Raw genomic sequence first — 120,961 nt, forward strand, 5'->3', positions numbered from 1 at the left:
CTTTCCATTAGATTAAACAAACCAATGACTACCCTTTCCATGAACTAAAACTAACCAATGACTATCCTTTCCATTACTTTAAACAAACACATGACTAATCTTTCCATTAGATTAAACAAACACATGACGATATCCTTTCCATTAGATTAAACAAACACATGACTATCCTTTCCATTAGATTAAACAAACACATGACGATATCCTTTCCATTAGATTAAACAAACCAGAAACGATGCTTTCCATTAGATTAAACAGACACATGACTTTCCTTTCCATTAGATTAAATAAACCAATGACTATCCTTTCCATGAACTAAAATTAACCAATGACTATCCTTTCCATTAGATTAAACAAACACATGACGATATCCTTTCCATTAGATTGAACAAACACATGACTATTCTTTCCAATAGATTAAACAAACACATAACGATATCCTTTCCATTAGATTAAACAAACACATGACTATCTTTTCCATTAGATTAAACAAACCAATGACTATCTTTTCCATTAGATTAAACAAACCAATGTCTATCCTTTCCATTAGGTTAAACAAACACATGACTATCCTCTCCATTAGATTAAACAAACACATGACGATATCCTTTCCATTTAATTAAAGAAACACATGACTATCCTTTCCATGAACTAAAACTAACCAATGACTATACTTTCCATTAGGTTAAACAAACACATGCCAATTCTTTCCATTAGATTAAACAAACACATGACGATATCGTTTCCATTAGATTAAACAAACACATGACGATATCCTTTCCCTTAGATTAAACAAACACATGACTATCTTTTCCATTAGATTAAACAAACCAATGACTATCCTTTCCATTAGATTAAACAAACACATGACTATCTTTTCCATTAGATTAAACTAACCAATGACTATCCTTTCCATTAGATTAAACAAACACATGACTATCCTTTCCATTAGGTTAAACAAACCCATGACTATCCTTTCCATTAGATTAAACAAACACAGGACGATATCCTTTCCATTAGATTAAACAAACACATGACCATCTTTTCCATAAGATTTAACAAACCAATGACTATCCTTTCCATTAGATTAAAAAAACACATGACTTTCCTTTCCATTAGATTAAACAGACACATGACTTTCCTTTCCATTAGATTAAAAAAAAAAATGACTATCCTTTCTATGAACTAAAACTAACCAATGACTATCCTTTCCATTAGGTTAAACACACACATGACGATATCCTTTCCATTGGATTAAACATACACATGACTATCTTTCCCATTAGATTAAAAAAACCAAAGACTTTCCATTCCATTAGATTAAAAAGACCAATGACTTTCCTTTCCATTAGATTAAACAGACACATGACTTTCCTTTCCATTAGATTAAACAAACCAATGACTACCCTTTCCATGAACTAAAACTAACCAATGACTATCCTTTCCATTACTTTAAACAAACACATGACTAATCTTTCCATTAGATTAAACAAACACATGACGATATCCTTTCCATTAGATTAAACAAACACATGACTATCCTTTCCATTAGATTAAACAAACACATGACGATATCCTTTCCATTAGATTAAACAAACCAGAAACGATGCTTTCCATTAGATTAAACAGACACATGACTTTCCTTTCCATTAGATTAAATAAACCAATGACTATCCTTTCCATGAACTAAAATTAACCAATGACTATCCTTTCCATTAGATTAAACAAACACATGACGATATCCTTTCCATTAGATTGAACAAACACATGACTATTCTTTCCAATAGATTAAACAAACACATAACGATATCCTTTCCATTAGCTTAAACAAACACATGACTATCTTTTCCATTAGATTAAACAAACCAATGACTATCTTTTCCATTAGATTAAACAAACCAATGTCTATCCTTTCCATTAGGTTAAACAAACACATGACTATCCTCTCCATTAGATTAAACAAACACATGACGATATCCTTTCCATTTAATTAAAGAAACACATGACTATCCTTTCCATGAACTAAAACTAACCAATGACTATACTTTCCATTAGGTTAAACAAACACATGCCAATTCTTTCCATTAGATTAAACAAACACATGACGATATCGTTTCCATTAGATTAAACAAACACATGACGATATCCTTTCCCTTAGATTAAACAAACACATGACTATCTTTTCCATTAGATTAAACAAACCAATGACTATCCTTTCCATTAGATTAAACAAACACATGACTATCTTTTCCATTAGATTAAACTAACCAATGACTATCCTTTCCATTAGATTAAACAAACACATGACTATCCTTTCCATTAGGTTAAACAAACCCATGACTATCCTTTCCATTAGATTAAACAAACACAGGACGATATCCTTTCCATTAGATTAAACAAACACATGACCATCTTTTCCATAAGATTTAACAAACCAATGACTATCCTTTCCATTAGATTAAAAAAACACATGACTTTCCTTTCCATTAGATTAAACAGACACATGACTTTCCTTTCCATTAGATTAAAAAAAAAATGACTATCCTTTCTATGAACTAAAACTAACCAATGACTATCCTTTCCATTAGGTTAAACACACACATGACGATATCCTTTCCATTGGATTAAACATACACATGACTATCTTTCCCATTAGATTAAAAAAACCAAAGACTTTCCATTCCATTAGATTAAAAAGACCAATGACTTTCCTTTCCATTAGATTAAACAGACACATGACTTTCCTTTCCATTAGATTAAACAAACCAATGACTACCCTTTCCATGAACTAAAACTAACCAATGACTATCCTTTCCATTACTTTAAACAAACACATGACTAATCTTTCCATTAGATTAAACAAACACATGACGATATCCTTTCCATTAGATTAAACAAACACATGACTATCCTTTCCATTAGATTAAACAAACACATGACGATATCCTTTCCATTAGATTAAACAAACCAGAAACGATGCTTTCCATTAGATTAAACAGACACATGACTTTCCTTTCCATTAGATTAAATAAACCAATGACTATCCTTTCCATGAACTAAAATTAACCAATGACTATCCTTTCCATTAGATTAAACAAACACATGACGATATCCTTTCCATTAGATTGAACAAACACATGACTATTCTTTCCAATAGATTAAACAAACACATAACGATATCCTTTCCATTAGATTAAACAAACACATGACTATCTTTTCCATTAGATTAAACAAACCAATGACTATCTTTTCCATTAGATTAAACAAACCAATGTCTATCCTTTCCATTAGGTTAAACAAACACATGACTATCCTCTCCATTAGATTAAACAAACACATGACGATATCCTTTCCATTTAATTAAAGAAACACATGACTATCCTTTCCATGAACTAAAACTAACCAATGACTATACTTTCCATTAGGTTAAACAAACACATGCCAATTCTTTCCATTAGATTAAACAAACACATGACGATATCGTTTCCATTAGATTAAACAAACACATGACTATCCTTTCCATAAGATTAAACAAACACATGACGATATCGTTTCCATTAGATTAAACAAACACATGACTATCCTTTCCATTAGATTAAACAAACACATAACTTTCCTTTCCATTCGATTAAACCATCACATGACTATCCTTTCCATTAGATTAAACGAACACATGCCGATATCCTTTCCATTAGATTAAACAAACACATGACTATCCTTTCCATTAGATTAAACAAACTCATGACGATATCCTTTCCATTAGATTAAACAAACCAATGACTATCCTTTCCATTATATTAAACAGACCAATGACTTTCCTTTTCATTAGATTAAACAGACACATGACTTTCCTTTCCATTAGATTAAATAAACCAATGACTATCCTTTCCATGAACTAAAATAATCCAATGACTATCCTTTCCATTAGATTAAACAAACACATAACGATATCCTTTCCATTAGATTAAACAAACCAATGACTATCCTTTCCATTAGATTAAACAGACCAATTACTTTCCTTTCCATTAGATTAAACAGACACATGACTTTCCTTTCCATTAGATTAAACAAACACATGACTTTCCTTTCCACTAGATTAAACAAACACATGACTATCCTTTCCATTAGATTAAACAAATATTGTTTGTCTTATAGGTCTTTCCCTCCTCTTTTTTTTCGGCCATGGCGGCGTTTTCTGTTTGTTTTCGACTTTGAATGTTCTTTTGGTTTCTTTCGCCTTTATCTTATGACTATCCTCATTATTAACATAAAGTCAACTCAATGACTATTAGAAGCCCTTTAATATCTTAAGCAAACTCAAAGATCATCGTCCCAAATTACGTCGAGTCAACCCAATCACTATACTCAACATTAAATTTAATGAATTTTATGACTATACTCATTAATACCTGTATTGTTTTGTTCTTTAGGCCGATTTGATCATGTCATCCTTATTTCTGGTTATTTCAATCACTAGTCATTCATATCGTTCCTCCAACTATTGTCAAACATTAGAATATTTTTTTCTTTCTTTCCATTTGTCAATCCCACATTACATGATTTGTTTTTAAGATGTATAGGTGTAGATCAGGTTTACATTCGAATTGTATACTAATACACAGGATTTGTTTTTAAGATGTATAGGTGTAGATCAGGTTTACATTCGAATTGTATACTAATACACATGATTTGTTTTTAAGATGTATAGGTGTAGATCAGGTTTACATTCGAATTGTATACTAATATAACACCGGACTGTCTCATGGTTCTTTCTTACTCTTATTGCAGATTTTATGAAAAATTCAGTCACTACATGCTCAGATGCAACAAATAATTCTCTCGACTATGCTATTCCATTATCTTTAGTCAACTCAATTACTATGCTATTCCATTATCTTTAGTCAACTAAATGACTATGCTATTCCTTTATCTTTAGTCAACTCAATGACGATGCTATTCCATTATATTTAGTCAACTCAATAACTATGCTATTCCTTTATCATTAGTCAACTTAATGACTATGCTATTCCTTTATCTTTAGTCAACTCAATGACTATGCTATTCCTTTACCTTAAGTCAACTCAATGACTATGCTATTCCATTATCTTTAGTCAACTCAATGACTTTGCTATTCAATTATCTTTAGTCAACTCAATGACTTTGCTATTCCATTATCTTTAGTCAACTCAATTACTATGCTATTCCATTATCTTTAGTCAACTAAATGACTATGCTATTCCTCTATCTTTAGTCAACTCAATGACGATGCTATTCCATTATATTTAGTCAACTCAATAACTATGCTATTCCTTTATCATTAGTCAACTTAATGACTATGTTATTCCTTTATCTTTAGTCCACTCAATGACTTTGATATTCCGTTATCTTAAGTCAACTCAATGACTATGTTATTTGATTATCTTTAGTCAACTCAATGACTTTGCTATTCCTTTATCTTTAGTCAACTAAATGACTATGCTATTCCATTATCTTTAGTCAACTCAATGACTTTGCTATTCCATTATCTTTAGTCAACTCAATGACTATGCTATTCCTTTACCTTAAGTCAACTCAATGACTATGCTATTCCATTATCTTTAGTCAACTCAATGACTATGCTGTTATATTATCTTTAGTCAAATCAATGACTATGCTATTCCATTATCTTTAGTCAAATCAATGACTATGCTATTCCATTATCTTTAGTCAACTCAATGACTATGCTATTCCTTTAACTTTAGTCAACTCAATGACTTTGCTTTCCCTTTATCTTTAGTCAACTCAATGACTATGCTGTTCTATTATATTTAGTCAACTCAATGACTATGCTATTTGATTACCTTTAGTCAACTCAATGACTATGCTGTTCTATTATCTTTAGACAACTCAATGACTATGCTATTCCATTATCTTTAGTCAACTCAATGACTTTGCTATTCCATTATCTTTAGACAACTCAATGACTATGCTATTCCATTATCTTTAGACAACTCAATGACTATGCTATTCCATTATCTTTAGTCAACTCAATGACTTTGCTATTCCATTATCTTTAGACAACTCAATGACTATGCTATTCCATTACCTTTAGTCAACTCAATGACTATGCTATTCCATTATCTTTAGTCAACCCAATGACTATGCTGTTCTATTATCTTTAGACAACTCAATGACTATGCTATTCCTTAACCTTTAGACAAATCAATGACTTTGCTATTCCTCTATCTTTAGTCAACTCAATGACTTTGTTATTCCACTATCTTTAGAAAACTCAATGACTATGCTATTCCATTATCTTTAGTCAACTCAATGACTTTGCTTTCCCTTTATTTTTAGTCAACTCAATGACTTTGCTATTCCATTATCTTTAGACAACTCAATGACTATGCTATTCCATTATCTTTAGTCAACTCAATGACTATGCTATTCCTTTAACTTTAGTCAACTCAATGACTATGCTATTCCATTATCTTTAGTCAACTCAATGACTATGCTATTCCTTTAACTTTAGACAGCTCAATGACTATGCTGTTCCATTATCATTAGACAACTCAATGACTATGCTGTTCCATTATCATTAGACAACTCAATGACTTTGCTATTCCATTATCTTTAGTCAACTCAATGACTATGCTGTTCCATTATCTTTAGACAACACAATGACTATGCTATTCCATTATCTTTAGACAACTCAATGACTATGCTATTCCATTATCTTTAGACAGCTCAATGACTGTGCTATTCCATTATCTTTAGACAACTCAATGACTATGCTATTCTATTATCTGTAGACAACTCAATGAATATGCTATTCCATTATCTTTAGTCAACTCAATAACTATGCTATTCCATTATCTTTAGACAACTCAATGACTATGCTATTCCTTTATCTTTAGTCAACTCAATGACTATGCTGTTCTATTATCTTTAGACAACTCAATGACTATGCTATTCCATTATCTTTAGACAACTCAATGACTATGCTATTCCTTTATCTTTAGACAACTCAATGACTATGCTATTCCTTTATCTTTAGACAACTCAATGACTATGCTATTCCATTATCTTAAGTCAACTCAATGACTATGCTATTCCATTATCTTTATTGAACTCAATGACTTTACTATTTGATTATCTTTAGTCAACTCAATGACTTTGCTATTCCATTATCTTTAGTAAACTCAATGACTTTGCTATTCCATTATCTTTAGTCAACTCAATGACTATGCTATTCCTTTATCTTTATTCAACTCAATTACTTTGCTATTTGATTATTTTTAGTCAACTCAACTCAATGACTATGCTATTCTTTTATCTTTATTCAACTCAATGACTTTGCTGTTCAATTATCTTTAGTCAACTCAATGACTTTGCTATTCCATTATATTTAGTCAAATCAATGACTATGCCATTCCTGTATCTTTAGTCAACTCAATGAATATGCTATTCAATTATTTTTAGTCAACTCAATGACTGCTATTTGATTATCTTTAGTCAACTCAATGACTATGCTATTTGATTATATTTAGACAACTCCATGACTATGCTATTCCATTATTGTTAGACAACCCAATGGCATTCCAGTATTCTCTAGTTATTTATTAAGTATTTTTAAATAAAAAACTTAAGACAATGATGTATATTTATTTCTATACAATAACAAATAGACATAAAAGAGAAGCAAGCAAATCTTAAAGCAGAAATACAGACATTTAACATAAGAAGTAAAGAAGTCTCAGAAGAACAGATATACAGACATATTAACATAATAAAGTTAGATGAAATTAAGCAAGTCTTCAAGCAGAACTACAGACAGTCTAAAATGATAGTACAAACAGTATACAACATATCACAGGATAAAAAATATTCAAATACATCAAGAAAAGACATTTAAAAGGTTTTTAAAGAGTGTTTCAACTGTATAAATATGAATCTTCAAAATAAATTATAACATTTATCTTTAATAAATTAACCGAATGGTAAGTGGCTGAAACAATGTACAATTAATACAGCAGTGAAGTAAATCACCCTTCATTAAACCCTATTCTATGAACTGAAGTATTTATAAATCACTATCTTTAAATATAAGATGTGATATGAGTGTCAATGAGACAACTCTCCTTCCTAGTCTGGTTACTGTTTATGGTTAATCATGCAAAAAAGTAAAACAGAAATACTGAACCCCAAGGTAAATTCATAAAGAGAAAGTCTATAAAAAATACAAAATGGAACGAATGTGAGTACAAAATGTACCATATAACTTTGCCATAATTTATTATTTATCATTAACTATTTTTTAATAGAAGAAAGTTCTGGTTTGATTGCCCTTGACATCTCTCCACTAGAGTCCATAATACATGAATGTAAGCATGTATAGATCACCATATCACCTTCAACAATGAACAAAACAGTAAACTACACATATTAATACTTCTTAAATGGATAGGAACTTGGTGATATCAAAGTACCACTATTTTTTCTACTTATCTTATCAAAACTAATGAAATCATTTAAACTGTTGCACAAAAATATTTACTTTTAAAGCAAACATAGCGATTTTGTGTGTTTGACAAGAGATACAGCTAGCTGGGACACCTAGAGTGAGCAATTCTACATGCATGACAAAAGAATATAACATTTAAACAGTTGTGTGTTTCTTGCTTAAGCACTTGGTGTCTGTTGTTGTTGAATTGCTGTATCATAAATGTAAACCCCACAGATTCTGCTCTTTAAGTGAAAAGGAAAACCCCTAATAAATTGATTTGCCTCACAAAAATGTGATTTCCAAAAATACTGAACTCTGAGGAAAGTTCAAAAACAGAAAGTTCCTTATCATATGGCAAAAAAGACATCAACCGTATGACCAGAAAGTGTCATATTCCTTCTTAAGCTAGCCAAACCTCTCACTCGTATGACAGTAGCACATAGACTATTGATCCATCCATTAATTTAAAGAAATAACAAATATAGGCTTATCTTGTGAACCTGGATTAAAATAAAATAACAAATTTCTCTTCATCTTGTAATCTTCAATAATCTATAAATGTAAACCAAAAGGATTAATATATATTACATAAGTTATATAAAAATTCAACAAAGCTTTTAGAGCAAAAAAGAATGTAAAAACACATTTTTCTTCAAACAAATTTTGATTAAAATGCACTTCCTCCTCATTATCTATTTCAGCCACAAGTGCCAGACCTAGTTTATGTTCTCATTAAAAGCATTGACACCTCCATGATGTCCATAGCATGTCTTCCTCCACTGACACTGCTAATATTCAGTTAATGAACATTTTCTTTGTTTTCTTGGCATTCTCTTTCAGCTGACATTCCCTGAAATTATAGAATAAATTTGTTACAATTATCTTAATTCTTTATCTAATCAAATTACTGTAAATCAGAAATTATTGTAATTTTCACATTTTTTACTAAAATGCAATTTTAATTTTTGCAATATTGAGAAAAATCCTATACAATTCATATAATAAATGTCAAAATGCTAGTTTAAATTGTTGCGATAATAAAAACATCACAATAATTTCTTAATTAACAGTAATACTGTGGATTCATTGGAATTGTAAATACCAATTTTCAAGGATTAGGGAAAACTTGCATGTTAATGGATATTTGATTTTGTGGTTTGCCAAAGTCTACATAAAAGCCTATTGGAAATTTGTAATTCGTTGAACATTAAATAACAATAAACCTATACCCATAAATTCCATGAAAATTGGTATCCAATAAATCCACAGTAATCAATAATGTAGCTACAACACCATATCAAAATGTCCATAATTATTATCTATGTTAAGCTGACTGTTAAATTGGGGTAAAAACTCTATTTTGGCATTAAAATTAGAAAGATCATACCACAGGGAACATGTGTACTATGTTTCAATTTGAATGGACCTCAACTTCTTCAAAAACTTTATCCTGAAGCAGGACAGAAGGACAAATGGCTGCACAGAATGAAAAAATAATGCTCCTAAGTGAGGCATAAAAATGCCTAATATTTTCAAGTATCAGGTCTCACGGTCATAAAACTTTCAAGCATGATTTTTGTACCCAGAATCCAGAATCAACCAATCAAAATACTGGATTTCATGTTTTGAGCATGATTTTTGTGCTCCGAGCACAGAGCAAAGTTTAATGACTTCAACCCCAGGCCTCAGGGTCAAAAAACTTTCGAGCATGATTTTTGTACTCAGACTCAAGAATCAACCAATCAAAATACTGGATTTCATGTTTTTGAGCATGATTTTTGTGCTCCGAGCACAGAGCAAAGTTTAATGACTTCAACCCCAGGTCTTTACATGATACAAATTAATAATAAGCAGTAAGATCAAAGGATTGCCTATAATTAATACCTTTAATATTTCACTCCTCAGTAAACTGCGTAGAGTATTAGGGGAAGATACTTTATCTGCTAATCTCTCTACAAGTCTCTCTATTCTTTTGTCCACTACTGATGGTTCTGAAAGTAAAACAAAATGCAAGCTCAAAATTTGAACATAACAATACACCTAATCGCTATTTATTCCATTCCGGATAAGATCTAAAATTACACAACTTTTTCATCCAGTTGAAGCTATCTGGGACCCGGTTTAAACAATTCACCATCAGGCCTGGGGTAATGGTAATTTGTAATTGTAATGCATTGTAATATTACATTTTTTGGATGTAATGCAAAGTAATTTGTAATGCACATTTTCTGCATTACAATTACATGTAATGTAATGATTACTTTAGTTAAAAATTGATGTAATGCCTCCATTACAGTACATTACTTTTCATTACAAATTGGTAAAATAGATCAAATTGAAGAATGTTGTATAATAAAAATAAAATATTAACAAAAACAAAAGAAAGTATGGAATAAATTTTTTGTCACAGTTAATAACTGTATTAAATAAATAACATCAATCTTTAAAACACACATTAAGGTAAGAAATATAAAATGGTAAAAAATATCAGGTCTTTGATCTTGGTTTCTGATATTTGTTTAATATGATATGGGAATATTTTGGTGTTTTGTGGTCTATGAAAAACCTTATTAAACAAATCATCAAACAAAACTATATAGATCAATGAAAAAAATATGAAGATGAAAATTTCATAATTCTATACACACCTTACATGTATTTCAATGAAATATTGAATATATCAAACAACATTTTTAAACCAAACTGTGTTTTGGGTCCTGTCTGTGTTGTTATTTCACCTAATTTAATATCACAATGTTTTTATTGCAATCAAATCTTCTCAACTTATGTTTGTCCTCACAGAACCCTTAGGCATTTCACAAGATAATCCTTTAATGACACATTTATTATATCCCTTTGAAATCCTTAATGATGTCTTAATGATTAAGTGATAAATGTAAGAAACAAAATTATATGATAATTTATTTATTTTTTACCACCACCTAAGAACCGAAAGTGACTTTTTCAGTTTCATGCCTCCTACTACTCAATCAAAGGGTATAGACACAGGTACGGTACATCTACTTGTCTGAGCCATGTGAAGAAATTTCAATCAATTCACTGGATTAATGGAAGTCAAATTCAGTGTGCCTTTCTTCTTTGGCTAATACAGCTATCAAGTATTTAGCCATTTCCCACACATAAGCTCCTGTAGAAAGGCTTTTATGTATTGCCGGAAAGGTGTACAGAACTGATCACTGTTCTCTTAATGGCATCACATTTAAACCACTTATGATGATAAAGTGCAATGGACATATTAATTAACCAGTATTTGAAGTCTATATACCTAACACTGTATACATATGTACATATACCTCTGTTTTTGAAATGCTTTTTGTTTTTATATTGAAAAAGTAATGTGTAATGTAATGCATTATACATGCAAAGTAATTGTAATGTAATGCATTACATGTGAGAAAAAATGTAATTGTAATGTAATGCATTACATGTGAGAAAAAATGTAATTGTAATTGTAATTGTAATGGAAGAATCACAAAGTAATTGTAATGTAATGCATTACATTGCAATGTAATGGCCCCAGGCCTGTTCACCATGCATGATACTTTTTAATGAGACCTGTTTAAACTACCGTAAATACTTCAAACAAAATATTTTTTTACTTCAATTTTAATTTCGAAAAAGTGGATCATACTTTATCAAAGTTTCTTGATGATCACTTTCTAAAGTTTTTCCTTCCTCAGCTCACTGCTGATGACCTCCATTTTCGAGCCGCGTGACCTAAACAGGAAGTTGTATAAATGACTGTTTTTCAAGGAATGGACTAAATAGCGATAAGGTGTATTACTTTATAGGGGAAAAAAATAAAACCAATTGGATCATATAGTACATTCTATTTTGATTCATTTTTTCGTAAGTTCTGTAAAACACAGTAAATTTCATTAATCAAATAGTCATGTTGTGATTTTTTTTTCATTCATTTTCATTTTCTATAACATTTTACCCAAGTGGTTCTTTGTCAACATATTTGTAACAATAGAGTCTTATCTGGGCCTTTTATAGCTGACTATGCAGTATGGGCTTTGCTCTTTGTTGAAGGCCGTACAGTGACCTATAGTTGTAAATGTCTGTCATTTTGGTCTTTTGTGGATAGTTGTCTCATTGGCAATCATACCACATCTTCTTTTTTATATTTGAATATTGAAGTCAAAACACATTACATTACTCTCTTCAGAGATAAACTTATCAGCAATAGCTCTAATCAATTTTTACCTTCTTTTTTCTCCCTCTTGAGATATGGATGGTGAAGTAAATCTTCAATGCTTGGTCGAACCTTAGGATCTCTGATCAAACATTTCTGTAAATAGTAAGAATAACATATCTTGTATATGATTGAAATCTGATGGATAATATTTGTTTTGTTTTCATATTGTACAATTGCATGTTAAATATTTTTAAGTGTAGGGGAGTGCAACTAATAAACTATGCAACCATTTCTTATTGAAAAAGAAAATTATATCCATTTTGTCATTTAACAAATACCCTGACTTGTGAAATCAGTAAATGGTACTGCAAAATAATCATGAAAGTAGAGATACAATGATCAATTTTAATGCAATTTGTTTGTTACAATAATTTTCATTGGACGTTGACAAATATTTAGAAGGATAAGATCCCATGTTTTACCAGTCAGTAACAAAGACAGCCATCATTTTGAATTCTGATTTTTTTGGTATGTAATTTCTAAAAAAAATAAGCAAAGATGCATACAGATATTGCCATCTAGAATATACATATGACCTCACATTGTTGTATACTATTGAAAGAATATGCAACAGTTTCTTAAGACTTTTTCATTATTGGCATTTTATGATTAAGTATTTATCAAATGGAATTTATTTTAAATATGTGGCATTAGATTGGACATAAATGTATTGTATTATAAGCTTAGCCTTTGAAAAACTTAATTTTGCTTTCACAACTAACTGTTTACCTAGCTCCATTCATATCTCTAAGTAAACTCAGTTTGTAACAGCAAAATCTATGTTTTACGATGGCCAAAATTTAAATTAAAATACAGATATCCCCTTATTTATTTTTGTTGTTGTTTTAAACTTCTTTATACATATGCTTCCTGACACATAGGTATGATTTCTCTTTTATTGAATTTTCTATATAATTTCTATTCACTCATTTATACCTTGTTCCGGGGAGAGAACCTACTAACCTTCATGACATCCAGCAGACGTTTGTCCTCTATTTCTGGGGAGAGAACCTACTACTAACCTTCATGACATCCAGCAGACGTTTGTCCTCTATTTCTGGGGAGATAACCTACTACTAACCTTCATGACATCCAGCAGACGTTTGTCCTCTATTTCTGGGGAGATAACCTACTAACCTTCATGACATCTAGCAGACGTTTGTCCTCTAATTCAGGGAGGGGAGATAACCTACTACTAACCTTCATGACATTCTGCAGACGTTTGTCCTCTATTTCAGGGGAGATAACCTACTACTAACCTTCATGACATCCAGCAGACGTTTGTCCTCTATTTCTGGGGAGATAACCTACTAACCTTCATGACATCTAGCAGACGTTTGTCCTCTAATTCAGGGAGGGGAGATAACCTACTACTAACCTTCATGACATTCTGCAGACGTTTGTCCTCTATTTCAGGGGATAGAACCTACTACTAACCTTCATGACATCCAGCAGATGTTTGTCCTCTATTTCAGGGGAAATAACCTACTAACCTTCATGACATCCAGCAGACGTTTGTCCTCTATTTCAGGGGAAATAACCTACTAACCTTCATGACATCCAGCAGATGTTTGTCCTCTATTTCAGGGGAGATAACCTACTAAGCTTCATGACATCCAGCAGACGTTTGTCCTCTATTTCAGGGGATAGAACCTACTACTAACCTTCATGACATCCAGCAGACGTTTGTCCTCTATTTCTGGGGAGATAACCTACTAACCTATATGACATCCAGCAGACGTTTGTCCTCTAATTCAGGGAGGGAGAACCTACTAACCTTCATGACATCCAGCAGACGTTTGTCCTCTATTTCAGGGGAGATAACCTACTAACCTTCATGACATCCAGCAGACGTTTGTCCTCTATTTCAGGGGAGATAACCTACTAACCTTCATGACATCAAGCAGACATTTGTCCTCTATTTCAGAGGAGATAACCTACTAACCTTCATGACATCCAGCAGACGTTTGTCCTCTATTTCTGGGAAATGAATGACATAACTGGAGTTAGTGATAGCCTGAAGTTTGGCAAACTGTCTGTTGATTCTTTGGAATGGAGTAAAACCATACACCATATTGTATAAAATACATCCAAGGGACCAGACGTCACTCTTCACACCAATCTGTAACAAAAGAATTGTATGCAGTGTCCATCTTTGAAACATTGTTCTGTTTGTAAGGGAAATATTATTTATGTATTTGGAAACAATATCTTATCCAGAGCACCTGAAATCATCCCAAGTTTTTGGTGGGGCTCGTGTTGCTTAGGCTTTAGTTTTCTATGTTATATCTTGTGTACTATTATTTGTCTGTTTACCTTTTTTATTTTTCAATCCAAGAGTTTGGTGTCTGGTATCTTTCGCCCCTCTTTTATACAAGGGATACAATTTCAACCGGATCATATGGAATGGGAACCAAGTTATTCCCCTATTACTTCAATGCAATTTTATCCAAGTTGAAAGGCAGATTTTTTATTCCCTTTATAAGGCTACAAACTTTTAGTTACTTTTTCATACTAGTAGACCCCTTCCTGGTTCTTGGCGTCATGACTGGCATTTAAAAGAAAAATATCCCATTTAAAAGATGGTAGATTTATTAAGGGACTTCATTGGTGGGTACTGGACTGGTATAATGTAACTGGTGACCTATTCCATATCTTAAACAAGTGATAATATATAGATTCCAGAACAAGTGTATTACGATATTACTTCACTTGAGACAATTCAATTTTAATATTTAAAGCATGAGGCTTGCCGAGCTTTTTACATAATTAAAATTTATCTGTTGAGAGGAAATCTGAGTGGAGAAATATCGTAATACACGAGTTACAGTCGTGGAATCTGTTTCTCTTATGATTTTTATCTTTCCTTTTCAAAGATTTGAAGAAAGTTGCTAACTTTTGATGTGACGTCATCAGGCTTGGTTGCCTTTTTTCATGATGTCACAATAAGAAAATTCAGAAGAAAACAAGAAAATTTAACGTCACAAATGAATTTGAACCAATCATTTGCAGAGAAGATTTTTCACCAGTGAACAGAAATATTTTTCTCACATCGTTCAGGGAATGTGAAAATAGCACAAAAATTAGAGAAAACAGCATAATATCTTATACAAGGGAGATAATTATAATTATGATCATATCTTATTCAACGGAGATAATAACAGCATTATAATATATTATTCAAGGGAGATAATTACAGCATTTTAATATCTTATACAAGGGAGATAGTTACAACATGATCATACCTTATACATTGGTTTCTCATCTAAACCATAATCTGCTATAGACTCTGGACTCATGTAGTTTAATGTGCCAACCTGCATTTCAGTCAGAACACTTGTTTTATCTGGTTGCACTGATTTAGCTATACCAAAGTCTATCAGTTTTAAGGCACCTCCAATTATGATGAAATTTGATGGCTTTAAGTCGGAATGAATGATTCCTGTAAAATATAAAAATAAACATATTACGTATATTCAGACGGAGCACAATATACCCTTATATTGAAAATAGATATGGTCCATATCTTTTACACATGCATGTTTATCTAGGTTATGGATAAGGACTTGATCTTAAGTGATCTGGCCATTGTATAGCCATTTACATAGACTCCAAACTCCAAGTAATACTTGATCAAATGATCTGACCATGACCCTTGACCCCTACCTTCTTTATGTAAAGCGTAGACAGCCATTAACACGGACTCCCAGTAATACTTGATCAAATGATCTGAGCTTGACCTCTACCTGTCTTTATGTAAAGAGTGGACAACCATTAACATAGACTCCCAGTAATACTTGATAAAACTATTTGACCATGACCCTTGACCCCTACCTTCTTTATGTAAAGCATGGACAGCCATTAACATAGACTCCCAGTAATACTTGATCAAATGATCTGACCTTGACCTCTACCTGTCTTTATGTAAAGAGTGGACAACCATTAACATAGACTCCCAGTAATACTTGATAAAACTATTTGACCATGACCCTTGACCCCTACCTTCTTTATGTAAAGCATGGACAGCCATTAACATAGACTCCCAGTAATACTTGATCAAATGATCTGACCTTGACCTCTACCTGTCTTTATGTAAAGAGTGGACAACCATTAACATAGACTCCCAGTAATACTTGATAAAACTATTTGACCATGACCCTTGACCCCTACCTTCTTTATGTAAAGCGTGGACTGCCATTAATATAGACTCCCAGTAATACTTGATCAAATGATCTGAGCTTGACCTCTACCTGTCTTTATGTAAAGAGTGGACTGCGATTAACATAGACTCCCAGTAATAATTGATCAAACTATTTGACCATGACCCTTGACCCCTACCTTCTTTATGTAAGGCGTGTACAGCCATTAAGACGGACTCCCATTAATACTTGATAAAACTATTTGACCATGACCCTTGACCCCTACCTTCTTTATGCAAAGCGTGGACAGCCATTAACATAGACTCCCAGTAATACTTGATCAAATGATCTGAGCTTGACCTCTACCTGTCTTTATGTAAAGAGTGGACTGCGATTAACATAGACTCCCAGTAATACTTGATCAAACTATTTGACCATGACCCTTGACCCCTACCTTCTTTATGTAAAGCATGGACAGCCATTAACATAGACTCCCAGTAATACTTGATAAAACTATTTGACCATGACCCTTGACCCCTACCTTCTTTATGTAAAGCATGGACAGCCATTAACATAGACTCCCAGTAATACTTGATCAAATGATCTGACCTTGACCTCTACCTGTCTTTATGTAAAGAGTGGACAACCATTAACATAGACTCCCAGTAATACTGGATAAAACTATTTGACCATGACCCTTGACCCCTACCTTCTTTATGTAAAGCGTGGACTGCCATTAATATAGACTCCCAGTAATACTTGATCAAATGATCTGAGCTTGACCTCTACCTGTCTTTATGTAAAGAGTGGACTGCGATTAACATAGACTCCCAGTAATAATTGATCAAACTATTTGACCATGACCCTTGACCCCTACCTTCTTTATGTAAGGCGTGTACAGCCATTAAGACGGACTCCCATTAATACTTGATAAAACTATTTGACCATGACCCTTGACCCCTACCTTCTTTATGCAAAGCGTGGACAGCCATTAACATAGACTCCCAGTAATACTTGATCAAATGATCTGAGCTTGACCTCTACCTGTCTTTATGTAAAGAGTGGACTGCGATTAACATAGACTCCCAGTAATACTTGATCAAACTATTTGACCATGACCCTTGACCCCTACCTTCTTTATGTAAAGCATGGACAGCCATTAACATAGACTCCCAGTAATACTTGATAAAACTATTTGACCATGACCCTTGACCCCTACCTTCTTTATGTAAAGCGTGGACAGCCATTAACATAGACTCCCAGTAATACTTGATAAAACTATTTGACCATGACCCTTGACCCCTACCTTCTTTATGTAAAGCTTGGACAGCCATTAACATAGACTCCCAGGAATACTTGATAAAACTATTTAACCATGACCCTTGACCCCTACCTTCTTTATGCAAAGCGTGGACAGCCATTAACATAGACTCCCAGTAATACTTGATCAAATGATCTGAGCTTGACCTCTACCTGTCTTTATGTAAAGAGTGGACTGCGATTAACATAGACTCCCAGTAATACTTGATCAAACTATTTGACCATGACCCTTGACCCCTACCTTCTTTATGTAAAGCATGGACAGCCATTAACATAGACTCCCAGTAATACTTGATAAAACTATTTGACCATGACCCTTGACCCCTACCTTCTTTATGTAAAGCGTTGACAGCCATTAACATAGACTCCCAGTAATACTTGATAAAACTATTTGACCATGACCCTTGACCCCTACCTTCTTTATGTAAAGCGTGGACAGCCATTAACATAGACTCCCAGGAATACTTGATAAAACTATTTAACCATGACCCTTGACCCCTACCTTCTTTATGCAAAGCGTGGACAGCCATTAACATAGACTCCCAGTAATACTTGATCAAATGATCTGAGCTTGACCTCTACCTGTCTTTATGTAAAGAGTGGACTGCAATTAACATAGACTCCCAGTAATACTTGATAAAACTATTTAACCATGACCCTTGACCCCTACCTTCTTTATGCAAAGCGTGGACAGCCATTAACATAGACTCCCAGTAATTCTTGATCAAATGATCTGAGCTTGACCTCTACCTGTCTTTATGTAAAGAGTGGACTGCAATTAACATAGACTCCCAGTAATACTTGATCAAACTATATGACCATGACCCTTGACCCCTACCTTCTTTATGTAAAGCGTGGACTGCCATTAATAAAGACTCCCAGTAATACTTGATCAAATGATCTGAGCTTGACCTCTACCTGTCTTTATGTAAAGAGTGGACTGCGATTAACATAGACTCCCAGTAATAATTGATCAAACTATTTGACCATGACCCTTGACCCCTACCTTCTTTATGTAAGGCGTGGACAGCCATTAACATAGACTCCCATTAATACTTGATAAAACTATTTGACCATGACCCTTGACCCCTACCTTCTTTATGTAAAGCGTGGACAGCCATTAAAATAGACTCCCAGTAATACTTGATCAAATGGACTGATCATGACCCTTGACCCCTACCTTCTTTATGTAAAGCATGGACAGCCATTAACATAGACTCCCAGTAATACTTGATAAAACTATTTGACCATGACCCTTGACCCCTACCTTCTTTATGCAAAGCGTGGACAGCCATTAACATAGACTCCCAGTAATACTTGATAAAACTATTTGACCATGACCCTTGACCCTACCTTCTTTATGTAAAGCGTGGACTGCCATTAACATAGACTCCCAGTAATACTTGATCAAATGATCTGACAGCTTACAATCTTCTTTTATTTTATCTTTCAAAAACTGAGCAAAGTCACAGTTGCCATACTCCATTACTATATATAACTTGTTTTCCTCTGGTCTGTACTCACTAAAAAATAAATACTGCATAATGAGGTAAGAAATACACATAACTGAAAATAAAAGAACTTAATATAGGTACAAAGCTTACAATATCTCTTATCATGCTTAGAAACCAACAGGAACAAAAGATTAGTTCAAGTCAGACAGGAGACATGTGAATAAATTTCTACAGCTGTTTTATCAAAGTAAACTTCTTCAGTTATGACACAATTGAGGTTAAAAACACTTTAGGGGAGACTCAAGACTCAAATTATAAAAGATGGAACATGTTTGACTTGCTTGAGACATTGAATTTGATACAGATGACACTACTGTTTGACTTGATGAAGACAGATTTATTTACAGAGAGGACACATGTGTAATAATTGACTCGCCTGTGAGTATAACAGAGAGGACACATGTGTAATAATTGACTCGCCTGTGAGTATAACAGAAAAGACACATGTGTATTAATTGACTTACCTGTGAGTATAACAGAGAGGACACATGTGTAATAATTGACTTGCCTGTGAGTAAAACAGAGAGGACACATGTGTAATAATTGACTTGCCTGTGAGTATAACAGAGAGGACACATGTGTAATAATTGACTTGCCTGTGAGTATAACAGAGAGGACACATGTGTAATAATTGACTCGCCTGTGAGTATAACAGAGAGGACACATGTGTAATAATTGACTCGCCTGTGAGTATAACAGTGAGGACACATAAGTAATAATTGACTTGCCTGTGAGTATAACAGAGAGGACACATGTGTAAAAATTGACTTGCCTGTGAGTATAACAGAGAGGACACATGTGTGTGTTTGATTTGCTCTTAGCATATATTCAATTACACAGATGACACATGTGTAATAAATGTCTCAACATTTTACTTACTAATCATAGAGTTTGATTATAGGAAAGACACATGTATTGTAAGTCTCGACATTTTACTTACTAATCATAGAGTTTGATTATAGGAAAGACACATGTATTGTAAGTCTCGACATTTTACTTACTAATCATAGAGTTTGATTATAGGAAAGACACATGTATTGTAAGTCTCGACATTTTACTTACTAATCATAGAGTTTGATTATAGGAAAGACACATGTATTGTAAGTCTCGACATTTTACTTACTAATCATAGAGTTTGATTATAGGAAAGACACATGTATTGTAAGTCTCGACATTTTACTTACTAATCATAGAGTTTGATTATAGGAAAGACACATGTATTGTAAGTCTCGACATTTTACTTACTAATCATAGAGTTTGATTATAGGAAAGACACATGTATTGTAAGTCTGGACATTTTACTTACTCATCATAGAGTTTGATTATAGGAAAGACACATGTATTGTAAGTCTCGACATTTTACTTACTAATCATAGAGTTTGATTATAGGGAAGACACATGTATTGTAAGTCTCGACATTTTTCTTACTAATCATAGAGTTTGATTATAGGGAAGACACATGTATTGTAAGTCTCAACATTTTACTTACTAATCATAGAGTTTGATTATAGGAAAGACACATGTATTGTAAGTCTCGACATTTTACTTACTAATCATAGAGTTTGATTATAGGGAAGACACATGTATTGTAAGTCTCGACATTTTTCTTACTAATCATAGAGTTTGATTATAGGGAAGACACATGTATTGTAAGTCTCGACATTTTACTTACTTATCATAGAGTTTGATTATAGGGAAGACACATGTATTGTAAGTCTCGACATTTTACTTACTAATCATAGAGTTTGATTATAGGAAAGACACATGTATTGTAAGTCTGGACATTTTACTTACTAATCATAGAGTTTGATTATAGGGAAGACACATGTATTGTAAGTCTGGACATTTTACTTACTAATCATAGAGTTTGATTATAGGGAAGACACATGTATTGTAAGTCTGGACATTTTACTTACTAATCATAGAGTTTGATTATAGGGAAGACACATGTATTGTAAGTCTCAACATTTTACTTACTAATCATAGAGTTTGATTATAGGAAAGACACATGTATTGTAAGTCTCGACATTTATTTACTAATCATAGAGTTTGATTATAGGGAAGACACATGTATTGTTAGTCTCGACATTTTACTTACTAATCATAGAGTTTGATTATAGGAAAGACACATGTATTGTAAGTCTCGACATTTTACTTACTAATCATAGAGTTTGATTATAGGAAAGACACATGTATTGTAAGTCTCAACATTTTACTTACTAATCATAGAGTTTGATTATAGGGAAGACACATGTATTGTAAGTCTCGACATTTTACTTACTAATCATAGAGTTTGATTATAGGAAAGACACATGTATTGTAAGTCTCGACATTTTACTTACTAATCATAGAGTTTGATTATAGGAAAGACACATGTATTGTAAGTCTCGACATTTTACTTACTAATCATAGAGTTTGATTATAGGAAAGACACATGTATTGTAAGTCTCAACATTTTACTTACTAATCATAGAGTTTGATTATAGGGAAGACACATGTATTGTAAGTCTCGACATTTTACTTACTTATCATAGAGTTTGATTATAGGAAAGACACATGTATTGTAAGTCTGGACATTTTACTTACTTATCATAGAGTTTGATTATAGGAAAGACACATGTATTGTAAGTCTGGACATTTTACTTACTAATCATAGAGTTTGATTATAGGAAAGACACATGTATTGTAAGTCTCGACATTTTACTTACTAATCATAGAGTTTGATTATAGGAAAGACACATGTATTGTAAGTCTCGACATTTTACTTACTAATCATAGAGTTTGATTATAGGAAAGACACATGTATTGTAAGTCTCGACATTTTACTTACTAATCATAGAGTTTGATTATAGGAAAGACACATGTATTGTAAGTCTGGACATTTTACTTACTAATCATAGAGTTTGATTATAGGAAAGACACATGTATTGTAAGTCTGGACATTTTACTTACTAATCATAGAGTTTGATTATAGGGAAGACACATGTATTGTAAGTCTCGACATTTTACTTACTAATCATAGAGTTTGATTATAGGGAAGACACATGTATTGTAAGTCTCGACATTTTACTTACTAATCATAGAGTTTGATTATAGGAAAGACACATGTATTGTAAGTCTCGACATTTTACTTACTAATCATAGAGTTTGATTATAGGAAAGACACATGTATTGTAAGTCTGGACATTTTACTTACTAATCATAGAGTTTGATTATAGGAAAGACACATGTATTGTAAGTCTCGACATTTTACTTACTAATCATAGAGTTTGATTATAGGAAAGACACATGTATTGTAAGTCTCGACATTTTACTTACTAATCATAGAGTTTGATAATAGGAAAGACACATGTATTGTAAGTCTCGACATTTTACTTACTAATCATAGAGTTTGATTATAGGGAAGACACATGTATTGTAAGTCTCGACATTTTACTTACTAATCATAGAGTTTGATTATAGGAAAGACACATGTATTGTAAGTCTCGACATTTTACTTACTAATCATAGAGTTTGATTATAGGGAAGACACATGTATTGTAAGTCTCGACATTTTACTTACTAATCATAGAGTTTGATTATAGGAAAGACACATGTATTGTAAGTCTCAACATTTTACTTACTAATCATAGAGTTTGATTATAGGGAAGACACATGTATTGTAAGTCTCGACATTTTACTTACTAATCATAGAGTTTGATTATAGGGAAGACACATGTATTGTAAGTCTCGACATTTTACTTACTAATCATAGAGTTTGATTATAGGAAAGACACATGTATTGTAAGTCTCGACATTTTACTTACTAATCATAGAGTTTGATTATAGGAAAGACACATGTATTGTAAGTCTCGACATTTTACTTACTAATCATAGAGTTTGATTATAGGAAAGACACATGTATTGTAAGTCTCGACATTTTACTTACTAATCATAGAGTTTGATTATAGGGAAGACACATGTATTGTAAGTCTCGACATTTTACTTACTAATCATAGAGTTTGATTATAGGAAAGACACATGTATTGTAAGTCTCAACATTTTACTTACTAATCATAGAGTTTGATTATAGGGAAGACACATGTATTGTAAGTCTCGACATTTTTCTTACTAATCATAGAGTTTGATTATAGGGAAGACACATGTATTGTAAGTCTCAACATTTTACTTACTAATCATAGAGTTTGATTATAGGAAAGACACATGTATTGTAAGTCTCGACATTTTACTTACTAATCATAGAGTTTGATTATAGGGAAGACACATGTATTGTAAGTCTCGACATTTTTCTTACTAATCATAGAGTTTGATTATAGGGAAGACACATGTATTGTAAGTCTCGACATTTTACTTACTTATCATAGAGTTTGATTATAGGGAAGACACATGTATTGTAAGTCTCGACATTTTACTTACTAATCATAGAGTTTGATTATAGGAAAGACACATGTATTGTAAGTCTGGACATTTTACTTACTAATCATAGAGTTTGATTATAGGGAAGACACATGTATTGTAAGTCTGGACATTTTACTTACTAATCATAGAGTTTGATTATAGGGAAGACACATGTATTGTAAGTCTGGACATTTTACTTACTAATCATAGAGTTTGATTATAGGGAAGACACATGTATTGTAAGTCTCAACATTTTACTTACTAATCATAGAGTTTGATTATAGGAAAGACACATGTATTGTAAGTCTCGACATTTATTTACTAATCATAGAGTTTGATTATAGGGAAGACACATGTATTGTTAGTCTCGACATTTTACTTACTAATCATAGAGTTTGATTATAGGAAAGACACATGTATTGTAAGTCTCGACATTTTACTTACTAATCATAGAGTTTGATTATAGGAAAGACACATGTATTGTAAGTCTCGACATTTTACTTACTAATCATAGAGTTTGATTATAGGGAAGACACATGTATTGTAAGTCTCGACATTTTACTTACTAATCATAGAGTTTGATTATAGGAAAGACACATGTATTGTAAGTCTCGACATTTTACTTACTAATCATAGAGTTTGATTATAGGAAAGACACATGTATTGTAAGTCTCAACATTTTACTTACTAATCATAGAGTTTGATTATAGGGAAGACACATGTATTGTAAGTCTCGACATTTTACTTACTAATGATAGAGTTTGATTATAGGAAAGACACATGTATTGTAAGTCTGGACATTTTACTTACTTATCATAGAGTTTGATTATAGGAAAGACACATGTATTGTAAGTCTGGACATTTTACTTACTAATCATAGAGTTTGATTATAGGGAAGACACATGTATTGTAAGTCTCGACATTTTACTTACTAATCATAGAGTTTGATTATAGGAAAGACACATGTATTGTAAGTCTCGACATTTTACTTACTAATCATAGAGTTTGATTATAGGAAAGACACATGTATTGTAAGTCTCGACATTTTACTTACTAATCATAGAGTTTGATTATAGGAAAGACACATGTATTGTAAGTCTGGACATTTTACTTACTAATCATAGAGTTTGATTATAGGAAAGACACATGTATTGTAAGTCTGGACATTTTACTTACTAATCATAGAGTTTGATTATAGGAAAGACACATGTATTGTAAGTCTCGACATTTTACTTACTAATCATAGAGTTTGATTATAGGGAAGACACATGTATTGTAAGTCTCGACATTTTACTTACTAATCATAGAGTTTGATTATAGGGAAGACACATGTATTGTAAGTCTCGACATTTTTCTTACTAATCATAGAGTTTGATTATAGGAAAGACACATGTATTGTAAGTCTCGACATTTTACTTACTAATCATAGAGTTTGATTATAGGAAAGACACATGTATTGTAAGTCTCGACATTTTACTTACTAATCATAGAGTTTGATTATAGGAAAGACACATGTATTGTAAGTCTCGACATTTTACTTACTAATCATAGAGTTTGATTATAGGAAAGACACATGTATTGTAAGTCTCGACATTTTACTTACTAATCATAGAGTTTGATAATAGGAAAGACACATGTATTGTAAGTCTCGACATTTTACTTACTAATCATAGAGTTTGATTATAGGGAAGACACATGTATTGTAAGTCTCGACATTTTACTTACTAATCATAGAGTTTGATTATAGGAAAGACACATGTATTGTAAGTCTCGACATTTTACTTACTAATCATAGAGTTTGATTATAGGGAAGACACATGTATTGTAAGTCTCGACATTTTACTTACTAATCATAGAGTTTGATTATAGGAAAGACACATGTATTGTAAGTCTCAAATTTTAATTACTAATCATAGAGTTTGATTATAGGGAAGACACATGTATTGTAAGTCTCGACATTTTACTTACTAATCATAGAGTTTGATTATAGGGAAGACACATGTATTGTAAGTCTCGACATTTTACTTACTAATCATAGAGTTTGATTATAGGAAAGACACATGTATTGTAAGTCTCGACATTTTACTTACTAATCATAGAGTTTGATTATAGGAAAGACACATGTATTGTAAGTCTCAACATTTTACTTACTAATCATAGAGTTTGATTATAGGGAAGACACATGTATTGTAAGTCTCGACATTTTACTTACTAATCATAGAGTTTGATTATAGGAAAGACACATGTATTGTAAGTCTCAACATTTTACTTACTAATCATAGAGTTTGATTATAGGGAAGACACATGTATTGTAAGTCTCAACATTTTACTTACTAATCATAGAGTTTGATTACTTTTGGACAATACTGTAACTGTAGCAGTAATTTGACTTCGTTTTTGTAACCATTGACTATTTCTTCATTGGCATCATTTAGGTTGACTACTTTGAGTGCTTTAGATGGAGGCTTGGAATCATGGACATGGTACACCTGCAAAAGTATGATAAACAATTTATAAAAAGTCAATCTTTACTATTGTAAGGACCAGTGACACTCTGTACACTACTGTTTGCAGTTCTCTTAAGTGTACACCAAAAATCATACAAAAAATACTTTTAAGTATCCCTTATAGCAACTGAATAAATGACCATCTATAATACTAAAATTACGAGGTCCAATTTGTCAGCCGTCATCACGTAAAAACGACGAATCAAAGAATTCAACTTTATATATAACTAATATAGTACAAAGGTGTAGATTAAAAATTACACCACTCCTGGCCCTTTTGTTTTCCACGTAATTAATATTGCCAATAATTAAGAAGTTCCGGGTCGAGTTCCGATACCGATACCAATAGTATATTCACCTGTTACCTATTATCTTATCTGTACATTCCGCATCTGACAGGCGCACCAACAAACGGTGTATTCAAAATTAATATGCTATATACATAGGTCATAATCACAGGGTTGACACTACTAAATTGTCAAATTGTTACCTATTGTAGTATAAAAATCTGGACTAAAAATAATGCTTATAGGTAGTTTTCAATTTGTTAGCGGGCATGACGTAAAACAGCGAATCAAAGAATTCAACTTTATTTATAACTAATATAGGACAATGCTGTTGATTAAAAAATACTCCATTCCAGGACCTTTTCTTTTCCAAATAATTAATATTACCAATAATTGATAAGTTCCAGTTCGACGGGTTCAAACAGAAAGATTTGAAAGCAGAGAAAACTGTGTATCTTATAGTCGGCATGACTTTATCAGATGACAATACTAATACTGAAATAAGGCTTGCGCATAGTTATATACTTTATTTCAGTCACGGACCTGCGATATCACGGGTGTGTTCTAGTATAATGAAAACTTTAAAGAAGGACAATTAGGTAAAGGTCATATGGACAGGTACATTCTATCAACCTTACTTTAACTGACTTTTCACAGCATGAAAAAAAAACATATGATAGCATTCCTTCAACAACCTTTCTCAAACCTATTTTAAATATTTTTACCTTACTAGAGCCACCTTTCCCAAGTAAATCCAGTATCATGTAGACTACGTTGTTTACTGTGAAAGTTTCTACATCCTGCATAACCTGAAAATTAAAAATAATAGATCATGTTGTTAAGTCAGTCTTGATTTGACAATCTACTAACGTGTTAATTGGTGGACTTCTGGTTGAAGTACTGTATATCAGTAGCTTCAAATCTTCATATAAATTAATCCTCCTTTCATTTAATAAATATTCTTTCTTTTATAATATTGTTTAAACATTATAAAATAATCAGCATGTAACCATTTCAATTCAGCAGATGATTTTTGGACGATTTTATACTAAACTAGAGGCTCTAAAGAGCCTGTGTCGCTCACCTTGGTCTATGTGCATATTAAACAAAGGACACAAATGGATTCATGACAAAATTGTATTTTGGTGATGGTGATGTGTTTGAAGTTCTTACTTTACTGAACGATTTTGCTTCTTACAATTATATCTATCATGAACTTTGCCCATTAGTAACAGAGAACTATATTTGGTAAAAATTTACATAAATTTACCAAATTAATGAAAATTGTTAAAAATTGACTATAAAGGGCCATAACTCCTTAAGGGGTCAATTGACCATTTAGGTCATGTTGACTTATTTGTAGATCTTACTTTGCTGAACATTATTGCTGTTTACAGTTTATCACTATCTATAATAGTATTCAAGATAACCAAAAACGGCAAAATTTCTTTAAAAATTACCAATTGGAGGGCAGCAACCCAACAACCAGTTGTCCAATTCATCTGAAAAATTCAGGTCAGATAGATATTGACTTGATTAACAATTTAACTTCTTGTCAGATTTGCTCTAGATGCTTTGGTTTCATAGTTATAAGCAAAAAACTGCATTTTACCCCTATGTTCTATTTTTAGCCGTGGCGGCCATCTTGGTTGAATGGCCAGGTCATCGGACACATTTTTCAAACTAGATACCCCAAAGATGATTGTGGCCTAGTAGTTTCAGTGGAGATTTTGTAAAAGATTACTTAGATTTATGAAAAATGGTTAAAGATTGACTATAAAGGGCAATAACTCCTAAAGGGGTCAACTGACCATTTTGGTCATGTTGACTTATTTGTAGATCTTACTTTGCTGAACATTATTGCTGTTTACAATTTATCTCTATCTATAATAATATTCAAGATAATAACCAAAAACAGCAAAATTTCCTCAAAATTACCAATTCAGGGGCAGCAACCCAACAACCGATTGACCGATTCATCTGAAAATTTCAGGGCAGATAGATCTTGACCTGATAAACATTTTTACCCCATGTCAGATTTCCTCAAAATGCTTTGGTTTTTGATTTATAAGCCAAAAACTGCATTTTACCCCTTTGTTCTATTTTTAGCCGTGGCGGCCATCTTGGTTGGTTGACCAGGTCACGCCACACATTTTTTAAACTAGATACCCCAAAGATGATTGTGGCTAAGTTTGGATTAATTTGGCCAAGTAGTTTCAGAGGAGAAGATTTTTGTTAAAGATAACTTTAATTAACGAAAAATGGTTAAAAATTGACTATAAAGGGCAATAACTCCTAAACGGGTCAACTGACCATTTTGGTCATGTTGACTTATTTGTAGATCTTACTTTGCTGAACATTATTGCTGTTTACAGTTTATCTCTAACTATAATAATATTCAAGATAATAACCAAAAACAGCAAAATTTCTTCAAAATTTCCAATTCAGGGGCAGCAACCCAACAACCGATTGACAGATTCATCTGAAAATTTCAGGGCAGATAGATCTTGACCTGATAAACATTTTTACCCCATGTCAGATTTGCTCTAAATGCTTTGGTTTTTGAGTTATAAGCCAAAAACTGCATTTTACCCCTATGTTCTATTTTTAGCCGTGGCAGCCATCTTGGTTGGTTGACCGGGTCACGCCACACATTTTTTAAACTAGATACCCCAAAGATGATTGTGGCTAAGTTTGGATTAATTTGGCCAAGTAGTTTCAGAGGAGAAGATTTTTGTAAAAGTTAACGACGACGGACGACGAGGGCCAGGTGAGCTAAAAAGCTACTAATAGCTTTGATGCAGTATAATTCAGTTCTTTGTGTTCATGTGTTTCTCATTTTAGTAGATTGATTGATTGTTGGTTGCTTTATGTCACATAAGCATTCTAGTAGATAATAGGTTGTTATACACTTATGTTTGGTGTAGATAATAGGTTGTTATACACTCAAGGTTGTTATACACTTATGTTTGGTGTAGATAATAGGTTGTTATACACTCAAGGTTGTTATACACTTATGTTTGGTGTAGATAATAGGTTGTTAAACACTTGTGTTTGGTGTAGATAATAGATTGTTATACACTTATGTTTGGTGTAGATAATAGGTTGTTATACACTTATGTTTGGTATAGATAATAGGTTGTTATACACTCAAGGTTGTTATACACTTATGTTTGGTGTAGATAATAGGTTGTTATACACTTATGTTTGATGTAGATAATAGGTTGTTATACACTTATGTTTGATGTAGATAATAGGTTGTTATACACTTATGTTTGGTGTAGATAATAGGTTGTTATACACTTATGTTTGGTGTAGATAATAGGTTGTTATACACTTATGTTTGGTGTAGATAATAGGTTGTTATACACTTATGTTTGGTGTACAGGCTTTTGATGATTATATCTGTTGAAAAGCACTTTGATTGGCACACACTTGTTTTCTTAGATTGGAAAACCTAATATATTTACAATTTCTGTACAGGTTTATTGGTGTCAGTTAAGTGGCTCAAACTTGTAGACTAGAGGACCTTAATACTTACACTTGGTGTACAGGGTATTGATGTCTGCTGCACAGCACTTGGAGTGGCACAGACTTGTAGATTAGAGGACCTTAATACTTACACTTGGTGTACAGGATATTGATGTCTGCTGCACAGCACTTGGAGTGGCACAGACTTGTAGATTAGAGGACCTTAATACTTACACTTGGTGTACAGGGTATAAATGTCTGCTGCACAGCACTTGGAGTGGCACAGACTTGTAGATTAGAGGACCTTAATACTTACACTTGGTGTACAGGATATTGATGTCTGCTGCACGGCACTTGGAGTGGCACAGACTTGTAGATTAGAGGACCTCAATACTTACACTTGGTGTACAGGGTATTGATGTCTGCTGCACAGCACTTGGAGTGGCACAGACTTGTAGATTAGAGGACCTTAATGCTTACACTTGGTGTACAGGGTATTGATGTCTGCTGCATGGCACTTGGGTGGCACAGACTTGAAGATTAGGCGACCTTAATACTTACACTTGGTGTACAGGGTATTGATGTCTGCTGCACAGCACTTGGAGTGACACAGACTTGTAGATTAGAGGACCTTAATACTTACACTTGGTGTACAGGGTATTGATGTCTGCTGCACAGCACTTGGAGTGACACAGACTTGTAGATTAGAGGACCTTAATACTTACACTTGGTGTACAGGGTATTGATGTCTGCTGCACAGCACTTGGAGTGACACAGACTTGTAGATTAGAGGACCTCAATACTTACACTTGGTGTACAGGGTATTGATGTCTGCTGCACAGCACTTGGAGTGGCACAGACTTGTAGATTAGAGGACCTTAATACTTACACTTGGTGTACAGGGTATTGATGTCTGCTGCACAGCACTTGGAGTGGCACAGACTTGTAGATTAGAGGACCTTAATACTTACACTTGGTGTACAGGGTATTGATGTCTGCTGCACAGCACTTGGAGTGGCACAGACTTGTAGATTAGAGGACCTTAATACTTACACTTGGTGTAGAGGGTATTGATGTCTGCTGCACAGCACTTGGAGTGACACAGACTTGTAGATTAGAGGACCTTAATACTTACACTTGGTGTACAGGGTATTGATGTCTGCTGCACAGCACTTGGAGTGGCACAGACTTGTAGATTAGAGGACCTTAATACTTACACTTGGTGTACAGGGTATTGATGTCTGCTGCACAGCACTTGGAGTGACACAGACTTGTAGATTAGAGGACCTTAATACTTACACTTGGTGTACAGGGTATTAGTGTCTGCTGCACGGCACTTGGAGTGGCACAGACTTGTAGATTAGAGGACCTTAATACTTACACTTGGTGTACAGGGTATTGATGTCTGCTGCACAGCACTTGGAGTGACACAGACTTGTAGATTAGAGGACCTTAATACTTACACTTGGTGTACATGGTATTGATGTCTGCTGCACAGGACTTGGAGTGGCACAGATTTGTAGATTAGAGGACCTCAATACTTACACTTGGTGTACAGGGTATTGATGTCTGCTGCACAGCACTTGGAGTGGCTCAAACTTGTAGATTAGAGGACTTAAATACTTACACTTGGTGTACATGGTATTGATGTCTGCTGCACAGGACTTGGAGTGACACAGACTTGTAGACTAGAGGACCTTAATACTTACACTTGGTGTACAGGGTATAAATGTCTGCTGCACAGCACTTGGAGTTGCACAGACTTGTAGATTAGAGGACCTTAATACTTACACTTGGTGTAGAGGGTATTGATGTCTTCTGCACAGCACTTGGAGTGGCACAGACTTGTAGATTAGAGGACCTTAATACTTACACTTGGTGTACAGGGTATTGATGTCTGCTGCACAGCACTTGGAGTGGCTCAAACTTGTAGATTAGAGGACTTAAATACTTACACTTGGTGTACAGGGTATTGATGTCTGCTGCACAGCACTTGGAGTGGCTCAGACTTGTAGATTAGAGGACCTTAATACTTACACTTGGTGTACAGGGTATTGATGTCTGCTGCACAGCACTTGGAGTGGCACAGACTTGTAGATTAGAGGACTTAAATACTTACACTTGGTGTACAGGGTATTGATGTCTGCTGCACAGCACTTGGAGTGGCTCAGACTTGTAGATTAGAGGACCTTAATACTTACACTTGGTGTACAGGGTATTGATGTCTGCTGCACAGCACTTGGAGTGGCACAGACTTGTAGACTAGAGGACCTTAATACTTACACTTGGTGTACAGGGTATTGATGTCTGCAGCACAGCACTTGGAGTGGCACAGACTTGAAGATTAGGGGACCTTAATACTTACACTTGGTGTACAGGGTATTGATGTCTGCTGCACGGCACTTGGAGTGGCACAGACTTGTAGACTAGAGGACCTTAATACTTACACTTGGTGTACAGGGTATTGATGTCTTCTGCACAGCACTTGGAGTGGCACAGACTTGTAGATTAGAGGACCTTAATACTTACACTTGGTGTACAGGGTATTGATGTCTGCTGCACAGCACTTGGAGTGGCACAGACTTGTAGATTAGAGGACCTTAATACTTACACTTGGTGTACAGGGTATTGATGTCTGCTGCACAGCACTTGGAGTGGCACAGACTTGTAGATTAGAGGACCTTAATCCTTACACTTGGTGTACAGGGTATTGATGTCTGCTGCACAGCACTTGGAGTGGCACAGACTTGTAGACTAGAGGACCTTAATACTTACACTTGGTGTACAGGGTATTGATGTCTGCTGCACAGCACTTGGAGTGGCTCAGACTTGTAGACTAGAGGACCTTAATACTTACACTTGGTGTACAGGGTATAAATGTCTGCTGCACAGCACTTGGAGTGGCACAGACTTGTAGATTAGAGGAACTTAATACTTACACTTGGTGTACAGGTTATTGATGTCTGCTGCACAGCACTTGGAGTGGCACAGACTTGTAGATTAGAGGACTTTTAAAATACTTACACTTGGTGTAAAGGGTATTAGTGTCTGCTGCACAGCACTTGGAGTGGCTCTAACTTGTAGATAAGAGGACCTTAATACTTACACTTGGTGTACAGGGTATTGATGTCTGCTGCACGGCACTTGGAGTGGCACAGACTTGTAGATAAGAGGACCTTAATACTTACACTTGGTGTACAGGGTATTGATGTCTGCTGCACGGCACTTGGAGTGGCACAGACTTGTAGATTAGAGGACTTTAATACTTACACTTGGTGTACATGGTATTGATGTCTGCTGCACAGCACTTGGAGTGGCTCAAACTTGTAGATTAGAGGACCTCAATACTTACACTTGGTGTACAGGGTATTGATGTCTGCTGCACAGCACTTGGAGTGGCACAGACTTGTAGATTAGAGGACTTTTATACTTACACTTGGTGTACATGGTATTGATGTCTGCTGCACGGCACTTGGAGTGGCTCAAACTTGTAGATAAGAGGACCTTAATACTTACACTTGGTGTACAGGGTATTAGAGGACCTTAATACTTACACTTGGTGTACAGGGTATTGATGTCTGCTGCACAGCACTTGGAGTGGCACAGACTTGTAGATTAGAGGACTTAAATACTTACACTTGGTGTACATGGTATTGATGTCTGCTGCACAGCACTTGGAGTGGCTCAAACTTGTAGATTAGAGGACCTTAATACTTACACTTGGTGTACAGGGTATTGATGTCTGCTGCACAGCACTTGGAGTGGCATAGACTTGTAGATTAGAGGACCTTAATACTTACACTTGGTGTACAGGGTATTGATGTCTGCTGCACAGCACTTGGAGTGGCACAGACTTGTAGATTAGAGGACTTTAATACTTACACTTGGTGTACAGGGTATTGATGTCTGCTGCACAGCACTTGGAGTGGCTCAAACTTGTAGATTAGAGGACCTTAATACTTACACTTGGTGTACAGGGTATTGATGTCTGCTGCAGGACACATTCACACATGTATAGGCACAGACTTGTAGATTAGAGGACTTTTATACTTACACTTGGTGTACATGGCATTGATGTCTGCTGCACAGCACTTGGAGTGGCACAGACTTGTAGATTAGAGGACCTCAATACTTACACTTGGTGTACAGGGTATTGATGTCTTCTGCACAGCACTTGGAGTGGCTCAAACTTGTAGATTAGAGGACCTCAATACTTACACTTGGTGTACAGGGTATTGATGTCTGCTGCACAGCACTTGGAGTGGCACAGACTTGTAGATTAGAGGACCTTAATACTTACACTTGGTGTACAGGGTATTGATGTCTGCTGCACAGCACTTGGAGTGGCTCAAACTTGTAGATTAGAGGACCTCAATACTTACACTTGGTGTACAGGGTATTGATGTCTGCTGCACAGCACTTGGAGTGGCAGGACACATGTATTGGCACAGACTTGTAGATTAGAGGACTTTTATACTTACACTTGGTGTACATGGTATTGATGTCTGCTGCACAGCACTTGGAGTGGCACAGACTTGTAGATTAGAGGACCTCAATACTTACACTTGGTGTACAGGGTATTGATGTCTGCTGCACAGCACTTGGAGTGGCTCAGACTTGTAGACTAGAGGACCTTAATACTTACACTTGGTGTACAGGGTATTGATGTCTGCTGCACAGCACTTGGAGTGGCTCAAACTTGTAGATTAGAGGACCTTAATACTTACACTTGGTGTACAGGGTATTGATGTCTGCTGCACAGCACTTGGAGTGGCTCAAACTTGTAGATAAGAGGACCTTAATACTTACACTTGGTGTACAGGGTATTGATGTCTGCTGCACAGCACTTGGAGTGGCACAGACTTGTAGATTAGAGGACCTTAATACTTACACTTTGTGTACAGGGTATTGATGTCTGCTGCACAGCACTTGGAGCGGCTCAAACTTGTAGATTAGAGGACCTCAATACTTACACTTGGTGTACAGGGTATTGATGTCTGCTGCACAGCACTTGGAGTGGCATAGACTTGTAGATTAGAGGACCTTAATACTTACACTTGGTGTACAGGGTATTGATGTCTGCTGCACAGCACTTGGAGTGGCACAGACTTGTAGATTAGAGGACTTTAATACTTACACTTGGTGTACAGGGTATTGATGTCTGCTGCACAGCACTTGGAGTGGCTCAAACTTGTAGATTAGAGGACCTTAATACTTACACTTGGTGTACAGGGTATTGATGTCTGCTGCAGGACACATTCACACATGTATAGGCACAGACTTGTAGATTAGAGGACTTTTATACTTACACTTGGTGTACATGGCATTGATGTCTGCTGCACAGCACTTGGAGTGGCACAGACTTGTAGATTAGAGGACCTCAATACTTACACTTGGTGTACAGGGTATTGATGTCTTCTGCACAGCACTTGGAGTGGCTCAAACTTGTAGATTAGAGGACCTCAATACTTACACTTGGTGTACAGGGTATTGATGTCTGCTGCACAGCACTTGGAGTGGCACAGACTTGTAGATTAGAGGACCTTAATACTTACACTTGGTGTACAGGGTATTGATGTCTGCTGCACGGCACTTGGAGTGAAACAGACTTGTAGATTAGAGGACCTTAATACTTACACTTGGTGTACAGGGTATTGATGTCTGCTGCACAGCACTTGGAGTGGCACAGACTTGTAGATTAGAGGACCTCAATACTTACACTTGGTGTACAGGGTATTGATGTCTTCTGCACAGCACTTGGAGTGGCTCAAACTTGTAGATTAGAGGACCTCAATACTTACACTTGGTGTACAGGGTATTGATGTCTGCTGCACAGCACTTGGAGTGGCACAGACTTGTAGATTAGAGGACCTTAATACTTACACTTGGTGTACAGGGTATTGATGTCTGCTGCACGGCACTTGGAGTGGCACAGACTTGTAGATTAGAGGACCTTAATACTTACACTTGGTGTACAGGGTATTGATGTCTGCTGCACAGCACTTGGAGTGGCTCAAACTTGTAGATTAGAGGACCTCAATACTTACACTTGGTGTACAGGGTATTGATGTCTGCTGCACAGCACTTGGAGTGGCAGGACACATGTATTGGCACAGACTTGTAGATTAGAGGACTTTTATACTTACACTTGGTGTACATGGTATTGATGTCTGCTGCACAGCACTTGGAGTGGCACAGACTTGTAGATTAGAGGACCTCAATACTTACACTTGGTGTACAGGGTATTGATGTCTGCTGCACAGCACTTGGAGTGGCTCAGACTTGTAGACTAGAGGACCTTAATACTTACACTTGGTGTACAGGGTATTGATGTCTGCTGCACAGCACTTGGAGTGGCACAGACTTGTAGATAAGAGGACCTTAATACTTACACTTGGTGTACAGGGTATTGATGTCTGCTGCACAGCACTTGGAGTGGCTCAAACTTGTAGATTAGAGGACCTTAATACTTACACTTGGTGTACAGGGTATTGATGTCTGCTGCACAGCACTTGGAGTGGCTCAAACTTGTAGATAAGAGGACCTTAATACTTACACTTGGTGTACAGGGTATTGATGTCTGCTGCACAGCACTTGGAGTGGCACAGACTTGTAGATTAGAGGACCTCAATACTTACACTTGGTGTACAAGGTATTGATGTCTGCTGCACAGCACTTGGAGCGGCTCAAACTTGTAGATTAGAGGACCTCAATACTTACACTTGGTGTACAAGGTATTGATGTCTGCTGCACAGCACTTGGAGCGGCTCAAACTTGTAGATTAGAGGACCTCAATACTTACACTTGGTGTACAAGGTATTGATGTCTGCTGCACAGCACTTGGAGCGGCTCAAACTTGTAGATTAGAGGACCTTAATACTTACACTTGGTGTACAGGGTATTGATGTCTGCTGCACAGCACTTGGAGTGGCTCAAACTTGTAGATAAGAGGACCTTAATACTTACACTTGGTGTACAGGGTATTGATGTCTGCTGCACAGCACTTGGAGTGGCACAGACTTGTAGATTAGAGGACCTTAATACTTACACTTTGTGTACAGGGTATTGATGTCTGCTGCACAGCACTTGGAGCGGCTCAAACTTGTAGATTAGAGGACCTCAATACTTACACTTGGTGTACAAGGTATTGATGTCTGCTGCACAGCACTTGGAGTGGCTCAAACTTGTAGATTAGAGGACCTTAATACTTACACTTGGTGTACAGGGTATTGATGTCTGCTGCACAGCACTTGGAGTGGCTCAAACTTGTAGATAAGAGGACCTTAATACTTACACTTGGTGTACAGGGTATTGATGTCTGCTGCACAGCACTTGGAGTGGCACAGACTTGTAGATTAGAGGACCTTAATACTTACACTTTGTGTACAGGGTATTGATGTCTGCTGCACAGCACTTGGAGCGGCTCAAACTTGTAGATTAGAGGACCTCAATACTTACACTTGGTGTACAGGGTATTGATGTCTGCTGCACAGCACTTGGAGTGAAACAGACTTGTAGATAAGAGGACCTTAATACTTACACTTGGTGTACAGGGTATTGATGTCTGCTGCACAGCACTTGGAGTGGCACAGACTTGTAGATTAGAGGACCTCAATACTTACACTTGGTGTACAGGGTATTGATGTCTGCTGCACAGCACTTGGAGTGGCTCAGACTTGTAGACTAGAGGACCTTAATACTTACACTTGGTGTACAGGGTATTGATGTCTGCTGCACAGCACTTGGAGTGGCTCAGACTTGTAGACTAGAGGACCTTAATACTTACACTTGGTGTACAGGGTATTGATGTCTGCTGCACAGCACTTGGAGTGGCTCAAACTTGTAGATTAGAGGACCTTAATACTTACACTTGGTGTACATGGTATTGATGTCTGCTGCACAGGACTTGGAGTGGCACAGATTTGTAGATTAGAGGACCTCAATACTTACACTTGGTGTACAGGGTATTGATGTCTGCTGCAGGACACATGTATAGGCACAGACTTGTAGATTAGAGGACCTCAATACTTACACTTGGTGTACAGGGTATTGATGTCTGCTGCACAGCACTTGGAGTGGCACAGACTTGTAGATTAGAGGACTTTAATACTTACACTTGGTGTACAGGGTATTGATGTCTGCTGCATGGCACTTGGAGTGGCACAGACTTGTAGACTAGAGGACCTTAATACTTACACTTGGTGTACAGGGTATTGATGTCTGCTGCACGGCACTTGGAGTGGCTCAAACTTGTAGATTAGAGGACCTTAATACTTACACTTGGTGTACAGGGTATTGATGTCTGCTGCACTGCACTTGGAGTGGCACAAACTGGTACATTAGACAGCCTATCAGACCTGAAAAATGCGTGTATAAACTTGGACTGTGTTTAGATAATTCAATTAGATATGTACTCATGTAAAAAAAAAAGACTGATTTAACTAGTTTAAATTAGAGAGTCAAAACATACATCTGAAGTTATTACCATTTTATTCTTGCTAAGCTTTGTACGGTTAAAATAAATCTGGATGAGTATGGTTATGTGATTAAATAAGTAAGATAAACTTGTCAGTGGTTTCAGAGAAGATTTTTGTACAATTCTACCAGTTAACAGTGCAGACCTTGGTCTATGATATGCAACAGTTAAAAAATAAAAATTATTTTTTTATGCTTTTTCTCCAGTTTTAAATATTTATGCATGTCGTGGAAAATACTTTAATGATGTATCATATCAGTACTTACATAACATTTTTACTAGGTGTAGGTTCAATAGATCTATTACATGTAGGTGTAGGTAATTCAGGAACTCTTCTGTTAGGATGGAGGTTGGCTGACACCTGGATTGGTGTAACCACTTTAAGAGCACCCCTGTTGGGTGTAGGATTGGAGGACACTTGGTTTGGAGTGACCACTCTAGGAGCACCTCCACTGGTTGTAGGATTGCCTGATTCTTGGTTTGGTGAAACCACTATAGGACCACCTTTGCTGAGTGTAGGAAAGTCTGACATTTGGTTTGGTGTAACAACTCTAGAGGCACCTCTGCTGGGTGTTGGATTGGCACAAACTTGGTTAGATGACACCAAATTAGATTTAGTGTTAGGTAACACTTGACTTTTCATAATCTGTGGTCGTCCATTTGGTTGTAACAATGAAACATTATCAGACTTTGTGGGTTCCTTCAATGATTTGTCAGACTGAAAGCATGATACATCTTTTATTGATTCTTCCATAACTACATCTGATTGGATGTTGTATAGATTACAGGTCAGACGATTGTTTTGTTTGACTGACTGAATACCTATACCATTAGACTTATTATCTGACAAGTCACAAGTTTGTCTATCTTTCATTGACTCAATTCCAGATATATCACATGATGGTGTGTCTTTATGTTTTCCTAACAGATTATTTGTGTGGTTCTTGGATTGCTTTCCTGACAAGTCACAAGTCTGTCGTTGAGAAAGAATTCCTGACAAGTCACATTGTTGCTGTTGGGGATGAATTCCAGACATGTCTAAAATCTGTTTTTGAGGATGAATTCCTGACAAGTCAAATGCTTGTTTTTGAGGATGAATTCCTGACAAGTCAAACGCTTGTTTCTGAGGATAAATTCCTGACAAGTCAAATGCTTGTTTTTGAGGATGAATTCCTGACAAGTCAAATTCTTGTTTTCCAGAATGAAAAAGGTTATTTTCAAACTGGTTGCCTGTTTCCAGTGGAATAGTTGTCTCCATCATGGACTGGTAACCACTACTTTGAGCAGTGGTCATTGAAACAAAGGTTGCTGAAATAAATAAGTGTACTAGTTGAAATTTCTAGGCTGATGTACTGATTATGATTTATTCTATATTAAGTCGTTAAGATACACGTTTAATACAAGCATATTAACTTTAATAACTTAACATTGATCAATGAACCATGAAAATAAGGTCAAGATCAGATAAAACCTGCCAGATAGACATATTCACATAACAATCAATATTTACACCTAATATAGTTGACCTTTTGCTTTTAGTATCTGAGATAGGAACTGGATAAAAAAATCTGAACCTTTTATCGCTGAACCACAAAATAAGGTCAAAGTGAGCTGCATCTTGTCTGAAAGGCATGGATTTCTTGCAGGAATCCTTTATATCAAATATCTTACTACTCATAGCTTGTGGGGAAATTCTTGTTCATAGAAAAGTAAAAAAAAATCATGTTTTTGGTGGATAGTTTTCTCATTGGCATTCATACCACATCTCCTTAATTTTATATTACCTGTAATCTAGTATGGTATTTTGCTTACAACTAGCCTGAGGCTCTAGTGGGGGTATTTGACTTGCAACTAGCCTGAGGCTCTAGTGGGGGTATTTTGCTTACAACTAGCCTGAGGCTCTAGTGGGGGTATTTGACTTGCAACTAGCCTGAGGCTCTAGTGGGGGTATTATGCTTACAACTAGCCTGAGGCTCTAGTGGGGGTATTTGACTTGCAACTAGCCTGAGGCTCTAGTGGGGGTATTTTACTTACAACTAGCCTGAGGCTTTAGTAGGGGTATTTGACTTACAACTAGCCTGAGGTTCTAGTGGATATTTTACTAACAACTAACCTGAGGCTCTAATGGGGTAATTTATTTGCAGCTAGCCTGAGGCTCTAAAGGGATAATTTACTTACAAATAGCCTGAGGTTCTAATGAGGTAATTAACTAACAACTAGCCTGAGCCTTTAGCAAGGTATTTTACTTACAACTAGATTGAGGCTTTAGCAAGGTATTTTACTTACAACTAGCCTGAGGCTTTAGCAAGGTATTTTACTTACAACTAGCCTGAGCCTTTAGCAAGGTACACACAACATCTTCCTATATATATGAGCCTTTAGCAAGGTATTTGACTAACAACTAGCCTGAGCCTTTAGCAAGGTATTTTACTGACAGCTAGCCTGAGCCTTTAGCAAGGTATTTTACTGACAACTAGCCTGAGGCTTTAGCAAGGAATTTGACTAACAACTAGCCTGAGCCTTTAGCAAGGTATTTTACTTACAACTAGCCTGAGTTTCTTATGAGTTTTTTTACTTACAACTAACCTGAGGTTCTAATGAGGTATTTGACTTACAACTAGCCTGAGCCTTTAGCAAGGTATTTTACTAACAACTAGCTTGAGGCTGTAGCAAGGTATTTTATTTACAACTAGCCTGAGCCTTTAGCAAGGTATTTTACTTACAACTAGCCTGAGCCTTTAGCAAGGTATTTTACTTACAGCTAGCCTGAGGCTTTAGCAAGGTATTTTACTTACAACTAGCCTGAGCCTTTAGCAAGGTATTTGACTAACAACTAGCCTGAGCCTTTAGCAAGGTATTTTACTTACAACTAGCCTGAGCCTTTAGCAAGGTATTTTACTTACAGCTAGCCTGAGCCTTTAGCAAGGTATTTAACTAACAACTAGCCTGAGGCTTTAGCAAGGTATATGAGGCTTCTGCAAGGTATTTTACTTACAACTAGCCTGAGCCTTTAGCAAGATATTTTACTTACAGCTAGCCTGAGGCTTTAGCAAGGTATTTTACTTACAACTAGCCTGAGCCTTTAGCAAGGTATTTGACTAACAACTAGCTTGAGGCTTTAGCAAGGTATTTTACTTACAGCTAGCCTGAGCCTTTAGCAAGGTATTTTACTAACAACTAGCCTGAGGCTTTAGCAAGGTATTTGACTTACAACTAGCCTGATGTTCTAATGAGGTTTTTTACTTACAACTAACCTGAGTTTCTTATGAAATTTTTTACTTACAACTAGCCTGAGTTTCTTATGAGGTTTTTTACTTACAACTAGCCTGAGGTTTTTATGAGGTTTTTTTACTTACAACTAGCCTGAGTTTCTTATGAGGTTTTCATGGTTTTTGACTTACAACTAGCCTGAATTTCTTATGAGGTATTTGACTTACAACTAGCCTGAGGTTCTTATGAGTTATTTGACTTACAACTAGCCTGAGTTTCTTATGAGGTATTTGACTTACAACTAGCCTGAGTTTCTTATGAGGTTTTTTACTTACAACTAGCCTGAGTTTCTTATGAGGTTTTTTACTTACGACTAGCCTGAGGTTCTTATGAAGTTTTTTACTTACAACTTGCCTGAGGTTCTAATGAGGTTTTTGACTTACAACTAGCCTGAGGTTCTAATGAGGTTTTTTTACTTACAACTAGCCTGAGGTTCTTATGAGGTTTTTTACTTACAACTAGCCTGAGGTTCTAGTGGAGTAAAACCAGCCATAGTATCCATATCTTCTACCCCCTCTTCATCCTCTTCTTCCTCAGCTGTTGTTGTGAAGGGTAAATTAAGCTTCCGTACTCTCTGTGGTACACCTATGTCTTTCCTGTGACAGCAATAATAGAATTAAGAGATAACTGTATTGTATCTGAAGATTTGATGACGTCCATTAAGAGTTTTACTGTCACAAATTGTGTTTACCTGGTGACATGTAGCTGAGACAAGTATAAAATAGATGTTGTCTCTTTGACACATTCCCCATTTCCATTCTCAATTCTATTTGCAACAAAAAAAACTACAGACGGACATCTGCAAAGCTTTAACTACATATTATAGCTAACAATTATATTAAGCATGAAAGCTTTCTGTCATATCTTTTTGGAGGAGTTTTTTTTTATTCTCGAAATACATTTATACATGCAAAACAAGTCATAGTCCCATGACTTCTATAACAAGAATGTGTCCACAGTACACGGATGCCCCACTCGCACTATCATTTTCTAGGTTTAGTGTACCGTGTAGGAAAAAATGTCTCTAATTTGGCATTAAAATTAGAATGATCTTATCAAAGGGAACATGTATACTAAGTTTCAAGTTGACTGGACTTCTACTTTATCAAAAACTACCTTGACTAAAAACTTTAAACTGAAATTTGCACTATCATTTTCTATGCTTAGTGAACCGTAAAATTGGGGTCAAAACTCTAATTTGGCATTTAAATTAGAAAGATCATATCATAGGGCACACGTATTCTAAGTATCAAGTTGATTGGACTTCAACTTCATCAAAAAAAAACTACCTTGACCAAAAACTTTAACCTGAAGCGGGACAGATGGACGAAAGAACAGACGGACAGAGGAACGAACAGACGCACAGACCAGAAAACATAATGCCCCTCTACTATCATAGGTGGAGCATAAAAAATGTCTAATAAAAAAGGAGGTACAAAATGAATGGCATACAATCATCATACCAAGTATGAGAGTTTTGTATAAAAAGGTGTAAGAGGAGTTGTGTTCTCAAGATTAACTATACTTAAATAAAAGAATGTGTCCAAAGGACATATAGTGGTAGACCCTACCTTTTCCACTGGAGATTTCTCATTTCTGGTGTACTACTATAGCTTCTCATGGCAGGTCTACAGGAGTTGGCCCGAACTGTTACATATTTCTCTTTATGAGATTCCATCATAACTGGTGCAGTCTCCATTTCATCTGGTCCAATATGTTCTTGTAAATTTCTAAATATAAAAATATATATATATTTTTTTTAAAGGAAAATGTTACAATACATATTAAAGTTAAACAAATAAGAATCTTAAACTAGCAGATATCTGTTTTCCAGAAGTAAGTCAAGGTCATGTATCTGTAACAGAGTATATCTGTTTTCCAGAAGTAAGTCAAGGTCATGTATCTGTGACAGAGTATATCTCTTTTCCAGAAGTAAGTCAAGGTCATGTATCTGTGACAGAGTATATCTGTTTTCCAGAAGTAAGTCAAGGTCATGTATCTGTGACAGAGTATATCTGTTTTCCAGAAGTAAGTCAAGGTCATGTATCTGTGACAGAGTATATCTGTTTTCCAGAAGTAAGTCAAGGTCATGTATCTGTGACAGAGTATATCTGTTTTCCAGAAGTAAGTCAAGGTCATGTATCTGTGACAGAGTATATTTTTACGTATTTCATTTATTAGTATTTTACATTTTATTATATGCCAGATATTAGACTCGATTACTTCACTTTGATTATTTGATCTTTTGGTTTATAGTCTATTATCTTTTCACACTTTAAAATGTATGGAAGTTCTAGTCAGTCATACTTCATTGAGCATAATTGTAATAGTATCTACCTGTCCAACTCATTAGTAAATAAATTGTCACACCTTGTTTACCTTTACGGTCAGTTCTAATTGGTCATTCTGGACACACCTCAGATTTTGGAAAAGAAGTAATGGTGGTTAACTCTTGAAAATTGGAGACATACATATTTAATATATACTTCTTATTGAAACCGTATATAGTGATGAAACTTATATAGAGACATTATATTTAGTGCTCGTGATTACTCACTGAAGTTTCCACACTTTGGAACAACTTTAGTTATAGGAAATTATATTCTTTATATCTGGTAATTAGATTTCATATTATTTGTGGTGTATGAAAGACGTATGCAGTGCATGCTATACAATTCTGCCCGTTTATAGGTAATTTTGCCCATAGACCTTAGATATGATAGGAGTAAGATAGTTGATGTATTAATCTGAGAATATATGATTTGAATCTGTAGTTTGAATGTAGAACGAGAGATTTATGAATGATTTTGAAAGTGACCTTGACCTTTCAGTTATGGATCTATGTCGTCACATTGACAATTGCATTCATATTGTCTTATATGGTTATTCTGTGTAATAGCTTGATTTTATTTGTCTTTAATATGTTGTATTTTATATAAGGGATCACTTTTTTCTAGATCCTAGTATTTACTACTGTGTATTATTTTCAGGACACATAGATTATTATGTCCCTGTAACATACTGGTTGTACTGTAGATGTTAGATTTATAACCTGGTTCCACAGATTGGTAAGGGTCATATTATATTATATTGTATCTACATTTATCATATATTAACTACAAAATACAGCTATTTTGTATATCTAATAAAGGTTCGTTTTTCCAGTCTGTATCACCTACCCTGTATTGCATACCCCGTATCGCATACCCCGTATTGCATGGTAAAACCCGTATTGCATACCTTTTTTTTTTTTTTTTTACAGAAAGTCAGTTTTTTGTTTTTTTTGCTAAAGAAAAAATTTCCTAAAAATAGGTCAATTTTTTGAATGACGTCATTGTTTGGTATGTAACGTCACGAACGTCAAGTTTTCATATTGTATATGACGTCACGAACATCAAGTTTATACAACATATTTTTTGGCACACTAAATGCAACTATAAAAAATACAAAACACTCAAATAAATACAATAATAAACAAAATATTTTCAAAACAACTAATTGTAAGGTAACTCAGGTGCCTCGTATAAATAATTGAGCAGTTATTTTAAGGCTCTGAAACAAGACAAAAGCAGAATTGAAGGTAACCCAGTGCTATGGATCAGAAAACAGGTCTGTTGAAATATATGATAAAGCGTATAGTACATGGCAAAATCCTTATCACATGCCGTATCACCCTCGACCAATATCATCCCTCGGGCCTAAAGGCCCTCGGGCTGATATTGATGTCTCCGGATGATACGACATATGATACGGATTTTGGCATGTATTATTCTCTATAGATATTGCGCATTACAGTAGTGCATATGAACTTGATAGAATACTATAGTGAACTGATAATAACGTTTGGATGTTAAAGGTTTTATGAATGACACTCGTTTATGAAGTACGATACATTCGACTTGTTTATAATGCGCTTGGTTGATTATAATGATATACTATTTGATACGACTTATCAAAAGTATGCATTTGTATTTAGAAAGATATAAATGCGAGTGTATTGCATATTGTGAATGTCACCGCATTCTTTAAGTTTATACACAGTATAGTTTATTGTATATGGAATAGAATATTATATACGATCTTGTAACATTGTTATTACGCCAGTATAATATTTATATGTTTATAGTATAAGACTTTAATAAGACTGTGATATTAATAACTATATGCTATTGTTATTGCAGGGTTATTTATTTCCTATGTTTACTTAATAAAGTGATGTCAAAGAACCCTAGACTTGTCCTTTATGGAATCCCCATAAAACACGACTATCACATATCAATAAGATTAACATTAATTCCTACCCTTCAGGAGCACCACCATGGAAGATGTTTTGACTATCATCAGACAGGTTGACTTTACTTTGGCTAGAACCTACAAAAATATAAAATTGTTTATCATCAGTTTGTTGTAAGGTAAGATGTGACAACTTAATGAAAGGATAATGTAGTGTAGAAATAATGACATATAGTATTCTGCTTACAGACAACCTATTGGAAACTCAGCACATTGTTTACTTAAATTCAGAATCTAAGTCATTAAAAGTTGTTAAGTTTCGTATAAAAAATATATTTCACAGATACAGAAAATTGTATCAACCGATCAAGTTTTTGTAGTAGTTTATTTATATTGCAGAACCTCATATATATAAATAATGGCAACCTTGTCAGTATAGAACCTCAGTAATATAAATAATGGCAACCTTGTCAGTATAGAACCTCAGTAATATAAATAATGGCAACCTTGTCAGTATAGAACCTCAGTAATATAAATAATGGCAACCTTGTCAGTATAGAACCTCAGTAATATAAATAATGGCAACCTTGTCAGTATAGAACCTCAGTAATATAAATAATGGCATCCTTGTCAGTATAGAACCTCAGTAATATAAATAATGGCAACCTTGTCAGTATAGAACCTCAGTAATATAACAAATGGCAACCTTGTCAGTATAGAACCTCAGTAATATAAATAATGGCAACCTTGTCAGTATAGAACCTCAGTAATATAAATAATGGCAACCTTGTCAGTATAGAACCTCAGTAATATAAATAATGGCAACCTTGTCAGTATAGAACCTCAGTAATATAACAAATGGCAACCTTGTCAGTATAGAACCTCAGTAATATAAATAATGGCAACCTTGTCAGTATAGAACCTCAGTAATATAAATAATGGCAACCTTGTCAGTATAGAACCTCAGTAATATAACAAATGGCAACCTTGTCAAACCTCAGTAATATAAATAATGGCAACCTTGTCAGTATAGAACCTCAGTAATATAAATAATGGCAACCTTGTCAATAAATAATGGCAACCTTGTCAGTATAGAACCTCAGTAATATAACAAATGGCAACATTGTCAGTATAGAACCTCAGTAATATAAATAATGGCAACCTTGTCAGTATAGAACCTCAGTAATATAACAAATGGCAACCTTGTCAAACCTCAGTAATATAAATAATAGCAACCTTGTCAGTATAGAACCTCAGTAATATAAATAATGGCAACCTTGTCAATAAATAATGGCAACCTTGTCAGTATAGAACCTCAGTAATATAAATAATGGCAACCTTGTCAGTATAGAACCTCAGTAATATAAATAATGGCAACCTTGTCAGTATAGAACCTCAGTTATATAACAAATGGCAACCTTGTCAGTATAGAACCTCAGTAATATAAATAATGGCAACCTTGTCAGTATAGAACCTCAGTAATATAAATAATGGCAACCTTGTCAGTATAGAACCTCAGTAATATAAATAATGGCAACCTTGTCAGTATAGAACCTCAGTAATATAAATAATGGCAACCTTGTCAGTTTAGAACCTCAGTAATATAAATAATGGCAACCTTGTCAGTATAGAACCTCAGTAATATAAATAATGGCAACCTTGTCAGTATAGAACCTCAGTAATATAAATAATGGCAACCTTGTCAGTATAGAACCTCAGTAATATAAATAATGGCGACCTTTTCAGTATAGAACCTCAGTAATATAAATAATGGCGACCTTGTCAGTATAGAACCTCAGTAATATAAATAATGGCAACCTTGTCAGTATAGAACCTCAGTAATATAAATAATGACAACCTGCAACCTTGTCAGTATAGAACCTCAGTAATATAAATAATGGCAACCTTGTCAGTATAGAACCTCAGTAATATAAATAATGGCAACCTTGTCAGTATAGAACAAGTTTTTTAACTATGGAATTGTTGTTCTGTTTAAGAGTGTCCATCAGCCAATGGTCAATAATTTGCAGCCACACCTTTGTTAATTTCAATAATTTTAGAATAAATTTGAGGTTTTGCAGACAATGCAACTTAAGCCTCTACTTAATATGTTGGTGACTATACATACTGTATCTTCTATGCCTTGGTGAGAGTAAAACAGTTTCTCCAGCATCTAGTTTCTTTAGAGCCTCCACCAAAAGTTCTGTAGGTTCAAATTTAAACAATCTAGCTTTGTTCAGAATATTTCTGGCTTTACTGATGTTTCCTACAAAACAAAGAAAAATATAAATTTACCAAAAATAAATGGTTGATGGCATTGCATTTTAAAAATCTAACTGAAAATTTTCCTTTATTTGCTTAAATTCATTTAAATAAATTGTCAAGAGACACCAACCTGAACAATATATGAAAAAAACTTTCATCAAATATTCAAAATAAAATGACTTAGAATATTTGCCATGTATACATTCAATGTTATATACAGACCATTGCTCTGTTGGGTTGATGTCCAACAAACCTATCCCCTTTTAACCATATATGCATCCATATAAACAGGCACTGATGCACCTGCTCAACAAGTGATTTTTCTAAAACTAATTATGACTTTAATATGCACATAATACAGTAACTCTTTATGTTGCTTAACATTTTTGCAATTTACATGTTTAAGCTAGCACATTTTGGTATTTAGGTAACAGTCAAAATTGCATAAAACAGTTAAACAAATCAACTTTTAGAGAACAAATAATTTATCATGCTCATCTTTTTTGCAGTTTACACTTATACTGTAGCTACTGTAGTTTATAACAGGGAAAGTTGTGTAAGATGTATATTTCAGGGGAAATAACTTCAAAACTCAAATATTTTTCTCCTTGAAAATTGAAAAGGTTTTCACAATGGACACAAAATGATTGCAAAAGCTCTGGCACCCCTATGGGCCAGTCAAATTTAAATGCATATTTTATAATATTCTTTAAACACAAAGTTTCAATGTTTACCCTCTTTGACCTCTAGCTCTGCTGCAGCAATATGAACTATGGCATATCTTTTGACAATGTTTCTGGCTTCTGTTAGCAGCTGGATGGCATCTTCCAATAGCAACTGTTCACTGTAAATTATCAATCAAGTATCAAAATATGCCTTTGTTTCTGGAAATAAGTTTTCTTGACTAAACAAAGTACTATGGCAGTTAACATTCACTTTATTTAGCTATACCACGGTAAGAAATTGCTGTTTTAAAAACTCTCAAACAAAACAGCCATTGTTATTTTCCATAATTTCATCATTGAAGAAAACCATTCCCCACATAAATTTGAATTCTAAGGAAAATTAAAGTCAGGTCAAGGAAAAGACAAAACCTCTCAAACAAAATATCAGAGAATACAAAATAAAAGCTTTGAGGGGGCTCCTTGGTATAAATCAATTTTTTTTTCTAATATAGGATTTGGCTATATCTTTTTATAAATAAACTTTATCATATACTTAAAAGAAAAATGAAATAAAAAAATGGGGTCACCGTTCATTTAAGCTCACAATCTGCCTCTGGAAGAAGCATACAATTTTGTTAATGTCCTTTTTTTCTGTTGAACTAATAGGCGAAATTGAGGTAATTTCGAAATAAAAAAATAACCTAATATAAGAAATCGCTTAATTTTTCAATTATTTAGTTTATGTACAGCTTATTTGAAAACAATAATAAAAAAATATAGGTCACCGATGAGTGAAAAAAGATATTTCAAATTTAATGACAAAAAATGGCATTTTTGAACCAAAGGGAGATAATTTAGAGCTTTTTCAATGATATAAACATTTTAAAAGTAATCTGGGGTCAAACCGAATTGATTTTTTTGGTTAATTTTTGTACCATACCAAAAAGTAATACCTAATAGTGTAATAAATAAAATTTGTAATGAAAAAAAGGTTTAATTTTTTGCTGAAATTTTTGTACCCACGAGTCACCTTAGGCTTAAATTAAAATATTGTTTGTTTGCCCTTTACCAACCGACCCTATAAATTTGTTCCGCCTGAAAATCTTTTATTTGTATTTACCAGCAAGATTTTATTTTATTTTATTTTTTCGTTCCTACCAAAAATCTTATATTTGTATTTCCTGCTCAAAACTTTTTTACTGGAATCTTCGGGTTTTACCTTTATCGTATAACGACTAAGTCAGTTTGTTATCAAGTGAGCGTTTGGCATGAACACTTGCATTTAGAATTTCAAAGCATTTGTTTGAAATCGATGTTGAACGCTTTGAAATCATGTTATAAACGTTACTCTGTATCTTTATAGTTGAAGAGCAGAGTTCATTTACAAAACTATCAACGTGTGTACAAACTATTTTGTAAACGGACGTTGTATTCTATGTAGGGATGGTCTTTTGCAAGGACATATACCTAACATACGTCCGTGGCCTTTTTGTGATCCGTAGATCAGGATGATTATGTTAACGATGCCTTCGACCAGTATTGCTATATTCATTACATCTAACATGAACCAAAAGTGACAAACGCCTTTAAAATGGAGAATATTTGGCAGTTAAATCACCCAAGTTTTCCATACAGATCATTAATAGATGCGATGTAAAAAAAAATAATTTTTTTTTATTTTTATTTAGGCCTTAAGTTAATATTGTACTATAAGTACATGTTGTGACTATAGTTTTGATGTGCCCAAACCCCTACAAGGCCAGGATTTTTTAATTTGTTGGTTTACGGATCCGCTGACCCGATTTTGCCGATTCCTAGAATAAAAATAAAATTGACTTTTCATGCTTTTTTATTCCCCCTGACCCAAACAACTACATTATCCCTGAAAAATAATTAAATTCTTCTTTTTTTGTGAAAAGGAATGCATGAATCACTAACAAAATTGATAACACTCTCTGTTGTGAAAAAATAAAACTTTCAGTTTACGTTTCTAAAAATAGACAAATCAATTATAACTGACCTTGAAATGTTGTTTACGCAAATAATTTTGAATGAAATCTGTGTTTTAAACCAATTACACAATAAGTTCGTTTCCCTTATTTGTCATCAGTCTGTAAGATGCATAATCTCATAGAAATAGACTTGTCCAAATGTGGACAGGTGGAAAGCACTTTGGAAGTATTAAAAAGTTCTGAATATCAATAAGTCATTTAGAATTTTCTTGTTTCATGGATAATATAAAAAAAATCGTCCATTTGGATAAAAACGGGAATGCATGACACCAGATTAACCCGATAATCTAGTTTTTTCCATGGACGAGTCAATTACGTTTTTGACACGTGTGTTGAAAATTATTTTCGTACGACGTTTTTTACATTTTTTTTCTTTATCAGTTTTCATTTTTTAAGATCATTACTCACCAAGTTTTCTGGAATTGATTAAGAGCTACGCGAATTTGTTATTCTTGTTTGTGAAATGACGATTAAATTTCGTCTTTGTCTGTGAACACCCCCTTTTTTACGGCAAATCATTAGAAAATGTCATGCGATATTTATGACAGCTGTGCAAGAATATTTCATCGAAATAAATTTGAAATGATGACAAAATAGCATAAAAAAAACATTTTGTTAGAAAGATGAAATGTATATTTATTTTGCATTTTTTTTGTCTTGAAAGATATTTTTTTTTCTTTTTTTCCTGACCGACCGACCCGACTTTTTCATAGGGAAAATCCGTAAACCAACAAGTTAAAAAACCGTGGCCCAAGAAATGAAGAAATTAATGTTGATCATGATGATGAGGACAAAACAAATTGGTTCAGAGCTGCATTTGCAATTTTGGGAAGTAAATCTTGATCTTGTAACAAATATTAGTTAACCAATCTCACATAAGTACTGTATGGTATCTTTGTGCTATCTCCACAATCTTACAAAATTATAACAATGATCTATATGTAATATTACCTTTTGACCTCAGCAAAGTCTATAAATAGATGAGCAAATGCTTCATTGTCTTTGTTTTCTTTTCCATCAATAGCCTGTAAAAAAAGATAGAGAGATATCAATAATGATGGTGTGATTTTTAAGAGATAAATGTAGTGTGATATCTAATATATCAATAAAGATAGTGTGACCTATGAGATATAAATAATTATGGTCTGACATCTGAGTGCTATACTGTAGTGTGATTTCTGAGATTTAAAGATTGTATGCTCTCAGATCTAAATAAATATGGTGTGACTTCTGAGAGATATAGTGTGAATTCCCAGATTTAAAGATTGTGTGCTCAGGTGCTCTCTGATTTATATATAAAGATAGTGTGATCTCTAAGATATAAATAAATTTGGTGTGACATCTAAATGATATAGTGTGACCTCTGAATTTAAAGATAGTGTGCTCTCAGATTTAAATTAAGATTGTGTAACATATTAGACATAAATAAAAATAGTATGATCTCAAATATACATGGCTACATGTATAGTGTGTTTCTAATATATAAATACTGATAATGTAATTTCAGATATACATAACTATGGTGTGATCTCTGAGATATAAAAAAAGAAAGTGTGATCTCAGATATATACATATACCTCTAGCGTTATTTCAAAGATCTTACAGGCACTAACCCTGAAAGTTTGTATAGAATTGACAGGCACTTTAATACCCTGAAAGCTTTCTTGGAGAGAACTGACAGGCCCTAACCCTGAAAAAGTGTATAGATCTGACAGCTACTAACCCTGACAATGTGTATAGATCTAACAGGCCCTAACCCTGAAAAAGTGTATAGATCTGACAGCTACTAACCCTGACAATGTGTATAGATCTGACAGGCCCTAACCCTGACAAAGTGTATAGATCTGACAGGTCCTAACCCTGACAAAGTGTATAGAACTGACAGGCCCTAACCCTGACAAAGTGTATAGATCTGACAGGCCCTAACCCTGACAAAGTGTATAGATCTGACAGGCCCTAACCCTGACAAAGTGTATAGATCTGACAGGCCCTAACCCTGACAAAGTGTATAGATCTGACAGGCCCTAACCCTGACAAAGTGTATAGAACTGACAGGCCCTAACCCTGACAAAGTGTATAGATCTGACAGGCCCTAACCCTGACAAAGTGTATAGATCTGACAGGCCCTAACCCTGACAAAGTGTATAGATCTGACAGGCCCTAACCCTGACAAAGTGTATAGAACTGACAGGCCCTAACCCTGACAAATTGTATAGATCTGACAGGCCCTAACCCTGACAAAGTGTATAGATCTGACAGGCCCTAACCCTGACAAAGTGTATAGATCTGACAGGCCCTAACCCTGAAAAAGTGTATAGATCTGACAGTTACTAACCCTGAAAAAGTGTATAGATCTGACAGCTACTAACCCTGAAAAAGTGTATAGATCTGACAGTTACTAACCCTGAAAAAGTGTATAGATCTGACAGCTACTAACCCTGACATCTACTTACCCTGACAGCTACTAACCCTGACAGTATGTGTATGTCTGCTATGTACCCATAAAAATTGCATAGATCTGTCTGCCACTCACCCTGAAAGCTTTCTCATACAGATCTGAGAGAAAGTTTTGAGTCTGGAACCTAACATTAAAGTTTGTATGGAGGACTTACCCTGAAAGCTTTCTCATACAGATCTGAGAGAAAGTTTTGAGTCTGGAACCTAACATTAAAGTTTGTATACACAGTATAGAGGACTCACCGTGAAAGCTTTCTCATACAGATCTGAGAGAAAGTTGTGAGTCTGGAACATAACATTAAAGTTTGTATACACAGTATAGAGGACTCACCCTGAAAGCTTTCTCATACAGATCTGAGAGAAAGTTGTGAGTCTGGAACATAACATTAAAGTTTGTATACACAGTATAGAGGACTCACCCTGAAAGCTTTCTCATACAGATCTGAGAGAAAGTTGTGAGTCTGGAACCTAACATTAAAGTTTGTATACACAGTATAGAAGACTCACCATTAAAGCTTTCTCATACAGATCAGAGAGGATTCTGATAGAAAGTTATGAGCCTGGACCCTATCATTGAAGTTTTTATGGAACACTAACCCTGAAAGCTTTCTCAAACAGATCAGAGAGAAAGGTGTGAGCCTGGAACCTAACATTAAAATTTTTATTGAGCTCTTACCCTGAAAGCTTTCTCGTACAAATCTGAGAGGAAGTTGTGTGCCTGGAACCTATCATTGAAGTTCAGATTGTGTCTCATGTAAGTTGTATATTCTAACCAATCTTCAGCACGGTTCCCACAGTCATCTATCTTTTTCATCCATGTTTTATAATCTGAAAAATTCATAGGAGTTAAGTAAAGAGAAGGAATGGTAAGAGATATAAGTTGCAAGCTTCTTCACTCTTTTTAAAAATGAATAGATCATGATAGATAAAGTCATGAAAGTAGTATTTTGGAACATAGTAATTTTCAAAGATTTTTAATGCTTTTGATTTTTTAATTAAAAGGACAGTTCTACATCTAAAGCCATTTAGAGTGGACATTCATATCTTTTCTCATTTATGAAATGGCTAGGTTAAGCTATCAATCTGGCATTGCATGCTGATTAAGTGACAGATAATTTCATACATGTATTAAAACAAAGCCAGATAAGCTACATGTAGGCAATACCAACCTGTCACCTCACTGGTATCCTCCTTCTTTAGTTTGTGTAGCTTACTCTTTAGAGAGCTCATGGATGTCATGGTTCCAGATCTGGAAAATAAAAAAAGGAATTAACATGATTAAGTATGTTTGTGATCTCAACCCTACTATTCTAACCTGGAACAGTGATGAAACAATATACTAAATAAGGGCAAACTGTAAATCTGTTTGAAATGACTTGGTAAACTCTACCATACATGCCATATTCTGTATCATGTGTATGCGATTGACTCAAGTAATAACTTATATACATTTCATCTATAGGTAAATATCGTAAAGACAATATTTCATAACATTATGTCTGAGGCAACAATGTACTGTGAAAAAGTTTTTGCCATAATTTCATGTCAGAAAATACTAAATCTTATGTATACAGTTCCAAATCTGATTGCAGTTTTGTGGTGGCCTTGGTCAGTTTTGATTTATATACCTCAATCTACCCGTCATGAAATAAGCCATGTCTTCTACTGACCCCTAAACATGGAATGTCCTAATGAAATTTCTAAATGCATTAAAATACATAGAGTTGTATCATACTTATTAAAAATTAAAACTGATATAGGTGAGTGCAACTTAACAGTTAAAAACCTTATAACATTATTTAATAAGACACAAGATTGGTCCAAAGACAGTGCTTTGAACCACCTCAGAGTCAACAGATGTTTCGCCAGATATATAAATACTAAAAGTATGTATACATTAATTGTATACATGTACTACATGTAGAAACACACAGGTCTGCGATTGAGTGAGAGTAAATAGTCCACAGCCTACTTAAGCCTGGTTTTTTTGTAATAGTCATGATCATATTGCCATCTGATAGCTGGATTGATAATACGGTGCACAATTTTCAATGCTTTCAAAATCTTTCTGTTTGAACACGTACTGGTTTTCTTTCTACAGCCGCAGGGAATCAGGTGAGTGGGTGATTGAGTTAGTATTTATTTTTTGCAAAGTATTTATGTTTTGAAATGTAATAACTCCAGAGAGTAAATGAGTCACACCCAGGAACATGATCATGATGATAGGCAAGTGCTAACATTAATTCTGTGCCGCTACTAAGTGTTAAATATCTTTCTATACACCATAACTCATGGGGCTCCTCATCTTTCACATATAACTTAATGTCAGTTAACAAATAGGACTTTTGTTTTGTATGATCTGGCCATTCGCTCTGCTAGGGGTTGCCACTGAAGAGTTTTATTAAAGCATTGATGTTACACTGCTGGTTTGTTGGTAGTTGTTAATGAACTAGGCAGATTTTTTAGTAAGACAGTATAAGGTGCCAGTTGAATTACCAAATATCCAAAGGACTTTAAATACACCTTATCCGTATTTATCCGCCATTACTGGACATCACTCGTGTTCCAGTAATATTGATATCATAAAACAAAATATCGGACGCCACAATGAAAAAATTACGTCAATAGTTCAAGCAGGATAGATTCTCATGTTAACCTGGAATAGCATTAATGTGCATATTATGTAGGTGCTGATTTGACGTTTTCTATAGTATTAATATATCCATAATTACTTCTTGGCTTCATAAAAGACTGTAATAATAATATAAATTTATTTGGCCGAAAACATAAATCTTTACATACATGAATTACAATAATATAAAGAACAATTACCAATACATATACAAATATTAATACTTATTCAGTTAAACTAGAATAATATAAATTAAGGCGGGCCACAAAAATTAAATATCCGCCACATAAGTTACTGATGCATAAAATGCAAAAATAAAATAAAATAAATAAACTAGAAATTTGACAAAAAAAAAAAAAAAAAGAGAGGGCGGGTGGGTAAATTTCGATCTGATTACTCTAACGTATTCTAATGTAATGACTAGGAAAAAGAATTCACTTTAAAACTAAAGGTGGAGTGAACACAATTCAAATTCAGTTATGCGAGAATATCAAATGATCGGCCAAAGGGGGGTAACTAGAACATATTTCGCATCGTAATTACTAGTTTTTTAGAAAAAACAAACCAATTGACCAGTGGCCGTTTTGACTTTGCCTATAGCTAAACACAGGCAACTGTTTCTGTCAATGGTAAGGTAGACTCATATATATATATAGTTTGCTTTATTTATTTCATTCGGCTTTGCATGTGCTTATGTTACAGTTTTAGTGCTATGCTTGCATGTGCTATGCTTTTTATTTATGAACTTTTTACTTGCAATATAGCTATCTTAATTTGTATGTCTCATATGTGTGTTTTATGTATCTTAATATGTGTGTTGTTATTGTTATTAATGTCGGCAAAAAGCTCTACAGAGCTTATGTTTGTATTTAATGTAACCCGACTTAAAATAAAATTTCTTATCTTATCTTATCTTATCTTATGAAGCTTCTATTATTAATAGTCGACCTTCCCATGGATAGAAACAAATGCCTGTGTCTGTGGCCAAAATTATAGCCTATAGGTGCCGAATTAACCAGGTGCCGATTTGACTTTTAGTAGTACTAGATTTATAAACTTATAAACCCCCCTTATAAACCATACTAAAAATTCAGTAACCTTCTTTTACAATTTAACTTATTTCTGTTGATTTATATACTCAAGGTTTTCACATCCATTTATATTTCCCTGACATTTTTTAAAGTGCTTTTTAGTTGTTTTGATTTGACAAAGAATTTTGTAAAAAGCTCAATGATTGGACAGACCAATCTAGAAAGGGAGACAACAAACACAGGAAGCGAAGTATACCGGATGTTGTTTTCTGTCATCACCAAAATTTTGACATTCGTTATACTTTTATTCCCCTGTAAGAACATAAGACTATCATAAACGATAAACGTACACCCTTAAAGAAAACATAGATAAATGGTTTTATAAATTAAAATCTGCCGATAGGAAAATGTCGGTAAACTGAAAGAGAGTGGGTTATCCAAGTGAAAATTATGAGTTCAACAAATGAGCAAGGCCTTCAAAACAAAACAGATACTCCAAGTGGAGAGGAACTCTCTTCAGAGCTGTTAGCAGGTAAAACATTTTAATATTCAAACTACAATGTTGCATGTCATAGAAGAGTTGTGTCATCCTTCTTCTTCCAAATCTTCACATCCTTTGTAGGACAACCACACCGTTAAGGCATGTAGAACAAAACCCACCACCATACAAGTAGGAATATATTTACACTATATTTTGAATAATTCCATCCTCCACCGCTATATATAGGATCACTTTTGTAGTTACACATATATCTTGTATGTATTCTTAGTTGCGTTAAAATTGTTAGGCTAGTTACCGGACATATATACAATGGGATTATATATGTTTACGTAGTAAAATAGTTCATTCTTAAAAGATAAATGTTGTAAAATAAGTTGCTTCAATCAAGTTCGCACTGATAAAAGAATAATAGACTTGCAGCAGTAAAATGTAAAATAGTTCGCCTTTCGTAATATCCTTTTCATTAACTTAAAATTGATTAAAACGTTCAAATTGCCTAAAAACTTAATCCATGCATAGAAGTAGACAATTTCACATCATAAAATCTAAAACAAGATTTTTAAGATTTCGTTGCATCTATATCATGTATATCATGTATATATATTAGCACTTTGTGCGACGTTTACGATCTAGGCACGCACTGTAAATGTAACGGCAATTGTCATATGTTTATTTATATAGTTCTAAAAACTTGTCTTTAAAAGGTAAAAGATTTCATCTCACATCTAATATGATAAAAAATGAGGGAAAAACAAAAAAAAATACAGAAAAATTATATTACATAAAAAAGAAGATGTGGTATGATTGTCAATGAGGCAACTCTCCACAAGAGACCAAATGACACAGAAATTAACAACTATAGGTCATCTTACAGCCTTCAACAATGAGAAATGCCCATACTGCATAGTCAGCTATAAAAGGCCCCAAAATAAAACAAAAAAAACAATTGTGCATGTTGTGAGACACATAAACAAACGACATCCACAGAATTACAAGCTCCTGACATGGGACAGGCACATAAATACATAATGTGGCAGGTTTAAACATGTTAGCAGGATCTCAACCCTCCCTAATTATAGATCCGTGATTTACTTGCCCGGATCATTAATTTTAAAAACGATAAAAATCAGTTGAAAAAGGTTTTACTCATCAGATGGACGAAAATACTAGTGGACGTGGCCGGGTACTTGTACATTCCAACAACAAAAAGACACTAGGAACAAATCTGAGAGTACTCGCAGTTAACATGGTTAAGTTCAACTTATAATTAACTGACAGCTACTTTAAAGCCTATAACAACTAATAAAAAAATCATGCATTTAAGAATAAATTATCAATCCATACACATCCAACATCCAATAGATTTACTGTAAAGACTTCATAAACAGTCAGAGGAAAACATGACCTTGTGCAATGCCAAGATACAGGTATCAACAGATTGTAGATCCATGAATGTGTATATGTATATAACACATGTAACAATGTACCATAATACATGTGTAGTAATATTTAGTTTGCTTTTAATTTACCGATAACAAAATCAATATTTATACCAATAAAAACAATACTCAATGATCTTATTACAGTGTTGAATTGGTAACCTTTTAGAATAAGTTTATTTAAAGGAGCAATAAGTTTAACAGGATCATTTCTAAATTTCGGGGCACAAACTACAAAAAAAGGCACTTGCATAGTGGAAAGGGATTTATATAAGTTCAACTTTTGCAATAACTTGTTTCCCAATCCACTATAAATAAATATGTTCAAAATAACTACAAAAACATGTTTAACTTAGGTTTTCATATGTCATGTATATATTGAATTTATTCATAAGTTGGGAAGGGACATAGATATACAACAGGATTGCATTGTTTTTCTGAAGTGGAGGGAGTTGCCATTACTAAAGTCATGGTGGTTTATCTAGATGTCATGAGTGGAGCAGACCTTAAGTTTATTTCAGGGGGATTTTAGCCTTTTTCATAAGTGGGGCAAGTTATCTAACCTATTTTAATGGTTCCCTTTATACTATGGCAAAAAATTAAAAAAAAAATGTTGTATTGTTATCACATTGTCGCCATCATCAGATGGTTTCAGGATTAAAACATTAGTATAAGTAAATAGAAATCATAAAATTTTAACACTGTGCTTAGCGAAACAATTTATTCCTTAGTTGGGCAACTTTTAGAAAGTTGAGTGAGTTGATGAAAAAGTGGGGAGATTTACCGGAGGTGGGGTGGGGTGGGGGTTTATTATCTTGAATATTATTATAGATAGAGATAAACTGTAAACAGCAATAATGTACAGCAATTTAAGACTCAAAGATAAGTCAAATTGACCAAATTGGTCAATTGACCCCCTAAGAAGTTATTGTCCTTTATAATCAATTTTTAACAATTTTCATAAAATTTTTAAATTTTTCTAACATTTTCCACTGAAACTACATGGACAAGTTCATTATAGATAGAGATAATTGTAAGCAGCAAGAATGTTCAGTAAAGTAAGATTTACAAACACATCACAATCACCTAAACACAATTTTGTCATGAACTGTCTGCTTCCTTTGTTTAATTCACATATACCAAGGTGAGCGACACAGGCTATTTAGAGCCTCTAGTTTGTTCAGTGATCTGGAAGGTTTTTTTCACTATGGGCCCAGGGCCCCTCAAAAATAAATTCAATGGGCCATTTTGAAAAATAATGGGCCATGTTGTCAAACGAGTGGGCCATTTGAATTGACTTCTGTAAAAAAATAAAAAGTATCATTATTTTCTCATGTTTTGGAAAAGAGGTGTTGGTACAAGTTTACCTTTATGATTTTAAATAATATTGTTCCTGTGATTCTGTAATTTCAATGAATATACAATAACTTCTTCCAAAACGGACAATATTAAAGATAAACCTTTATTTACAATGTATAAACTGTTACTGTTGCCTTGGCTTGTTCATGTTCATGGTTTTTTTAACATTAAATTTGGGTCTTCGTCGATACCATACTCATTCCAGACGTTCCGTATTAGAGGACATTCCAGGAACGTCCTCTGCACTTCTTGTATTATTATTATTACTTCATCAAGATGACAAGAATAACAATAGAGAGTACCATTAATTGATAGAACAAAACAATAATTCGCTGAAGTCATGTTTACAAAATGTCAAAACGAGCCAAAGACCAAAAAATGACAAGGACAGTTAAGCGCCTTTTATGGAGACAAAAACTATATTCATAAAAAGGCTTCAGGGGTATTCAATCGAAATAATAGCAAGCTAAACTAAATTAAAAGATTATTATTAGAGTTAAATCTCGTCTGTAATAGCAAAATTTCACAAATGTTAAGTTGTTTATAAAAAATTATATCATGAATGATGGTTAATTGCGTTTTTTGGGTTATCAGTTAAACCGCATGGTTCTATTATTACCATAGGAAAACACCCGAGACGTTAAACCGCATGGTTCTATTACCATAGGAAAACACCCGAGACGTCCTAAAATATATAGGTGCTCCTATGATTGGAGGAACATTATACAGTTGTGTACACACACATGGCGGCACGGAACACGATCGGAAAACTATTTGACGATATCTAAACGTTTCGAAACGATGCGAAAAATATCGTGCGCCACGTGGGCGCTTACATTTGTCACTCTATGCGCCATTTCTGGTGAATATGCGCTATAGGCGCAGGGCGCACGTCCTTCCCGATCACTGGTTTGTTGCTAACATAACATTTGACGGACATTATTGTTGCTGACAAAAAATTTGACGCACCAAAAAGTGTATATGTTTCAATCATTTTTGAAATTAAACATGTTAAAAAAGATCAAGAGACTAAACAACAGTATACAACACATAACTTAGAAAAGTAAAGACTTAGAAACATATATCTCAATATTATTTAATCTACCAAACAGCTTTTTGTTTATTACAGAATTTCATGAAGCCAACAGAGATAATGAACTATTTGCCAGTACTGAAGATCCAGAGTTTGAGTTTGATGAAAGTGGCTTACAGCTAGCATCTAAAGAAGGTAGTGTTCACTTCTTTACATTATTTTATCGTATTTTGTAAAAATTGCATTGTAATCTACTGTATTTATGTAACGTTGAATTAAGATCCTATTAACAGCTCTTTACTAACTTGTGAATGGATTTCTGACCGATTGTTCTGTACAATGTCTTCCAGAGAAGCTCTTTACTAACTTGTGAATGGATTTCTGACCGATTGTTCTGAACAATGTCTTCCAGAGATTTCTGACCGATTGTTCTGTACAATGTCTTCCAGAGATTTCTGACCAATTGTTCTGTACAATGTCTTCCAGAGATTTCTGACCGATTGTTCTGTACAATTTCTTCCACAGAAGCTCTTTTTGATGTCTGATTTTAAGGTTCAAGCAGTTAATTTTTTCTCACAATACATGAGGCAAAACATTAACTCATTGGAGACACACATTAAGTGAGTTCTCACACATTGGTAAGCTCTAAGTATGGAGAGATTGGAGATACACATTAAGTGGGTTCTGACAGATTTGTAAGCTCTGAGTATGGAGAGATTGGAGATACACATTAAGTGAGTTCTGACAGATTTGTAAGCTCTGAGTATGGAGAGATTGGAGATACACATTAAGTGAGTTCTGACAGATTTGTAAGGTCTGAATATGGAGAGATTGGAGATACACATTAAGTGAGTTCTGACAGATTTGTAAGCTCTATAAGTATGGAGAGATTGGAGATACACATTTAGTGAGTTCTGACAGATTTGTAAGCTCTGAGTATGGAGAGATTGGAGATACACATTAAGTGAGTTCTGACAGATTTGTAAGCTCTGAGTATGGAGAGATTGGAGATACACATTAAGTGAGTTCTGACAGATTTGTAAGCTCTGAATATGGAGAGATTGGAGATACACATTAAGTGAGTTCTGACAGATTTGTAAAGTGAGTTCTGACAGATTTGTAAGCTCTGAGTATGGAGAGATTGGAGATACACATTAAGTGAGTTCTGACAGATTTGTAAGCTCTGAGTATGGAGAGATTGGAGATACACATTAAGTGAGTTCTGACAGATTTGTAAGCTCTGAGTATGGAGAGATTGGAGATACACATTAAGTGAGTTCTGAAAGATTTGTAAGCTCTGAGTATGGAGAGATTGGAGATACACATTAAGTGAGTTCTGAAAGATTTGTAAGCTCTGAGTATGGAGAGATTGGAGATACACATTAAGTGAGTTCTGACAGATTTGTAAGCTCTGTGTATAGAGAGATTGGAGATACACATAAAATGAGTTCTGACAGATTTTTAAGCTCTGAGTACGGAGAGATTGGAGATACACATTAAGTGAGTTCTGACAGATTTGTAAGCTCTGAGTATGGAGAGATTGGAGATACACATTAAGTGAGTTCTGACAGATTTGTAAGCTCTGAGTATGGAGAGGTTGGAGATACACATTACAGGGATCTCCATGGCCTGTTTAACGATGGCGCCCCGCCATCGTTCAAATGTCTTGCGCCATCGTCAAATGACTCACGCCATCGTTAAATTGCCTTGGGCCATTGTTAAACTGTCTCCCGCCATCGTTCAAAACTTCATCGTTTTTTGTAGCCCGACGCCATTTTTTTTTATCAATTATAATCAAATGCATGTAATTGCATAACCCTTAGGCTTTTTATGGTATAATCCAATACAGTTCTGAGTATGGAGAGATTGGAGATACACATTAAGTGAGTTCTGACAGATTTGTAAGCTCTGAGTATGGAGAGATTGGAGATACACATTAAGTGAGTTCTGACAGATTTGTAAGCTCTATAAGTATGGAGAGATTGGAGATACACATTTAGTGAGTTCTGACAGATTTGTAAGCTCTGAGTATGGAGAGATTGGAGATACACATTAAGTGAGTTCTGACAGATTTGTAAGCTCTGAGTATGGAGAGATTGGAGATACACATTAAGTGAGTTCTGACAGATTTGTAAGCTCTGAGTATGGAGAGGCAGTACACAATTGTCTACTTAGCAATTGCATAATCTCAATATAATAATATTTTATATGAAAACAAAATGTAAACTCAAGATATAAAGAGTACTTAAAAATACATTTGATAGGAAATTTCTATTTAAAACACATTATATTTCTATTATACTTGATTTATGAATAAATAAAACTAATAGTGAACTTTTATTCTGCAATATATTGCCCAGTATGTTTCTTTATGAATACAATTGTTATTTATCAGCTGAGTTAGATCTAGAAGCAGAATTAGAAGGTAAACCTCATGTTGTGCAACATTTTGGACTTTAGTTAGATCTTAAGGATCTTTGGAATTATACATAGATCCTGAGAATCTATGGGGTTTTAGTTAGATCATAAGGATCTGGTTTATACGCTTTTATTTTGCATGTGTTTGCATGAAAGATTTTGTTATTACTCTCAAATTTTTAAACTTTAAAGTGCTTTAATTTTAAATCCTAATTATCTATATATTACATACATATGATACATTCTTTCAATCCTTTATTTATGTATTTTAAGTGTAACAGTATTTCACCATTGAGTCATTGAGTGTTTGTTGTCATATATAAAAATCAACAAATCAATATTTACATACATGTACTACAAGGTCAGGAATTTATCAGATGTTAACTCTGTGTTTTTGTGTGAATGAATTTAGAAAAAAACAGTCTATGTATACTGAATAGAATCATGAAGAAATAACAGTTTTTTCTTATTAAGAAATCTATTGACTTCCATCTTTTGTCACTTTTATAGTCAATGTAAACTTATCTGAACTCTGAAGTTTTTTTTAGAAAATTGGTGAAATAATCTTTTTTATAATTCTTTTGTGCTTTATAACCTAAGCACAAAAAAGTAAAAAGAGGTTGAATTTAATAAGAAGTTTGGTAGTCATGGTAATGAGTATAATAAAAAGTCACAGAGCTTTAGCAAAATTAACATATTTTGTATGGATTGTTATCATGATTATAGAAAAGCCAATTTTAAGTGTTAAAAAGATGACTAAATGGTAGAATCTTAAGATTAAATATTTCTTAATGTACTTTCAGAAAATAAGAATAAGATATAGGTTACTGGATTTATTTGGAATGAGAAGTCTTACAGATTGTTCACTTTCTTCTCTCAAAATTTGCATATTTATACCTCACGCAACGAGTTGCAGAGGGTATAATGTTTTTGACCCATCCGTCAGTCCGTCCGTCAGTCCTGTTTCCTGGGAAATTGCGATTCAATTTTTTTTCTAGGAGTTACGCCCCTTTGAATTTATTTACTTTAATGAACTACTGCAACAGTTTGTCATTGCAACTCCTCTCAAACCACACAACAGAATTTCACGAAACCTTTTCAGATAATAAGGACATGATATGTAGTTGTGCATATGGACGGGAAATTGCGATTCAATTTTTTTTCTAGGAGTTATGCCCCTTTGAACTTATTTACTTTAATGTACTACTGCAACAGTTTGTTCATCGCAACTCCTCTCAAACCACACAACAGAATTTCACGAAACCTTTTCAGATAATAAGAACATACTATGTAGTTGTGCATATCGACGGGAAATTGCGATTCAATTTTTTTTCTAGGGGTTACACCCCTTTGAACTTATTTGCTTCAATGTATTTCTGCAACAGTTTGTCATCTCAACTTCTCTGAAACCACTCAACAGAATTTCATGAAATTTTGTAGATAATAAACTATTTAGATGTGCATATTGGCAGGAAATTAATTTTTCTTATACAATTTTTTTTTCTTACACTTATTTAATTTCTCCAATGACAATGTGGGGACGTGGGGTATGTGAGCGTGCTCACTAAGGTTCTTTAATTAATTAAGGATCTAGACTGACAGGTTGAGGGGTTTTATACAGTAAAAGATAGTAAATTATTGCAATGCTTGACTTATTGAGGGGTTTTGATCAAAATCTAGAGAATTTTAGCTTTTCTGCAGTTTAATGCAAACTGATTATTGGTGCCATTAGAATGAGGCTGTTCTATGCTTTGGTTGCATGTTTTGTTAAGTGAATAATACTAATTATTTAAGGAATAACAGAAGATTATAATGTACCAGTATATATGTTTTGTTAAGTGACTGATGGTAATTATTTAAGGGATAACAGAAGATATTAATGATTGTATGTTTTGTTAAGTGACTGATGCTCATTATTTAAGGAATAACAGAAGATTATAATGTACCGGTATGTTTTGTTAAGTGATTGATGCTCATTATTTAAGGAATAACCAAAGATTATAATGAACCGGTATGTTTTGTTAAGTGACTGATGCTCATTATTTAAGGAATAACAGAAGATTATAATGTACCAATGACATCGTGGGAGGAAGGTAAGATCAAATGTTGTGGACATTGCATTTGTGATCCATTTATACTTTTGGTACATTCAACAATACATTGGTTAGGGTTAGCTGCTCTTTTGGAAGATTGCAATGCATAAAATGTAATGCACATGTTTAAGTAATTGCATATTTAAATTATATTGTATCAATGTTATACATGTTGACAGAAAAAAAAAATTGTATAATTTGAAGATAAAGAAAAAAAAATCATCATTCTGAAGAAAATAACGTAACAACAATGTTAGACATGTATTGATGGATGTAAAAGTAGTATTTGGATCTTCTTTATAAACCAAGAGAGCATGAATGTTTGTGTTCTCTGTAGAGCTAACCTACATAAGCCAGGAGAGCATGGAACGTTCCTGTTTTCTGTAGAACTAACTTGTTTGCTGTTGTATTTCGTTTTTGAGATTAACTTGTTGATAGTTTTTTTTTATTGTCGAGCCTGCAACTTTTGTTGCAGAAAGCTTGACATAGGGATAGTGATCCGGCGGCGGTGGTGTTAGCTAACCCCTTAAAAGCTTTATATTTTAGAAGGTGGAAGACCAGGATGCTTCATACTTTGTATATAGATGCCTCATGTTACGAAGTTTCCGTCAGTCACATGTCCAATGTCCCTGACCTCATTTCCATGGTTCAGTGACCACTTGAAAAAAAGTTGAGATTTTTTGTAATGTTGAATTCTCTTTTATTATAAGTAATAGGATAACTATATTTGGTATGTGTGTACCTTGCAAGGTCCTCATGCCCATTAGACCGTTTTCACTTGACCTCGATCTCATTGCATGGCTCAGTAAACAAGGTTAAGTTTTGGTGGTCAAGTCCATATCTCAGATACTATAAGCAATAGGGCTAGTATATTCAGTGTATGGAAGGACTATAAGGTGTACATGTCCAACTGGCAGGTGTCATCTGCCCTTGACCTCATTTTCGTGGTTCAGTTGTTAAAGTTAAGTTTTTGTGTTTTTGTCTGTTTTTCACATACTTTATGCAATAGGTCTACTATATTTGTTGTATGGAATGATTGTAAGGTGTACATGTCTAACGGGGAGATGTCATCTGACCTTGACCTCGTTTTCATGGTTCAATGGTCAAAGTTAAGTTTTTAAGTTTTGGTCTTTTTATCTAATATTATATGCCAAAGGTCAACTATATTTGGTGTATGGAAATATATTATGATCTATATGTCAGTCCCGCAGGTTTTATTTGACCATGACCTCAATTTCATGGTTCATTGCACATTGTTAAGTTTTTGTGTTTTGGTCTATTTTTCTTAAACTATAAGTAATAGGTCAATTATAATTGTTGTATGGAAGCATTGTTAGCTGTACATGTCTGCCTGGTATGGTTCATCTGTCCTTGACCTCATTTTCATGGTTCATTGGTCTCTGTTTAGCTATCTTGGTTACTGTTAAGTTTATGTGACAGTTGTAATAAAGCTTTATACTTAGGACTATCAACATAATATCAATGATTAGTAAAGAAGGTGAGACATTTCAGCGTGTGCACTCTTGTTTGTACATGTACCATATACTACTAACCTACAATTTAGTCACTTACTGTAAGGTGTGAACAATGTGTCAATTTTTATTTCAAAGAGGGTAAAAGTAATCTTTTTTGAGACCCTCATGAAAAACAAATTTAGGGAACATGAACCCCACCAAACAACGCTCTTGATAGGTCCACACTTCATGCTTCACAGGTGACACCCATAAGTTTTTTCCTGTTAAAACATTTGATGATTGTTATCCAGAGTGGTAACTGAATATAAATTTCATGTCCAAGATATCATTGAACATCTTTATATGTTAGAAATCTAGACCAGTCTGTGAAAACAAAATGATATATAAAGCTCCTTCAGTACTATAACTGTCTTATAATATATTTCATAATTAATCTGCAAAGAATATAAAGTGTATATATGTATTGCATGTCTGTAATTACTTTCTTGTATATGATTCTGTAGCCATGATAACCTGTATATACTATTGTTATACTAAAATAGATATTACTAGTACTTAATTAATATTTTCAATATTTGCATAAATAAACTTTTGTAGAGTTTTGTGTAATTTTGATTTTTTTAGTCACAGATAGCATGGATAGTGAGATACTAGTTGGGTTGAATATACAGGCACTTTTTGTTTTTTAATATATTGTTTTATATGATTTTATTTGAATATCAATTTAAATCCTTCTGATGTATAATTTTCAATTAGAATTAGGTGTTATAGACACTGTTTGAAGTTACAGACTAATAACTGCATATCTCATTTTCTAAATTTCTTGATAAATAACTCCTAGAAAGTGTCACAAATATTTGTCTACCTCTTTTAGAAAAAAGGGCAAAGATGAGTATTTAAAGATGTTGTGTTTGTTTTCCAGATTTGGCGAGAGAACAAGCCGGCGAGATAGCCTTCAGAAGTGGAGCCATTACACCAGAGGGCTTGATAGAAGATGATTTTGAAAAGGAACTTGGAACACCCTCTGTAATTCTAGTTTAAGTCATCTCTTATATTGATATGTAAAGTTTACAAGGGCATTTTGTTACTTCCATGGAAAACATTTAAAAATGTGTGATTTTATTTCTATGAATGGGTTATCTTTTGTCTTTTGTTTTATGAATTAAAAAAAAATATTCTAAAAAAGTTATATTGATCAGAACATATATACAATTTACTAAAATGACATGATGAATATTGGAAATAGTTCTATGATACTCAACTAAATAAAAAAAGTGTGATCAGAATATTGAGACAACAATGTATTTGCCTCAATGATTCATCCATGAAATCAATCCATTAAACACCAGATATATAATAATAAGGAGATGTGGTATGATTGCCAATGAGACAACAAACAAACAACAACCACTTAACATTCAGGTTTCTGACATAAGACAGGTTCAAACAAATGCAGCGGGGTTTGAATGTTTTTATTTGGCGCCAACCTTCACCCCAACCCAAGACAGAGTTGTAAGAACTTGACATTTAAGGGAACACTATAAAAATGTATTGAAAAAAGTCTAAAATCGTCAAAGTATGAGTTTTTACAGATTTAAGATAAAGTTTGAATGTTAAAAACTTGTATATCAACATTTACATTATACATCATTAGGTTGATTTACTAGGCACTTTATACATATTTCAATGCCCAATATTTCTTAATCATAAAAAATCTGATGGACAAGATATAATTTGCAGTTATCACTACACATAGGCAGAGATAAACATTTACGTTATACATGTACTTTCAAAACTATGTAAAGGCAAGACATTTATCTATGTTTTTCATTTATATATATAATTGTAGGATGCTGAGGACAATGATGAATCAGAATTCAGAGATGTGGCACAGTATAGGATACTGGAAGTTGCTGGTAACTTATATGTTATTTTTTGGGGGAAAAAGGGAAAGAGAGAGGAGAATTACTAGTCAGAGATGTGGCCAGTACCGTATACTGGAAGTTGCTGGTAACTTATCTGTTAAGGAGGAGGGAGGGAGGGGAGGGTTACTAACTAGTCAAAGATGTGGCTCAGTACAGGAATCAGGAAGTCAGTGGTAACTTAACTGTAATATGGGGGATTGGAAGGTGACTTACTAGATATTTTGTTGTATTTTTCAATGATTCATTATTTTGATTTTGATTTTAACAGGTGATGATACTTATGGACGGAAAGTTATAGTGGCTTCAGCCTGTAGACTTCCTCCAAGTTCACAGATAAATCATGAACGACTTATGGAGTAAGTAAGACATATAAAAGTTTATGTTACCTTCTTCAACATCAAAATTTTCTATATCAACATCAATACATTTTTAAATATATACAACATTAGAATACCAAGATGACTTATTACATGTGTGATTGTCAATACTTGTAAAAAGGGCTTGTTTAACTGATCTTTTTCTAAACCATTAATTCTTTGCAAAAACTTTAATTATAAGAATAGAACAAATATGCAATGGAGTACGACCTAACTCACCCATATTTTTGAAACTATGATTTCTATATTAAAGATACCTTAAATACACCTTGGATCACATGACTCACCTGTGTTCTATATTACAGATACCTTAAATACACCTTAGATCACATGACTCACCTGTGTTCTATATTACAGATACCTTAAATACACCTTGGATCACATGACTCACCTGTGTTCTATATTACAGATACCTTAAATACACCTTGGATCACATGACTCACCTGTGTTCTATATTACAGATACCTTAAATACACCTTAGATCACATGACTCACCTGTGTTCTATATTACAGATACCTTAAATACACCTTGGATCACATGACTCACCTGTGTTCTATATTACAGATACCTTAAATACACCTTGGATCACATGACTCACCTGTGTTCTATATTACAGATACCTTAAATACACCTTGGATCACATGACTCACCTGTGTTCTATATTACAGATACCTTAAATACACCTTGGATCACATGACTCACCTGTGTTCTATATTACAGATACCTTAAATACACCTTGGATCACATGACTCACCTGTGTTCTATATTACAGATACCTTAAATACACCTTGGATCACATGACTCACCTGTGTTCTATATTACAGATACCTTAAATACACCTTGGATCAGTATGTGGAGAACGATTATGTGATAGTTTACTTCCACTACGGTCTGACAAGTAAAAACAAACCTAAATTAGGCTGGATGTTACAAATGTACAGAGAACTTGATAGAAAGTAAGTAGAGTTCCTGTTCAGTGTAGATCTGGTCTCATTGTGGATGTTACAAATGTACAGAGAACTTGATAGAAAGTAAGTACAATTCCTGTTCAGTGTAGATCTGGTCTCATTGTGGATGTTACAAATGTACAGAGAACTTGATAGAAAGTAAGTAGAGTTCCTGTTCAGTGTAGATCTGGTCTCATTGTGGATGTTACAAATGTACAGAGAACTTGATAGAAAGTAAGTAGAGTTCCTGTTCAATGTAGATCTGGTCTCATTGTGGATGTTACAAATGTACAGAGAACTTGATAGAAAGTAAGTACAGTTCCTGTTCAGTGTAGATCTGACCTCACGGTCATAAAACTTTCGAGCATGATTTTTGTACTCAGACTCGAAAATCAAACAATCAAATTGCTGTATTTCATGTTTCGAGCATGCTTTTTGTGCTCAGAGCACTGAGCAAAGTTTTATGCCTTTAAGGCCAGGTCTCATTGTGGATGTTACAAATGTACAGAGAACTTGATAGAAAGTAAGTACACAAATGTAAAGTCCTTATTCAGTGTAGATCTGGTCTCATTGTAGATGTTACAAATGTACAGAGAACTTGTCATGAAATTTATTGATAATGCAAACTCAGATATATTTTCACTCTCCTCCTGGAGGCAATAAAGAATATATATATCTGTTTGAATACCTATTCAAAGTATTTACTTATGTGTTCCATGATTTTGAGTTCACAAAGTTAGATAAATGCAATACATCCATCGATGTACTTTGGTTATAACGCTCTGATGCATCATTGAGTACAGCATCTTGGGGAGAAATGTGTTTCTGTGTATTTGTTAACAAAGAAAATCTGTCATTTTTTTTGTGTAATATGTAGATTCATCTGATACCTCACCCCAACTGTTAAAAAATTGCCAAAAAATTTGATTGCAAAATAATAAAACATTAAAAAATGCAAAACAACTTTTAAAAAGTTCTATATGTCCAGTACATCTGAGTGTTTCTGCTTGAAAAAAAAACCTGGCTATGGTAAGAATCTAGGATTGTTTTTGTATGGCCTTATTATTTCTTTTCAGGTACAAGAAGAACCTAGGATTGTTTTTGTATGGCCTTATTCTTTCTTTTCAGGTACAAGAAGAACCTAGGATTGTTTTTGTATGGCCTTATTCTTTCTTTTCAGGTACAAGAAGAACCTAGGATTATTTTTGTATGGCCTTATTCTTTCTTTTACAGGTACAAGAAGAATCTAAAAGCCTTATATCTAGTCCATCCTACCAACTTTATCAAGTTATTACTCAATATATTTAAACCATTTATAAGGTGAGTTATTCCCCTTGATACATGACCTTGACCTTCTTATAAAAATAAGTTTAATACAATGTAAACATTTTTTCTATAAGAATTACATTGCTTGTTTTAGGAAGCATGTATTTTTTATGTTCATGTGTGAATGTCTGACTTTATTTTTAGAAAGATGAGAAATCTTTTTTTATTGAATGTGGATGAATTTTGTTTTTATCGTATTTTAACCCTTGTATTTGTTCAATTTTTGATATGCATTTAGAAGTTATTGCAAGATTTTGTACTGACAGTTTTTTTGGCATGTGTGAAATAATTTTTTTCCTTTTTTTTTTTAAAACAGCAGGTGAGTTTGTGTTGCCATAGCATCTAATTGTATCACTCTTATACATGTGTGTATCTTTTAGGCCATGATAAATTAAATATTAGATTTTCATGCAGTTTCTATTTGATAGACAGGAACATGGGTAAGAAATTGGTTATCAGTTTATTTTGTTAATTATACATTTGTTTACTTTTGTCATCTCCAAGTGAGCTAAAGAGAAAACACAATGTAAAAAGCAATCTGTATTTTGAAAAAGGATTAGGCATGAAAATCCAACAATTACAATTTATGAAGGCTTCAGCATAAAACTGTAGAATTTGCCTGTATTTCCTCAGTATTCTCTTGAGAAGCTTATAGACAGTATCTGCTGGAATGGGCTGTGACTTGCTACACAACAGCTTTTTTGACATTTTCACTGAAAGAATTTGTTTATTACAATATCATTGAGATATCCAAGGCTGATTTCAAGTGGAGATGTGTCCTAGCATTGTTTTTATAGCTCTTAGGTTTTTTTCTTAAGAAATTTTTGGAGAATACTATTAAAAATCAGAGATCCACCTCTTCATGTTCATTTTATGCCCTTGATTTTTACTTTAAAAACTTTCTTCACACAAAATGGCAATATGAAGTACTGTTGAATTCTAGCAACTATAGCCTTAGCTAATATGTGTTGTAAACAGCTTACAAAGCATTTAGATTGACCGTTTATTCTACCATATGGCTTAAGAAATGTTCAGTAGGAACTTGCTCATTATATGTCATAAATGTGACTTCAGGAATGCCTACTTGTCATAATTTAGAATTTGCCAGTTACTGTTGGTTACTATGGCTACAGAAATGTCTACTTGACAGTAAATATGAATTTATCAGTTACTTTTGGTAACTATGGCTACAGAAATGCCTACTTGACAGTAAATACGAATAGTCAGTTACTTTTGGTAACTATGGCTACAGAAATATCTACTTGACAGTAAATATGAATTTGCCAGTTACTTTTAGTAACTATGGCTACAGAAATACTTACTTGACAGTAAATTAGAATTTGTCAGTTACCTTTAGTTACTATGGCTACAGTAATGGCTTCTCAACAAGTTTTTAAAATTTGCAAGTTCTTATGGTAATATGAATATCAATAACTGTTGAATTCTTTAAAAAATATAGCCTCTAAGCTAAACTTTGAGCTTTAATCGGATAAAATTCAACTTTATGCAAATAAATACCAGCCCTTTTCATTGCATCTGGTAACTTATTTCGAGTTGAACAAATCTGTATGTTAAGTCTGTAACTGTATTGAAATTGGATTCATATAGGAATTGTTTAAACAGCCCAAAGTTCATTTTTCATATCGTATTTTAATGTTCCAACACTAAATCTAATCTTATACATGTACATGTATACATGCACTTGCATAAGGTTGTTTTGTATCTGATGCAGCTCATGTGTTGTAAATAGCTGGCAAAGCATTTAGATTTACTGTTTTTTCTACCATGTTGTGGTAAACATAGCTTAAGATATATGTTCAGTAGAAACTTGGTAATTACATAACACAACTAAGGCTACTGAAATGGATTCTTGACAATAAATAAAGAATGGACCATTATTAATTGTCACTCTGGCTACAGAAATGCCTACTTGACAATAAATAAGAATTGCCCATTATTAACGGTTACTATGGCTACAGAAATGCCTACTTGACAATAAATAAGAATTGCCCATTGTTAATGGTTACAATGACTACAGAAATGCCCATTATTAATGGTTACTATGACTACAGAAATGCCTACTTGACATTGAATAATAAATGCCCATTATTAATGGTTACTATGGCTACAGAAATGCTGACTTGACAATAAATAAGAAATACCCATTATTAATGGTTACTATGGCTACAGAAATGCCTACTTGACAATAAATAAGAAATGCCCATTATTAATGGTAACTTTGGCTACTGAAATGCCTACTTGACAATAAATAAGAAATGCCCATTATTAATGGTAACTTTGGCTACTGAAATGCCTACTTGACAATAAATAAGAAATGCCCATTATTAATGGTTACTATGACTACAGAAACGCCTACTTGACAATAAATAAGAATTGCCCAATTGCTTATGTTTACTAAGGCCACAGAAATGCCTGCTTGGCAAAAATAAGAATTGTTCATTACTTTTGGTTACTAAGGCCACAGAAATGCCTACTTGGCAAGATATAAGAATCGTCCATAAGTTATAGCAACTTTGGCCACAGAAATGCCTATTAGACAATAGATGAGTAACTTATGTTTGTGATTTTTCTTTTTATCTTATAAGAAGGTAAGATAGTTTTATACATGCTGGGTTTTAGGTATTTTTACCTTCCTTGGGAATCACCAATACCCAGTCATCAATTATATTTCCCAAATACAATTTATGACATTTGTAATATTATAGATCCATTTGCCCAAAAAAATTAAAAAAAATGATTTTAACAAAAAATTGTCCTGTTCATTTGGTTTCGGAATCATGATTATTTTTTTTATTTGAACTTACATTAAATACGGATTCACAAAAAAAAGAAATATATTAATATACATTGTATTATAGTCAATAAATGCTAATCATATACTACTAAAGGACTAAGAGAAGTTTCCCTATAAGTAAATACACAGATTGTTTGTGCATTTTGTGGCACTGTTAAAAGTTATCTTTAAAAGTATGATTTTATTTTCCTGATTGCTTTGCTACTAATGTTAGCTTTATTCATTTAGTAAACATTTCTTTTCTTTGATTGTAGTGGTCAGAATTGACTTTTTGTTTAATCCAATAAGGATATTTTCCAAACATTTGATTGGTCAGTTTTGTAATAACTTCTCTCTCTGCTTTACTGGTTATTATAGAAATATTAATGAGTTTATATTTTATTTTTCCGTTAATACAGCAGGTAGGTTGAATCACACAGTATCCTATTTGTTTAACCACTGTGGTATTATTGTGGTATTATGGTTGTTCTATTTTGTTTCATGCCTTAGATGGTGGTTAGCTCTACCAATTTGATTTTTTGGCACAAGCATTTTTGATGCAGAGTAAATGTACAATGCCCTCTCCTCACCTTTTAAAAAGTTCTGCATCTGCCATTGACTTTTAGAGATATAGTCTGAAATGATTTGACAAATAGGTCAATAAATAAAATTGAGAATGGAAATGGGGAATGTGTCAAAGAGACAACAACCCGACCAAATAAAAAACAACAGCAGAAATGTATACTAGAATGTATAAAAGTGTTTCTACAGATTTGTTTTCACAATGACTATGTCTGAAATAAAATCACCACATTCAATTTATCTTGTACAAATGCTGTTACCCGTAACAATTTCTGTGATCTAAATACATGAATTTAAAATTTTGATCAGTCATAGATCATACTACATGAGAATTATAAACATTGATATAGTACACTAGAAAAATTCCCTTTAAAGGATTGGATGGGGTTTTGAAATTTTAATAGTAACATCCACAGTAACTGTTGGATAACAGTTATAAATTGAAAATCCATTTTGATATTTGAAATTAGTTCACATTTTATTTATATTCCTTGGTTTTTTATTGAGTTAATTGCATGATATTATCCTGTTTGTATTATTTAGCATTTTATATCTTTATGGTATCATCACATTATGTGACTTATATTGAATTATATATATTATACACTCACACATTGATGACTATGTACAGGGATAATGAGTTAACAAGAATGACTGGAATGGGACAACATAAAACATTTCTTTATACAGTGCATCCAGTTTAACAATTATTTTTGTGCAAATTATCTTCCCTTCTATTAATTTAGTTGACTCAAAAATTTAATAAATATTTTTCAGAGATGAAAAAAAAATCTTAGTTATTAAAATTATTGTAGGCTAACCTCTCATGATTATAGTCCTACACTTTAGCACAAAATATCCACAAATAGTAAGAAAGGGTTTTAAATGACCTTAGATTTGTTTTTAAAGTTAACTTTTCAATATGGTATTTCAGTTTGTTTTTTGGTTTACCGTTTAAACACATCTTTGATTAATGCGGGGTTCACACATTGCCGATTATTGCCCCCGTTTGAGATCAGACAGCAATACGACTCAAAAAGTGGAAAAGTCGGGTTAGTATCCTCAATTATCTGGAATGTCCTATAATTGCCTGAACTCAGTCGTTTTAGTTCGTAACAGATTCCTACGGGTCGGGAAGGGTCGGCATAGCATCCCGACAGTTAGGCGCGTCCCGTAACATTCGGGGCAACTCAGCCGATTTTGTCTAGTCGGATTACAATCGTGGCTATGTCGTGACAGATTCTGCTGTATCAGATCGAATTCCGAACAATGTCTTGTGTATTCTGGACGGTGTCCTGTGGAACGGGAATGATCTGGAGTAATTTTTCATAGCTGTTTTTCTGCCGATTGAGTGCAGATTGCATCCAGACCCTGTCGATTGCGAACCGTTTTTTGCCGAAACCGTTCCAAACAGTCCTGTTATTAATACGAAATTCGTCAATGATACCCACGTCAAAGTCCCGACAATTACAGAATACAATACGACAGAGACCAGACAAAGCCGTTTGCAATGCGATAGAGCGGACCGTGATAGGATTAAGTTCCGACAGTACCTGATTATCCCGAATACGACAACAGTTTTCGAACGGATAACTTCAGTCAGCATGGGTTCACTGTCTGATATCTGTCGGATAACATTCGGTAGAGTCGGGACGCAGTCGTGACAGAATCGTCCAATTTTACCTGGCGAAAAATACAAATCGGATTAGAAGCGGATTCAGAATGGGATTATCGGGACAAATTCGCTTAGAAACGGTTGAATATCGACGCTTCCTGAACACTATCTGATTGTTGTCGTGATCAAATATTTTTTTTTACAAATTTTAATTTAAGTTTGAATTTCCATCCACGATTCACAGGATCTTGATCAGACTTTTGATTAATTTTAATCGGGAATGGTCCTGTCAAGGACGGTAGTAAAAATCGTGAATGTGTGACCCCAGCTTTAAAAATACTTTTTACACTTGGATTTTGAAATACAAAATGTAATATACAGCATTTATAACTTAGTGAAATACATTTGATTTTTCAGTGCTAAGTTTGGAAGGAAGATAATGTATGTAGATTATTTACACAAGTTAAAAGAACATCTACATTTTGATCAGCTAGTCGTGCCATCCTTAGTTTTAGAGTAAGTACTTTTACGTTAGATGTTGTGTGTTTAAATGTAATTATAGATTATCAGTGATTATCTCAACAAGATTTATTTTCTAGCTTGAGATGGGACGGCGAAATGAACAATGATAATATTTTTATCGCTATTTTACCTATAAGGATGTTGTCAATTTCATGTCAATTTCGTTAGCAACGCCACTTGCATGCTTAGTTTCTAGCGATAATTTTCCATCTCAAGCAAGTAGCATGATATGAAAATTATCACAAAACATGATAAAAGGAAAAATGCACAAAATAGCGATAATAACATAGAAAGGCCAGGTACAATACGGTGATATCATTCTAACTCTGATATGTTTATAAAAAGGAGCTTGATGATAATTTTCTCCACAATCTGAATATTTGACCCGAGTTTTATATACATGTATAGCTATGGTAATGTAAGTAAGGGTTATTCAGCAGTCTACTATCTATCAATTGTAAGGTAATCGTCTGTATATCTTGTACCATTATAATCTATTATATATATATACTTATCTGGTAAATAATTGACTTTTTACAGACATGATGCTAAGATATTGTCAGCACAGAAACCATCTTATCCTTACTCCTCAGATGAAAGCGAGGCAGCAGTTCATAATCCAAAACAACAGTTTGGTGTTAAATTACAACAGTAAGTTTTTACAAACGAAGATAAATATGGGGGCGAGAGAGTTTGTAGGGTTGAACTGGTATTGAAATCTGATTTTAATTTCCTGATTTAATTTCTGAATCAGAATAACAGTGTTTTATCGCTGCTATACGACCCAGAAAATGAAATTGCAAATTAATCTGTTTGCCAATTTTTGTAATTGACCCTGTAATTATGAAACTTAAACACAATGCTCATTACCACAAAAATCACATATCTAGTTTTAAGTTTGCTGGTTTCACCTTTACTGTTTTAGAGTTATGCTCCTTTACAAATTGAAAAATTGCATTTCTGTTCTCTGACTTAAGTTTCCCATCACCAAATATTATGAAACTTATATACAATACTTATTACCACTAAACTCAGATCAACTACAATTTTAGTAAGATAACTTTTACCGTTCTTGATTTATGTCCGGTGGAGACAGTGTTCTCCACAGGATTTTTTGTATAGCACCAGGTTAACTTGTGGACAGCTTGTTGAAATGATTCATATAATCAGTTGTGTCACGTCACCTTGCTTAGATACATTTTTGGTTACTGCAGTTTTTATGTCTCTTGTTTGTTTTAATACTGTGGTTTTGTGTTATGTAGACATTGAGTCAGAAAATTATTGGTAAAAAAGAAGTAAATCAATAAACAGTTTTATAATTTTAAAAAAATATAAACAAGACATGATTCCTTACAAAATATTTGTTTAAGTTGGACACATTCCCCATTTATTTGTTTTGTTTTCCAGAATATTACAGAATTATAAGTGTGTGATACCTCCTGTGGTGGAAACTTGTGTGGAATTCCTCAGGAAAAATGGTAGGATTATATCAGATAAACAATTTGTTTGTGGGATTTAAATTTACAAATTATGTGTGCTTAATATGTAAAACTTTTATTATTACCATAATGTAGGTGTTGATGTTCCAATTGTTAACAAAATAAAATTTCAATGGAGTATTTGTTTGAACATTTTAAGAAAGTCAAATTTGACCAGTTCATTGTTACCAAATAGTCATTTTGTTAATAAATGTCGTAATATAATATAAATCTACCGTAGCACTGATCAACTATACTTTACTTAGATAGTTTATGTAACTGAGACCTTAATATTTAACTTACCTATTTGTATTACAGCTTTAGATGTGGAAGGAATATTCAGAAGATCTGCCAATGCATCAGTTTTAAAAGATGTACAAAAGAGATTTAATCAAGGTAAGAATGTTTAGTTCATACTCATATTGTTTGCCCTTGTCCTCCAATTTTCATTCTTGAGAAATGGCTGAAGGGAAACTGAATTTTGGTTTGCCACTTTAATATGATTAAGAAAGTTTCCATTGTAGCTTAAGTCATTTGAAGTTTTTAGAATCAATAAGCTTATCTACAGCTAACATTATAACATTTGAAAGGAAATGGTCCAATAATCTGTAGGAAGGACTTATAAGGCAAAGTATTGGTCATAAGAAAAACTGAACATAGAACAAAACCACGCTTGATATTGACATTACTGAGGAACTTATTCCTGTACACACTTATAATTGAAATAATAATTTTTGATTTAAATAAATGAAAGTATTTTATCTGTTTTACAGGAGAAACTGTTGACTTTGATGAAATAAATGATGTACACATTCCTGCAGTAACACTGAAAACATTCCTCAGAGATTTACAAGAACCAATATTGACCTTTGACCTGTACCAACCAGTAGTCAGGTTACACAGTAAGTATAAACATAAACATTGTTGACCTATGACTTAAATCAACCAGTTGTAGGGTTACACAAGAATTATACATACACATTATTGACCTTTGACCTTAACAACCAGTTGTAAGGTTGCACTAAATTAAAATCCTGGTACCTTTGATAACTATATTGCACAGAATGTAAACATACACATTATTTGACTTATAACAGCAAGTACATTTCCATGACCTGTGGCCTTTAAAAGTTGACAGATACACAAAAGTATAAATAAATATCCTTGACCTATGGCCTTTACATGTTGTCACATTGTAACACATTGAGTATAATCACATATACTTGACCTATGGCTTTTACATGTTGTCACATTGTAACACATTGAGTATAATCACATATCCTTGACCTATGGCCTTATATGTTGTCACATTGTAACACATTGAGTATAATCACATATCCTTGACCTATGGCCTTTACATGGTGTCACATTGTAACACATTGAGTATAATCACATATACTTGACTTGTGGCCTAAATCAAATTGTCCAACAATCAGCAGATATTTTAAAATATACCCTTGATCTGTGGCATAAACCAAGTTAATATAAATTCATCTTGTTAACAATAAATATGACCAGGAATGCAAGATCTCTAAAGTCAAACAAGAACAAAATCATTAATGGAGTCAACAAATGAGTTATTAATCATATCTGCCTTTCTGTCTTTTATCTGGACACAAAAAGAAAAGTAAGTGAATAAATAAGATTGGATCTATTTGTTTGAAGATTTAAAAGTTAAAAGGAAGGGCTTGCAAAAATATTCCATTTTGATAATGCTGTCATTGTGTATTTGAACTTGTTTTATTTAATTTGTAGCATTAGAAGAAGACAGACAGTTGATAGAGGTACAGAGATTATTTAGAGAGGAGCTACCAAAGGAAAACTACATTATACTGAAGTATATTATACACTTCCTCACACAGGTATTACTGTTTATTGTAATGATTGGTCCAATGGCAATCCTTTGACATTTTGATGTTATGAAAGACTTGGTTTAAACATACTTAGTTATAGCCTATTGGGAAACGACTTATTACAACTTATATTAATCCCTTTCCACTTTGCTGGTGTGAGTGCTCCTTTTTAGTGGCATTAGCCTGCTCTTTTTTCAAAATCTACAAGGGTGGCTTTTATGTGCAAGAGATATTGCTCTATTTTAACACTGTTCAGACAATTATTGTCCCCTTCTTATGAAGAACTATCATTGTTTCTCAAGTCCATGCTTGCAAATGTTGAGAGCTGAAAAATCAGTCCTTGAAATATTATGGAACCAGGAAATTATGATTTTAACCTAATGTGCTAACCACTATAGCACATCTCTCCTGAAAGACTTATTCCTTTAGTTAAATCACTTGATAATTACACACATTCAGAAAAAAAACAAATGTGTTCATATTTCATCAGAGTCAAAGATCTTCATTCTAGAAAAAGAACACTGATACTTTTTCAATACTTTTATTTAAAAAAAATACTTTTACATTACAAATACTATAAAATAGTTACTTACATGTAACCTTTTGTTTATATATTTTCAGGTTTCGCAGTACTCAGACTCTAACAAGATGAATACTGTCAACCTAGCTATAGTGTTTGGACCAAACCTTCTGTGGCCAAAAGGACAAGCTAACCTTAGTACTATAGGACACCTTAATAGCTTTGCAGCTTATCTAATTGACAATTACACACAGCTTTTTGTCAGATAACAGTTATGTCCCCTTATAATAAGTTATCTCCCCTTGTTAATGGTTTTTACACTGTATTTTGTTAGCTGCAATATTTTTATTTGTTATAAATGAGGTTTATGTTTTCAGAATGCTTGTTTGTGTAGGACAGAATTATATGAAGGGACAGTCTAGTTTGTGTAGGACAGAATTATATGAAGGGACAGTCTATTGTTTGGTTAGAGAATGACATGAAGGGTCAAGGGTCAGTCTATTATTTGGTTAGACAATGACATGAAGGGTCAAGGGTCATACTAATGTTGGATTAGATTTCACTGGAGTAAATGTTGAGAATAACGAATGGATTTCTTAAGAGGAAATTTGTTATACTGGAGCTTTATGTTTCAGTTTGAACAGATGACCTAACAATAAGTGTATCCTGCAGCTTTGTTTTTATTAAAGAGTCACTCATATTGTATATGTTCACTGGACATCAATACAGGTAAAAAATATTCATTGCCTGTGTTTTCAGACTATAATTGAAAGATGAACAGAACACCATTTGTATAGATATATTTTTATACAAATACATAGATTTTTGGGGGTCCTTTTGGTATCTGTACATTTATGTTGTTGGATTACACATCTCCATAAAAGCATAAAAATAAAAAAAATAAAAATCCATTTTAACAAGAAATTATTATCAACAGGGGATTGATTTCAACTGTATTGACACTCAAATTTGGACATTGGCAGATATCCTTACTTATTTTTAAAATTTCATGGTTATATTGAAAGTTATTTTTTTTTTTTTAATTATTTGTTAAGTTTCATGTACATGACATACTTAATGTAAGTCTAGGTGTTCTATTAACAAATGTTAACATCTCACCCAAGATCAAACAAATGAGACTTATGCCTCCCAAAAAGTCAGCTATTACACATGCATGTATTATTTTACTCGTTTTGCCAAAATAGTCCCAGCTTTTTCATTTAACAAGTTATGTTCAGTGCATTTGTTAGTTACTTATGTTCCTGCTGTTTATAAGGTAACATAATATTAAGATATTTTATTTGTCATATCAACATGTAATAACCATATATCTTATAGAATATGAAATTTATTTCTGCTAGGCTTAGATACAGGTACAAATGCAAGGCTTAAATTCATTCTGCAAGGTTTTAAAAAAAAAAGTTGAAATTTGAACTTTTAAAGCAAGAAAAAAAATATCTATGATTCAAATTAGAATAAAATAAAATTGTAATGAAACATTTTTATCATGTTGCCGACTCCATCTGACTGCACAAATCACAACAGGTTCATCGTTGAAAATTGTGTCCAACTTCAACCAATGTCAAGATTATTATGACTTATATAAATATTAGATGTTAAATCTAAACCTACAACAGTTTTCTTGTTTTCATGTGTTCTCTGTGATCTATTTATTCTGAGAAATACTCGCTTGTGTGTTATCATAACACTAACCTATTTACCTATACTGATTAACTTTGTCAAGAACACGCTCCACAATTTCGATCTCTTTTCATTCATAATGGATCAGATAGTACTCTGTATGTAAGATTACTCTTTTAAAGGATAACTTGAATGGAGATTCAATTTCATTCAAGATTAAAAGTTCAATGATTTGAAAAGAGAAAATAAAAGATGAAGCTGGTTCAGAGAAGTACAAATTTATCTCTTCAACAAGTAATAAATCCACATGTGTTAGGCCTACTTAGGGAATCTTAGGCTAACTGAAGACATCTTGTACCAAAAGGTTTATGGTAAATAGTTTTAGCTGCTTAAATTTTGTATGTGTTGAAAACCCCATTTATTTATAATGCTAAATGTGTGCAATATTTAGAAGTAGTAGATAAATGAATCTTCTGTTTGATATTAAAACTTAGATTTCATATTTAGCTGTAGCTGATGCTTGATATTTCCATGTGTACAGGGTGTATTGAAATCTGTTTAATTTGGTAACAGGGGCATTTTCAGTTATTATAACTTCAATACCAGCTTCCTGCTAGTCATATGATTATAGAATATTGTGGGATCCAATACTCTGTACATTCCAACTGTTTACTGTATTCAGTTTTATATATGTATTGGAATTTTTTAATGATATAAAACTATTTTTTGTTAGTAACCCTCACAATAATATATGCAACATTAGACTCAACATGTCATTTGATTAAGTCTGGAACATTAAGAATTCCTTGAATAAAAAAAAAACAGTCCTGAGATATTAAAGTAACCCTCTCCTAGAGTGATATATTTGTTTGAATGAACCATATATTCTACTCCCAGGTTTTATGTTACATGTAATTCTGATTCCAAGGTTTTGTTATTTGTATATTGTATATTGTCACAAATATAATTTATATACTTTATAATTTATAGGTTTGTTTTATTCATTATCAATTTGTGTAAATCTTTTTCAAAGATTCATTCAGATTATAATCTATGGTTCAAAATTGTAAAACTTAACAACTTGTTCAATCAGTCAAAATGTTTGTTTGTGAAATGATTTCCAACAGTCGAATGAATATGATGCTGTGTAAATTGTTTAAGAGTTAAAATATTTTGTTTTTTTTTAAACCTTCATAGGACTCAAAGCAAAGTCATTAGTAGCAATTAGGCTATACCTGGTATAGCAGATACATGGCATTACTCGTTCTTAGACAGAAATTAATTTAAAAAAAGAAATCACTGTAAAAAGGGAAATGTCAATTACATAGTATTTTTATGTAGAAAAAAAAATCATACATAAATATTTTGAACATATTTAGTCAGGTAACATTACATTATATTGTGAGACTTGCACGATTCTGTGAAGTAACATCACATTATATTGTAACTATTGATAATAACATGAACATTTCACCCATTCATTTACATGTCTATCATTTGAAGAAAGTTTTTAATTGATAAAAATATGTTTATAATATAGAATTGTCAAGTTTATCTTTAGAATGTAAAATCAGCTATTAGTTTTACAGATACACAACTTGGAAGTACAAATGTATTACAAAATTAAAGATGATTTTATTTGTTAAAAAGTTTCATGAACTTGTTGTAAACGTTTCTCAATATAAACAATATTGTTAAAATCATTAAATTATACAGAAAACATCTTAGTATTTGTAATTTCTTGTCATATTAATTCAATATATTGGTCTCACATTTCTGCTACATAATTAAGCTGCAGGAGTGACAACAAACCAAAGAAAACAGACAATGGTCTAGCAGATAAAGATTAAGGCAACATCAACTCTATTGAAAACCATGTGTGAAAGTCTAAGCAGTTATAACAGGGTGTAACAAGCCCAACTCTACTGAAAACCATGTGTGAAAGTCTAAGAAGTTATAACAGGGTGTAACAAGCCCAACTCTACTGAAAACCATGTGTGAAAGTCTAAGAAGTTATAACAGGGTGTAACAAGCGCAACTCTACTGAAAACCATGTGTGAAAGTCTAAGCAGTTATAACAGGGTGTAACAAGCCCAACTCTACTGAAAACCATGTGTGAAAGTCTAAGAAGTTATAACAGGGTGTAACAAGCGCAACTCTACTGAAAACCATGTGTGAAAGTCTAAGCAGTTATAACAGGGTGTAACAAGCGCAACTCTACTGAAAACCATGTGTGAAAGTCTAAGCAGTTATAACAGGGTGTAACAAGCCCAACTCTACTGAAAACCATGTGTGAAAGTCTAAGCAGTTATAACAGGGCTGAAACTAAAATATTTATTATTGTCCTGGCATTTTTCAATATCACAAGGACCATTATGTATAACTAAACATGACCCTGAACGGTAAAAGTGACATTTATCAATATTGAACTTGACCTCCATTTTGTCATAAGTTACAACATACTAAAGTTTGAAAAGCTTTGGTTGAACAGTTTATGAGCTAAGACACAGAAAAGACTGGAAACATCATTTTTTGTCGAACCTGCATCTTTTATCGCAGAAAGATCAACATAGGGATAGTGATCCAGTGATGGCGGCGGCGTTAGCAAACTTCTTAAAAGCTTTATATTTTAGAAGGTACCTGTATGCTTCACCTCAGTTTCATGGTTCAGTGGTAATAGTTAAGTTTTAGTGTTTTGGTATGTTTTTCTTGTACTGTATGCAATAGTGGCTACTATATTTGGTGTATGGAATGATTATAAGGTGTACATGTCTAGCTGGCAGGTGTCATCTGACATTGACCTTATTTTCATAGTTTAGTGATCAGTTAAGTTTTTGTGTTTTTAACTTTTTTTCTAATACCATATGCAATAGGTCAACTATATTTGGTGTAAGGAAATATTTCAAAAGGCTTTGGTAGAACGGTTCATGAGTAAATGCTTGGGTACTGTTTGGCAGCCACCTGCCCTGATGGCCCACCTGCCAGCCATACATACCCAAATCAATAACTGACTTTTATTTTTGAAATTAGGTTAAAAAAAAGAAGACGCTGTATTATCACAATGAGACAATTAAAAGCAGACAGGACATGAAATTAAGTACTGGGCATTAAACCCTTCAATGAACAAAGCCTATACTACATAACAAGCTATGGGAGGCCTGAAATAACATGCCAATGTAAACATAAACTTAGGTCCAAAAATTTCTTATAGATGAGTAACAATGCTTTAGTAAAAATAATATTTATTTTGTAACACAAAATTTGAAAGACTTCAGGTAGTACACATTAATAATTTGATAATTTTCATATTAAAAAAACATTTTGTTTTGTGTTTTTTTTTACTTTCACATCATACTAAGATCATAACGTCAAATGAATTATTCCTTATAGGCTACTATAGCATGACATCTTGGTGAGATGACAGGGTCAAACATCTGAACTAGTTGGACATTATTCATTCCTTATAGGCTACTATAGCATGACATCTTGGTGAGATGACAGGGTCAAACATCTGAACAAGTTGGACATTATTCATTCCTTATAGGCTACTATAGCATGACATCTTGGTGAGATGACAGGGTCAAACATCTGAACTAGTTGGACATTATTCATTCCTTATAGGCTACTATAGCATGACATCTTGGTGAGATGACAGGGTCAAACATCTGAACAAGCTTCACATAATTCATTCCTTATAGGCTACTATAGCATGACATCTTGGTGAGATCACAGGGTCAAACATCTGAACTAGTTGGACATTATTCATTCCTTATAGGCTACTATAGCATGACATTGTGATGAGATGACAGGGTCAAACATCTGAACTAGTTGCACATTATTCATCCCTTATAGGCTACTATAGCATGACATCTTGATGAGATGACAGGGTCAAACATCTGAACTAGTTGGACATTATTCATTCCTTATAGGCTACTATAGCATGACATCTTGGTGAGATGACAGGGTCAAACATCTGAACTAGTTGCACATTATTCATCCCTTATAGGCTACTATAGCATGACATCTTGATGAGATGACAGGGTCAAACATCTGAACAAGCTTCACATAATTCATTCCTTATAGGCTACTATAGCATGACATCTTGGTGAGATGACAGGGTCAAACATCTGAACAAGCTTCACATAATTCATTCCTTATAGGCTACTATAGCATGACATCTTGGTGAGATCACAGTGTCAAACATCTGAACTAGTTGGACATTATTCATTCCTTATAGGCTACTATAGCATGACATTGTGATGAGATGACAGGGTCAAACATCTGAACTAGTTGCACATTATTCATCCCTTATAGGCTACTATAGCATGACATCTTGATGAGATGACAGGGTCAAACATCTGAACTAGTTGGACATTATTCATTCCTTATAGGCTACTATAGCATGACATCTTGGTGAGATGACAGTGTCAAACATCTGAACTAGTTGCACATTATTCATCCCTTATAGGCTACTATAGCATGACATCTTGGTGAGATGACAGGGTCAAACATCTGAACTAGTTGGACATTATTCATTCCTTATAGGCTACTATAGCATGACATCTTGGTGAGATGACAGGGTCAAACATCTGAACTAGTTGGACATTATTCATTCCTTATAGGCTACTATAGCATGACATCTTGGTGAGATGACAGGGTCAAACATCTGAACTAGCTTCACATAATTCATTCCTTATAGGCTACTATAGCATGACATCTTGGTGAGATGACAGGGTCAAACATCTGAACTAGTTGGACATTATTCATTCCTTATAGGCTACTATAGCATGACATCTTGATGAGATGACAGGGTCAAACATCTGAACTAGCTTCACATAATTCATTCCTTATAGGCTACTATAGCATGACATCTTGGTGAGATGACAGGGTCAAACATCTGAACTAGCTTCACATAATTCATTCCTTATAGGCTACTATAGCATGACATCTTGGTGAGATCACAGGGTCAAACATCTGAACAAGCTTCACATCAGTTGTACAGTCCTGTAAAGATAAACATTACCGGTAAACATAATTTGATTAATGTATTGATACTGTTGATTCATCATAATTTGTCGGATACTAATTTTTGTGCATTTCATGGAAATAGGTATCGTGAATTATATAGATGCGCAACCCAGTATAAATTGGTAGACTTTTCTAAAGGATATACAAGTACCCGGTCACATCCACTCTGTAGTATTTGTATTTGTATCCATCTGATGAGTTAAGCCTTTTTCAACTGATTTTGATAGTTCGTTCTTATCTTGTAATGTTACACCACTGTCCCAGGTTAGGGGGAGGGTTGGGATCCCGCTTACATGTTTAACCTCACCACATTCTGTATGTATGTGCCTGTCCTAAGTCAGGAGCCAGTAATTCAGTGGTTGTGGCTTGCTGGTGTGTTACACATTTGTTTTTTCGTTCATTTAATGTACATAAATTAGGATGTTAGTTTTCTCATTTGAGTAGTTTTACATTTTTTATTTTGGGGTCTTTTATAGCTTACTATGTGGTATGGGCTTTGCTCATTATTGAAGGTTGTACAGTGACCTATATTTGTTAGTTTCTGTGTCATTTGGTTTCTTGTGGAGAGTTGTCTCATTGGCAATTATACCACATCTTCTTTTTTTATATTTGGCAAAACCACAAAAATACAGTACGTTAAGTTTATGTGATAGATGTAATAAAGCTTTATATTTCGGACTATTGACATAGTATCAATGGCTAGTAAAGATCAGCGTGTGCACTCTTGTCTTTAATCAACAAAAATAAATGACTGCACAGTTGTTATATTTTTGGTTTCAATAAATATGTTTAAGCCCCAAAATGATATAATAAATATTTTTTAATTGAAATACACAAAATCCCTACAGTTGACAAAAGTTCAAGATGGCCAGAATCCCTGGGACCTGTATGAGTAAAAATGTTAATAATTCTACATTTCATCAGACTGACACATACTCTGGGCCAACTCACAAGCTATAATGGCCAATGGAATCTTACAAATAGTGACATCAAAAATTTCTATGACATCAAACATGTGAAGGCAAAAATTTTGCATGGAATAAAATAAATTTGTTGAGGAGTAAGTTCTGTGTGGTTCCTTTTTTGCCCTGATTGTTAAGTCCATTGCTTCAAGATAGAGAATTGTTTCCATTCCATGAACATACATAAAATTATATAAGAAAGTTAAATAGAGCTATTTTTGTCACCTTTAGTTATAGGGGCCTGACATTTACATCCCAATTACGCCAAAATGAAAGTCAGTTTCTAAAAATCAAAAAAAGCACACACACTTTACACTTCATCACTATGATGCTGTTTATTCATACAGTCTATTCACCTCCTAGAGAGGGGTGTATAATCACAACAGTTACAATAGAAATATTTTACCTGTTCAAGAAGATGTAAATATCTGTCTAACAAAACAACAGCCTCTATACAAGGAGCTAACAAAGATTTTATCTGGAGGAATATAGCCAACTTCTTTTCTTCTGCTTTATATCTCTCCACATACTCAGATACAAATTCTGGTGTTATCTATAAATAATTCATAAGTTATATATAATAAAAGTTGTATCTTATTACATTAGTAAAATACATACACAAATTTACAAGCACTGTTGCAAGTTTGAAATATACAGAGGTGAAACAGATAGATACATGTATATTGTTTCTTTACCAGAATATAGTTTGGAAATCATCTCATTGGAGTTATGAGTAGCAAATGTTATATATTTTACCAGGTTTATTTATGTGAAGTAAAACATGTTCTCACACCAAATTACCAGTGTTTTAAGTTAAAAGCTTTGCACATTTACAAAATTAAAAAATATTTTAAGGTATCTTTAAATGATAAGTGAAGCACTAATTTGGTTAATATTTCCAGATGGTTGTTTGATTGTTGGTTGCTTTGAAATTTGCCGTTTCAGAATCTACTGCCTTCTGGGTAATGTTTTCAGAAGCATACACCAAAGCATTGTGATTGGTTTAAAACGTTATAAACAATGGAAATTCAACCAATGACGTAAAGTTATTTTCATTTTGGGGTACAGACAATGAAATCACCCATGATTCTTTAGATTCTGAAACGGACAATTCATTATCTTTTCTTGGCTCAAGGTGAAGAAAGGTCAAGCTCAAGAACTCCTGCAAAAATGGTCAAATTAAGTTGTCAGGAGAGATGGTCAATAACCCAATACAACAAAAATTAAAAAATTGGCAGATGGTCCTACAGAAGTAATGTTCACAGGGTGTCATTATGGTACAAGAGGCCAAAAGTAGAAAATTAATCCAACAGAAAATCCAATTAATCTCAGAGGAAAAAGGGTGTTACAGATTGATGGACAAGGACCATAACTGTGTTTCTCCATCGAGGAGAACCCTGAAGTAGGGTCAAGGTCAATGGGGAGATCATATCTACCTTATCTGTTGAAAGATTCAGTTTCTCAAACGCTCTATGGACATACTGGTACATATCTTTACATTTCTGGTCCAGCTTACGTAGTCCCTTCCAGCCATCATCAACATGACCAGTGATGTCATACAATATCTTCTGTAACAGACTTCTGGGATAGGACTTAGCTTTCAGCTGAAACATACAAGTATCTTCTGTAGTCTAAGGGTTTTATAAGAACAGCATGCATTGATTTCCTGTAATTCATCTTTCATTTACATGCTATTATAGATTTTACAAATTATGTTTGAAAAGTCATATGAAAGTGAGGAAATTATACACAAAAAAATAATCTTCTAAATATCAAATTATTTGTGTAGGATGCTACATTTTGTGGGTACTATATATATATATATAATTTTCTGTGACCGTATCTTACATTAATTTGTAGGATCCTTTACTATAGATAATTTAGCTGATCTGTAACAATAACATCTTCATGCCTTATATATCATGTACTGTAGTACGCCGCTAGATTAAAACTGACGTGGAAAGGTAACATATGGCCACCGAAAGCTCTTTTTTTGAGAGCCCAGGTGGTCGTGTGGTCTAGCGGGACGGCTGCAGTGCAGGCGATTTGGTGTCACGATATCACAGTAGCATGGGTTCGAATCCCGGCGAGGGAAGAACCAAAAATTTGCGAAAGCAAATTTACAGATCTAACATTGTTGGGTTGATGTTTAGACGAGTTGTATATACATTATGTACACAGCCATGTATCACTATCATTGATGGCGATCCGATGGATACATCTGTTGTAGGGTTGTCACTGACTCAGACGTACTTATGAATATAATTATTTTCTGTGACTGTATCTTACATTAATTTGTAGGATCCTTTACTATAGATAATTTAGCTGATCTGTAACAATAACATCTTCATGCCTTATATATCATGTACTGTAGTACGCCGCTAGATTAAAACTGACGTGGAAAGGTAACATATGGCCACCGAAAGCTCTTTTTTTGAGAGCCCAGGTGGTCGTGTGGTCTAGCGGGACGGCTGCAGTGCAGGCGATTTGGTGTCACGATATCACAGTAGCATGGGTTCGAATCCCGGCGAGGGAAGAACCAAAAATTTGCGAAGCAAATTTACAGATCTAACATTGTTGGGTTGATGTTTAGACGAGTTGTATATATATATATAATATACATGCTAGAAAGGATATCACTTTTTTTTTAATGATGCTTTAATGATTTAAGTACATAAACGCTAGTTTTTCATTTTGAAGAATACAGTATTTAAGAGTGAAGATGTCAGATGTTTACCTCAGATGTTGGTCTGTTAATTGTCTGAGAAGCAAAGTTCCTAGCAGCTCTACCAAGTCCTACTTCATGTTCTCTCAGGAATAAACTCATGGGAAAACCAGGCTTTTCTTCTTCATGTCCTGCAAATAAATGATTAAAATATCTCAAAGACGAGTGTATCTTCCAACATGTCCAAGATCTCTTGGTATAAATATTCACAATTCCTTTTTCAGAGTTAAAATGGGTAAACATTAAATTATGCAGATCAGTATATTTCATTTTCATTGACTGCCTTATTAATTGTCTGTAGTCAGGTAGTGGCTCCTTTATCTTAGCTTCCTATTGTGGAGAGCACATTTCTACTTTATTTTCCAAATTTATATGTACTGCTTTTAATTTCTTAATTCAAATAAAAGCAGTCATCTTATCTTGTTGGTAGCTGCATTGCATAAGTTTTTTTCTTGTGTGGTTAAAATGTTTTGTAACATTTGGTTTCAGATATATATAGGTAAAGAAGAAAGTTTGTGCCCACATAAATCACATAAATTAATATTCAGATTATATATATATATATTCTCAACAGTCATGACAGTCAAGGTATATATATATATGCAACTTGAAAAGGTTGAGTAAAAGTCAATGAATGTCGAAATGAAGTGAATCTAATCCTCTAACATGTATATGATGTCATGGATGAAGGGAGACATTTACACTGGGCCAGATATAAAGTGTTTCCTACCTTGAATTCATCACAATTTACTTCTTGAATTTGGGTCATATATCATGGTTTATCATATACTTGTATAAAATATTACTAAAATTTTACAGTTCAATAACATTTGAAAATATCAAAAGGCTATGAAAGGATTAGTTTGTTTATTGACCAGATTCCTAAGAATTGCCATAGCGGGCTGATAAAGGTACCTTTAATGACTGCTTCCGGAACGTTATCACATGCCTTTGAAGCTTTCTGTTAATTTCTGTGACGTTTTCACATGCAACTTCGTGCATTTCCGGAAATTTTATTGAAAACGACAATAGAACGCGGAAAACGGCAAGTGATAAAATAGTTGAGGAGCAAAAATGAATTAAGTTAAACAGATTTTGAGAGACATATTAAATGAGGTGACAATATTATTGAAGAACATGATAATTGTTGTGACAAAACAAATATAATGCTTGTAATATCAATAAAACAATTAAAGTTAAGAATTTGTTTTGGTTGTCTGTAAATATTTTCTGAAATTGCAAAGACAAACAAAATTAAATTTTAATAGTTCTTGTCTGTATATCTTCTGCTGAAGTATATGATAAAAAGATAATTACATGTCATTTTTCATATCAGACTGCGGCTTTTGGGCTGATATCACAACCTTGGGCCAATAAAGGGTTTGATATGAAAAATGCCATGTAATAATCTATACTTATCAAAAATATGACAGTAATAAGGTCAGATTAAAATTCATAATGGTCAACTTTTAAAGCAATAGTTTTATTTGCCCTTCCTGATATTAGTAATATTAGTGTTATGACTGGAGTGGTTCTCAAGTTAAGATTATAACTCTGAGCACTAGAGAAATTGAAAACATAACTTAAACTTTCTTACCATCTATAAATGGAGCCTTTATAAATTCTTCATTCATCAGATGATAACAACAGCTAACATAACACAAAACTTTAGTACGGGAACTATTGATGAACATATGTTGTAAACTGGAACCTAATGAACCACAAGTATGTAAACCAGTCAACATAAGAGTAGTCTCCCCTGAACCAGCACCAGTTTGTTTTACTAGTTCTGTTATATCCATACTATCATTAACATATACAGTAACAGGATGATATAACCTGGATAACTTCTCCTTCTTACTCTCAGTCACAGGATGATATAACCTGGATAACTTCTCCTTCTTACTGTTCTGACTCTCAGTAACAGGATGATATAACCTGGATAACTTCTCCTTCTTACTGTTCTTACTCTCATAGAGATGTAAATCCTCCATTTTATTGTTTGACAAATGTTCTTTTCCATGTTTATGTATATTGCTATGGTTACCACTGGATTTAGACTGTTTATCACATGACATAGGATCTTCTGTAGGATGATGTAAATTGTTTCGTGATGAATCCGATAATTGATCAGGCAAGTCACAAATTTCCATCTCAGTCAATTCACTGTGTTCAATAACATTAAATGCATTGTTCTCTTTGATCTCCTTGTGCCCTGTATCTTCAGATTTATTATATTTGTTTTCATCATTCAATAGAGGACCAAGTTTATCTTTATCGGTCTTACTTATTCCACCCATATTTTCAGAACTAACATCATTTGAAGATTTATCATCAGAAACATTCATTAAATCCTGTATATCACATAGCACCTCATCAGAAACATGGTTGTCAGTAGGTACATCAGTATTCTCAATTATTTCTCCATCTCCGTTACCAATCATTGCCAATTTTTTCATTTGTTTCTTATACTTCTTTCCTTTTTTCTTTCTCTTTCCTTCCACTACCTCTTCTTCTGCCTGTCTAACCAAAGCATCCCATTGCTTCCCCAACAAAGATGCCCTCTTCTGAGCCCCATGAGTATTTATAGTTTGTGCATCAACAGCTACTACACACAAGTTATGTTGATACACAAGTTGTGTACTCAGGTATCCTTTACCACTACCCATGTCAACTACCTGTAATGAATCATTAAATAATATGGATATGGTTCATTAAGAAAGACTATTAAGCCAGCAATCAATTTCATGAAAAAAGGCAACCATGCTCGAGAGGTCACGTTGAAAGAACACATCTTTTTTGCAGATTGTTAGAAAAGATTTATAATAAGATTGTCTGCATATCTTCTAAAATCAGCAAACCTTGTGTGATACGATATTTATCCACTTGGGACCGATAAATTTGAAATATTTAAAATTCTTGGCAAGCCTCACATTTTAAACTTGATGAAAATCAATCGTCTAGAGTTGATAAATATCATATCACAATCAGTGCAGTGGTAAAATCTTTTTATAAGCAAACTTCACTTATGTTATTTTTACTTCATGACATGACACTTACCGCATCTACTCCAGCATTCTTTGATATAGAGGAACACACGTCACTCATTATGTTAACTTCATGACATTTCTTATGTGTCATAAAATTAGAGATGACAACAGGTGTCCTGTCTGTACATATCAAGTCATCTAGGCTTGATACTAGTCCTGAACACGCCAATGTATTCTGAGCAGCATCTTTGAGGAAATGGTCAATACTATGGTGCTTCCATTCCACTGGGAATACAGGTATATCTTGTAAGTTCCTAACCTTGCCCGTTCTAGGTGCAGCCTCTAGATACTTTGATGAGAATGACCAGTTTGGATTATTTGTAGCTTTAGTTTGACATTCCTGCAAAGTAAATATAATTGATTGTTTTTTTAAATTCTCAAAAAGAAGATTACTTACATCATATCCATGTTAAAACATTATCAGATTATATGATTGGGCAATTTAAACCACAACGTATAAATAAACCTAGTGTAGGAGAACATGATATATATAAATAAGTTGTTATTGGTTTTGAACTAGCTTTCACTAACTGTGAATTCTCTTACATTGGTGCTTTGTGTATTGTTATTATTCAGTTAATCTATAATTGAGTTTAACCATTTGCAACTGCTTTTTATAGTTAGTTCTTATGTTGTACTGTTACACTGTTGTCTAGGGTAATGTTTGAGAGTTCCTAACATGTAACCCCACCACATTGTATGGCCTGTACAGAAATTGCTTACAAAAGCACATGAGTTTCACATGTGAAGCACATGAGATGCACATAAGAATTGTATGCAAATCAAGATTGCTCACATGTGCAGTTTGGTAGTTTATATATGCACAAAAAAATCTAACATAATGCTCATATGTGCAATTCAAACCTCAGGTGAGCTTTTATCATCTATCATTGTCTATGTTAGTTTTATGTTAGTTTTGTACTTTGAAAATTTTGTCCATTCTTCTAACCATTTAAAACTAACATAGATAATTGCTCAATTGAGCTTTTTCAAAATGACATGCCCAGTCATGAACTTCCTGTAAATTCCAACTCAAAGCATCATTTTGGAGGGAGATGGAGATGAAACAATTTAAGCCAAATTTTCAATTATTTAGGATCTTCATTTAAATTTAAAAAGTTATCCTATAATCATGATTATTAAGCAGCCATTTTGTTTTAATCTATAGATTCAATCTAATAATCATCATCTGGAACTAATTTTCACTGTGCAACATGTTAGCAGCTGCTCATATGAGCAATCTGATAAAAATTCACATGTGAAACAAAAGCTCACATGAGCATTTGCAAGTGAGGTTTTTAACAAGCAAATTTAAGGTTAGTTTCATATGAGCAACTTTTTTGCTCACAAAATGCTCACCTACCGGTAATTTGCATGTTAAAAACCTCATGTGTAATAATGTTAGTTTCTAACGTGAGCATCTATTCTCATGTGCAACATGTTAGCACCTTTTGGTAAGGGTTAGCACAGATCTGCCCCGAGTCAGGAGTCTGTAATTTAGTGACTGTCATTGAATGTCTGTGAATTTTGCTATATATATTTGGAAGTTAGTTTTCTTGTTTGAATTTTTCACATTTTTTTATATCTGAGCCTTTCCTGTCAAGTAACATCAACACAGCCTTATTCATCACAAGTTCCTTATATTCCCCCTCCCTTTCACTCACACCAAATTATGTATATTACCTGTATATAGTCATTTTGATTCTGTAACATTCTATCCTGTAACAACACCACAGCATCATCTGTCATCAGTTCTAATTCTTTCCTTATATCCCCTCCCCCCTAGACTCACACATTACCTGTATATAGTCATTCTGATTCTGTAACATTCTATCCTGTAACAACACCACAGCATCATCTGTCATCTGTTCTTATTCTTTCCTTATATCCCCTCCCCCCTAGACTCACACATTACCTGTATATAGTCATTCTGATTCTGTTACATTCTATCCTGTAACAACACCACAGCATCATCTGTCATTAGTTCTAATTCTTTCCTTATATCCCCTCTCCCCTAGACTCACACATTACCTGTATATAGTCATTCTGATTCTGTAACATTCTATCCTGTAACAACAACACAGCATCATCTGTCATCTGTTCTAATTCTTTCCTTATATCCCCTCTCCCCTAGACTCACACATTACCTGTATATAGTCATTCTGATTCTGTTACATTCTATCCTGTAACAACACCACAGCATCCTCTGTCATCAGTTCTAATTCTTTCCTGATATCCCCTCTCCCCTAGACTCACATATTACCTGTATATAGTCATTCTGATTCTGTAACATTCTATCCTGTAACAACAACACAGCATCATCTGTCATCTGTTCTAATTCTTTCCTTATATCCCCTCCCCCCTAGACTCACACATTACCTGTATATATATATAGTCATTCTGATTCTGTAACATTCTATCCTGTAACAACAACACAGCATCATCTGTCATCAGTTCTAATTCTTTCCTTATATCCCCTCCCCCCTAGACTCACACATTACCTGTATATAGTCATTCTGATTCTGTTACATTCTATCCTGTAACAACACCACAGCATCATCTGTCATTAGTTCTAATTCTTTCCTTATATCCCCTCTCCCCTAGACTCACACATTACCTGTATATAGTCATTCTGATTCTGTAACATTCTATCCTGTAACAACAACACAGCATCATCTGTCATCTGTTCTAATTCTTTCCTTATATCCCCTCTCCCCTAGACTCACATATTACCTGTATATAGTCATTTTGATTCTGTAACATTCTATCCTGTAACAACAACACAGCATCATCTGTCATCTGTTCTAATTCTTTCCTTATATCCCCTCTCCCCTAGACTCACACATTACCTGTATATAGTCATTCTGATTCTGTTACATTCTATCCTGTAACAACACCACAGCATCCTCTGTCATCAGTTCTAATTCTTTCCTGATATCCCCTCTCCCCTAGACTCACATATTACCTGTATATAGTCATTCTGATTCTGTAACATTCTATCCTGTAACAACAACACAGCATCATCTGTCATCTGTTCTAATTCTTTCCTTATATCCCCTCTCCCCTAGACTCACACATTACCTGTATATAGTCATTCTGATTCTGTTACATTCTATCCTGTAACAACACCACAGCATCCTCTGTCATCAGTTCTAATTCTTTCCTGATATCCCCTCTCCCCTAGACTCACATATTACCTGTATATAGTCATTCTGATTCTGTAACATTCTATCCTGTAACAACACCACAGCATCCTCTGTCATCTGTTCTAATTCTTTCCTTATATCCCCTCCCCCTAGACTCACATATTACCTGTATATAGTCATTCTGATTCTGTAACATTCTATCCTGTAACAACACCACAGCATCATCTGTCATTAGTTCTAATTCTTACCTGATATCCCCTCCCCCCTAGACTCACACATTACCTGTATATAGTCATTTTGATTCTGTAACATTCTATCCTGTAACAACACCACAGCATCCTCTGTCATCTGTTCTAATTCTTTCCTGATATCTTCAGACAAATATTTATCCCATATATTGTGCAGTATAAAATTATTAGAATGTACATTAGCAAGGGGGAGATAATCCTGAAGAAAAGTTAACATTTCTTTCAATTTCTCTTTTGTTTTGATGACTTTCTGCTCTTTATTTGTATGTCTTTGTGAAGTAACCTCCTGATTGTAAGTTGTGTTCTCCATCGTCCAGCTTTAAAAAAAAAAAGCTTTAATAATCTAAAAAAAAAAGAAAAAGAAGTAAAACATTTGCTAATAGAATTTAATTGTTATAATCATTATATAAATGAAAGCAGTTGATGTGCAATGTTCGTCTCATATTCAAATTAACATTCAAATTAAATTTAAAATACTCCATTCAAAGTATATGAAAAAGAGACTTCATCAAAACATTACAAACATTATTTTCTCAGCTTTCAACTGATATACTTGGGAACACCTGACTCAATTGTATACACAGTCCAAGTTATCATTATTTATATAAATCTGCTTCATAACTTAATCAGGCAGATACCTTATCCCCCTTAATTGTTTATTTTGTCAAGAGTCAAATTTTATACTTAGTCTGAGTTGTTATTATAGAATGTCCCAGTTGTGAGGAGGGATACAGGACCATAAATGGGACTCCGGGTAAGGGTGTTTTTATAGCTAGGGATTGCGGGAAATACCCTTTCAGGATCTGGGAATTATTTTTCAAATTTCAGATTTTGGGATTTAATAAATTTGGGACTTCAGGATTTTATGTTTTTAAGACCAGAATTTTGTGTTTTTAACCCCAGCATTTCAAGATCAGGACCCCTCCTATCCCTCTTCAGTTATCTTATTGACGATCCAAGTTATCTTATTGATGGTGTAATAGATGTGCCTTGATGTGCCTAGGTTAATTCCCCTTAATCAGTCAGAGCTCAGACATAAATAAGTCTGAATCTGCTTTTGACTCATAGAGGTCTAAACTTGTAAGTTTTAGGATTTGTCTCCCTTTAATGTGAGACAAAATACGACTTGAATAAGTCCAATATTGTTAAACAAGAAATAATTGACCAGAATCAAAAAGTTGCAAATATGGACTCCTACAAGTCGATGAGTGATCAAAATTGGTTAACTTCAAGACCCACGCATATTTATAAGGAGGTCATGCATCTAAATCAAATAATGACAATGTTGAAAGGCAATGCTTTGTTTTCTAAAGAAAAATATGAATGAGAGTCTAAAAAATCGGAGATAATGTTAATTAACCTTACAATGCAACCACCTGGAATCACACTTAATGAGGTAAAACATCTGTGTTTAGTAAGGATGTTCAATTAGATAATTAAATATAGATAGCTCAATTCCTTGTGAACTCTCATACAGGTTTTTGCTGTCATAGGTGGTGTAGTTTGGCCACAAAGTAACATTAAGTTTTTTCACCAACATAAATAGACCTAAACAAGTCTGTCATTTTCTGACTTAGATAAGTCTAATATTGAAACTACATTTTTAACATAAATACATGTTTTGACTTATTTAAGTCAAAAACAAAAATAGACTTGTTTATGTCTGAGCTCTGACTGTTAATTTGTACATGTGCCTAGGTTCATTCCCCTTAGTTTGGACAGATTAGTTATTTTGTGATTAAATGTTTATTTTAAGTTCAATTTTTTGCAATTTTATTTAAACATAGTAAGATAAAAGTAAAGATTGTTAATTTGACTGTTTTAGTATTACACTTTTGATGTTTTTATAATGTTTTAAGAATATTCGTTTATTCAACTTTTCTGTTAAAGTTAGCCTGAGTAATGACAAGTTTAGGATATCATTTGATATATATAACCGACCGTGCAAGGGCTGTATAGCCAGTCAAGGTCGTTAAAAACTTCTATTTGTTGTTGATATCAGTCAGAATCGGCCTTGCACGGTCCTCCAAATACTCACAGAAATGTCTCATTCCACTCAAGGCTCTCCGGAACTAAGATAGTACCACTGGAGCATAGAGTTAGCAACCACTTCGGTGCATTTCACCAGAGTAAGTCACCCCTTCTTGGTGCATATTTACTACTTTAAAACACAAGGCGAAGTCAATTTACTTTACATTTAAGACTAACTCTGGGAACACTTAATTTTCATTTTTCAATTTGAAATTACTCTATTTTTGAACTTCAGTTTAGAAAGTTTTCTGACTTCTGTTTATTTTTGACTTTGTTAAATACATGCAATTACTGTACAATTGTGAATAAATCTAATTTTCATTTAATTTATTGTCTGTTGTTCTGCCATCAGATATCAGGTATCCCGATGGTCGAATAGGGGTGAAGTACTGGCCACTACACGTCCCGGGAGGTGTCGTCACCAACCCCCTCTATTACAATGGTCAGAGTTGTCTTCCTAGATGGTCTGAGTGGTTCCCATCAGGATATTTCTCTTTTTCAACAATGGGGCGAGATAGCAGAACTTAAGGGCGATATGGTAATGGGACGAGTCGTCCTACTTCTCCCTGGGAAACAAAATTACCTTTCAACAAAATGCCAAGTCGATCTCTCAAATAAGATTATCATAAAATTAAGCCAGTACAGAATATTGTATTATTCATACTCAATTTGTTTAAATGCACATGTAGCATCAAATATCTTCAATAAAACAGACACATGAAATCTAGATGCAATTGTGGCCGACACCAGTGAATAAAATACCTTGTCAGATTGTTTTCTGCTCGAACTTTTTAAAATATGACTGAAATTCATGTAAATCTTCAAACAATAACGAACCAGCACCTTTTTTTCAAATATTAATAATTTGTATCCAACAAAAGTAAGAAATCGAGCAATGATATAAATTTATTGAAAAAAAAACAAGGAACTAGAACAGCAACAGGAGTCCAAAAGAATTCAATAACATTTTTTTCATAATTTTGCTATAAATAGTCCCAGCAACTAGGATGTATACATATATAGAGGGGGGATATGACCTTTATCGGGACTCTGGGATCGGGTGTTTATAGGCTCGGGATTTCGGGATTGACCCTTTCGGGATCCGGGAATTCTTTATTCGAATTTCGGGACCTCGGGATTATGCTGTTTTTACTGAGGCCCAGGATTTCGGGATTTCGTGTTTTTAAGCCCGGGATTTCGGAACCATGACCCCTCCTACTAGTACCCTCCCTCTATATAGTGATACTATACAAATCCTTGCCAGCAATAAACACAACCCATTCAACAATGATAAGAATCAAAGAAAATAATGAACGTATGAACGAATACTCTAGTACGATTTAAACCTGTCAAGGAAGAATTCATGAGCGAACACATAAATGGTTTTCTTTGCTTTTGATGGTAGTCACATATTACATCAGTTTTCTGTATGAAAACTCATTTTCCATGTTCAATCATCTATCGTTGTAGTTTTTCAATTTCGTCTTGAAATTGGATTCTGTCTGCATCTGTTGCCAGGTAAGGTATGCAATTGTGTCATCTGCAAATAATCTGAAAGTCGGCCAGATGTCAGGGTAATGTTTATATATGGGGGTTAGGATTTTAAGTAAAGGTTCAGGATAGGGTTGAGCTCGGGGTACAGTACTCATATGGGTTTTAGATATTTATGATGAAATTTAGTTTAGTAGAGCTTCAGATGAGGCAACGGGTATGCATGTAACAGACATCACAATCAATACTGACAAGATGTCAGAACCAACGAATTGAAAAAGCATTGCAAGAATGGCAATTAAAATCAAAGTACTGAAGTACTGAACATCGGATGACCGCAGGTTCTTGTGGATGGTCAAAAGCACATGTCACAGAAACAGACATCTTCGCTAGCCAAGGGTTACGATCCACTCCCGCTCTCTTCACCCTTGGCGGATTGAGATAAAATTTCGGAGACACAAGGTAAGGATTTTTATTGGTTGCAGTCAAAACTCGCTGCATCCAATCAAAATGCGCCTGTAACATGATCACGTGTAAATTTAGAAAGTGTTTGTAAACAATTGCCACGTGTTTTTTGTGCAACAAGCCTTTACATCCCTAAACATACGACTATATTTAGTGAAAACTTGAATGTTTTTAATCAACAAATGGAAGTTCCTGTGTATATTTCATGCACAAATGCATGAATGTTGACGTATGCTTTCATTTCCGGCTTTACCAAGTGTGTAGCATCTAGACGCTACCGTGTTTTTACCTCCAAGCTGAAGAGTTCAAGTGCTACCATTGGTCAAGACTAATGTATTCGGAATTGGCGTGGTTTTTATATTCCGATAGATGGCGCAACATTGTTATCACAAATGTTGGCTCAATCCGCCAAGGGTGAAGAGAGCGGGAGTGGATCGTAACCCTTGGCTAGCGAAGATGAGAAACAGATCACATCTCTATACCTGAAACTTGGGTTAATTTACAGAGATATTTTTTTCTGATACAAGTTCGTGCTTGGATGATGAATAAATGACAGGAAATTCAACATCACCGTAATAACTATTATATTGTAGTGCAAGAAATCAGTATACCTTGGACTTTTATACTTGTATAATAATAGTCGTAGAGAATACACTGGTTTGTTGTTATATATATTATTAATATTACGATTGCATGTATGTACCAATTATCAGGTTGTCTGCATGTTGATATCGTAAAATATCAGCTGCGAGACATAATATTAAGCTTTTTGTCGAGTAGGCGCAGCGAACGAGATCAAAAAGCCTTCATATTATTTCGAGCAGCTGATATTTTACAATATTAATATGCCGATAACCTGATAATCGATTAATCGGGTTGCATTTGCGTCTTTTGGAAGTATTGTCTTAGTTTCATCAGCAACCGGAAGTTGACTTGATAAGTTCGGGGCAAACTTATCAACGTCGGTTTAAACATTATGACGTCGCTGATATGTCCGGGTCAAAGTCATTAAGGCCAGGTCAACGTATTTGACGTCACAAAGCCGTGATATGGAGTTTTATTAAGAGCTGAGCAGATTGATATAGACAGTTGGACGACCGATAAATGTCATTTTCATCTATTTGTATATATGATAATTCTATTCTACTATTATTATAGTGCAGTGCAAGTGCATGGTGGACACTCTTCTGTAAAAAAATCAAAGTCTAATAGGCTGTAAAAGCAATTGCTGCCATGTTAATGTTTTGGGACACTTTTATTTTTCGTCTACATATATAAGAATTAAACCTGACAGGACATGGTTGTCTAGTGAAAAGCAAGAAGGTTTTGACTTTATATCAATTAAAGACTTAAGCAGGAAATCATTTTTAATATGTTTTATATTTCACAAGGAGACAACAAGTTTACCAGGCTAAAGTTGGGGGTAATTATGGATTATCCCCTGGTAGTGTTTGTAACTGGGCAATAATTACTTTTATTTATTTAATTTTAACAATTTTCATAATTAATTTAAATTAACCATTCAGTTAAAACATTTCACCTTTCGAGACGCTAATGTTGAAAAATGGGACAGAAATAAAATAACTTACAAGACATAAACATGTAAAAAATAAATACTGTATATATTTCAGCTTACTAAAAATATTTTCATAGTGTTACTTTGACATCATTTCTTAAAACTAAGTCCCACACATAATTGTTCATATGATATGGGTCATCCTCATGAGGTACGAGAAGTTTTCATGTCGCTAAATAGTCTTCTTATCGCTTAATTTATTCTTCTTGTCCGTTCTTGACGCTTCTTGTCGCTAAAAGTTCTTCTTGACGTTATTAGTGAGACCGCTATTTTTAGATTACAGGTGGTCATTTACACTACACGTATAAGTAACCTGTGTAGTGATTTTTATTTTACGATAAATTTATGAATGAACGATAATTTTATGAATGAACAAGAGCACCTGACCTCTTTCTGAAACACCAATTAAACATATAAAATCGTATTTATTAAGATATAATTCAGTCAAATTTTCACCACTAAATCAACAACTGAAATGATTCCATATTTTGTTGAAACATCGTACAACCGGAGAACAGAAATCGCAGGTATGAAAATGCACTTTTTTCACTGGTGTTGAAAACCCAAAACTAATTTGACTAGAATTTATGAATGACGGAAATTTAAGCGATAACAATACATCGGAGTGACCTCAAGGTCATCCTCTGTAAAAAAAGGATGTTTAACACAATTGCAAATAGAAATACTGCCATACTGCCATGTCATCGCAATAATATACACCGAAGTCCGCCTACTACAAAAAAAAACCAGAAGAATATAAACGGAAGTTAGAAATCATTTCTGCCTTTATTTCAAAAACAGGACGTTTCGACTTACCCGAACATCCGCAACCTCAATCGTAACAGCCAAAACAAAATTAAAGTACATGGAGGAAAAAACATGGAGGAAGATACATATCATAGGGCGTAATATACACCAATGAGAAGAGTTGTGCCATAAGACCATAAGATTGAGGATTGAGGATACAAGATCAACCTGCAAAGATTCCAACTGGAAAGATTCCTATCTGCCAAATAATACTGCAGATGCAGCTGTTTATACTATGACAGGAGTAATTCCAATACAAGGAACAATACATAAAGCTGTCATAAATATCTATAACAAAAAATGTGGAATGGAATCCTCAATAGAAAAGGATCTAGCTGAACGGCAACTACTTATGTCTGGTTTCAACTCTCAAAGCTGGTTCTCAAAAGCAAGATGCATTCTAGCTCAGTATAATCTACCTTCAGCTCATGATCTAATGCTCAATCCGATCAACACAAATCGATGGAAAACACAAGTAAAAAAAACAGTTGACAGTGTCTGGCATGATCAATTGAGAACAAAAGTATCCCTATATAGTTCTCTCAATTATCTATCCACTAACAATATACTCTGGCGAAACACTCATCTTTGTGTAGTACAGCTTGATTTTATCATTTATGTTAATAAATAGTATTTGTATATATTTGTCCGTTACACACTTTGGTTGTTGACTTTACTATTCTATAGCTTTACTTTACACATCTAGACTTTGCTAGTTGGCATACTATTGACCTATTCTTGTACTCAGTTGTCATTTTAGTGATTCGAGACTAGTGTCATATTACGTGCTTGAGACTTATCATACTGAGTTTGACATTTTACAGTTGACTCAGACTAGTTATTCGATTTGATAGATAAGATTACTTGAGTTACGATTTATGATGGTACTGTAGATATACATGTACATATATTGACGTTAGTTTGAGAATATTTTGATACTAGTATTTTGAGTATTTTAATATAGAATAAAATAAATATTGCCCAAGCCCCATAATGAATTTTCAGATATTTGCGTGATTGAATATCAACTATAGTTACATTGATATAGTTAGCGATACTTTACTTGAATATATTTAGTATAAGACGATTGCGTACACCGTATTATATATCTGAGTCGTCACGTTATTATTAAATTGGAAAAATGGCTGAACTTGGCGAGAAATATAAGGATTTGTTGGAAACATTAGAAGCGATGAATGTCGAACCGAAAGCAAATACTCCTGAGGAATTTGCTGCATGGATGCAGAGCTATTTAAAACAACAAGGAAAGCAAGCGGATGTAAAACCGAATATTACTGAACCTCAACTTAAAACATCAACACCTTACGTTCATCCACCTAGAGTAAACACTTTTCAGGGAAATGATAAGACAGTAAAAGGTGAAAACACAAGGTATGATTTATGGAGACACGATATTAGATGCCTATTAAATGAGAAAACACATTCCGTTGAAGCTATTACTCAGGCCGTCAGGCGATCAGTCAAAGGTGAGGCCGGTGTGGTACTTATGCATTTAGGAGAACATGCATCAATATTTGATATATTACAAAAGTTTGATTGTATATTTGGAAACATAGATGAGAAAGAAACTATTATGTCCGAATTTTATAATGCCAAACAGAAAGAGGAGGAAGATGTATCTACATGGAGTTGCCGACTTGAAGACATATTGAGTCAAGCGTTAATAAATGGCAAAGTGAAAAAGACAGAATCTGACGAAATGCTCCATGATATGCTGTATTAAGGTTTAAGACCTGAATTAAAAGACAAAGCACATTATGAAAAGGAGAAATATAAGACTTTTGATGAATTAAGAATGGTACTAAGGAAAATCGAACGAGAACATATTGTAGACAACCCATCATTAAAGACAAACACTAAAAACATATGTAAAAAAATCTACAAAAACTGATGATGAGGAAACAGAGCCAGATTTAAAAGTTCTTATACAGCAGATAAACTCTAGACTAGAAAGGATAGAGAAAGGTGCTCCGACATATACAGGTGCTCCGGAAAAATCAGATGCTGAAGGATATTTAGGTGCTCAAGGATACTCCAATACTTCGGGATATTCAGGTGCTCCACGATTTAATAATCCGTCGGGATATTCTGGTACTAGAGGTAGTCAACCGTATAGAGGAGGATTTAGAGGCAATAATAGAGGATACAGAGGTTATAATGGAGGATTTCAACCAAGGTACAGCAATCCAAACTTTACTCCTAATACAAATTTCAACAACATGAACAGGGATATACCAATTATATGCAGGAGATGTAAGATGCCAAACCATATTGCAAGATTTTGCAGGGCAACACATGACAAAGATGGCAATCTGTTAAACCGGTATTAGCCTGTGATGCGAGGCCGATTACAGACTTTAACAACAAAGGCCCAACAACTGAAGAGAAAAACATAGATTTTACTTTAAAAAATATTTTACCACCTGGACTTTTAGGTAAACCAACAGAATCAGAGGTAAGTATAGAAGATATTAACGTTAAGGCACTTTTGGATACAGGATCAACCGTTTCAACTATTAGTAGATCTTTTCATCAAAATTATTTGAGCAACATAGAACTTCAATCTTTAGATACTATACTCAAAATTGAATGTGCAGGAGGAACAATGCTACCGTATGATGGTTTTATTGAAGTAAACATCAGCCTAAATGATATAGGAGGACCACATACATGTATTTTACTTGTAATACCAGATAGTCCGTATAACAACCAGGTACCGTTATTACTAGGAACGAATGTATTAACATCAATTATGGAAAAATGCCGATACGAATATGGAGAAAGATTTTTACAAACTTCTAAATTAACAACTCCGTGGTATTCATCGTTCAGAAGTATATTACTTAGAGAAAAGGAACTTAGCCGAAATAACCACCGTTTAGCTATTGTTAAATTTGCTGGAAATACCAACATTATTATACCACCGAACAGTAATGTTACTTTACCAGGCTACATCGATAAAGAACTTCCATACTGCAATACATCAGCTATGATACATCCAACTAAGAAATCAGTTATACCGTCTGATTTAGATTTATCACCGTCACTCATTGAGTATAAATTTCATCAGAATCATGACATCTCAGTTGATATAAGTAATGTAACAACAAGAACAGTAAATATTCAACCACATGCTTTACTTTGCGAAATACAGCCTGTATCTATTGAGGACAATATTGGATCTGAAAACTTGGAATTTACTCCACCTCTTTTAGAACAAGTTAAGGTTAGTAAAGATAACTTAACGACTCAAAAACTTGAAAAAGGAAAACAACTTATCCATGATTACTCAGATATATTTTCGAAAGGCGACTCAGATATGGGACATACTACAATTGTACAACATAAGATAGAATTAGAGGATGATAGACCGTTTAAGCAAAAATACCGTCGAATACCGCCTTCTATGTTTGAAGAAGTCCGATCCCACTTACAGCAATTAATGCGAACAGGTATTATAAGGAAATCACATAGTCCGTTCTCATCAAATGTAGTTCTAGTAAGGAAGAAAGATAAGAGTCTAAGAATGTGTGTTGATTTTAGACAACTCAACAAAAAGTCTCGTCTTGATGCATATGCGATTCCACGTATAGAGGAAATACTCGACTGTCTTGCAGGAAATAAGTACTTTTCTACCGTCGTCATGAAATCGGGCTATCACCAAGTCGAGATTTACGAACCTCACAAAGAGCGCACAGCTTTTACTGTAGGCCCTTTAGGATTTTTTGAATTTTGTAGGATGCCATTTGGATTATCTAACTCGCCTGCAACTTATCAACGTCTAATGCAAGATTGCTTAGGAGACTTACACTTGAAAATATGTTGCATATTTATAGATGACATCATTATATTTTCTAGAACATTTGAAGAACATATGGAGAGATTGAAACTTGTTTTTGACAGAATTAGAGATGCTTGTTTGAAAATGGCACCAGCTAAATGTACCTTCTTTAAACCAAAGGTAAAGTATGTAGGTCATATAGTCTCAGAGGAAGGAGTTGAAACTGACCCAGATAAGATAGAGAAAATTAAGAATTGGCCAACACCGAAAACTCCAGAGGAAATTAGGCAATTTATTGGTTTTGCAGGATATTACCGCAGATTTATTCGAAACTTCAGTCAAATTTCTAAACCATTAACAGAATTAATGCCGACACCAGCTAAAAAGAACAAAAAGAAAACTCATACACAGAAATCTTGGACTTGGGGAGAAAAACAGGAAAATGCATTTTTAAAATTAAAGGAACTTCTTTCAACAGCACCAATTTTAGGATATGCCGATTACACGAAACCGTTTGAATTACACACTGATGCTAGTGGATCAGGATTAGGTGCAGTCTTATATCAACATCAAGAAGGACATGATAGAGTTATAGCATACGCAAGCCGTGGACTATCAAAATCAGAAAAGAATTATCCGGCACACAAATTAGAGTTCTTAGCACTCAAATGGTCAGTTTGCGACAAATTTCATAGTTATCTTTATGGACATACTTTCAAGGTATTAACTGATAACAATCCACTAACCTATGCGTTAACAACTGCAAACTTGGATGCCACAGGACATAGGTGGTTAGCTGCTCTTTCAGTATATGACTTTGATATAACATACCGTTCTGGCAAAAACAACTCTGATGCAGATGGTTTATCAAGAATACCAACCAACAAAGAGACAAACATACCAATGGAATCAATTAAAGCAATTTGTGGAATGATTTCAACACCATTAGTCGAAACTATCTCAATATCACCAGAAGTAGTTGATGAAACAACAATAGATACGCAACATCAAATTTACAACGACATAGATTGGGTAAGTATACAACATCAGGATAAGGAACTACAACCATGGATTGAATGCGTTAAGATAGGAAAGAAACCAAAGAAGGGAGAAATTATACAGAGTCCGTTACTCAGACAGTTTGAACATCTGAAACTGATAGAAAACATCTTATACCGAGAAGTAACAGATAGAAATGGTAAGATACTCAACCAGCTTGTACTACCATCAGATTATGTCAAAACAGTATTAGAGGCTTTACATAATGAAATGGGACATCCTGGACGTGATAGAACTACATCATTATTGCGCGACAGATTTTATTGGCCAGGAATGTCAAAAGATATAGACAATTGGATTGAGAACTGCGATCGGTGTATAAAAAGGAAAAAAACTACCATCAAGAGCACCACTGGTAAGTATAGCAACTTCACAACCTTTGGAATTGGTATGTATAGACTTCTTAACTTTGGAACAATCAAGAGGAGGACATCAGCATATTTTAGTAGTGACAGATCATTTCACTAGGTACGCTCAAGCCTATCCGACAAGAAATCAGACCGCTAAAACTACAGCAGAAGTTTTATTCTATCAGTTTATTGTTCATTACGGAATACCGAAACGCATACATTCAGATCAGGGACCAAATTTTGTAGGGAATTTAATACAGGAACTTTGTAAACTTTTGGGAACTAAAAAATCAAGAACTACACCGTATCATCCAATGGGAAATGGAATGACTGAAAGATTTAACCGCACTTTACTCTCTATGTTAGGAACTTTGGAACCGAATCAAAAACTCAACTGGAAATTACATGTAGGATCGCTTGTTCATGCATATAATTGTACAAAACACGAATCAACCAATCAATCACCATACTTTTTAATGTTTGGAAGAGAACCACAATTGCCTATAGATCTAGCTTTTGGATTAGTTACTGAAAAACAACGCAAACCGCAAACGAAATATGTTCAGGAATTAAGGGAAAGATTAGTTAAGGCGTATGAATTAGCAGCTGCACACTCAAGGAAAGCTCAAACGAAACAAAAGGAAGGTTATGACATAAGAGCAAGAGGTGCAGCGATTGAAAAAGGAGATAAGGTTTTAGTTAGGAAAGTTGCGTTCGATGGAAAACATAATATTGCTGATAAGTGGGAGGATGAACCGTACATTATTTTATCTCAACCAAATTTAGAAATACCTGTTTTCAACGTTAAAAAGGAAAATGGAGAAGGCAGATTAAGAACACTCCATAGAAATCTACTTCTACCTATCGGTCATATTTCAGACAATACCATTAAAACTCCACCGAAACCGAAACCTAGATTTAAACCGATGAAATCACCACCGAAACCGAAATCAGATACAGACACTTCAGACTTAGCCAGTGAATCTTCATCAGAGGATGAATGTTATTTTGTACCTGCTATGACAACTGACAGTGCTCCAACAAGCACTGAGGATACTGTTGCATTACAGGAAGTGGAAATTGAACAGGATACAACAGAATCAGTTGGGGACGCCCAATCTGATATTCAGGAAATCAGAGATGATTCTGAATTAGGAAGCGCTTCTGGACTTGAGGAATCTAGTCATGAGTTATTGAACGCAGATGAAACCGTTCAATCAGATGATAGTGATGCGTTAGATGATTTGGTTCTTACTCCGATACCTCCACCTAGAAGGTCGCGTCGTGCTAGGAGAGAACCAAAGTGGCTTAGGTCTGGAGATTTTGTTGTAAAAAGTGCAGTGTGTTGCGATTGGAAAGCAAAAGCAGAATTTATGGCTTCTGCAATTAAGGATGGAACTCTAGCTGGATTAGAAAAAGAAGCTGGGAAAGCTTTAATAGACATTATTATGAAATCATCTTAGAAATTCAGTGAGATTATTCCATTCAGTGATTGAGATCTGTGTTTTTATCTTTTATATGTTTGATAGTTAATTTCATGAATTGTTAGGAAGAAGTACTGAGAGTCAGAACTTCATATGTGTATTATATATTGTATTTTGTTAAAACTTGACTGCAATGACGGGGACGTCATTTCCCAATGCAGGGGAGTTAGTAGTACAGCTTGATTTTATCATTTATGTTAATAAATAGTATTTGTATATATTTGTTCATGCACTGACTTGTTGACTGACTTTGACAGAGTATACAGTATGACAGTACTTTGATTATCTATTCACTTTGGTATTTACATCCTGGGTTTTCTATTTCTTTATTCCGATTGGTTACTCTGTGAACTCCTTTGATATTGAGGCACTCTTTTCAAATTCTACACAGAGAACACTATACTTGATGAGTTTCCAAACTTGATTGTGATTGATATATTCTATTTATTCTTATTCTGGAAACCATTCTTTATATTCAGGTCAGTTATATTCTTTACATTAGTATTTGATGCATGTATTTCTATATTTTTATCTTGGTATAAAAGATATGAATGTGTTATGAAAATGAGTATGAAAGTCCACTTTGATTTCCATGAGTATGAAAGAGTTCATATTTTTACTTTAAGTTGGTATTTGCAAGACAGAAAGAGTATTACAGTTATTGTATTATTTTTCATATTTGGCTGCTATTAGATTCCAGCATAGAATATTGTCTTACATTGAGTTTAACTATATTATTTACTATTTTTGACATTAAGACTTATGAAGTCATATTTCTTTATATTCAGATTCCAGTATGTGAAGTATAGTATAGAGTACAGTAACTTTATAGAGGAGCACTGCTCAGCCCTTGTATTATATACACGATAAGCTGTGTTCTGTGTTTACATGTTTATTTGTTTACGTGTTGTCTATTTTTACTACGTGTTTTAATTAATGTGTGTCTTGTCTGTGTTTGTAATGTGTTATTGTTTAGTTTACGAATATCTCCAAATACAATAGTGTATTAGAATCGATTACTGTAGATAATGATCATTGACACAAGGTGTTATTGATATCTGTAGAATTGCATATTGAACAGTTACCGGAAATAGACTTTGGTATAAATGCTTATGATTTGTAGTAAAACATATTTTATAAATTATGGTATATTTCGAACTGAAGTTAGCTACTTGGATAATTTATATTTTATCTTATTAATATGGAGATAATGATTAGAGTTATCGTTCTTTGAACGTATGTATTGTGACTCATTGTGTATTCTATATGTTACAGGGTGTTTATTCAGGATTACTATAATAAACCAATAGAACCCAACTCAAGTGTTTATTACGCCCAACTTGATGAGTCTACAAACACAAGTAAAAAAAGCAGTTGACAGTGTCTGGCATGATCAATTGAGAACAAAAGTATCCCTATATAGTTCTCTCAATTATCTATCCACTAACAATATACTCTGGCGAAACACTCATCCTTGTCTTGCAAGTGTTGGCACATCATCTCAGGATATAAGTCGTCTTTAAACAAAACTAAAGCTTCTTACATGTACCTACTATCTTCAAAGCAACAAAGCTTCATTTAATCAAAATAGTGTAGATCCAACCTGCTTACTATGCAAACAATCCGCAGAAACGGTAGATCACTTCCTTCTTAAATGTAAGTCTTTGCATGAAATCCGCATGCCATACCTGCATGAACTTGAAAGCTTTCTCTGTAGCTTTAGAAACTGTACCAAATGCTTTAATCTTACCAACGTTGTAATAGACGCACAGCTCATTTTAGATCCGAGTCACTTATTATGTGCTTGTGGTTGCAGATGCAAATGCACTGACAATTGTTTTATGGTAGAATACATATCCAGAAAATTATGCTATGCTCTACATGCCAAGAGAAACGAACTCTTAAAAACCTTACCGTCTAGCAAGAGCAAGAGTCAAAGACTGTAGCCAACGTACACCCCACGGGGCGTACATTTATATATTTTTTATTCTTTATATTTTCAAACTAAGTGTATATAGACATATATACTTTTCGATAACATATTCATTATGAAGTGCTCCTTTGAAGGAGGGATTTCCTAATACAGATACAAATACTGGCAAAGCTAATGCAACAAAGACAGTTGAAATGTTCTTTATCTACCTCATGAAATTATGGAATTTGATGCGACTGTCATACAAGCGAGTGGTTTATCTAGCTTTAAAACCAAGTTTTATCAACCATTTTCTTCTTCATAAGAAAATGGTTGTACCAAGTTAGGAATATGACAGTTGTTATGTGTGTTTGAGCTTATGATTTTTCCACTGAATTGATTACGGACTTTCCGTTTTTAATTGTCCTAAGATTTCGGTATTTTAGTGATCCGGCTTTCTCATACATTTCTAGGAGTATCAACCTATTGGAGACCATGTATAGTCATCACGATGGGTTTTTTTTTTTTTTTGGGGGGGGGGGTCTAAAAGAATTCAACAGACAAAGAAATTGGTGATGAATGATTAAAATAAATTCATAAACACATTTAAATCTAATAAGTGGAATTGATTGCTTTTGAAATGAAAAAAAATCACTGGAAGTACTTGATAAATTGCTTACTAAACATATCAGTGGTTTTTAATCTATTTAAAGTTTTATTTTTCTACCCTATATACCATTTTGCCTCATATTCTTATTGATAAAAAAAAATCCACACACCTGATCAAATTGACATTTAAAACGTCATATGTTTAAGTAATTTTAGGTTATTTTTTTCTGAAACCAGTTGAAACACGAGGATGACTGCTGTACCCATATCTTGACTATTTTATTTGTTATGTCTGTTTAGTTCACACATCATTGTAAATATAACGGAATTTGATGAGACTGTCATCAAAGTGAGAGGTTTAGCGCTTTAATCCCAGGTTTAATCCATCATTTTCTACATTTGAAAATGCCTGCACCAAGTCAGGAATATGACAGTTCTTGTCCGTTCGTTTTTGATGTATTTTGTCATTTGATTTTGCCATGTGATTATGGACTTTCGCCTGAGTTCAGTGTTTTTGTGACTGTTTACTTTTTGTTAGCATGATACGAGTTGTGTTTTTCTCACATATTTTATGATGTTATGAAACTTAACCCCTAACAGTAGGGATTGTCCTTATTTTCATATGATGAAGACAGTTTCTTTCAATCAGTTTAATTGGGGAGTGGAGCTGGCATGTCAGTAACTGCTAGTATAGTTCTTTGTTAATTTATGTATCATTGTACATGTATGCATAAGAATAAAATCTCAGATTTTTTAACTGTGTGTTATAATAAAAAAAAGTTAAAAATCTCATTGCATCATAAATTTGAATTAACAATATACAAGATCATACAATAGCAAATTGAATCACATAGCTTCAAAAACAAAAATGTTTGCTTTTGAAATAATATTCAAGATATTTTAATTGCATATGTGTAAACAAAATAGTCATTACTTGGCTTCCGCTAACCTATTGCCAGCAAAGTAAAATGTTACCTATTTTTTCAAGTGTAGGCAATAAATTCCCTATATTGCTTTTGATACGTCTCTTATAGCAGTATTTAAAGGTTGTACATATACCAACTAGACAGGAAAACACACAAAATCTGTTTTACCTAAACCAGCCTTCACTCGTACAAAACATAAAAACACCCCCAAGTTTCGGAACATTAGACCATGACATTGTCTTCCACGAAATGAACATCACAATGGGTAGAAAAAAGAAAACACCAAGAAAAATAAGTCAATACAAAAAAGCCGACTGGGACAAAAAACGCACAGAAGTAGAAAATTTCCAAGACGAATACTTTTCTCAAACACTATATATTAACACTACAGAAGAAAAGTGGACACTGATCAAAAACAAAATACAAGAAATAATAGACAAAAATATTCCATCAAAAATAAGGAAACAAAAACAAGATATTCCTTGGCTAACACCAGAAATAAAGAGACTAATAAGAAAAAGAGACAGAATACATAAGAAAATAAAGGCAACAACGTCAGAAAAAAAATCGGATACTATCAAAAAGCACCGATCCTTAACACACCAAGTACAACAAAAGCTTAGAACATCATATTGGAACCACATAGAAAACATTATAATTGAAGACAGTAAACTGAAAGACAGTAAGTAAACCAAGCAAATAATATAGGTGTATCACCACTAAAGGTAAATGGTATTGCAAAAACAAACCCCCAAGATTATGCTGAAGCACTAAACCATCAGTTTCACTAAGCATTTACCACACCTAAACCTTTGAAATTATCTCACATTTGTGAACTAAAATCATTTAATCAGCAACACATAAATTTGAAATGAAGCAAATAAACATCACCCCAGAAGGTACATCTAAAAAAACTGAAACCCATCAAAAGCAATTGGACCAGACAAAATATCACCTCATTTTCTAAAAGAATTTCATTATGAAATCTTACCTATAACACGTAATATCTGACTTGTTTAACTCATCAGTAAATACAGGCACAGTACCAAACGACTGGAGAGAGGCCTTGGTTACACCAGTTTTCAAAAAGGGAGCAAAATCTAAACCTGAAAACTACAGGCCCACCTCTCTAACCTGTATTCTTAGTAAATCACTAGAATATATAATTGTATCATCCATAATGAAACATCTAGACATTCACGATTTACCATACCCACTGCAGCATTGTTTTAGATCAAAAGTTGGCTGTGAAACACAACTTTTAACTTTTACACAGCAAATAATTGATTACATGACAAACAGTAAATAAACTGACGTAGTTGTCATGGATTTTTCAAAAGGGTTTGATAAAGTGGACAACCAAAGACTTATCCTAAAACTGAAACGCATGGGAATAAATAATAAAACAACAAATTGGATAGAGGCATGGTTATCACATAGATTCCAAAAAGTGGTGATTGACAGTCACACATCAAATAGTTGTCCTGTATTGTCAGGCGTTCCCCAAGGCTCTGTTCTCGGGCCGTGTCTGTTCCTAATTTACATTAATGGGGCGTATGACATTTGCGCCGATTTTGAAAATTTTCATTCTTTTATTTGCGCCGATTTTATTTTTTCATTTGCGCCGATTTTATACTTGCTCCTAATTAGATTTACAGATAAGTTAGAACTTGTACATGTATTGTGCTATACCATTGGTAAAATCTGGTTATAATTGTTTTCATCTATGTTTAAGTTAATTTTGAATCATATTGTTCTGGAACTTCGTTGTAACTTGATGGTCATATTGCACATTGCAACGGACCGAGAAGTAAATTCTTTAATCATCGAGGGCCATATACATATCGGAAGGTCAGTGTTCTCAAACATAACTACATATCTTACTAATGTACCATAAAATCGTGTAAAGCCAGAGTTACCACGGATTATATTGTCAAAACACAGATCGAGCATAACCATGTGGCAGATGTCCTAAAGACAGATGCTAAAGAACTACGGATACGGTCAACATGGAAAAAAGTCTGGAGATGTATATTGTAGGCCTTCTTCCACCTCCCATTGGTGAGCAGGGGACAACAGTTATATACATGTTGCGGTTGACAATTCATTACATTTGTACAAGTGGCAAATGGAAGAGGTCTATAATGATAAATGAAAAATAACATGACTTCGATGGAGAGTTCTCTCATTGACACTCATATCACATCTTCTTATATCTATTCACCTGTAATTTACCTGTAATAAAATCGGCGCAAATGAAAACAAAAATCGGCGCAAATGAAAGAAAAAATCGGCGCAAATGCAAAACGTCGCATTAATGACATGCCAGACAACCTCAACAGTAATGTTCACCTCTTTGCAGATGCCACTATTGTGTATCTAACAATCTCATCATTAGATTACTGTCACACCCTTCAATCAGACCTACATAAACTGGAACAATGGGAGCAAGAATGGCTCATGTCCTTTAACCCAGACAAATGTGAAATCATCCACATAACAAGAAAACATAAACCAATCATCTATAAATACACATTACATAATCATATTCAAAAATCAACAAACAAAGCAAAATATCGCGTTTCCATCACAAACGATCTGACATGGAATTCTCATATAAATGACATCACGAACAAAGCAAATGCATCACTGAGATTTATTAAAAGAAATGTCAAAACTAACAGCATAAAATCAAAAGAAATGGCTTACAAAACATTCTTAAGACCAAAAATTGAATACTGTAGTGTCATCTGGGACCCCTGGCAGAAAACAACAAATACATAAAATTGAAATGGTACAGAGAAGAGCTGCCAGGTATGTTGTTTTTTATTTGGTCGGGTTGTTGTCTCTTTGACACATTCCCCATTTCCATTCTCAATTTTACTCAACCAATACAGCTATCAAAGCAGTGTAACAGCCATGCTTGAACAGCAAAAAGAAGTTGTCCATACAAAAATTAATTGGGAAAAAGTTATAAAGGATAACTATGCTCTTAAAGTTCAGGAAGTACTAAAAGATAGAAAATACCTTAACATTAGAACACCATATGGAATTGACCAAGCTACAAATCAATTACTTACCGGATTAAATAACGCTTTGGATGCATGCTACCCTCGTAGAAAATCAAAATTTAATAGAAGGAAAAAGATAAGTTGGTCACCAAAACTTGCCAATGCCGTTAGTAAATCCAAAAAGGCATTCTTCCTCTGGAAAAAAGCAGGATCTCCCCCTTCAAAAGATAACATCTATAGTATACACAGGCTTGATTCTAAACGGTTGGTAAGATCAATACAAAGACAACAAAGTGCTGACAAAAGAAATCAGCTACATGAAGAAATTATGAAAGCTTCCGATAGAGACAATGAACTATTCTTTAGGTTAATAAAAACCCAAAGATCATCTTCCTCCCAATTCACTCATACGCTGCAAACTCCAGGTAAGAAGCTTCTACGCCGGATGATATAAATGAACTCTTTAAAGAACATTTTGCAAATTTAGCTAAAACAAAAGACAATCCGTTCTTTGATAAAGAACATGACAACCTGGTCAAATTAGACGCAGAAACAATTGTAAATTTATGCGAAAATGATGACATAACTGTTCAACCGGTTACCTCTTCTGAAATTTCAAAACTTATTTCACAATTAAAAAAGCGGAAGTCTGGAGATGTAGACGGTCTTACTTCAGAACATCTTATATACGGAGGTATAGCTCTAATTGACTACCTGACAACCCTTATCAATAACATTTTTTATACAAAACATGTACCTGCTGCCATAAAAAAGGGACTTTTAACTCCAGTCCACAAAAAAGACAAGGATCCAACAATTCCATCGAATTATAGAGGAATAACTGTAATCTCTATCATATGCAAAGTTTTAGAACTCTGCTTAAGAGTTAGAATCGAACTGAAGGTACCTTAAATAAGCAACAAAATAAACTACAGAAAGGTTTCACAAAAGGCGCTTCCTCAATTAACATTGCTCTTTTGATCACCGAGGCAATAAATGAAGCAAAGGATAATAATGAAAAACTAATTTTAATTACTCTGGATGCAGAAAAAGCGTTTGATGTGGTAGATCACATACATCTTTTCTGGAAACTTTATCACCAAGGAATTACAGGCCCTACCTGGTTACTGATCAGACAGTTGTATAATAATACATCAACCCAAGTAAAATCTCAAGGATGTATCTCACAGGCTTTCACAAACGAGCAAGGAGTGAAGCAGGGAGGTATTTTATCTGCCAACTTTTTTAAATCATACAACAAGAATATCCTAGATACACTTGAGGCTACAAATATTGGATTTAAGATCGGAACCAATTACTTAGGTTGTCCAACATGTGCAGACGATATTATGCTATGTGCAACTTCTGTACAGGATGCTTCAACTCAACTCCGTATAATTGAAAGCTGTACAAAGAATGATAGAGTAAAAATCAATAGTAAAAAGACGGAAATTTTACTGATCAACAAAAAGAGCAAAGAATTTAACCTTGAACTTTTCAACGAGAAAATCAGCGAAAAACAAACCATAAAACATCTGGGTATTGAAAGACAAGACCGAAATTCCCCAAATGTAGTCAACAGAATATCCACCGCTAGAGCTACCATGTATTCTCTCATGGGAGCAGGCTTGCATGGAATAAATAAAGTAAATCCGTTGATTTCATATAAACTGTGGAGAACATCTGTCATACCAAGAATGCTATATGGTTTTGAAATTTTGAATTTTAATAAGGCTGATATTTTGAAATTAGAGAATTTCCAGAAAAAGACATTTAAACATCTGCTATCTCTGCCACAAAGAACTGCAGATGCTGCAATATATATTTTGCTTGGAGCAGAAGCCATTGAACAACTCATCCACAAGGCAATGCTTTCTCTATTCCTTAGAATTTCAAAAGATACAAATTCCATTGAATACAAAATAGGAATCAGACAATTAGCAACAAAAGATGATAACTCCAACAGCTGGTATATCAAAGTGGATCATATTCTCAAGGCATATGGATTGCCCTCTGCGCATGAGATAGTCTTAAATCCAAACAAAAACTGGAAAAGATTGACCCATGATATGATAGACTCAACATGGAAAACAAAATGGTCTGAGATAGCTAAAACAAAATCATCATTAAATCATATGGAAATAAGCAAATGGAATTTCCGAAATCCTAATAAGTGTTGGAGCAGTGTCAGAGACAACAAGAGAGATGTTGCTAAAGGCATAATTAAATCCAGAATACTCACTGGAACGTATAAAACTCAAAGTATAAACAACCGCTTTGATTCAACAAAATCTCCACAGTACAAACTGTGTACAGAAGAAACGGAAGACTATAAACATTTTCTTATGAACTGCAAAAGCCTTAACTCAGTCAGGAAAATTCACCATATTAGACTCAAAAATTTGATGATAGAAAATCAAATCAACTACAATAACATCATTAAATCTGATGACGATCTACTCCAATTGTTAATTGACAGTTCCACTAACCTTCGGATACCAAAAGCTCAATTAGGAGATATAGAAAGAATCTGCAAAGACTGGGTATTTGCATTACACACCAAGAGAGCTGAATTATTGTGAAATATACATAACAATTACACTCTGCAAATTAACTGTAAGAGTTCTGGAATTCAGTGAAGGATAATGAACAATAGTACTCGACTCCCTACTGATGAACATCACATCATCTAAAATTTAGCTAGTATCGGTCATGAGAATGGGTATAAATATTAACTTATCGGCATGATTATTAATGACATATATGATTGTTCCATTCCAACCATATTAAAATTCAATAAACAGAGACTGAATTAAATCTGTTGCTAGACGATAATGTTAATGTTAAATTTTAAATCTAATATGAGCCTCAACGTTATAAGTATAACAAAATTATAATACATGTTAAAATAAATCTACAACATGAATTAACGTTTTTTTTTTTAGATTTTATATAAACATATAATGAGGAACCTCGTTCGATAAACTTCTTATCATCA

General features: G+C 33.9%; 3 protein-coding genes across 12 annotated transcripts; 1 reads left to right on the forward strand and 2 right to left on the reverse strand.

The window, feature by feature from the left end:
- Positions 1 to 7,724: 7,724 nt before the first annotated feature.
- On the reverse strand, positions 7,725 to 57,567 carry LOC134688596 (dual specificity protein kinase TTK-like). Of its 2 annotated transcripts, none has more exons than XM_063549409.1 (19): positions 57,453 to 57,553; positions 54,888 to 54,967; positions 54,395 to 54,546; positions 52,213 to 52,286; positions 49,319 to 49,428; positions 48,448 to 48,585; positions 46,388 to 46,457; positions 43,658 to 43,816; positions 42,543 to 42,682; positions 39,083 to 40,124; positions 38,619 to 38,697; positions 27,595 to 27,678; positions 26,410 to 26,564; positions 19,517 to 19,686; positions 15,950 to 16,146; positions 14,650 to 14,826; positions 12,713 to 12,797; positions 10,367 to 10,473; positions 7,725 to 9,332 (listed from the first exon to the last, which is right to left on the reverse strand). In XM_063549409.1, the coding sequence occupies exons 2-19, from the start codon at positions 54,955 to 54,957 to the stop codon at positions 9,282 to 9,284; spliced, it is 3,060 nt and encodes a 1,019-aa protein (XP_063405479.1). In that variant the 5' UTR covers positions 54,958 to 54,967; positions 57,453 to 57,553; the 3' UTR covers positions 7,725 to 9,281. The 2 variants fall into 2 exon arrangements, with proteins under 2 accessions (XP_063405479.1, XP_063405478.1); XM_063549408.1 differs by having other exon boundaries at positions 7,727 to 9,332; positions 57,449 to 57,567.
- A 43-nt stretch (positions 57,568 to 57,610) lies between these two features.
- Positions 57,611 to 84,926, forward strand: LOC134688597 (rho GTPase-activating protein 8-like). 6 transcript variants are annotated; one of them, XM_063549410.1, is made up of 17 exons: positions 57,611 to 57,913; positions 61,811 to 61,909; positions 64,110 to 64,139; positions 66,181 to 66,225; positions 68,623 to 68,726; positions 69,550 to 69,616; positions 69,894 to 69,981; positions 70,828 to 70,959; positions 72,184 to 72,270; positions 72,705 to 72,716; positions 77,682 to 77,783; positions 78,330 to 78,440; positions 79,197 to 79,267; positions 79,586 to 79,663; positions 80,041 to 80,169; positions 81,023 to 81,129; positions 81,742 to 84,926. In XM_063549410.1, exons 1-17 carry the CDS (start codon positions 57,832 to 57,834, stop codon positions 81,907 to 81,909), a joined length of 1,512 nt encoding a protein of 503 aa, XP_063405480.1. In that variant the 5' UTR covers positions 57,611 to 57,831; the 3' UTR covers positions 81,910 to 84,926. The 6 variants fall into 6 exon arrangements, with proteins under 6 accessions (XP_063405480.1, XP_063405484.1, XP_063405481.1 ...); XM_063549414.1 differs by lacking the exon at positions 66,181 to 66,225; XM_063549411.1 differs by lacking the exon at positions 72,705 to 72,716 and having other exon boundaries at positions 81,742 to 84,925.
- Positions 84,927 to 87,617: 2,691 nt separating this feature from the next.
- Positions 87,618 to 101,175, reverse strand: LOC134688599 (probable methyltransferase-like protein 25). Of its 4 annotated transcripts, none has more exons than XM_063549416.1 (9): positions 101,055 to 101,175; positions 98,475 to 98,783; positions 95,057 to 95,386; positions 93,881 to 94,674; positions 93,594 to 93,835; positions 92,009 to 92,127; positions 90,708 to 90,875; positions 89,678 to 89,824; positions 87,618 to 88,285 (listed from the first exon to the last, which is right to left on the reverse strand). In XM_063549416.1, the coding sequence occupies exons 2-9, from the start codon at positions 98,748 to 98,750 to the stop codon at positions 88,199 to 88,201; spliced, it is 2,163 nt and encodes a 720-aa protein (XP_063405486.1). In that variant the 5' UTR covers positions 98,751 to 98,783; positions 101,055 to 101,175; the 3' UTR covers positions 87,618 to 88,198. The 4 variants fall into 4 exon arrangements, with proteins under 4 accessions (XP_063405486.1, XP_063405490.1, XP_063405489.1 ...); XM_063549417.1 differs by having other exon boundaries at positions 87,624 to 88,285; positions 93,935 to 94,674; XM_063549420.1 differs by lacking the exons at positions 98,475 to 98,783; positions 101,055 to 101,175 and adding an exon at positions 96,730 to 96,837 and having other exon boundaries at positions 87,619 to 88,285.
- Positions 101,176 to 120,961: the final 19,786 nt, after the last annotated feature.

The sequence above is a fragment of the Mytilus trossulus genome, chromosome 10, assembly GCF_036588685.1.
Source record: "Mytilus trossulus isolate FHL-02 chromosome 10, PNRI_Mtr1.1.1.hap1, whole genome shotgun sequence".
Taxonomy (NCBI): Eukaryota; Metazoa; Mollusca; class Bivalvia; order Mytilida; family Mytilidae; genus Mytilus; species Mytilus trossulus.

Bases quoted from the DNA above. Each gene is read 5' to 3' on its own strand.
- LOC134688599 (XM_063549416.1), bottom strand. From the start codon at position 98,750: ATGGAGAACACAACTTACAATCAGGAGGTTACTTCACAAAGACATACA. The intron at 94,675-95,056 runs GTAAGTGTCATG...GATTCATTACAG, and splicing joins AGAATGCTGGAGTAGATGCG to GTAGTTGACATGGGTAGTGG. The intron at 92,128-93,593 runs GTAAGAAAGTTT...ATTTATTTGCAG, and splicing joins AAAGGCTCCATTTATAGATG to GACATGAAGAAGAAAAGCCT.
- LOC134688596 (XM_063549409.1), bottom strand. From the start codon at position 54,957: ATGACATCCATGAGCTCTCTAAAGAGTAAGCTACACAAACTAAAGAAG. The intron at 49,429-52,212 runs GTAATATTACAT...GATAATTTACAG, and splicing joins GACTTTGCTGAGGTCAAAAG to TGAACAGTTGCTATTGGAAG. The intron at 27,679-38,618 runs GTAAGTATTAAG...TTTAATTTTCAG, and splicing joins CAATACCCTGTACACCAAGT to GTTATGCAGGATGTAGAAAC.
- LOC134688597 (XM_063549410.1), top strand. From the start codon at position 57,832: ATGAGTTCAACAAATGAGCAAGGCCTTCAAAACAAAACAGATACTCCA. The intron at 70,960-72,183 runs GTAAGTAGAGTT...TTTCTTTTACAG, and splicing joins TACAGAGAACTTGATAGAAA to GTACAAGAAGAATCTAAAAG. The intron at 80,170-81,022 runs GTAAGTATAAAC...TTTAATTTGTAG, and splicing joins ACCAGTAGTCAGGTTACACA to CATTAGAAGAAGACAGACAG.